The sequence below is a fragment of the Panthera onca genome, assembly GCF_046562875.1.
Source record: "Panthera onca isolate mPanOnc1 chromosome E1 unlocalized genomic scaffold, mPanOnc1 haplotype 2 h2.Chr16_ul_3, whole genome shotgun sequence".
In the NCBI taxonomy this organism is placed as follows: domain Eukaryota; kingdom Metazoa; phylum Chordata; class Mammalia; order Carnivora; family Felidae; genus Panthera; species Panthera onca.
The window spans coordinates 732529-875625 of NW_027675817.1; the positions used below are offsets into that span (position 1 = coordinate 732529).

The 143097-nt window shown below is 41.7% G+C and overlaps 3 protein-coding genes and 4 long non-coding RNA genes across 20 annotated transcripts; 4 read left to right on the forward strand and 3 right to left on the reverse strand.

Moving 5' to 3' along the window:
• Positions 1 to 1902: 1902 nt before the first annotated feature.
• Positions 1903 to 5862, forward strand: LOC145715141 (uncharacterized). The gene is made up of 2 exons (XM_081794765.1): positions 1903 to 5741; positions 5833 to 5862. Exons 1-2 carry the CDS (start codon positions 1929 to 1931, stop codon positions 5860 to 5862), a joined length of 3843 nt encoding a protein of 1280 aa, XP_081650891.1. The 5' UTR covers positions 1903 to 1928.
• LOC145715144 (leucine-rich repeat-containing protein 37A2-like) lies at positions 5721 to 50863 on the forward strand. Of its 9 annotated transcripts, XM_081794776.1 has the most exons (15): positions 21819 to 21979; positions 22703 to 22944; positions 23038 to 23092; positions 24546 to 24616; positions 24824 to 24995; positions 25112 to 25151; positions 30161 to 30232; positions 30796 to 30870; positions 38677 to 38795; positions 40828 to 42812; positions 43195 to 43299; positions 47480 to 47529; positions 49061 to 49115; positions 49195 to 49337; positions 49439 to 49665. In XM_081794776.1, the coding sequence occupies exons 5-15, from the start codon at positions 24902 to 24904 to the stop codon at positions 49539 to 49541; spliced, it is 2841 nt and encodes a 946-aa protein (XP_081650902.1). In that variant the 5' UTR covers positions 21819 to 21979; positions 22703 to 22944; positions 23038 to 23092; positions 24546 to 24616; positions 24824 to 24901; the 3' UTR covers positions 49542 to 49665. The 9 variants fall into 9 exon arrangements, with proteins under 9 accessions (XP_081650895.1, XP_081650897.1, XP_081650896.1 ...); XM_081794769.1 differs by lacking the exons at positions 21819 to 21979; positions 22703 to 22944; positions 23038 to 23092; ... (1 more) ...; positions 24824 to 24995; positions 25112 to 25151 and adding exons at positions 5721 to 6817; positions 9085 to 9156; positions 14424 to 14495; positions 18580 to 18651; positions 19367 to 19447 and having other exon boundaries at positions 49439 to 50863; XM_081794771.1 differs by lacking the exons at positions 21819 to 21979; positions 22703 to 22944; positions 23038 to 23092; ... (1 more) ...; positions 24824 to 24995; positions 25112 to 25151 and adding exons at positions 5721 to 6817; positions 9085 to 9156; positions 14424 to 14495; positions 18580 to 18651.
• Positions 14759 to 21216, reverse strand: LOC145715145 (uncharacterized). The gene is made up of 3 exons (XR_014137162.1): positions 20137 to 21216; positions 19391 to 19445; positions 14759 to 15105 (listed from the first exon to the last, which is right to left on the reverse strand). It is a non-coding gene; the product is annotated as an uncharacterized LOC145715145 (long non-coding RNA).
• Positions 24546 to 37226, reverse strand: LOC145715146 (uncharacterized). The gene is made up of 2 exons (XR_014137163.1): positions 37144 to 37226; positions 24546 to 24582 (listed from the first exon to the last, which is right to left on the reverse strand). It is a non-coding gene; the product is annotated as an uncharacterized LOC145715146 (long non-coding RNA).
• A 1323-nt stretch (positions 50864 to 52186) lies between the features above and the next one.
• On the reverse strand, positions 52187 to 63471 carry LOC144615402 (uncharacterized). Of its 3 annotated transcripts, XR_013553791.1 has the most exons (4): positions 61692 to 61706; positions 58093 to 58225; positions 53234 to 54876; positions 52187 to 53113 (listed from the first exon to the last, which is right to left on the reverse strand). It is a non-coding gene; the product is annotated as an uncharacterized LOC144615402 (long non-coding RNA). The 3 variants fall into 3 exon arrangements; XR_014137160.1 differs by lacking the exons at positions 58093 to 58225; positions 61692 to 61706 and adding an exon at positions 63055 to 63471; XR_014137161.1 differs by lacking the exons at positions 58093 to 58225; positions 61692 to 61706 and adding an exon at positions 55744 to 58086.
• On the forward strand, positions 61819 to 82273 carry LOC144615261 (pleckstrin homology domain-containing family M member 1-like). Of its 4 annotated transcripts, none has more exons than XM_081794778.1 (7): positions 61819 to 61929; positions 67661 to 67749; positions 71250 to 71497; positions 73232 to 73858; positions 79504 to 79730; positions 80660 to 80818; positions 81664 to 82273. In XM_081794778.1, exons 2-7 carry the CDS (start codon positions 67702 to 67704, stop codon positions 81786 to 81788), a joined length of 1434 nt encoding a protein of 477 aa, XP_081650904.1. In that variant the 5' UTR covers positions 61819 to 61929; positions 67661 to 67701; the 3' UTR covers positions 81789 to 82273. The 4 variants fall into 4 exon arrangements, with proteins under 4 accessions (XP_081650904.1, XP_078298268.1, XP_078298271.1 ...); XM_078442142.1 differs by lacking the exon at positions 61819 to 61929 and adding an exon at positions 64410 to 64498 and having other exon boundaries at positions 81664 to 82272; XM_078442145.1 differs by lacking the exon at positions 61819 to 61929 and adding an exon at positions 64410 to 64498 and having other exon boundaries at positions 81686 to 82271.
• A 29893-nt stretch (positions 82274 to 112166) lies between these two features.
• Positions 112167 to 116172, forward strand: LOC145715143 (uncharacterized). Its single transcript, XR_014137159.1, has 3 exons — positions 112167 to 112307; positions 112641 to 112709; positions 116119 to 116172. It is a non-coding gene; the product is annotated as an uncharacterized LOC145715143 (long non-coding RNA).
• Positions 116173 to 143097: the final 26925 nt, after the last annotated feature.

Genomic DNA, 143097 nt, shown 5'->3' on the forward strand with positions numbered 1-143097 from the left:
TCTAAAAGAAAATAGTAATGTGCCACATACAGAATGTTAAAAAAAAAAAAAAAAAAAAAAAAAAAAAGCAAAAATGTGTTTCAGGTCATTGAGAGCTTAATTTGGGGCTAGATTTGTGAATTTTTTTTTTTTCGATTTTTTTTTTTAATGTTTATTTATTTTTGAGAGTGAGAAAGAGCGTGAGCTGGGGAGGGGCAGAGAGAGAGGGAGACGCAGAATCTGAAGCAGGCTCCAGGCTCGGAGCTGTCAGCACAGAGCCCGGCGCGGGGCTCGAACTCACAGACTGCGAGATCATGACCTGAGCCGAAATCAGGCACTCAGCCAGCTGAGCCACCCAGCCGCCCCTCGATTTCTGAATATTTAACTCACCCCACAGTTGCAAAGTTTGTTTTGAAGGGAAGAGAGTGGAGAAAGAGAAGATGGTTACTTTTTGAAAAAGCACTGGAAGATTTTTCGTGCAAAATAATAATGTTAATTGAATCTAAATCAAACCAGTCGAGGAAACTTCAGACGTTTCCAAGTTTAGGCTTTGAGAAGTCTCGCTTCCTGGGGTGCCTGGGTGGCTCCATAGGTTGAGCATCCGACTCTTGATTTTGGCTCAGGTCACGATCCCAGAGTTTGTGGGGTCAGCCCCACGTCGGGCTCTGTGCTGAGCGTGGAGCCTACTTGGGATTCTCTCTGTCTCTCCCTCTGTCCCTCTCCTCCGCTCACGCTTTCTCTCTCTCAGGAAAAAAAAAAATTAAAAAAAAAAAGTCTAGCTTCCTGAAAAAGGTGAAAAGATGAGAAAAAGATTCAGCATTGATGCTAAAGATTTCAGAAACCTGATTATAGCAACAGATCCATTCCTGCATGAGGCCAGTCTTGGAATCAGTTCCATATAAAAACTATTCCTGTGTGCTAGACATTGGGATTAAGATAAAAACCCCCTCTCTCTTGCATTTTACATGCTAGAGGTTGTGCCAGACCATAAGCAAGGACTAAAAATACATTAGAAAAGGGGCTGTGAAGGAAGTAAACTGAGTGCTAGTTGCAGTATTTCAAGAAAATTGTTTAACACGCTGACTATAACATCCTAAGTGCCTTCTCCATGTGGGCGCACAGAGTGGACCTCTGAAAAGTGGCCTTGTTACTTTTTCTAGATCAATGGCTATGTCCAGTCAAGATGAGATGGGGGAAGTTTTCCCACCCAGTGTAAATAAAGGGCTAGAATTGGTTTCCGGCCCTCTTTCCCAGAATGAATTGCTTAGCACTCCCCCCAAACTCCTCCTACAGACATTTAGGGGCCATCGCAGATTCAGTGGTAGGCCCCCATCTAACAGAGTGGTGAATTAATAATCAGCCATGGGTATTGAGAATTTAGAGGAAATGGCAACATTTTAGAATATCTGACTGTGAAGTGTGTTCTCCTCCCCATCGCCCTAACTGGTGCTTATTTTGCAGGTCAGCTACTTTTCTTGGAAGCAGTATGGCCAGGGGGAGGAAGAACGTCTCTCGGATTTAAGCTTTGAAGAGCAAGAGTTCAAATTGCTAGAGCTGGACTAGCATTTTTTAATTTCCCAGGATGCCAGGTCCTGTGGCTTCCTTGGAAGCTCTGCTCCACTCCCCCACCCTTCCACCCCTCAGAGCTGCGGGAGTGCGGGGCCACCCAGATCTGAGTCCAAGTACTACCTTGCTGTGAGCAGCCCCGGGCAGGGGAGGGGGGGGGAGGGGGGAGGGGGGGAGTGGGGGGGAGTGGTGGCCTTTGCAGGGTGGAGGGAGGCCTGGGCCCCAAGTGATTCTGGGAAAAGGGCCCGCTCTGCTGGTGCGGAGCCCATCTCCAGGGAGCTAATAAAGGTGGTGTAAATAAAGATGTCATAAATAAAGGGTGGGACGTGGGCGGGGAGGGCGCACAGTTGCTAACTGCGCGCGCGCATCACGGGGCTGCCATAATGGTTTGGCTCCCGCTCAGGGCCCAGCGCCAGTACCCCACTCGCCTGGGTCGCTGCACCCCGGAGCCTCCGCGTGTCATGTCCCGGCTGCGCCTGTTGGCCCCACTGCTTCTCTTTATGTGGCAACCGTTGTGGCTGCTGGTCCAGGCAGCTCAGCCTCCGGAGTGGGCCCTGGACCCTGCCCAGCTGACTTCCGACCCCCTGGAGGCGGCTGAGCCCTGGTCTTCTCGCTCCTCTGATCCCCCGCCCGAATCGCCCCAGGCACTTACACGCCCAGCTGAGCCGGGGGGCTTTAATTACCCGGGGTCCTCTGCTCCAGCCCAGATGTTGGCCCCGCCTAAGGAGTTGACCGAGACTTTGGTTCCATTCCTGGACACGGATTCGTTTGGTGAGCTACCCCCAGGGCCAGATGAGGATCTGAATGACCAGCTAACCCAGCATCAAAGGCTCCCAGAGGTGGTTCCAGTGCCAGGTTGGGATCAGAATCAGACCATAGCTCCGCCTCCTCAACTCAAAAGTAAGACTAAAACTGTAGGTTTAGATCAGGCCGAAGATCACCAGTCATTTGAAATACTTGTTCCATCTCTGGATAGTCAGAGTTCAAAGCCAACAAAGTTTATTGTTTCACCCCTAAACCTGAAGAAAGATCTAGCTCAGCATCGAAGGCTTGCCAAAGTTGTTAGAACTCCAAACCAATTTGCAAATAAAGAGCACCTACAACAACAGCTGCAGGATGATTATTTAGATTCCAATATGGGTCTCCTGTATCCTGAGGAGAACCTACCTATGGGTTTCCCAGGGGGACCAGATCAACTTCCAAACTTCTCTGAGGAGGCTGAAATTTCTCCACCCTTGCAGAAGACCCCAAATCATCTAGAGTCCCCTGAGGAAGCTGAATCTTTTTTGCCCCAAGGGGAGGCTCAGGCTCAGCATCCAGAGCCCTCTGAAGAGACAGAAACATCTCTACTTGAGCAGGAGGCTCCATCTCAGCATCCAGAGTCCCTTAAGGATGGAAATTCAGCAAACCCACAAGAGGCCCCAGCTGAGCCTTCAAGTACCCCTGAAGAGGTCGAACCTTCTTCAGTCCAGCAGGAAGCCTCAGCTCATCCTACAGAGGCCCCCGAGGAAGTGGAACCTTCTCCAACCCCCCAGGAGGCCCCTGCTCAGCCTCCAGAGCCATCTAAGGACATCATATCTCAACTGTTAGCACATCATGAAGTAAATGTGCTATCTCCAAGTCAGAGTGAAGCTCAGAAGCCAAGCTTCCCCAATGTCACTGTTAAACCTCTGGATCTTACCATAACTCTAACTCAGCCTGCGGAGCACCCTGAGGAGGCTGGACCTACCCCAGTCCAGCAGGAGGCCCCTGCTCAGCGTGCAGAGCGCCTCGAGGAGGTTGAACCTACCCCAGTCCAGCAGGAGGCCCCTCCTCAGCCTGCAGAGCGCCTCGAGGAGGTTGAACCTACCCCAGTCCAGCAGGAGGCCCCAACTCTAGTTCCAGAGTTCCCTATCGAGTATTTAACTCAACTTGCAGTAAGTGATGAGGTGACATCTCTACCTCTAGGTCAGTATCCAGATTATTTAATGTTTCCCAGGGTTATAGGTAAGCCTTTAGATGTGGAATTTACCACAACTCCAGGGCCTGATAAAGGTGTTGAATCTTCTATAGCCCAGCAAGAGGCCCCACCTCAGCCTCTTGAACATACTGAGGAAGCAGAACTTTCTCTAACCCAGCAAGAGACCTCGGGTAAGCCTCCAGAGGAGGTTGAGCCTTCAAGTGAGCAGGAGACCCCAGGTCAGCCTTCCGAGCCTCCTGGGGTGATTGATCCTTCTCTAAGGCAGCAGGAGACCCCAGCTCAGCCTTCAGTGCCTCCTGAGGAAGGTAAGCCTTCTCTAAGCAAACAGGAACCCCCAGCTCAGCTTCCAGACCGTTTTGGAGAAGCTGAACTTTCTCCAACCCAGGAGGAGGCCTTAGCTCAGCTTGCAGAGCTCCTTAATGAGGCAGAATCTTCAACCCAGCAGGAGACTCCAGCTCAGTCTCCAGGGGAGATAGAATCTTCTGCAACCCTGCAAGAGCAACCAGCTCAGCCTCCAGAGCTGCCTTCCAGGGAGGTGGAACCTTCTCCAACCCAGCAGGAGCACCCAGCTCAACCTCTATGGCATCATAAGATGACAGTTTCACCTCCAGGTCACTACCATGATCAACATTTAAACCTGCCCAATGTCAGTGTGAAACCTCCAGATGTGCAGCTTACCATGACTGCAGAACCCACTACAGAGGTGGGACCTTCTGCAGTTCGGCACGAGACTATAGCTCAGCCCTCAGTGCCTCTTAATGTGGAACCTTTTGAAACCCAGCATGAAGCCCCAACTCTGCCTCCACAGTCCCCTGAGGTTGAATCTTTGCCAGTCCAACAGGAGACTCCAACGCAATCTCCAGAATCTACCACACAGGAGAAACTTCCAACACAGCAGGAGACCCCAGTTCAGTATCCAGAATATCCTGGAGAAGTTGAACCTTCTACAACCCAGCAGGAGGCCCTAGCTCAGCAATCACAGGCCCCTGAGGAGGGTGAATCATCCTCAACCCAGGAGGAGGCCCCGACTCAGCTTCCAGAGGCCCAGGAAGAGGGTGAACCTTCCCCTCTCCAGGAGGAGGGCCAGGGTCAGCACCCACAGGCCTCCGAGGGGAGTGAACCACCTACAACCCAGGAGGAGTCCCCAGCTCAGCATCCACAGACCCCTGAGGAGGTTGAATCTTCAACCCAGCAGGTGGCCCCAGCTCAGTTTCCAGTCCTCCAGGAGTCCCCAGCTATATCCCCTGAGCCCCCTAAGGAGGTGGAACCTTCTCCCACACCTCAGGAGCCCCCAGCTCAGCCTTCAGAGCCCGGTAATGAGGCAGAATCTTTTCCAACTCAGCAGGGAGCCCCAGTTGTATCCCCTGAGCCCCCTAAGGAGGTAGAACCTTCCACACAGCAGGAGGCCCCACCTCAGCCTTCAGACCCTCCTGAGAAGGTGGAACCATCTCCAGTCCAGCAGGAAACCCTATCTCTACCTCTCGAGCCACTTAAGGAGATAGAACCTTCTCTAACACAACAGGAGGTACAAGCTCAGCCTTCAGAGGCCCCTGAGAAGGTAGAACCATCTCCAATTCTGCAGCAGTCTCCAACTCAACCTCCGGAGCCCTCTAAGGAGGCAGAAACTCCTCCAGCCCAGCAGGAGGCCCCAGTTCAGCCTCCAGAGCCACCTGAGGAGGTTGTAGCACAACCTCCAGTCCATAATGAGGTGACAGTTCCACCTCTAGGACAAGAGCAAGCTCAGCATCCAAACTTGCCCAATGTTACTGTTCAGCCTGCTGACCTGGAGCTTACTGTAACTCCAGAACCTACTGTGGAGGCTGAGCAGTCTACAATCATGCAGCAGACTCTAGCTCCTCCAGAGGACACTGAGGTGACACCTCCACATCCAGAGCAGGTCCAGGCTCAGCATCCAAATTTGACTGAAGTCAGAGTTCAGCCTTTAGACCTGGAACTGACCATAACTCCAGAACCCACTACAGAGGTTGAAACTTCAACCACGCAAGAGATCCCAGGTCACCCTTCAGAGCCACCTAAGGAGGTTGTAGTTCAGCCTCCACTGTTTCAGGAGGTGACAGTTCCAACTCCAGGTCTGGATCAAGCTCGTCATCCATCGTCACCTAATGTAACAGTTCAGCCTTTGGACTTGGTGCTTACTGTAACTACAGAACCCACTACGGATGTTAAACATTCCTCAGCCCTGCAGCAAACTACCGCTCCTCCAAAGGACCTTGAGGTGACATTTCCACATTCAGAGCACATTCAGCATCCAACCTTAACTAAAGTCACAGTTAAACCTTTGGACCCAGGGCTTACCGTAACTCCAGAATCCACTACAGAGACTGAACCTTCTCTAACCATGCAAGAGACCCCAACCCAGCCTCCAGAGCCACCCAAGGAGGTTGTTCAGTATCCGTCCCAACAGGAAGTGACAGTTCCTACTCCAAGTAAGGATCAAGGTCAGCAACCAACATTGCCCAGTGTCACAGCTCATCGTGTGGACTTGGGGCTTACCATAACTCCAGAACCTACTACAGAGGCTGAACATTCTACACCCGTGAAGGAGACTACAGCTCCTCCTCCAAAGGACCTTGAGGTGACACTTGCACATCCAGAGCAGGTTCAGAGTCAGCATCCAAACCTGACTGAAGTCACAGTTCCACCTATGGACCTGGAACTTACTGTAACTGCAGGATCCAGTGTGGAGACTGAACCTTCTCCAACCATGCGAGACACCCCAACTCAGCCTCCAGAGCCACCTAAGGAGGTTGTAGTTCAATATCCATTCCAGCAGGAAGTGACAGTTCCAACTCCAAGTAAGGATCAAGGTCAGCATCCAGCATCACCCATCATCCCATTTCGTCATGTGGAGCTTACTATAACTCCAGAACCTATTACAGAGGCTGAACATTCGACAACCCTGAAGAAGACTACAACTCCTCCCCCAAAGGACCTTGAGGTGACACTTGCACATCCAAAACAGGTTCAGAGTCAACATCGAAACCTGACTGAAGTCACGGTTCCACCTATGGACCTAGAAATTCCTGTAAGTCAGCAACCAGAGTCATTTGAGACAGGTTTTCCTCCAACAACTGAACATCCTGTGGTGCATTTTGTAAAGTATACCTCAGAAAAGGCATACACAACTTTAACTTGGCAACCAGAACAGAATGCCACCACAGACCTCAAAATATGTGAGCGCTGTACCTGCAAAGAGGAGACACTGTCGTGTGTTGGTCTCAGCCCACAGCAGAGGCTCCGCAGAGTGCCCGTGCTGGAGCCCGACACCTACAACGGCACCTTCACCATCTTGTAAGAATCGCCTTTACTTGTTTGTTCTCTGCCTCCTGCTTGACATGGCAGTCTCTTCCTCAATGTCGTCCTGGGCCTTCCTCATCTCCCCAACCACGTTGACTGACTTTCTGTTTTTACCTTTTCTTTGTCAACTATCCCTTATCTTCATTTTCCTTTTTACTACTGTTCGCCCTTCTGCAATCTTTTACTTGTAATTGTCCTTATTCTTTTTCCTTATCCAATTTTTAGCCCCATTATTTCATTCCTTAACCTCTACTCTCCCATTTTTGCTCCATCCTCTATAATAGGATACAACAGAGTAGTGAAGAGTAGAGATTCTGGAACTAGATTGCCTGCGTTTGGGCCGAGGTCTGTCATCTATTAGCTTTGTGACTCAGTTTCCTTTTCTGTGAAATGGAAATTATGATAGTTACCATCTCATGGGATTATGGTGAGATCTAGATGAGGTAATACATATGAAGCACTTGGATCAGTGCCTGGCGAAATATGAGTGTTAGCTGTTATTATTTTGATTCCCCAGACCTCATCTTTGACGCCCGGCCTTCCACATACAGTACTCAGTTTGGGCCCAACCCAAGAGTAAGTACTATGGGCGCCACACTAGGATGAAATCGTCTTCAGAACATGAAATGACAGGTGGGAAGAAAGGAAATGGTCATAAAAAGGGAGGTGGCATGTAATTAAGTACTAAAAGAGGTACCATGGGTGTTGGAATTCAGCAGACTCTGTAATCAGCGGAGTATGGAGGTCAGGGAGAGCTGCATGGATAAGCTAACACTTTAGCTGAGACTTAAAGAGTGGCTCTGATGTGTTAAATAGAGAAAAAATGGGTATAAGTCTAGGCAAAGGCACGGCTGCAGGAATGATCAGGAATTAAGAATTAGGTTAAGCAGTTAAAGATCCAATTACGAGAAACCTTGACTATCAGCTAGAGAGGTTTGAACGTTAGATTCTGAGTTATAGAGAGCCATTGAAAGTTTTCAAGCATGAGATATACAGAACGCTGAAACAGGATTATTTTCAGTTCCCCATATAGGCCGATCTGGAGAGGAGAGCTTGATCCAGCGAGACCAGATAGAATGTTCTAACAAAACCTGGGAATAAAGTAACAAGGGGCCGACTCAGAGTGGCTGAAAAGAGTAGAAAGAAAAGCCTTGAGAGCACTGCAAAGGAGGAAGTGACAAGATAGACTAACTGATGACAGTCGCGGGTGGGGTGTGCACGGGAAAGAGAAAACTCAGATATTACTCTGAAACTTCTGTCCCAGATAAGGAGAATGATGGAAGTTGAGGCATCTTTTACCAGGGAACACAGAGCAACCAGAAGGCTTCAGGTTGACTGGAAATGTCCACCAGGCACATGGGCAGATGGGTATCTGTTTTGAATTTATTCCTGACTCCCCTGAAAAAAATGTGTATATAAACTGACCAGGTAAGCTGTTGCTGAGGGAAGAGGACAAAACTAAAGGTAAAGATTCAAAGTCATACGCAGAGTTAGCGGTTGAAACTGAACCTCAGGCATTTAATAGCTTCTCTTAAACATGTGTAATTCATGGATACATGAATTATCATGGATACTTTTTTTTGTTTTTAATGTCACAGGTATAGAGGATAAAACGTGAAAATCCCACCCCACCCTCCCTACCACTCATAAGATAACTCCTGTCACCTTTTTGGTGTGTGTCCTTCCTTCCCATCTCTTTCCTTTGCATTTTTTCCTAATTTCCTAATGAGGGGATACTTTTTAATTCCTTGCCCAGTGATTTGTTGCTTTTCCCTATACAATATGTCTAAGAAATCTTTCCATGTTAGTTATTCTAATTTCTAACTTCCCTTATCCTTCTAACACCTAGAGAGGTTTCAGTAGAGGGCTTCTTTACATTTGTTTGCTGATAATGGTAAATTTTTTACCATTTTTTTCGTTGAATTATTATTTTCTCATTGATTTGTGGAAGGAACCATTTTAGACACATAAGTGATTTGGGGGAAAAAAATACTTATCTCCAGAGTAATTAACAGGCGTTATCTACCCAAGGAATGGAACAAATAGGAAGTTCAGGTTCTAAGGAGCTGGCTTGTTTGTGCCAGTGGCCCCACGCTATCTCTTTATTAATTGCACCACCTGGGATGCTGATAGCCGCGGAAATTAGAAAGTTGGCATTTACTGCATTGGAATATTCCCCACAAGGTTGCCAGTGATTCTTTTATTTATTCTGTTCATTCCTTTCCTACCTATTCAAGGATCTGAACTGTGTTTCTTCACAGAAATTTCCAAGGAAACTCTATTTCTCACATTGATGAAAATGTATGGAAGGGATACCGTTGGGCTGAGAAACTGTGAGTATATTCTCTCCAAATACGAATACAAAAAAAAAAAAAAACAAAAAAAAAAACTAACTGCATTCTAAGGTCCTTCTTGGTCCAGAACTTTGAAGTCAGTAGCTCTGAGGAAAGGTGTTTCCCCTTCCATATCCCAACTCGACCTCTACCGATTGCAATTCTGTGTTAATTTTTTTTTTAACGTTTATTTATTTTTGAAACAGAGAGAGACAGAGCATGAACGGGGGAGGGTCAGAGAGAGGGAGACAGAGAATCTGAAACAGGCTCCAGGCTCTGAGCTGTCAGCACAGAGCCCGACGCAGGGCTCGAACTCACGGACCGCGAGATCATGACCTGAGCTGAAGTCGGCCGCTTAACCGACTGAGCCACCCAGGCGCCCCATCTGTGTTTATTTTAAAAATTAAATTTGGCAGGTTCCCTTTAAAATTAGAATCAATTTCAACTTATTTTCCATTATACAAGGAATACGTGATTATAGTCTCAATATATAAAAATGAAATAACAGGGGGACCTGGGGGGCTTATTCGGTTAAGTGTCCAACTTCGGCTCAGGTCATAATCTCAACGGTTCGTGGGTTCAAGCCCCACGTTGGGCTCTGTGTTGACAGCTCAGAGCCTGGAGCCTGCTTCGGATTCTGTCTCCCTCTCTCTCTGCCCCTCTCCTGCTCATTCATTCCCTCTCTCTCTCTGTCTCAAAAATAAATAAACATTAAAAAAAATTTTTTTGATGAAATAACAGATCTAGTGAACACCTGCCTTATGTTCTAATCCCCCCACTGCTGGGATAGCCACTACTCTGGATTTAGTATATATCCTTCCAGACCTTTTTCCATGCATTTGCCTACATACATATTTACAGCAAAATAGGTTTGTTGTGTGAGTTTCTTATCTTTTTTTTACATAAATTGTAACATCCTACAACTCGATTCTTTTGCTTCGTGGTATGTCTTAGACTTTTTTTCTTCCAGTACATAGAGGGTTACCCCATCCATGCAAGCTGCTGCATAATATTCCATAGTATGAGTGTATTACGATTTAGTAATTCCCCTCCTGATGGATGTTTAGGCTGTGTCCAGTTTTCTTATTACATGCATTGCTGCATGGACCACCTCATACATGCATCTTTGTGTACGTGGGTGGGTATTTCTGTAGAATAGATCCCTGGAAATGGAACTGTTGGGATGAAGACGATGTCGATATATACAATTTTAATTGCCCTCAAAAAAGGTGTGCCAATTTACACACCAATCCATACACCATGACAGCATTCATTTCCTCCTACCCTCCCACTCTTGGATATTCTCCATTTCTTGGCTGATCTGGTGGGTGAATAAAATGGGTCCCTTCTGAATTTGAATTTTTCTGATTACGTATACATTTAAATATCTCTGTATGTTTCCTGGGCATTTGTGTTTCTTGTCTGAATTTTCTGTCCTTTGCCAATTTTGTTGTTATCTTTTTTTTAAATTGATTTGTAGAAAAAGTCAGTGTAGACACAAGTAATTTTGGAAACAATATTATACTCAAAGTAACTGACTGGCATTTTTCATGACAGATTGTGTGTCATATCATTAGTTCAACTTGGGTAGATAAGTCATAAATGACTTCTGAATTAATAATAAAAGACATAACAGTCATAGTAATCTAAATGTAGGGATTATGATCCCCCTAAAGTAGATTCCCCCCTGCCCCTTAGTCTGATAACCTTACTGGTAAGGGACAAATGGTAGAACAAGGTAGTTGTTTTCTTATGAATTTTATGAATTTCTTAAATACTATATATAGTTTATATTTTCTCATGATAGTATCTAACTTGGAGATCTTATTTCCCAAACTTGTAAGAAAAATGAAAGTAATTTGGCACAAGGAACAAGAGAGAGTGGAGAGAGTGGGTAGGCTGAGGGACAGGGGTAGGAGAAAAACTTTGAATTGTGTATTATATACCTTTGGAATTCTGAGCCATGCAAATATATATTACCTATTAAAAAAAATAAACTGAAATTAAAAAAATATTTTTTGAAAAGCGTGTATTTGGTAGTTTATATACTAGAAGATGAATCTGGTAAGATTTGATGATTCTTAAAAAATTTTTAAATGTTTATTTATTTTTGAGAGAGAGAGAGAGAGAGAGAGAGAGAGTGAGCAGGGAAGGGGCAGAGAGAGAGGGAGACACAGAGTCCAAAGCAGGCTCTAGGCTCCGAGCTGTCAGCACAGAGCCTGATGTGGGGCTCGACCCCACAAACTGTGAAATGATGACTTGAGCCGAAGTCAGACACTTAAGCAACTGAGCCACCCAGGTGCCCCAAGATTTGATGATTTCTAATTCAGCTTGAGGGTTATGCCTTGTAAGACAGAAGTTTTTAACTATGGGTCAATAGTCCCCTGGGGCAGGATTTTTAACCTTTTTTTCTATATATCAAATTTAAAAAAAAATTTTTTTCAACATTTATTTATTGCTGAGAGACAGAGCATGAACAGGGGAGGGGCAGAAAGAGAGGGAGACACAGAATTGGAAGCAGGCTCCAGGCTCTGATCTGTCAGCAGAGAGCCCAATGTGGGGCTCGAACCCACGAACCGTGAGATCATGACCTGAGCTGAAGTTGGACACTTAACAGACTGAGCCACCCAGGCACCCTTCTATATATGTATTGATGATCTGCAGAAGCTTATGTTCTTGGGATAATGTTTTCAAATGTATAATAAGTTAAAATATATAGGAAAAGGAAATTATGTGGAAATAGAGTTTTCAAAAATTTTTTAAAAAGATTAGTGATATAGCAATAAATCTGCTTCTGTTAGAATATTAAATAACAAAATATAATGGTACGCCTACTAACTATTATAACTTCAAGGTACTGATGAGAATAAATGATATTTTGAGATATCCACGCCAAATATGTGATATGAAAATATCTGATTTCTGCTGGGGACCAAATTAACTACACTAATCTGTGGTTTGTTGCCTACATTCATAATGGAAGGAAATGCTAATTCTAGTTAGAGGTTTGTGAAAATAGAGATGTGATTCTATTTCCCATCCAAGTTTGGCACCCACAAATTCAGTCCATTCTATTCACGGACCTGAGCCCTAAAGGGATGGTCTGCAAATTGAAATCGCATGCACACCTTTGCACGTATTCAAGAAAGTGCAGTTTTCTAGGGAAAGGGTCCATTCCATAGCTTTTATGAAATTCTCAAAAGGTTCTTGTCTCAAAAGATTGAGTCACAAATTGGGGCGGAGGTGGAGAAAGACATTTGTTTTCCTGTGAAGTTGTACTTATTCTCATAAATGATGATAAATGAATGATTTGTTTTAATTAAAAGTAGTATATTTGCAAATTGATACCTGTCACTTTCTGAATTCATTCAACAAATATTTATGGAGCATCTCCTATGTCCCAGGAACTGTTTTACATGCCAGGGATATAAGCCCAAGAACAAAACTGACCAAATATCCCACTTGTCAAGGGGTTTACAAATATATAATATAAAAACAAATATGTAAATATAATAAATACATAGAATTTCAAGTATTGGTAAGAAATCAGTGGCCAGATCTCTCAAGTTTTCTAATTTATTCAACGACCGTTTCTGCTGCTCATAGACTGAGTTTTTTACTAATGATAATACTTTTCATTCATATAATCTTGAGTTGGTTCTTTTTATTAGATGTACTGTTTACCTCTGTCTGAGGATATATTAATGATGCCATTCTAAATTTTGTATACTGTTTAGTTTTGAGAGAGAGAGAGAGTGAGAGACAGAGTGCAAGTTGGGGAGGGGCAGAGAGAGAGGGAGACACAGAATCGGAAGCAGGCTCCAGGCTCTGAGCTTCAGCACAGAGCCCAGTGCAGGGCTTGAACCCATGGACTGCAACCTGAGCCGAAGTCGGATGCTTAACCGACTGAGCCACGCAGGTGCCCCATTAATGTTGGTATTCTCAAATCCTTTTGTGTTTTCTCTGTTAACTGTGTCATTGACTATAAGCTGTTATATTTGTTTTTTATTTTCTGTCCTGAATAGAATTGGCTTTCTCACTCCATTTGGTCATTCCTGAGTGCAATTTATCTTTGTAGTTGAGATTTGACTTGCTTCTGTTTTCTGGTCCTAAGGAAGAGGTGAAATGAACCACGGGGCTTGTTATTGGTGACAGGTCCCCCTGAGAGTTAAAGAAGAGGTGGGAGGTGACTTCTAATGGCTAGTCAGAGTGTATACCCTTCCTCCAGGGTTCTGGGACCCTGCCCCCTTCTAACACCAATGGCTCCTGCCTGGAAGAAAACACCCTTTGCTGCCAGATCCAAGGAGGAAGGATGTGGGGTTGATGTGCTGTCCTTGGTCCTACTGCAGTATCCCAGCTAATCACCCTGTAGGTGTCTCCAAGGCATTTCTGGTGGGGAGTGTTTGTAGAGCTACTCCCTTGGCTTTGAGCTAAGGTTGTGGATTTTCTAATTGTATCTTTTCTAATCATCCTTAGGGACTTTGGTGGAGTTTGGAGTTTGGTAGAGACTTGGCATGTTTCAATCTGCCAGCTTGAAATAGCACAACCTCTTAGGAAGACAATTTTGTACCCCTGTTAAATCCTGGAGAAACTTAGGCAAATGTGTACTAGGATATAAACAGAAAAATGTCCAAAGCAGCACTGTTTATAATAACTAAAAATTAGAAAAATCTAGTATCCACCAACAGTAGAATGAACAAATAGTGTTACACGGGTATTTACTCTATACTTATTAAACTGAGCATTTATGTTATGTGCATTTTATGCACATTTTTAGTTCTCACAGATATTTTTTAGATGGGGAAAAAAATTAGATGGCTTTACTTGTAGCACTGATATGGTTATAAATAGGGCTTCCACAATAAAATTTGGGAAAAGAGAGGAGGAAGTGGCAGTTCTGTCCATGTTTTTGCCACTCAGGGCTGGGTTCTAACAGAGATTTTGTGATCCAGAGAGTAGGCATTAAATGTACATTTTGGTGTGAAGAGTGGATAGGGGGGTGTGTGTGTGTGTGTGTGTGTGTGTGTGTGTGTGTGTGAGAGAGAGAGAGAGAGAGAGAGAGAGAGAGAGAGAGGGAGAGACAAAGGAGTATGTGAGAAGAAAAGATTTGAATCAAACAGCAGAGATCACCATCCCTACATTAAATAAGAATTAGTGTATTTGGTGGCACCATTACCCAGGTTTCTCTCACATCTAGCGGTCCTGTGTAGCAAATAGTTGTAGTTATTTTTGCATTTTGACCCAGAAATGACCTTTTCATTTTGCAGAATTCTCAGGGACAATTATCTGACCGAATTACATAAAGACACATTTGAAGGCCTGCTATCCCTCCAGTATTTGTAAGTTAATCAGTTCATCATTTATTATGAGTTTTTAGTTATATTATTTATTAAAAAATACAGGGTTCAAATTGGATAATTGCAACAATTTCTTCTAACAGTAGAATTCTATAATTCTCTATAGTGGAATTCTATAATTCTCTCTATTAAATTCTATAACTCTGTAAGTCTGTGGGGACCCAGCCCATCTCTAGCATTAAATACCTCCTATGCATTTTCAACTTTTTAATTTTATAGACAAGATATAGGAAAAAGCCCTTCAGTTGTAGAGGAAAAGGGGTAATGAAGTCTGAGCAATTATGGACACCCATATGAACCTTGTTATGTAAGTGTTCATATACCATCTGCTTTTATTTATATTTATTATTTATGGCCCATGGATCAAATCCTGTGTATGGTCTGTCTTGATACAACCTATGAGTTCAGAATGATTTTCATGTTCTTAAAGGGCTGTAAAAGAGAAAAGAAGAGAAAGAAACAGAGAATATGTGACAGAGACCGTATATGGCCTGCAAAGCCTAAAATATTTACTGTCTGGCCTTTACAGAAAAGGTTTGAAAAAGTTGGCTTAGTAAAATGAGAGGAATTGAAGTTAACCTCAAATTGTCACCTACAAGACAAGAAAATATAGAACACTTACATTAATTTGAATGCCATTAACCCAGAATTTTTAAATAATTTAATCTAAATTAAATATTTAAATATTAAATATTTAACTAAGCAGGTGAATTATGTAAGCAGTATTACCAAGTACATATTAAATTATTAAGAGATTAAGGATTTCAGTGTGGGAAATTTTATTAGTTTATTTTTTTATTATTATTTTTTATGTCATTTATTGTTAAGTTAGCTAACATACAATGTGCACTTGGCTTCAGGAGTAGATTCCTGTGATCAGTGTGGAAATTCTTATGCCACCATAAAAATAGATGTTTAAAATGATGGTTAAGGGGTTGGGGCTCCTGGGTGGCTCAGTTGGTTGGGCGTCCGACTTTGACTCAGGTCGTGATCTCACAGTTTGTGGGTTCGAGCCCCGTGTCGGGCTCTGTGCTGACAGCTCAGAGCCCGGAGCCTGTTTCAGATTCTGTCTCCCTCTCTCTCTGCCCCTCCCCCACTCATGCTCTGTCTCTCTCAAAAATAAATAAACATTAAAAAAATGATGGCTAAGGGGCACGTGGCTGTCTCAGTCATTAGAGTCTGCAACTCTTGATCTCGAGGTTGTAGGTTAGAGCCCCATGTTAGGTATAGAGATTACTTAAAAAAAATGAAATCTTTAAAAATATAATGATGGTTAAGTGGTATAGTTAGAAATGTTTACACTAAACAAACATCAGAAATGCCTCTAACTTCGCTAATTACAGAATAAACATCTCTCCAGCCTCATTGTCAAGGAAGAAATGTTTGCATATATCTCTGTACATTAGACATACAGAGATACTAATGTTCTTTGCTATGGAGGTTCAGTGTTTATTCTTTGTCCATGCCATGCAAAGCTGTGTATTTCATTAATCCTTTTTAAAAAATTTTTTTAATGTTTATTTATTTTTGAGAGAGAGAGAGAGAGAGACAGAGTATGAGCAGGGTAGGCACAGAGAGAGAGGGAGACACAGAATCCGAAGCGGGCTTCAGTCTCTGAGCTGTTGGCCCAGAGCCTGATGCGGGGCTCGAATTCATGAGCAGTGAGATCATGACCTGAACCGAACGAAGTCAGATGCTCAATCGACTAAGCCATCCAGGCACCCCTCATTAATCCTTATTAATGATGTGCTTTAGAAAATAGATTCTTCTTGCAAATGTGGAAGGCTTAAGGGTAGTGAGTAAAAAGAATCTCATATGACACTAAAAATAGTCCTTCAAATTATCAAACCTTCCAAGTCTTAGGGGACAACCACTTTGTATTGGTCTTCTTGGCTACCTCTGCCATCTGGGCTCCAAACGTTACAAACACAGTTTGGAGAAAACCAAAAGAGACAAACTGCGCAATGGATAGGGCCTTTCATTATTTCTACTATGAGGTACTTTGTAAGCCAATTATTTCATGTCAGGTGAAGTGTTCTCATTCATTCATTCAAAAAAAATGTGAATCAAAACCTAAAAAAGAATGTGACAGGCCCTATGCCCAGTACCATAGGCACGCAGATGGTTAAGACAGGCTTCCCACCCTTGTAGGAACTCATGATTTCACAGGGAAAATAAACAGAAGCTTAAACCATAATGCCTAAGCACTAAATGGATGATGAAGCACTGACAAAGTGCAGAAGAGGGAGCCACAAAGTCGTAAAACCACATTTCTTTTCAGTCGTTTTGCTCCTTCTACTCACTACCCAGCTGTTAATTTATTTTATAAATATTTGAGTTTGTTCTTTGTCCATGCATCAGTTTTAAACACAGTAGACAACGCAGATGAGCAAGACTAGTCCATACTTTCATGGAGTTTATGCCCAGAGGAAATGGAATGCCAGAATAACTATATTAAGAAGAAATTGGGGCACCTGACCGGCTGAGTCAGTAGAGCATGCGACTCTTGATCTCAGGGTCGTGAGTTCAAGCCCCAGGTTGGGCGTGGAGTCTACTTTAAAAAATTAAAAGAAGGAGAAGAAGGAGGAGGAGGAGAGTGGGAGGGGAAGAAATGGATTTGGGCAATGAGAAGTATAAGTTGTTTTTGGAACACAGAAGAGGGGGGGAAGACTTCAAGTTGGATCAGGGAAGTTACTAGAGAAATACTGTTTGAACAGAACCTTGAATGGCTATGACGTATCATCAGATAGACATCTTGGGAAGAATATGCTTGCAAGATAGAGTGAGTGAAAGGCAAAATGCAGGAGAAATTTCTTTGGTATCTGTAGAGTAGGAAACTAGAGCCGGATTTAGGATTTTGAAGGCCTTGGATAATATGCCAGGCTACCGTGTTATCACAGCAGTGCTCTAGGACAAACTTTAGACTGCACCAGGGTCACTGGGAGGCCTTGTCAGAACACAGGTTCCACCTCCACAGTTCCTGATTCACTCAGTCCAGAGTAGAGCTGAGAATTTGCATCTTGAGTAAGTTCCCAAGTGACTCTGATATTTGAGAACCACTCCTGGAGAATTAATCTGGTGACTGTGTGCAGTATAGATTAGAATGGGAGAGACCAGAGATGAAAATGCCAGTCAGAAGATGGTGGTACCCATGTAGGTGGAAAGTGAGGGACTCGGCTGAAATCCATGGAAATAAGAGGGTCAACCATAATCAAGAATGGGTGTTTCCAAATAAAAATCCAGGACCGTGTTGTTTTTTTGTTGGCCCCACTTGCAGCTGAAGCAATTGATAAATTCATAGACCGTTTAGGCAACGTACAACCAAAAATAAATTTCTATTAATATGATAATATAATTCTGAGTTCGTTCAAAGTTAGGTATTGATTAGAGGAGTAACTTCTTTTCAAGTTAAATGAAAAGGTATCTTTTACCTCTTCTGGTATTGACTTGGTGTCAAGAAGTAGAACTAAACCAGGAAGGTGTGCTAATGTGAGAATATCCCTTTTAATGTTAGAAATTATAGGGGCGCCTGGGTGGCGCAGTCGGTTAAGCGTCCGACTTCAGCCAGGTCACGATCTCACGGTCCGTGAGTTCGAGCCCCGCGTCAGGCTCTGGGCTGATGGCTCGGAGCCTGGAGCCTGTTTCCGATTCTGTGTCTCCCTCTCTCTCTGTCCCTCCCCCGTTCATGCTCTGTCTCTCTCTGTCCCAAAAATAAATAAACGTTGAAAAAAAAAAAAAAAAAAGAAATTATATGTGGCGATCACAACTTTGAGCTCATAATTTAGAAATTGATGAGGCCACAAAAAGTCATTTAATCAATTCTTCTGCTCTCAGGAAACATTACTTCCAAGATCTATCAAGATCTATAGTTGTATATTTTATGTATGAAGATCACAAAGGTGAGACTCTTAAGAAAGGTGAGGACAGGGTTAGGGGCTCTGGAAGGTTCAATTAACAATTCCTAATACTCAGAGTTTAGCCAAAAGCTACTTATTCAATACTACCATCCTACTAATTAGATATCTTATAGCTAATTGAGGCAATATTTTCCTTTTCCTTTTCCTAGAGATTTATCCTGCAATAAAATACAATCTATTGAAAGACGTACATTTGAATCACTACCTTTTTTGAAGTTTATGTAAGTTACAAATATAATTTCATTATATTTGGAATTTGTATTAAACTTAATTGTAAACCTCTTTGTTATTCATTTGGAATGAATGAACCTTTATTAGTCGAAAGCTACTAAAATTATGTAGCAAATCTTTTTTGTCTGTGGCAAAGTTTGGTGTGAGAGTTATTATAGAGATCAGAGTGAATCGTTCTAGAGCAGCAGTTCTCTGCCAGGGTGATTTTGCATCCAGGTGACACTTGGTAGTGTCTGGAGACATTTTTGATTGTCAGACTGTAGATGTGCTCCTGGCATCTAGTGGGTGGAGGCCAGGGCTGCTGTCACACCCTACAGTTCACAGGGCAGCACCCCCCCCCCCATAACAAAGATTATCCAACCATAAATCTCAACAGTGCTAAAGTTGTGAAACGTTTTTCTAGAGAAATAAACTTACTTCTCTAGAAAAAAATACTTACTTAACACAAGTATTTATTGAGCATTTACTGATTTGTATCTAATGCACCACATGTATAAACATGAAAGTATAAATCTTTCATGCAAATATTTTTTTAAAAAGGCAAGTATCTTTCCTAGTGAGATTTCTTTAGTGTATGGAGAGAGTATTGTGGTTATGTTTCATTATCTATAAATTAGAATCACTGCCAAAGGATAAATATTCTGAAAGAATATCTTTTTTTTCTCTTTGTTTGTCTTGTTTTTGTGTGTGTGTGTGTGTGTGTAGAAATCTTGGTTGCAATTTACTCACCGAACTGAGCTTTGGAACATTTCAGGCCTGGCATGGAATGCCGTTTTTACACAAGCTGTAAGTGAAATAGAAAATGAATACATGTAAAAAAAAAAAAAAACTACATGTAAAAATATCATACAGTGATTGGTTAGGTGTGTGTTAATAAACCCAGTATGAATTCTGGAAAGTAGGTCTTAAAATCCATTTTTTTTTTTTCAAATGAGGAAACTAAGGTACAAAGAGGCCAAGAGACTTGTCTTAACTCCTAAATGGCACTCTCTGCCCTCCCTCGTACCCAGCTTTGTGTGGGCAATGAAAGCCCCAAGCAAGTAACACCCAAGTCAGTATTATCATGGGAATTCGTGACAGTGATGCTTCCCCAAGGTGTGCATGGTCCTTGAAATCCACTTTTGAATTTAACTTTGATTCCTGCTCATGTGCAAGTTTCCTATGCAAAAGAGAACTTCAAAGAACTAAGTTTAGCACAGAGTTTTCCAGGCAGCAAAAGGTGTGGGTGCTTCTTGAGCCATCAGGAAAGCAGAAAGAACTCCTGAATGCCTGCCACAGGGCACTGCTCTCCATGTGTTTTCTTTCCTGACCACTCTTCAATTAAGAAGTATGTTATTCCCTTTCAGCCGGAAAATTCTGTGATTTCTCTGTAAAAAAGCAAATCATACTGGACATGTTCAGTGGCCTGAGGGGGATTTTTAGACTCAAGGTTGAAGACCCTCCTCTAAAGCAGACGCTGGAAAAGACTGTCTTACTGTCTTGTGGTTCAGAAATCCGATTTCACAACTTATCTTCCGTTAGATGAAAGTGTTTACGGTGTGTCCGGAGCTGGAGTAAGTTCCTGCGGGTGCCCAAGAGCAGGGGCCTCCTCTCTCCTCTCATTAATTTGCTGATGCCTAACTTGGGGAAAGAATACTGAGGGTCAGTTTTTTGTTTTGCCGGCATGCCAGAGAACGGGCTCATTGAGTTTCTCCACCAAGAGGTTTTAGTGGTGTCAATATAATGTCTTAAAACTCACCACCTCTACTAAGCATCTTATAACACCGAGAGTCTCTTCCAAGAATCTGAATTTCATAGTTATGTAGGCAATACAGGACAAAATAGGGTGGAATCCGTTGATAACAATGAATGAATTCATTGAAAAACACTCAGTGCCACGCGCACTCTATGTCGACAGTGTACTAAGTACTGGGGGTACAAAGAATACACAGGGACTGTCCCCAAGAATCTTTCATACTGGAAGGAGAAAAAGATGGCCGTTGATGGGAAAACGTATGTGAGCCATGCTGGCATCAGTGCAGCAGGGTAACGAGCTAGGGGGTGACAAAGTAGGGGATGGTTGTGGAATAGAAAAGATTTGTTGTGGAAAAGGCAACAACTTGCTTGTGTTGAGTTTCCACGTTCATCTTGATGAAGTTTTGGGGAGATGGTGGGGAGTCGGGAGCCGACGGCCAAGAAAGAATTCTTGAACATGTCTTTGGTGCAAAAAGGTGATTTTATTAAAGCACAGGGACAGGACCGTGGGCAGAAAGAACTGCGCTGGGGTTGTGAAGAGTGACAGGTTATATGCTATGGAATTGGGAGGTCAAGTCAAAAGGGAAGTCTCCAGAGGGACTGTGATATGTGAAAGAGGACTCCTAAGATACCAGAGGCCTTGCTATTGTCAAGCTAAGGTTGTTTTTCCGTCTAGCAAAGCATTAAGACAGTAGGGAGTTCCTGGAGAAATATTTTATTTGCCTGCCTCAAGTATCTGTCAATAGGCTGCAGGTTATAAGGAAATTTAATTTTACCTGAGATTTCCTTCTTGCCTTTGTTCCCCATATCACTATGGAGGGGTGATGTGGGGTCTCCAGGAAGCTGATTCTGTAGGTTTCTGGCGATTAGGCTATTGATAAGATTGCCTTTTTCTTGTAATTTACTAAGATATTTGTAAACTGATGGAAACTCCTATCTTGCCCGACTGAGATCTCTTATCAGTTAACCATTTGTTTTCTTTCCTTTCCTTTGTCCTCGAGCAGCCAGAATCACACATATCCCACCTGGGGCAGGGGCATGTGCTAACTTGTATCTTGCCCTCAACTTGCCTCATGCTCCCTCATCAATCTTACATGACAGAAAAAGGTAATTAAAGAACCAGAGCTAGCTGGTATTGAGAATAAATTAATACTCATGTCATGTGTGTTATGCCCAGAATTCGTGATCCCCAAATACCGCCAGGGAGCCGAGTCCGATGTAAAAGCAAAAGAGCCTTTATTCGAGCTAGCTCGAGCTCAATCCCCTACCTGCACTGATGCAGAGGTGAGATACCGGGGAGAGAGAGCCAGTTTCAAAAGGACAAAGGTTTTATGGGGGCCTAGGGGCAGTTGGTGAGGTAATGGCTGTGGCCTCAGCTGATTGGCTGGGGAAGGGTCCTGGGGAAGAGTGCTGTTAGGCAGGTGGGGGGGGGGGGTTACTCAAGGGGAGGAGGTGTGGTCAAGGTGAAGGACACAGAACAAGATGGAGTCAGCCGGCGTAGGCCCGCCCTTTCAATGTGGTTTGAATAGAGCTGTACTACTAAAACGAATTCACAGTTAACTTCCAAAAAATTATCACAGTACAGTAAGTGTGTATTGGAGGTTGGGCTCCTTGTTTGGGGCCAAACTTTTCTTTTCTTTTTTCTTTTTAACGTTTATTTATTTATTCTGAGAGAAAGAGAGCATGCGCAAGGGAGATGCCATCCCGTGAATTCAGTCACGTTATTACCTATGTGACTTAATTACTGGGGTGTTTATAAGTTGAAACAATATTTTCTCCAGCATTAAATAAGTTTGTAAACCTTTTGGGCCCCAGCTGAGGTGGATTTATCTTGAACTGACTGAAGCTTAAACTTCAGGTCTTCTCACTTACATAGGCCCCTTCCAAAGTCTTGGGAGGGACCCTCGCAGTTCCTGTACGCATAATTTTGCATGTTTTGATGAGGCAGGATTTCCCAAAGTAGATGAGGTTCAGACCCTACAAGGCCTCGATACACCCCTGGGTTTCAGGTAATTCTATCTCAGTAAGTTTTTTGAATGAAGCCTCTTAAGTTATTGATAAACACTGAGTGAACACGTTAGCGGTGTGGTAAAGTCTATTTTGAATCTGAAATCCACCTCAAAGCCATGCCAAGAGTTTATTAATAAGGTACCACTTTTTGAATGGTAGTAATAATCCTATTTCTTTCAGATGAAATCAGGAATGAAATATATTATGGAAAACCAACAGTGGTTGATAATCCTAAATGTTAAGTATACTTTTTTTTTTCCTGACTTTAAAGTGCTTCTCCTTCATTCACCTACACAGGTGCAGACCGATGGCTTATTTTAAAAAATTCACTTCATTGCTTCTAACAGTACGAGCTCCATGAGTTTAGAAGCCGAAGGACTCTACGATGTAGAAAGGCTGTACCTTATCGGGATAGAGCACATTCACATGCTGGCTCGTCTGTGGCGCATCAGTATTGTGCCAAGAACATAAGCTCTAAGGGAGAATAAGGAAAATCTAAGCCTTACCCCTTTTGAATTATTGTTGAGAATATCGTTGAGGTAGGTGTGGCCACCCTCTGAAGGCAAAGTCGAGCCGCAGTCACATTGACGCCCTAACGCTCCCCCAGTCAACTGGCATCTGCTTCCTTTTAGACGGCTGCGTGCCCACACAAGTTGACACACTTCAGGATATTGTCATCGCTTTTTGGTATGTACTGGAAATCCTGGCAGCTTCTTCTCAGATTCAGAAAGGCATCAACGTTAAGGATGAAGATGACAACTCAGGGCTGTCCTTTTGGGGTGATTTAGGGTAACTTTTATTATTTTCCGTGTGTGGTAGTTCAGAAGCTTTGCGATAGTCATACCCAACTGTTACTTTTCTTCTCCCAGCTGCCTCTGATTCTTCCCACGTATATGCCAAGGCATCTTCTTTCTCTGGGAAGCATGGTAGTTGCTCCTCTGCCCCATATCATTTCTTTAATACCTACCTCTGTTAGGTATTTACTGCGCTCCGGCACTACGCTAAGACCTTTCGCTTGTGCTGCAAGTAAGACAGTGTGTCTTAAACTCTTAGAATAGAGCCTGGCACGTGGGAAATGCTCCGGACGTGGCCCCTCACACGCCACTTCATTTTCGTTTTTCCAGCAACTCTTGTGATACAGGTAGTATCATCCTCATTTCGGGGATGAGGAAGTTGAAACTCAGAGACATCGGGTGACTTGCCTAGGTTCACACTGTCAATAAGTGACAGAACCACTTAAGAAGCTTCGCGAGTAATACAATTCCGCATTCCCTGGCACTAGGTAGGACCTGAATGACAACCGGCCTTTTGGGCGTCGTCCCTTGGAGTCAGCTTCTCACTGGAATAGGACCTTTCGAGCAGGGAGCTCCTTTTCCCTATGCTTCGGGAGCTCCTGGCCATGCCACCTATGGGCATCCCCAGGCTTCCTGCTCACCGCCTGGTGCAAATATCACATCGTCACTGCTAGGCACCCACTCTGTGCCCAGCCTTATGCTAGGTGCTTTGCACATGCTCTTTCCTTTAATCTTCAAGTTGCCTTATGAGGTAAATGCTGCTAAAAAGACTCGGAGACGTTCGTTACTTAAGTCCCTTCACCAGGAAGTGACAGCCAGAATTCAGACCTAGGTCTGCCTGATTCCGGGGCCCTTGCTTCTTGGGCTGTTCCTCACTGCCAGAAACTCCTCTTCAAGGCTGTTCTCAGAACTTGAATTAAAACATGGGCTCACCATTTCAGATTCTTTAGGCTTCGCCCCTCCCCCCGCCCAACCCCTGAGAGAGGATCTACGTGATGCCGTTAGATGTCTTGTATTGAGGAGCTTCGCATGGGGAGTCATGTTCTCATGGCTCATGGACCTATGTAGATGAATAAAGGAAAGGGGTTATTCTATCCCCAAGTACTTCAAACATACTGGAATAGGGTCTAGATCACTCTACTTATTTCTTCAACTGCTTTCCTCCAAGGAGCCAGTTTTCCCTCCATGCCTTGGGATTCCAGCATAGAGAGTTTGGAGTCTGTCCTATTTGAAATGTATTTTCACTGCCTGCTTTGGACATTTTTTCAGCCAAAGCTGTTAGGATTTCAGTACATTCAGGACAGTGGTGACAAGCTTCAGTCCTCAAGTCTTCTCTGTCTCCTCAGTTAATAGAAAGGAAACGTAGCCCATCTGTCTGGACCTCTGTAGAAGAATTTGGAGAAAAAAAAAATAACACGTAAGAAATGTTCCCTTATTTTGTGAGCTACCTTTAGTCTGTCCCGTTGCTCTGCAACGGAAAGCTTTTGCAAAAATACTTGAGTTTTCCTCTTCAAATAAGATAGAGTTTTTAAAAAACAAAAAAATATCTAGAACAGTATTTCTTCAACTTTGATTATGAGACAGTCTTTGAGGATAACTGTTGTTATGTTTTACTCCCATAAAGATAAGCCCACGAATATCCAAAAGCCAATAGACTGAGTCAGCACACGTTTTATCTGTAAAATGAGGGAATTGAACGGAAATGGAGATGATGTCTAGTGCAGCGTCCACCGTTCGTGCGTATCGCAGTCTGTGGAAAGACAATTGCTGTCGGTCCAGCAGATGTAACCTGTCGGGTCAGTTCTCATTCTCCCCTTGGCTCGGGCACAATAGCTCCATGAAGAGAAGGCGGCACTAAAGACAGGAGGAGATAGGATAACTTGGAGTGGCCTGTATTTTGTTTTCACTACAGATAAACACAGGGCATTCATCTCAGCAGGAGGGCTGCCTGGGTAAGAGGAAGCACCGAGCCGATGGGTATAAGGCCATGGGTGAGCTACCAGGAAAGAGGGGGGGACAGTGGGGGTAGAGCACTGAGATAGTTGGGGGGAAGGATAACTACTAAATTGTTTTGGCTGCATAATTCTTCATAGTCTTTCTTAATAGGGAGCCAGGGGGGCGGGGTGGGGGGGGGGGAGAAGTGGGCAGGGGAAGACACACACGTGGAAGAGGTTACTTGCACAGAGCCCGCCAGTAAGCTTGTAGGTATTAATGCCATTTTTATGTTTTCAAAGCCAAAGGACATTCGGAGCCTCAAGGTTGAGGAACTGTGTTTAACCAGACATGTGACACTCACGTTCTTTCTCTTCATAACATTGTCTGACTGGATATTAACTAGTGTTACACAAACCCGACATGTTAATGGGCCTGAAAAAACGTAGAAGAAAGGGCTGGAATAGGAAGAATAGGGGAGTTTCCAAGGCAAGAACAAAAATGCATGGCTCCCAGCCGCACCGCTAACTCCCTCTGACCTCCGCGTGGAAGAGTTTGAGTCTTCGCTCCCCTTTTCTCCACCTACTAACGTGTTTGATCTTCTGGCAACTGGTTCTCTATTTATCACAACATGGTTCTTTTTTTTTTTTTTTTTCAAATTGAGATATAGTCCGCATAATAGAATATGCAACATTATAAAGTATATAGTCCAATGGTATACTTTGATAGACAATAATCACTGCTAATCCAGAACATTGTCATCGCCCCCCTCGAAAGAAATACCATACCCATCAGCCTTTACTCCCCATTCTCCCCTCTTCCCAGGCCCCTGGCAACAACTAATTTACCTTCTGCCCCTATGGATTTGCCTATTCTGGACATTTCATAGAAATGTGTGTCTAGTTTCTTTCACATGGCTTGTTGGCTTCAAGATTTATCCGGTTGTAGCATGTTTCAGTACTTCATTCCTTTTTTTAATGTTTATTTATTTTTGAAAGAGAGCACACACAAGCAGGGAAGGGGCAGAGAGAGAGGGGGACAGAGGATCCAAAACCACAGAGCCTGATGTAGAGCTCGAACTCATGAACTGTGAGATGACGACCTGAGCCAAAGTCAGATGCTTAACCGACTGAGCCACCCAGGTGCTCCAGTCACATTTTGTTCATCCATTCGTGAGTTATTGGACATTTGGATTATTTTGACTTTTTGGCTATTGTGAATAATGCTGCTATGAGTATTCATGTACAAGTTTTTGTGTGGTCATATGTTTTTAATTCTCTTGGGTACATACCTAAGAGTGGAATTGCTGGGTCATGTAGTAACTCTATATTTAACCCTTTTGAGGAACTGCCGAACTGTTTTCCACAGTGACTACACCATTTTACATTCCCACCAATGTATGAAGATTCTGGTTTCCCCAAATCTTGCTACCACTTATCATTGTCTCTCTGTTCGATCATAGCCATCTTAGTGAGTGTAGAGTACTATCTCATTGTAGCTTTGATTTATATTTCCCTAATGACCTAAGACATTGAGCATCTTTTCATGTGCTTATTGGCCATTCATGTATTTTCTTTGGCGAAATGTCTCTTCAAATCCTTTACCCATTTAAACATTTGATTATTTGTCTTTTCACTGAGTTTTAAGAGTTCTTTATATATTCTGGATGTTCTGGATACTAGACTTGTATCAGACATATGATAGTTTTGGGTTGTTTTTTTATTTTTAAATAAAGTCCAGTTTATCTATTTTTCCTTTGGTTTGTTGTGCTTTTTGTGTCATGTCTAAGAAACTGGCGCCTAAATCCAAGGTCATAAAGATTTCTCTCCTGAGAGTTTTATAGCTTGAGCTCTTCCATTTAGGTCTTTGACTCATTTTGAGTTAATATTTATATATGGTGTGAAGTGTAGGAATCCAACTACATTATTTGGTATGGGGATATACGGTTGTCCCAGCATCATTTGAAAAGACTAGTCTTCCCACGTTGAATGGTGTTGGCACCCTTGTTGAAAATCAGTGGGCCATAAATGTGAGGATTTGTTCCTGGACTGTCAGTTCTGTTCCATCAACTTACATGTCTGTTCTTTTGCCAGTACCACACCGTGATTACTGTAGTTTTGAAGTAGGTTTTGAAACCAGGGCATGTGAGTCTTCCCATTTTGTTGTTCTGTGTCAAAATCGTTTTGGAGCACCCGGGTAGCTCAGTTGGTTAAGTGGCCGGCTCTTGATTTCAGCTCAGGTCATGACCTCATGGTTTGTGAGATGGAACCCTGTGTTGCAATCTGCACTGACAGCATGGAGCCTGCTTGGGATGCTCCCTCTCCTTCTCCCTCTGCCCCTCCCCTGCTCACACTTTTCCCCACTCACACTCGCTCATGTTTGCTCTTCTGCACGGGTGTGTATGCTCGCTGTCTCTCAAAATGAATAGATAAACTTTTTTTTTTTTTTAAAAAGATCATTTTGGCTATTCTCGGTCCCTTGAATTGACATACAGATTTTAGAATTAGCTTGCCAATTTTTGGAAAGAAGTCAGTTGGGGTTTGGATAGGGATTATACTGAAACCACAGTTCAATTTGGGGTATAGTGCCATTTTAACACTATTGTCTTCTGATCCGTGAACATGGCATATCTTTACATTTATTTCAATCTTCTTTAATTTCTTTCAACAACGTTTTGTGGTTTTTAGTGTGATTCTTGCACTTCTTTGGTTAAATGTTTTCCTAAGTATTTTGTTCTTTTGAGTACTGTTATACATGGAATTGTTTTCCTAATTTCATTTTTGGAATAGTCATTGCTGATGTATAGAAATAAAGCTAATTTTTACATATTGATCTTGTGTCCTGTAACCTTGCTGAACTCATTTATTAGTGCTAAGGTTTTTTTTCTACATTCCCAGGAATATGTCTTGTGGTCTTCTAGTTACCCAGGAAGATGTTGGAGCATTTCAAAGTCCCTATGGACATCTCATTTCTCAGCTTTTTCCTTTTAGGCTTTTTGTTTAGGCTATTTTTTGTCTTGTTATCAATTGCCTCACATAGCTGCCAGATTAAAACATTTATCTATAATTGTTTTCAAAAAATGCCCCTTGGGAAGAGGCTATTTTAGCACTGTGCAGTTCTCAGTGAGGTCAAGGGCAAGGCTTTCAAGTGAAGTTTTTTAGGGACCCCACTAGACAGGTAAAACAATGACAGTTTGTTCCTTGGGAATGAGGCTTTAAGGAACTTCAGCTCCATTCTGTTCCCCTGGGATGTGGGCAATTTTTAAGGCTACCATCAGGATGGAGAGCAGAGGTTGAGGACAAGTTAAAACAACAGAGCTCACTGTTCTCATAGAAATTAGTAATTTTTTCTTTAATAAATGCTCTCCGGGTTGCTGCAAGCCCATTGGTTAAAATTTCCAAAGTTCTGAGAAAGTTGATTTTGACCATTTTTGCTAGTTTTTGTTGTTGTTGTTGCTTTTACGGAAGGATGAATTTTCAGACGTCCTTCCTTTCTCATTTTCACTGATTCACCTGTAACAGGGCTTTAAAATGTCTAAAGTCTCAGGGCACCTGGGTGGCTCAGTTAACTGCCTGACTCTTGATTTCGGCTCAGGTCATGATCTTGCGGTCATGGGATCAAGCCCCATGTCAGGCTCTGCACTGGGCATGGAGCCTGCTTGGGATTCTCTCTCTCTCTCTTCCTCTGCCTCTCCTTCACTCATACTCTTGTACTCTCTCTCTCAAAAAATAGAATACAAAAATAAAAAATGAAATCTCTAAAGTCTCAATGATCACAGGCTAATTAAATACTTAATCATGGGAGATGATTAGAGGAAAGGAATAAAAATAGAAAATGTAATTCTTAGAGAAGCTCTCCCAGATGGAGAGATGAAGTTCAGCAAAGTGTTTCTATATTTAATGCTCTCAAAGTTAAGTTTAAGGTAACGGCTATTTTAAACCCCCTTTTTTTTTCATACAAGTTAAATACAGGCTTTGGAGTCAGAACTGAGTTCAGATTCCAGCTCTGCTTCTTGACTGGCTTGACAAACTGGGACAAATTATACAACCTCTCTGTACTTCAGTTTCCTCACTTGTAAAATGGGGTAATGATGTATCTATCACATAAGGTTATTGTGAGGTTTAAATGTGAAATGCTGATCACAGATGCCCTATAGCTCAATAGTATTGGTTGTGATGATTATCCTTATAATTTTGCAAAAGTACAGTGATGATTCTTGAGCAGAGTCAACTTAAAGGCAGATTTTCTTTTCTTTCTTCCTGTTTCCTTCACTTTATTTTTGCTGTAAAGAACTGAGAAGAAAATCTACTCGGCATTTTGGAATAAAAACTTGTGTCAAACAGTGACAAAATGTTATTTATTCAACAAGCCTTCACTAAGTAACTAGTAAATAACAAGCACTCTGTCAGGCACAGGGACAAAAATGACAATAGAGCATGGTCCCTGCCCTCAAGGAGCTGGCAGTCCAGGAGATGGATAAGGAAACGGGATCATATGCCACCTAACAAAGGCTGTCATAGGAGAATACACATGGTGGGGGTATAGCTTTCACCATTTCCTCTTAGATTAATCCCTTTGTCTTTGGCCCCCAAACTGAGAAATTGGTCCTATTTTTGTCTTTAACCGGGTGTTTTAAACTGTGGAATTTTTTACATTTCTAGAGATAAAGGAAAAGCACCTAGAATTATAGAGGACACTAGAAACAGTCTTTCCTACAGAGCCTGGGCTTCCTACCAGCATAGTCACTTCTAGGATTTTCAGCCCAAAAAGTTCTTTGGCATATCTTTGCTTTGCTGTCCACGTAAAAAAAAAAAATTTTTTTTCCTCTTTCTGTTCTCCACTTTATCGTCCAGAGAGCTGGGTAGTTCCCAAAGGAAGAGTGCTTTACAGAATCTAAGGGTGATTTATAGGCAAAGGCAGAAAATGATTAGTTTTCACCTTCCAGTTCCATACACCCAAAATGAACATAAACTTTCATGGTAGTCATTACTGGAAATGCAGATAATTTTAATTCCATTGCATTTTTCAGAATTATCAGTCGTAACCCTCTGTCAACTGTTGAAGATTCCTATCTTTTTAAGTTGCCAGCATTAAAATATTTGTAAGTATTGCAACAATCTCATGGCTCATGAGATGATTTCTGATCTTTTTTGTTGTCATCAAAAGATTAAGTATTTTGCGTTTTGGTTAAAAAGTCGTAATTTAAATTTTAACTGGGTTATTGAAATAAGCATTATTAGCAAAGAAAAAACGTATATGGGCAAGATAGCCTGCAGAGGAAGGAGTAGTATTGAAGAACACATAACAGACATGGGACTTGTAGATGTAGGTAGAAATACCATTTATCTCAAAGTGGAAAGTGGAGTAAGGTGTATATTAAAAGAAAAAAAGACTAATCAAGAGAGGTGGATGCAACTGAGAATGAAAATGAGGATAAGAGTAAAAAGGATTGTACTGTTGAGCACCAAGGTGATTAATTTGATGATGCACATAAAATGTCTTCATTGGGAGCTTTCTGAAATTATTGTCCATAGCAAGAAAACTCTTGAGCTGACTTGACAAAGAAGCCAGAATTGAAGTAATCACATGTTGTTAAGTATCTTTTTAGGTACAGAATTTTTATCCTTGGGTTCAAATCACGCATGTTTGGGCTTTCTCCTTCAGAGACATGGGATCAACACAGGTGTCACTTACAACAGTTGAGAGCCTCCTCATGATGACCCTTGAATTGGAAACACTGTAAGTTGATTTTTCTTATGTGTATTTTCACTTAGTTGTTTACTTAGATTTGTTTTATTGTTTTCTTAAGTCAGATTTATTGAGGTATAAAATTTACTCTTTTTAAGCATACAGTTTGATGAGTTTTGACAAACGTGTAGTTATGTAACCACCACCACATTTGAGACGTAGAACATTTCTGTCACCCCAAAAGGCCCCTATGTGCCTTTGCAGCCAATCCCCTTTTCTCACCACCAGCCCTGGCAACCACCAACCTAATTTTTGTCCCTATAGTTTTGCCTTTTCCACAGTGTCTTATAAATGAAATCATACCAGGGGCACCTGGGTGGCTCAGGCAGTTAAGCGTCCGACTTCAGCTCAGGTCATGATCTCGCGGTCTGTGAGTTCAAGCCCTGCAGCGGACTCTGTCCTGACAGCTCAGAGCCTGGAGCCTGCTTCAGATTCTGTGTCTCCCTGTCTCTCTACCCCTTCCCCACTTGCACTCCATCTCTCTCTCTCTCTCAAAAATAAATGAACATTAAAAAAAATAAATAAATGAAATCATACAGTATGCAGTCTTCTGTGATTGGATCCTTTCAGCATAATCCTTTTGAGATTCATCCATGTTTTTTTTTTTAACTTTTTTAACGTTTATTTATTTTTGAGAAACAGAGAGCATAAGCAGGAGAGGGGCAGAGAGAGAGAGAGAGAGACACAGAACCCGAAGCAGGCTCCAGGCTCTGTCAGCGCAGAGCCCAATACAGGACATGAACCTGCGGAACATGAGATCATGGCCTGAGCCAAAGTCGGTCACTTATGTGACTGAGCCACCCAGGCACCCCAGAGACTCATCCATGTTTTTGCACATGTCAGTAGTTCATTTCCTTTTTATTGCCGAGTAGTATTGCAGTTGTGAGGATATACCAGTTTGTTTATGCATTCATCAGTTAATGGGCATTTGAGTTGTTTCTAGCTTTTTGGCCTTTATGAATAAATTTGCTTAAAACACTTACATGCAGGTCTTCGTGTGAGCATATGTTTTCATTGGGGGAGGGGGGCAGGTGGTAAAATACCTAATGGCAGGATTGCTACATCATATGCTGAGTGTATATTTAACTTTTTAAGAAACTGCTTACCTGTTTTCTAAAGTGGATGTACCATTTTGCATTCCAGCCAGCAGTATATGAGATCTTCTATCTATCCTTTCTTCTAATGTCTTTATCTATTTTTCATAAGGTGAATGTTGGCCTTAAAATTGAGTTGGGAAGTATTCCCCTCTCTTCAATTCTCTAGTACTGTTTGTGCAGAATTGGCATTATTTTTTCCTTAAATGTTTGCTAGAATTCACCAGTGAAGCCATGTGGGCTTGAAGCTTTCTTTGTGAGAAAGTGTTAAACTACAGATTTTATTTTTGTAATAGTGCTACTTAAATTACATACTTTATTTTTTTGAGTAGTTCATGTCTTTCAGGGAATCTATTTCATCTTGAAGTTATTGACATAAAGTATTTTATAATAATCCCTTATTATCCTTTTAGTATCTGTAGAATTGTAGTGATGTCATTCCTCTCATTTTTGATATTGATAATTTGGTCTTCTCTTGTCTTTTCTTGATAAATCTGGCCAGAAGTTTATCAGTTTTACTTATCTTCTCTAAAAAGTGCCTTTTCATTACACTGACTTCTCTATTTTTGTTTTCCTTTTCAAAAATTTCTGCTTTGATCTTTATCATTCCATTTTCTCTCCTTACTCAGTGATGAATTTCCTTTTCTTTTTCTAGTTTCTTAAAAGTGGACACTGGGGAAGATGAATACTATATGAGCAACATCCCACATGTTGACATGTTGTGTTTTCAGTTTCAGTTGGTACAAAATAGTTTCTAATATCCATTTTGACTTATTTGACCAATAGGGTTACTTAGGAGTGTGTTGGTTAGTTTCTAAATATTTGGAGATTTTACAGATCTGTTAATTTGTTATTTAATTCCATTGTGGTCACAGAACAATATGTTGGATGACTGAAATCCTTTTAAATTTATTGAGGCTTGTTTTATAGCCAATGAATTCTGGTAATAGATGAGAATATGGCCTATTTTGATAAATATTATGTGTCCACTTGAAAGAAAATATGTAGTCTGCTGATTTGGTGTGGAGTATTCTATAAATGTCAACTAGGTCAAGTAGGTTGGTAGTATTTTTCAAGTCTGATGTATCATTACTCATTTTCTATATATTTTTTCTGTCAATTATTGAGAGAGGGATATTGAAATCTCCAACTATAAGTGAGTGCTTATGTGTCTCTCTTTCCTATTCTCCTTAATATATTTGGAAGTTCTATTATCAGATACATAAATTCTTAAGTTATGTCTTTTCTAATAGTTGACATTTCTATCACAATGGAATAACCTCATTTATCCCTGGTAATATCTTTGCTTTGAAATTGACTTTGTCCTATAGTAAATATAGCCACTCAAGGTTTCGTTTGATTAGTGTTAGCAAAGCATAATTTCTTCCATATTTTTAACCTACTTATATCTTTGTATTGAAGATGAATCTTATAGACAGCATATAGTTGGCTTTTGCTTTTTTATCCAGTATGACAACTCTATCTTTTAATTAGGTGATTATACCATTTATATTTAATGTAATTATTTATATGCTTACATTTAAAGCTACTGTCTACTCTTTTCTATGTATCCCATCTGTTCTTTGTTTCTTTTCTTTTTCTTTTTCTTCTTCTTCCTGCTCTTGGGTTGATTTAGTACGTTTTATTATTTTTTGGTGGGGGGATAAATAGTTACAACTCAGGTTTTGTTATTTTAGTAGCTGTTTAATGGTTTGTAGTGTTCATGTTTAACTTATCACAGTCTATCTTCAAATGATATTATATGATTTCATGAATAGTATAAGAACCTTACAATAAATAGTGTACTTCCATTGTTCCCCTCCTGACCTTTGTGCTATTGTTTTCATACATTTTACTTTTAGCACACCATATTATTTTTTTTGTTTAAATAGTCAGTTATCTTTTTTTATTTTTGTATTTTTGAGAGAGACAGAGTGCAAGTGGGGGAGGGGCAGAGAGAGAGGGAGACACAGAATCTGAAGCAGGCTCCAGGCTCTGAGCTGTAGACACAGAGCCTGATGTGGGGCCTGAAATCACAGACTATGAGATCATGACCTGAGCTGAAGTCAGATGCTTAACTGACTGAGCCACCTGGGTGCCCCTCAATTATCTCTTTTATTGAAGTATATATAGATCATGTAATATTAAATTAGTTTCAGGTGTACAACACAGTGATCTTTTATATACATTATGAAATGCTCACAACACAGTGATCAATTATATACATTATGAAATGCTCACCACAATAAGTATATTACAGTATTATTGACTATATTCCCTATGCTGTACTTTTCATCTGGTGACTTATTTATTTTATAACTGCAAGTTGGTACCTCTTAACCCTTTTCACTCATTTTGTCCATATCCCCAGTTTGTTCTCCGTATTTACAAGTGTTTTCTCTTTTTTGTTGTTGTTTATTCATTCATTTGGTTTTTTGTTTATTTTTTGTTTATTTTTTACCTTGTTTTATTTTTTATTTTTTAAAATTTGCATCCAAATTAGTTAGCATATAGTGCAACAATGATTTCAGGAGTAGAGTCCTTAGTGCCCCTTACCCATTTAGCCCATCCCCCCTCCCACAACCCCTCCAGTAACCCTCAGTTTGTTTTCCATATTTATGAGGCTCTTCTGTTTTGTCCCCCTCCCTGTTCTTACATTATTTTTGTTTCCCTTCCCTATGTTCATCTGTTTTGTCTCTTAAAGTCCTCATATGAGTGAAGTGATAGGATTTTTGTCTTTCACTGACTAATTTCACTTAGCGTAATACCCTCCAGTTCCATCCATGTAGTTGCAAACGGCAAGATTTCATTCTTTTTGATTGCCAAGTAATACTCCATTGTATATATATACCACATCTTTCATCCATTCATCCATCAATGGACATTTGGGCTCTTTCCATACTTTGGCTATTGTTGATAGTGCTGCTATAAACATTGGGTGCACATGCCCCTTCAAATCAACATTTTTGTATCCTTTGGTTAAATGCCTAGTAGTACAATTGCTGGGTTGTAGGGTAGTTCTATTTTTAACTTTTTAAAAACCTCCATACTGTTTTCCAGAGTGGCTACAGCAGTTTGCATTCCCACCAGCAGCGCAGAAGGGTTCCCCTTTCTCCACATCTGTTGTTTCCTGAGTTATTAATTTTAGCCATTCTGACACATGTGAGGTGGTATCTCATTGTGATTTTGATTTGTATTTCCTTGATGATGAGTGATATTGAGCATCTTTTCATGTGTCTGTTAGCCTTCCGGATGTCTTCTTTGAAAAACTGTCTATTCATGTCTTCTGCCCTTTTCTTAACTGGATTATGTATTTGATTTTTTGGGTGTTGAGTCCTTTATATATTTTGGATACTAGCCCTTTATCAGATTATGTCATTTGCAAATATGTTCTCCCATTTCATCAGTTGCCTTTTAATTTTGTTGATTGTTTCCTTTGCTGTACAGCTTTTTATCTTTTTTTCATGGATGTTTATTTTTGAGAGAGAGAGCACAAGAGTGGGGTAGGGGCAGAGAGTGAGGGAGACAGAGGATCTGAGCAGGCTCCGCACTGTCAACAGAGAGTCGATGCGGAACTCGAGCTCACAAACCGTGAGATTATGACCTGAGCTGAAGTCAGAAGCTTAACCGACTGAGACACCCAGGTGCCCCAGAAGGTTTTTATCTTGATGAGGTCCCAATAATTCATTAAAAAAAATGTTGTTTGTTTGTTTGTTTATGTTTATTTTTGAGAGAGAGAGACAGAGTGCAAGCAGGGGAGGGGCAGAGAGAGAGAGGGAGACACAGAATCTGAAGCAGGCTCCAGGCTCCAAGCTGTCAGCACAGAGCCTGACACGGGGCTCAGACTCACGAACTGTAAGATCATGATCTGAGCCAAGTGAGATACTTAACCAACTGAGCCACCCAGGTGCCCCTATTAATTAATTAATTAATTAAGAACATGGACACACACATACATGTATGCATGGGGGGGAGCAGAGAGAGAGGGAGAGAGAGAATCTCAAGTGGAGAGAGAATCCTGATGCGGGATTCAATCCACGACCCTGAGATCACGACCTGAGCCAACACCAAGAGTCAGGCATTCAACCCGCTAAGCCACCCAGGCACTCCTCAGTAGTTCATTTGTACTTTTGTTTCCCTTGCCTCTGGAGACATGTCTCTACTAAGAAGTTGCTTTAGCTGAGATCAAAGAGGTTTCTGCCTGTGTTCTCCTCTAGGATTTTGATGGTTTCCCGTCTCACATTTAGGTCTTTCATCCATTTTGAATTTATTTTTGTGTATGGTGTAAAAAAGTGGTTTAGTTTCATTCTTCTGCACGTTACGGTCCAGTTTTCCCAACACCATTTATTGCGAAGACTATCTTTTTTCCACTGGATATTCTGCTTTATCGAAGATTAGTTGACCATATATTTGTGGCTCCATTTCTCGGTTCTCTATTCTATTCTATTGATCTATGTGTCTGTTTTTGTGCAGTACCACACTGTCTTGATGATTCCAGCTTTGTAATACAGTTTGAAGTCCAGAATCATGATGCCTCCAGCTTTGTTTGTTTGTTTTTTCCCAACATTATAATTCGGGGTCTTTTCTTGTTCCATACAACTTTTAGAATTGTTTGTTCTCGCTCTGTGAAAAATACTGGTGTTTGATAGGGATTGAATTGAATGTGTAGTTTGCTTTGAGTAGTATAGACATTTTAACAATATTTGTTCTTCCAATCCTTGAGCATGGGATGTTTTTCCATTTCTTTCTGTCTTCTTCAATTTATTTTCATAAGCGTTCTATTGTTTTCAGCATACAGATCTTTTACCTCTTTGATTAGGTTTATTCCTAGGTATCTTATGGTTTTTGGTGTATTTTTTTTTTAATTTTAGAGTCAGAGTGTACAAGTTGGGGAGAGGGGCAGAGGAGAGAGAGAGAGAGAGAGAGAGAGAGAGAGAATCTTAAGAGAATCTTAATCTAATCCATGCTGAGTGTGGAGCCTGACACAGGGCTCGATCTCACGACCCTGAGATCCTGAGCCGAAATCAAGAGTAGGATGCTTCATCGACTTAGCCCATCCAGGCACCCCTTGTTTGTTTGTTTTTTTCTGAGATTCTACATATAAGTGAAATCATATAGTGAAATGATATACATACATATAGTGAAGTGAAATCATAACCTATATAGTTACCAGTTCTAATGTTCTTCATTCCTTTGTGTGGATCCACATTTCCGTCTGCTATCCTTTTCCTTCTGCTTAAAAATACTTTCTTTAGGGGCACCTGGGTGGCTCAGTCAGTTAAGCATCCAACTCTTGATTTTGGCTCAGGTCATAATCTCACAGTTTGTGAGCTCAAGTCCCGCGTTGGGCTTTGCTTGGGATTCTCTGTCTCCTCAGTGCTCTTTCCCCCTTGCACACGCATACTGCACGTGCCCTCTCTCTCTGTCTCTCAAATAAACATTTAAAAAAATACTTCCTTTGGCATTTCTACAGTGTAAGCCTGCTAATGATGAATTCTTCCAGCTCTTGTATGTCTCAGATAGTCTGTCTTGCTTTTATTTTTGAAAGATTTGGGTATAGAATTCTAGCTTGATAGCTATTTGGTCCCCCTCTCCTTTTCACTGCTTGAAAGATGTTGCCCCACCGAGTTCTGGCTTACATTATTTCCAACAAGAAATATGTTGTCATTGTTATATCTTTGTTGCTCTGTGTGTCATGTGTGGTTTTGTTCCTTTGGCTGCTTTTAAGATTTGCTCTTTATCGCTGGCTTTGACCAGTTTGATTATCATGTGCTGTGGTGTAGTTTTATCCGTGTTTAATGGATTAAACTAAACATGTAGTTTAATCCATGTTGTGCTCAGATTTCATTGACCTTGCTGGATTTGTGAGTTTATAGGGTTTACTTATTTGGAAATGTGGGGGCTATTAGTTTTTCAAATTTTTTTTATATCTCCTCTCCTTCGTGGACTCTAAGTATACATATATTAGGCCACTTGAAGTTGTTGCACAATTCATTGAGTTAAGGAGAGGTATGGGGTTTTTTCCATATATGAAATACTGTTATAATAACTTTTTTAAATGCCCTTGTCTGCTAATTGTAGCATTTGTGTAGATTATGGATTAGTTTTTGATTGATTGCTTTTTTAAAAAAAAAATTTAACATTTGTTTATTTTTAAGACACAGAGAGTGATCAGGGAAGGGGTAGAGAGAGAGGAAGTTAAATCTGAAGCAGGTTCCAGACTCCGAGCTCTCAGCACAGAGCCTGATGTGGGGCTCAAACCCATGAACCACGAGATTATGACCTGAGCCAAAGTTGATTGCTTTTTATCCTCAGTATGGGCCATATTTCAGATTTATTCAAACTCTTAGAAGTCTACCCTCTTTCTGTGTGCTCTCAACCCGAAGTGAGACTTTTGGCTTGGAAGGAGTTACCTGTGTATTAAACTACTGATCAGTGTCACCCAGTTCTAATCTCTATCTCATTCTAAGGGTACCATACCCCATGTCATCCTTACCTTTCCGTTGGGCACCTCTGTCCTTCTATCTGTGTATTTATAATATTCAAGAGCAGCAGTTGGCCAACTGGTCCCTACCCAACCATCCAGGCCATGTGCCTCAAGAATTCCTTTTTGCACAGCCCTGTGATGACTTTGGCCCGCCTCTTCTACCTGCTCGAGTAACTCCTTTACCACTAATTTAATTGTCTGTGTTTCCATTTATAGGATTTTACCTAGCCGTATGGCCTGCTGTCTCTGCCAATTTAAAAATACTATTGAGGTTGTCTGTAAGACAGTCAAGCTACATTGTGACAGTGCATGTCTGACAAATGGCACACGTTGTGGTAAGTCCTAATTGCCTGATGATAAATTTGTAAATTTTTATTTTATTTGTGGTTTAACTTTTATTTTTAATCAACAATGATAATTTTTTTTAATGTTTATTCATTTTTGAGAGAGAGAGCATGCACGTGCGTGAGCTGGGAGGGGGCAGAGAGTGAGTGAGGGGGACAGAGAATCCGAAGCAGGCTCTACACTGACAGCAGCAAGCCCCATGCGGGGCTGAACTGTGATATCATGACCTGAGCCAAAGTCGGATGCTTAACTGACTGGGCCACCCAGGCACCCTAACAATGGTAAATTTTTAAACTAATGATGTCATTGCATTATTTTTACTCATTCAGAGTTCAGATCCCTAAATTTCTAAGAACTATTCCTTTGTTAAAAGTCAGATTCTCAGTTACATTATTAAGTCAACTACCCACCCCCAAATGAAAACCTGTTCACATAGTGCATCACAGCTTATAAGCTGATTTTACGTGCGTTAGGTCTCAGGTGCCCTTTGTCTTATAGGACAGGTGGAGATACCTTTTTGTTTATTTTGTTGTTTTTATAAGTGTGTAAGAGTACAAGTGATGCTGATTTCTGAAAAAGTTTTATTTGGAGCCTCTGTGTTTCTGTGCCCTAACCAGAAGCTGCTACCCAACCGTTCTAACAGATGAGAGGGCTCTTCTATTCTTGGGCTGTCCAACTCTTGTTCTGAATCTTAAGCTTTTCTATCCAAAACACAGGTGCTTTTAGGTATTTTTCTGTTCTTAGGTTTTATTGGCACTAACTTGGTGACTTCCAAAATGTGCTTTTGCACCTGGATAGCTTGAATATGGGTCCCTGTCAATGGTCTAGGGCACAGCATAAATTACACTTTGCTACTTCTATAAGTGGTGTTGCTTGTTTTCCAAAACAATGTTTTACCAATTATCTTACTCCCTTCTCCCTTAGAGGTGGGCAGAATAGGCATTTTTTTTTTTATCTCCTTTGACAGGCGAGGAAAAATGAGATCAGAGGTGCCTTAGCCTAGCACTCGAGTCTCCTCTCCCGTTTTGGGCGCTCCGCCAGCCCGCTGCTCCTCCTCTCTCGTGACCTTTATCACCTCCTCCTCCGATTCTCACCAGCACCACTAAAAATACTTTTAATTCTTCTGGAAAAACCCAGCTGCACAGTGCTGTTCAGTGTACACAAGCTGTACGCTTGACCTTCATGTAGTTGGAAGCTCTGGATGGTTCTCTCAGTAAAGCTAGAAATCTGGAAATGAAAGGAAATGAAAGCAAAGTAGGCATTTGACCAAAGTTTCTTTATCCCTTCTGCATTTTAAAACCTCAAGTATCATTCCGTTGATTTTTTTGAATGCCCCACAGTGGCATCTCTCTCATAGCTGGAAAATCTCTTAACCTATACCCCACATCTCTGCCCAAATTTAAGCAAAGAACCAGGGTGGACTTAGCGGGTCTTGTGTTTAGTTTTTTCTGTCTAGAGCTTATGTTACGGGAGGTGCGATATATGGGAGCAGGGACCAAGCGAAGGAATTGGTGGGTGGGCGGAGAGGGCGTGTCCAGATGAGGGCCTGCTGGTGACGGGTGTTGTCCCGTGCATATGTGATGGTAGCAAGAACTCAAGCCCACTGAAGACGTAGAAGGAGGAAGACTCGCGCTCCCTCTGCCCCCGAAGCAGGACAGGGTGGGGTATGTGAATGCCAGGAGTCGCACTAGAGCTGCACACAGTTTAGCCGAGTATCTTCCGGCCTTGGCTTTTCTTGAGGCCTGGGCAATCGGCCCTTAGGGACCAATGGAATAACTCTAAATATACTTATTCACACTGTGGAATGTTCTGAGGAAATAGCTACTTTTTCAAAACACATCTTTTTGTCCTTTTGTTGTTGCCAATCGTGGGTCCAAGTTTGAGTTCGTCTCCTCTCTAAATGGCGCTCGAGTATTTGCTGATTCTTAATTTGCTTGACTGGGACGTATGACTGTGCATTGACAAAGAGCTGTGCTGTCAGTCTTCCATTATCAGAACTCATCTCTTCTTCTTCTTCGACAGATCAGGAAGTATACCTAAGGAAGGCAGAGGGATCATTCATGAAGGTATTGACAGCTCGAAAGAAGAGCGCCAGCACGGAGCTGACTATTGAGCCAGAGAAGGCGTCCTCAGACATAGATCGTGTCAGTTTGTCAGCCTTTATGAACGAGCAGCTAGACTTCAATGACGAAAGTGATGTCATTAGTGCACTGAATTACATATTGCCTTATTTCTCGGAGGGCAATCTAGAAGACGTAGAATCGACGCTGTTACCGTTCATTAAACTTCTGTTTTCAAATGTGCAAGAGGGAGACAAGCCCGTGGGTCACTCGATGAACGACACAGGGGACCCTTCTCTTAAACCTGGATCCAACAATTCAACTTACAAGAATAAACTGAGAAAACTCTACTTTCTGGAAAATTTGGTAGATGCAGAAATTCAGGAAAAAATTGATGACGTGAAAAAGAAAGAAAAAATGGCCATGCTTATACATTCCAGCCTTTTAGGTCCCAAGTTTAAACGTCAAATCTTTCCAAAGAAATTGGAAACTGCCCAACCGCAGGAGAAGAGCCTAGACGAGGTTGAGAGTGTGGGGAAAAAGTTCCTGAGAGTGAACAAGGTCATCAAGGGCCCAAAGGGCATACGGAAAAGGCACTTAAAAGAACTGAGACGTCAGAACATCCAGAGGAAACAGAGCGCCCAGCCATCTGTGGAGAACATGGCCAAGGAAAGAAGGCTCAGGACACCATCCCCGGGGGAGCTTCCCGTGGCGCACAGGCCCAGCAAATCAGTGGGAAGCTCCTTCAATACAGAGCCTTCGTTCATAGATGAGCACAAGGCAGCGGTCTCTTCTCTCATGAAGCAATACTTTTTGGACAGGCCTTCTGCCACCCCCGCTCCCAAGGAAAGAAGGCTCAGGAGACCATCCCCAGGGGAGCTTCCCGTGGCGCACAGGCCCAGCAAATTAGTGGGAAGCTCCTTCAATACAGAGCCTTCGTTCGTAGATGAGCACAAGGCAGCGGTCTCTTCTTTCCTGAAGCAATACTCTTTGGGCAGGCCTTCTGCCACCCCCGCTCCAAAATCCCCACCTGACGTGAAAAAAGAATCAAAAGACTTAACGTACACCATTTTTGTTTTAGAAGATGCAAATGCTAGAGTTAGAAATATGAAGGCTTTCAGACCAGCCTCACTCCCCAGAAAGACACACCGCTTTCATAAAAGTCGCTCCCGTGTGGTCCACAGAACACCCAAGGCCAAACTGAATCGAAAGTCCAGAAAGGAAAGTTCACTCAGTAATAGACAGCTGCTTGCAAAGAGGCCTCCATCCTCTGCAGTCAGGAGCCTCATAAATTCCCCTTCACGAGAGGATTTTTCATCTCCGGGAGAACTGAGTCCTCAGAAAAATCCTTTTCCAGAATTATTTGCTCCTTCAGGAACTTACAGAGAAAACACTACTGTAGAGAACACTACTGCCCAAAATGTTTCTGAAGAAAATATTTCTACAGGAAACACTACTGTGCCAGAACAAACCCTCCCTGAATTCACAGACCGTAAGAATCTTTCCACTGCTAATTCTACTGTTACTGCAGACAACTCTATGCCGACCATTAAACAAACCAATGATACACAACGGGAATACCACAATGCGGGCACTGGCTTGCCCCCAAAAGCCACAGGCTTCACTGTGTCAAAGCTCTCGTCCCCAGGTGATCTGTTTGAAATTCAGTTAAACCAGCAGCTACAGTCCCTCATCCCCAGCAATGACGTGAGAAGGCTCATTTCTCATGTTATCCGGACTTTGAAAATGGACTGCTCTGAGACCCAGGTGCAGCTGGCCTGTGCCAAGCTCATCTCCAGAACAGGCCTCCTGATGAAGCTTCTCAGCGAGCAGCAAGAAGTAAAGGTGTCCAAGGCAGAGTGGGATACGGACCAATGGAAAAATGAGAATTATATCAATGAGAGCACAGAAGTCCAGAGTGAACAGAGAGGGCAGGAGTCAAGGGAGGTGAGGATAAATCCCCAAATGTGGGGTCTCGACATTTAGGTGGTTTAGGACATGGACCCAAGCACAAGGACCAGGGGCTCCTAGTCCGGGTCTTGTCTTGGCCACATAATTTTGGCTAAGGCAGTGATCTGCCACTTTGCTCATTTAGGAAACAGTGCCGCTGTTCCCAGAGGAGACAAAAAGAGGACCTAACATACAAGATACATCAAGTCTTGAAGAAAATGCTAATGATTAAGATTACATATCACATTAGATTTGGTATATTCCTTAAGAACCTATAAGCGATTCATCGGAAAGAATGGGGTTTTAGAGTCGTTAAAGAATAGTTAACTTTCATCCTATCTCTGTTTTCTAAAAAAATTGTTCTTTCCCTTTTTTTTAGCTCACAAAAGAAGTTCCAGGCTATGGCTATAACAACAAACTCATCTTAGCAATATCTGTGACTGTAGTAGTGATGATTTTGATCATAGTGTTCTGTCTCATTGAGGTAAGGACAACAATTAGTTCAGATTCCCAGACTATATTCCTTCTTTATAATAGATTCAGAACCCACAAACTGAAAATCAAAGCCACTTTCCCACCTATCACGACTTGATATCCCTCTTCAGTCTGGAGGACTGAGATATGCTTTGTCCTTTTATTGCAAAGTATATTCCAGGGATTTTAAAAGGAACCCCACTGCCGGGAGACATCTGTGGATTGTAACCAAGATAACAAGCCATTAGCTTGTTCTGAGACATTAGGTCTAAGAAGGCCACAGTTGACATGATAGTAAAATTTCTTCAACTCAAAAAAATGATGTCGATTCGATGCACTCACCAGTCATCCTCCTACTACCACTGATTTCTTTCCTCGTTGGCTAAAATGATGAGAGAGAAATAGTCTTCACCTTCATGGAGCTATCAGTCATCTTGGAAGAAAGGGCATGGCTTAGAGATAAAAGTGTCATCTTGTTGATTAATTAGATGTGCCTACAGCTCTCTCCCCCACTTCGCAAGGCATTGTGTAAACAGGTTCAGTTAAAACCCTGCAGCTAAAATCCTGCATCAGGCTACTCAGAGCGTGTCATAATTACAGTTGCCTATTCCTGGAGCTTGCCTGTTTACCTTTTATTCAATTATGTATGAATTGAATATATATTCAATATATTTATTCAAATATACATATGCTTATTATATATCTATATCTATATCTATCTATCTATCTATCTATATATATATAGATAGATATATATATATTGCCATCTGTCATGGCAACCCTCCATTTCAGCCAAAACAGCCCCTCACCATCCCCTAGTCAGACCATGCCCATTCCTACTTTTGTTGGTGACTTTGCCCACTTGAAATTCCTTTATTTCACTCTGCTGGTGGAAGTCCCGTGAGCCTTCAAAAGCCAACTCGAGTTCATCTTTCTTCACAAAGCCTTCCCCGAATACTGTAATACTCCTGGACCTAGTCCTTCTGTGAGATTGTCACCATTTCTTAGGGTCTACAGTGACGCATTCCCCTCCCCTGATAACAAAAATATGCTAAACAGTTTGTTAAAAGGCAGCTCCTCAAGAGAGAAATATCAAGGTCATGGATCAGAGCAGAGATATGTAAGGCTTCCTGGTCTATCAGATTTGAGTAAAACCTGACTGGATGTATTAACTGCTAAGGAGAAACATGTCTGTCTTCTGGAGGGTTGGTCAGTAGTAAAAGCATAGAAATGGTGAGGAAGAGACCAACATGGGCAGTGCCCACCTAGCCTTGCCTAAGAGTAGAGATGGCACCTCAGGCAGCAGATGAGAGTCAGGCCCACCAGCCGGGCTGTGCCCGCGGGGCAGATGGATGGATCTAGCTACCTCCGTCCTTTCCATGAAACACTGGATTCAGCTAATTACTTTTCTTCCACTTCTCTTCTCACCAAATAGCCTTCTGATTATACTTCAGTGTGCCACAGAGGCCTGTCTCCACAGGAGGTGATGCCCAATCATGTGGACACAGATGCCCTATCTGTGGAATGGATGTTTTCCTTATTGTCAAGTCATGACCTGACATTCTGATTTTGATCAATCCTGTGACATTGGTAAGGTGATATTGCCTCCATGCAGAAAGAAGTGTGTTCTCTCTTGATGAGATCAGAGTCTGATTTCTCAGCCTAAGAGCCTAGGAACTAGCATGGGGTCAACTTACCATGACCTCTGGGAAGAGAAATCATTGGCCATTGTCCAGTCAGTACTCTGCATCTTGAGGTGGCCTGCAGCCTTTTGCTTTTGGGAAGTTCTATAAACTCCTATTGCTGTTTTAAATTCCTATGTGGTTTAACCTTGTGTTTATATTTTTTTATGTGGTTTCATTATTTCCTCTCCCTACTTAGATGATACACTTTTTGAGGTCAGAGACCATGCAGTTTTTTTCCTGTAGTGGACAATAATGATGTTCAAAGGAAGAGATGAGGCATTGTGTCAATTTCACAATGAGGAATAATGCAACGTAATATTTATGTGAAGTAGCCTACAGAGTCCAGCAATAGACAGATCCGTGGGTGACGAGGACTTTTAAAATGTTACCTTTTAGAGGCGCCTGGGTGGCTCAGTTGGTTAAGCGTCCTACTTTGGCTCAGGTCATAATTTCATGGTTCAGGAGTTCGAGCCCTGTGTTGGGCTCTGTGCTGACAGCTCAGAACCTGGAGCCTGCTCTGGATTCTGTGTGTGTGTCTCTCTCTCTTTGCGCCTCTCTCACTCTTACTCTCTCTCTCTGTCGCTCTCAAAAATAAATAAATAAACATTGAAATGTTACCTTTTAGTATTCAAATCAGTGGAAGAAAATAAATAAATGGTAATAGAACAACTGCTTAATTATTTGGGAGGAAAATAACAACAGATCCCTATTTCTCACCTTAAAAAAACATATTTCAGTACATGTAAAAAAAGAGAAACAAGAACCCATCAAAGTACTAGAAGAAAATAGAATCAATACTTTTATAATCTTGTGGTGAGAAAAAGCTTTGTGACCTGATACCACATGCAGAAACATTTGATAGATTTGATCGTCTTGTCTGATTTCTGCTTGGAATAAACCAGACATCTGATTTAATCCCCACAGTCCTGTGAGGATGATATCACCATCCTTCTTTCCTACATAGAAGGGGATCAGCTTAAGGCCACTGTGGCAAAATCCAAAGCAGAACCCAGCTGTGCCTGCAGTCAGCCTGTGCTCCTATCCCACTGTTCCGTCTCCTTCACGATAAAAACACTGACAAATATTTGAAACATTGAAATTCAGTGAAAGCCCTTGAAAGGATTAATATATTTCATATGAAGAGAGTTTTATAAATCAACAGGAAGAGGACAAACAATCCAGGGGATCAAGGGGGCAAGGACTACGATGAACAGGAGGTGTGGACAGTCCGTCACCATATCTGCCTCATGGCTTATGGGACATGGGTCTCGTTAACAAGGCCTTTTCGCCTCATGGTATAAAAATAGTCTCTGATATTTTCTTCTGTACTCTTATAATATTTGTTGTGATTTATTTATTTTTAATCTGTATGGAATCTGTTTGGTGTTTTGGTACGGTCGAGGTAGGGGATCTAACTTTTTTCCCTTGCATAAAGATCCAGTTACTTTAAAATCTTTTATTGAATGGTTCATTCTTTCTTCATGGATCCAAAATACTATTTTTATCTGGACTCTATTCTATCAACCTGGTTTTCTTTTCCTGTATCAGTATCACGCTACATACTTAACTGCAGTTGCTCTGTAAGAACGTATTTTAACGTCTGCTCTGTGATCTTCTTTTTCATCCATTTTGTAGCTATGCTTGCACATTTTCTCTACCAAATGTCAGCTGGCCAGTTTTTGTTTAAAAAACTGTCTTGGGATTTGAATGGGATTGCCTCGAATTTGTAGGTTAATTTGAAGGGAACTGACATCTTTACACTATTCCAGGAAAAAGGTGTCTCAGATCACGTATTTGTTTCTTCTTAATGTCCTTCAGAAGAGCTTTAGTGTTTTCATCTCATAGGTCTTACCCATTCTTTGCTAAGTTTATTCCTAGGTACTTTATGCCTTTTTACTGATAATTGTAAATGGGATAATTCTTCCGTTTTTTGATTAATTGTTTATGGAACATAGGAAAGTCATTGAGGTTTACATGTTGATCTCTTGATTTTATATATATCTAGCCATCTTGCTGAATTCTCATGTTTCTTCCAATAAAATTTTAGTTGATTCTCTTGGGCCTTTTAGTTTGTCTGTAATTTCGTATGCAAATACATCTTAGTTCTTCCTTTCCACGACTCCATTTTTTCCCAGTGCATCAGTTAGGACCCCCTCAACACCAATGAATAGCAGCAGTGATAACAGACATCCTACTCTTGTCCTTGATTTTAAAACAGTGCTGCTGTTTAGGTTTCTGGTAGACACTTTTCTTTTCCTCCTCCCAAGAATTTTTATTAGGAATTACCTGTTGAATGTTATCTGAGGCAGTCAGTAAAATGTATTACCAGCTGCACACGAGTTAGGTGTTATTGAAGAGTCAAAGGACTATTCAACAAATTCCTGTCCTAGGAAAAGTTATCATCTCACTGGGTAGATAAGACCTAAAATGCAAAGGAATGAATAAAGATGTGGAGGGAGTGGTTATTGTGATGGGTAACTGTGATCATGTTTTCTTCCAAAACAGATTTATTCTCATAGAACAGCAGCCAAGGAAGGTAAAGAAGGAAGCTCAAGGTAAATATTAGTCTGGCAATCGTTAAAGTAGAATTTTAGAACTAGATTTTCAAACTCATCTATTTCAATCCCCTTGTCTTACAGCCAGGAAATCACCAAAGGCAGAAAGAATACATATTTGGCCTAATGCTTTGCCTGGATCCAGCAAAGTTAGCTGCCCAGCCAAACCCGAGTTAGAATGGGACTGGCACAGAGCACCTGCTCACTAGACCTTTAAAGAAAGATCGTGGGGGGATGGGGGTGGAAATGTTCAGACCCGTTCCCGCTGGCGGTGGGCATCAGGCCTGGCCACAGACCTTCTCAGAGGCTCTGGAGAAGGGATAGGGAGGGCCAAAAGTCGTGGGGTGAAGGCGCTAGTCTTCAAGCATGATGGAGGGTAGAATACATGAGTCCCCCCCGTAAAGTAGGGGGAAAACTTCCTTCTTCCTCCTTCTGGTTTTCGAGGCCCCGCTCTCCATTCCCTTTATCCAGACCCAATAGAATTTGAACTGGGAGAGACCTTAGATAATCATTTATCTCTTCCTTTTATAATAATGAGATGGAGAAGGAGAAAAGGAAGATGTCTTGCCGGACGGTTGTATCACTAGTACCACTAGAACCAGAAAGAAGATGGTTCCTTTCCAGTTGGGCACGTCTCTGACTACACTGTTCTTGGGCTGTGAACTGCATTTTATGTCACAACTCAGTGCACACATACCGTATAGACATAAGTACCTTCTAAAACAAACTTACCATACACTCTTGATTCTTTCTGTTCTGTTTTTTTTAAGTTTATTATTTATTTGGGGGGGAGGGTGGAGCAGAGAGAGAGAGAGAGAGAGAATCCCAAGCAGGTTCTACACTATCAGCACAGAGCCAGACACAGGGCTCAATGTCACAATCTGTGAGATCATCACTTGAGGCAAAATCGAGACTTGGGCTGCTCACCTGACTGAGCCACCCAGGTATCCCCTATTCCGTTTGTATTCAAAAAGAGTATTTTGTGTTTTAGCGCTAGCCGTGTGTTTTCAGGTGATTTCACGACTCACTCACTCATCTGCCTGCAGTGTGAAAGTCAGTGAGCTAGATAACTGCTGGTTGGACTCAGGCATTCACTCGGTGCGATTCATCTTGTAAGGTAAAGCAGCTAGGAAAATAGAAACACCTCCCCACCCACCAGCAAATGATGCCTGTGAGGCTAAGCCTGGCGGGGACTGATGTAAAATGCTTCTGGAGAGAGTTAGGTGCTTCTGCCGTGTGGTCACCCAGTTTGTTGACTGCACAAGGGCACTTGGCCAAGGGCCAGAAGGTGAGCAGGGTGAAAATCCTGCCTATACTTCATGTCAAGTTACATACAAAGGTCTCCCAGGGACACTGTGGGGCCATTATGGACAGACACAGGAAAATTCTGAAAGCCCAGCATGTATGGAATTATTTCTGAGATCCCAGGTCTGTGTTGATTTTGCTTGCTAATAAGACTGGAGAAATACATTGTGAGAGGCACGGAAAATGGTACGAATCACCAATTGTCTGTGTGTGTGTTTCCTTCCAGGGGCTTCTTTGGATCTCTGCTGCGTAAGAGATGCTCAGAGGAAAGTGACAATCAGGTAAATCTGAGGAGGATAAAGTACCGTGGCTGGAGAAGGCAGGGGAAACAGACCTAACGTTGTCCTTTCTGGTTTCTAGAAGGGCTTTTTCTGGAGAAGGCGGCCACTTTGGCTTAGGGACATGTACAGACCTCTCAATGCCACACGCAAGAAAAACATGGCACAGAAGCTACACGACAAGGATTCTTCTGATGAAGATGAGATTTTCAACATGGAACTAGGGTACGTGATTGGGGAAGATTTTCTCTAAAATGAGGAAATTATGAAGAGTTGAATTGTTCCTTTCGAGAGTCAAAGCCTTGGCATTCTCCTCCTTTTCCCAGGGAGGCTGGCAAAGCCACAGCAGAGAAGACTCGGACCACAGATTCCACTACTGAAGAGCTGGGTGACGAGAGTGAGACAGCACGTGAGATTGTCACAGAGTGAACGCCGTCCTGCCTCAGGCCACCTACAAAGTTTACTTTCCGATACTGGCTTCTCAGCATTGCTTGTAAAATACTTTTTTTCTCATATTAAAATGTATAAATCCATAACCAATTCTAGCCACGTGGTAAGGAATTAAAACGTAAACGGTTAAATATTTATCTACAGACAACAGGGGCCACAGGCGAGAGAAGCAGGACTGAAGCCAGAGTCCCTCGTGGTAGCCAGTATTTCCACAAGACACAGTATGGGCAAAGTAGGGTGAACGGGGCGTCTTTCCGTCATTTCCCTGATACGGTCAGTCTCTGGAAACTGGAAAACGTATCTTCAAGGGGCTTAGACTATTAAGTTAATTAACAGCCTATTCTGGTGCTCTCTCCCCTGGCTCACCAAATACCAGTTATTCACAACGCGCTTGACCCCCTGCCCATAGAGGATCATCTCTCTCTGGCCCCTCTGTGAGGTCTTTGGGGTTGCCAGAATATTTGGATCGCTGAGCCGACCTCCACTGTAGGGCTGAGGCCTGTCTTTCTTCCCAAGAGCTCAAACTCAGACACAAAATGTGTAGTTGGAAGTAGGGTGTTCCTCAACCTTACAAGCTAGTAGATAATTCCCATTGGGTTTTTTTGTTTGTTTTCTTTAAAAAAAAAAAAAAAAAAAAAGTCCCCACCCTCAGAGAGCTAGCAGGGAGATGCTGGAGGGTTAGAGTAAAGAATGTGTGAGAGCAGTAATTACCCAGGACTGCCCTGCTCAGGCCTTTATTTCAGAAAACTTATTGGTGGGGGCACTTACTGTTCACCTGTACCCCACTAGCCTCTGCTGACCCCACTGAGGGTCGGATGCGTGCGGCTGGGCTCTCTCCAGTTCAGCGCAGCACCACACCTACCACTGCTTTCCTACCCAGCTCAGATCAGGGCTGCACGATTCCAAGAGATAATGCAGCACAACGTGCAGAAGACGCAAACATCCCTCCACTTCTGCAGAGGAGGGCGTTAACCAGTCACATTTAGGATGTTGGGAGGAGTCGGGGTGCCTGGGTGGCTCAGTCCAGTGAGCATCCGACTTTGGCTCAGGTCATGACCTCATGGTGTGGGAGTTTGAGCCCTGCATTGGGCTCTCTGCTGTCAGCACAGAGCCCACTTCAGATCCTCTGTCTCCCTTTCTCTCTGTCCCTCCCCCCAGCTCACACACTGTCTCTCAAAAATAGATAAACATTAAAAATAATGAAGTCATCTATGCTTTCTGAGTACATGAATGACAGGTTTTAGAAAAAGGACGTCAGAGTCAAAATACAGTAGTGAATAAAAGAAATCCTGAATTAACAAGGTTTGATAATCTCTTTTCTTAATGTCTGTTTATTTTGAAAGAGAGCAAGGGGGGAGGGGCAGAGAGAGAGGGAGAGAAAGAGTCCCAAGCGGGCTGTGTGCTCAGTGTGGAACCCGATGCGAGGGACTCGATCTTACGACCGTGAGATCACAGCCTGAGCTGAAGTCAAGAGTCGGATGCTTAACCGACTGAGCCGCCCAGGCGCCCCTGACAATCTCTTTAAATGCCCCCAAATAAATGCTGGTGGCTTAGCGATAGGTGATGGAATATGGCACCAACCGCTGGCCACCAACAGAGTCCCCCGAGGGGACAGTAGGACTGGGGCACAGCCCAGCAGGTTTGGCAGGGTTGGTAGGAACGGTTCCAAGCGGGGTGATTGGCCCATCAGTGCCTCTTCGGCTTTATTAGTTTGCTGCTGCTGGGCAAGGACACCTGTTCTCCTGGTGCCTGCTCCCGTTCCCCCAGCGTTTTAGTGAGAACGGCCACCAAGTGTCTGTCTCTGTGTGGTGACGTCAGCCAACAAATAACTGTGTTGAAAGCACAAGACTAGAGAGTAACAGTAATCGGAAGCGGCAGCAGCACCTAGTTTACTATTTGCTTACTTGGTGTCAAGGCCTGGGTTGGGTGTTTTGCAGTCTTAATTTAGCCCAACAGTCCGTGAAAACATACTTTATTATCCCCATCTGGCAGATAAGGGGACAGGGCTTAAAGGATGTAGGTACCCTGTTCAGGTGCCCAAGGCCGCAAATCCAAAACTGCCAGGTAGGGGTTTAATCCAGGCCTGTTAACTCCAAAGCCTGCTGACGGTTATACTGCCCTGCTGCAGGGTGCAGGGGTACAGAGACGTCTAAGCCATGGTTACCATCAAAGAATCAATAATTATAACGATGAGGATGGTGGCCGCTACTGTTTGTTGAGCACCTGCTTTGAGCCAGGCGCAGTACTAGGCCCTTTAGTCACTCTTAGGTCACAAGGGCAGAAACTCCTCATGCCAGCTCAAACTCCTTCATGAGCTGGGTGGAGCGGGGGCCGGTGGTGACTTTTTGAAGAAGAGAGGTGGACACAGAGACAGAGCTGACGAGAAACCAAGAAGACCCATCTGTGCATAGTTGGGCTTCCCGAAGTGTGGGCCGGGATTCCAGGCAACTCCATTCTCCTATTTTGGAATATTTCCATTAGCTCAAATGTGGTTCATAAAGTGAAGCTTAGAAAATGTTGTTTCTATAACACGACCTCAAATTTGCACAATACTTATCAGTCTCAAATGCTACCTTGCCGTATTTCTTTTAATTTTTTTAATGTTTATTTTTGAGAGAGAGGGAGAGAGAGAGACAGAGCATGCGGGCAGAGAGAGAGGGAGACACAGAATATGAAGCAGGCTCCAGGCTCTGAGCTGTCAGCACAGAGCCCGATGCGGGTCTCGAACCCATGAACCAACCACGAGATTATGACCCTCTCTGCCACCCCTCCACTCGCACTCTATGTCTCTGTCTCTTTCTCTCTCCAAAATAAACATTTAAAAAAATTTTTTAAAAACAACAATAAACATTTATTCCTCAAAAAACATCTTTTTTAATGTTTATTTTGAAGAGAGAACAAGAGAGAGAGGGAGACACAGAATCTGAAGCAGGCTCCAGGCTCTGAGCTGTCAGCACAGAGCCCAATGCGGGGCCCGAAGCCATGAATGGTGAGACCATGACCTGAGCCAAAGTCAGACGCTCAACCAACTGAGCCACCCAGGCGCAATACCCATCCCCAACCCTCCCCTCCCTCCCACCCCCCATCAACCGTCAGTTTTGTGAACATATTTTAAAACTACCATAGCCAGGAAAACAAACCATTCTAGATATTGCAAACACACACACACACACAAAGGTCATACAAGCAATTGGTGCTCACCACTGGTGGGGCTCGCGGTGGTGAAGGTCAGGGCCAGGGGGGAATCGCACCACTAGCTCTCAGGTTACTTTACCACAGTTGCTCTCCATAGATTCAAAGCTGCTGCTGCCACTCGGTCAGGAAACTTCGGGAAGCCACTGCCGGGGTCACTACAGCCCCATGGCCCCAAGCCTGACTGGTGGGGAGTATGGACTCCAACATTCGGCCCGCATGTCTGCTGCTACAGAGGAGAAAAGCATGGCTTCCACCTCCTTCCACCTCCGCCTTCCAAATTTCACACAGGTACGCTTTATTGGCACAATTCTGCTGTCGAGGGAATCTGTCAACGATGGTTCGTGGGTTTCCAGGACCTGCAAAGAAGGGGCTAGAAATGGGTGTCAAGAGCCAACCAACATCATCCAGCAAACCCCTCCTGATGGGGGGGTGTTCAAAGGCTTTGTAAAAGGGGGGTGGTGTCCACGTGGAGTAACCTGGTGGTCGTGTTTCTAAGTCGGAAACCCTGAAAGGTGTCATTCTAGCTGGGCAGCAGGTGAGGCGCTGGATGCTGACGACATACACTCATCCCCAGAGGTGACTGGAGAAGCGCCTGGAGTTGATTCTTAGTTTCATCTCTGGAACGTTCTCACTGGAATTAAAGCTGGATGGACTATTGGCAATGCAGTATCTGAGAAAACATAGCCCCCATTCAAAAGGGCTGCCAGAGAAAAGATCTCCACAGGGAAACATGTTTTCTCAAAATACAGCCTTTGGACCTCTATACGCAAACATCCCTGGGATGCTTACTTAAAAAGCTGATCCTGAAAATAATTTAATTTCAAAGGCTGTTGGGGCACCTGGGTGGTTCAGTCAGTTGAGCGACCGACTTCGGCTCAGGTCATGATCTCACGGTTCTTGGGTTTGAGCCCCACGTCGGGCTCTGTGCTGACAGCGCGGAGCCTGGAGCCCGCTTTGGAGTCTGTGTCTAACTCGCTCTCTGCCCCTCCCCCACCCCCCTGCTTGCACCCTGCCTCTCTCTCAAAAATAAATATTAAAAATAAAAAAATTAAAAGGCTGATCCTGCACACCTCCCCTGATGAAAACAAACAAAAGCAGACACTACTTAAAGTAATCCAGACAGATTTCAGTCAGTAACATAGTATTGCAGTGCCGTAGGGGAAAGGGTTCATCGTGAGCAGGCACCCGACTGGGATTATTACAGAGGTGATGGGGTATTTCACAGGGAGAATGAGGGACTAGGGAAGGGAATGAGTGGGGGGCTCTATAATCAGAAGTGAAAGATGACAAAAAGCAGGAAGGGACGCTGGCCCATATGAGACCCATCTGGCTTTGCTGACACTTCTCAAAGTTAAGCTCCTGCCCTCTCACAGAAGCTGGGAGACAGGGGCCCGATCTTCAGGCGTTGGCTGGACTCAGCAGCCAATCCTTTAGACAGCCGGGAGTTTTGCAGGCAGGCACTTTAAGGGAGGCTAGGGTCCTACTAGGGATGCGGCCACGAGCTGCCAGCAACCACGTCCGTGTTTGTTCGCCTTCACAGGCCAAGCAAGGTCGAATCAAGAAGAGGGCTCGGAGGAGCCTGGCGAGCATTTGGAGAAAGAATCTGTCACCCTCCGAACCCACATGCCCACCCCTCCTGAGCCCATCCCCCAAACAGAGGGACCACTTTGACAGGCCTTTTTATGCTCACCAAACGACTGAAGTAGGACAAGGCGGACGGGGAGGTGGGGGAAGCAGAGGTTCTCCGGCTTCTTCAGGGCTGGAGGTCGGCAGGGATTTGGGGGTGGGAGACGAAGGGCAGAGCAGATTGAGGATGACCAGGAGGCTCAACTGGATTCTTAACCTGGGAGTCCCGACTGGTCATGCTGGCCGGCTCCTGCCCCCACGGAGGTCAGGGCCTCTCAGTCCTGAGGACCACCAGGCACGACCAGCTCTGGCTCCTGTGGTCCTGGTGGGGGTATGTTGTTGAGACCTGGGGGATGGCGTGGAGCACCAGCTGGGGGGCGGGAGCACACTCATTCAAGAAGAAGAAAAGTCCCGAGGCCCAGAGCAGAGGCAGGAATGGTGCTTAGGCTGCGTGTGTTTCCAGGGCAGCGGCAGAGAGCGGTCTGGCGCCACACTGTGGAGGAAATGAAGATTTCAACGGTACAAAGGCCTCGTCTGGATGAGGGCTACACCCCAGGGTGGTAGAGCAGGAAAACAGAAGGAGCCTGGCTCCCTGACATAAGAGCCACCGAACCAGCCCCAGATCCAGTACTTAACCGGATTATCATATGAGAGATCAAGAAGCTGCTTCTTAAAAAAATTTCTTTTCAATGTTTACTTATTTTTGAGAGACAGAGACAGAGCACGAGCAGGGGAGGGGCAGAGAGAGAGGGAGACACAGAACGTGAAGCAGGCTCCAGGCTCTGAGCCGTCCGCACACATCCCGACATGGGGCTCGAACCCATGAACGGCAAGATCGTGACCTGAGCCAAAGTCAGACACCTGACCGACTGAGCCACCCGGGTGCCCCCAAGAAGCTGTTTTTTAATTTAACCCACTGTTGGGGCGCCTGGATGGCTCAGTCGGTTAGGTGTCCGACTTCGGCTCAGGTCAGGATCTCACCGTTCGTGGGTTCAAGCCCCACATCGGGCTCTGTGCTGACGGCTCGGAGCCTGGAGCCCGCTTCAGACTCTGTGTCTCCCTCTGCCCTTCCCCCACTCAATCTCTGTCTCTGTCTCAAAAATAAATAAACATTTAAAAACAAAGGAATTAAAGGGCGCCTGGGTGGCTCAGTCGGTTAAGCATCCAACTTCAGCTCAGGTCACGATCTCGGGGTTCGTGAGTTTGAGTCCCACATCGGGTTCTGTGCTGTCAGCCTGTCAGCACAGAGCCCGCTTTGGATCCTCTGCCCCACTCTCTCTGCCCCTCCCCCGCTTGCACTCTCCCCCCCGCCCCCCGAAAAAAAGGATTAAAAAAAAAGAATTAAAAAAAATCACTTAACCACTGTTGTGTTGGGTCTCTACTGCAGCAGCTGAACCTGTACGTAACCTGATAACGGAGGGAATCCATGTATCTGTTATCTTTTGCCACAACAGTGCTAACTAATAGACCATCCTCAAAACTCAGAGGAGGCTGGGAAACCGATTCTCACAGGTTGGCCGTTACCGCTGTACTTTAATGCCCTGCTGGCTGGATCGGCGCTGCTTCTCACTGCTGGTCTTTTCTCCCTGTGTTGCTGCCGGGACCCAGGCTGAAGAGGCAGCGGCTACCCAAGAGAAGCGTAAGAGAGCAAGCAAAAGAGCCATCGGGCCTCTTCGAGCCTAAGCACGGAACCAGCCCCCAGCCCCAAGCCAGGGGATGGGAAAGTACACTGTGGCCACGAGGAGACACAGCAGGAGCGGGGATGCGGGGAGGGCCCATAATTCTCTCTCCCAGAATGTGACAGAGTCCTGGGTCAGAGGCTACAACACGGTGGCCCTGCTCTTCTAGGCGTCACCTACGAATGGCGCAGAGTGAAAGACAGCGTCCGTCCATGTGAAGACTCAACCGCAGTTCTCTATCAGGTCAGGAGCCCTGACAAGACAAGAATCACATCTCCTTCCTCTTCCCAACGCCTAGGGCCAGGCCCTGCCCTCAGGGCTGACTCAGGGAGATTACTGGGTGAATCTGAGACCATTTCTTCACTCTCTGCGTCGGATTCCTTATGTGATACAGACTGACCTCCTAAAGGTCAGCACACAGTGCTAGGGGTTTGCCCGCAAAGCTGCAAAGGGACTGTGCCATTGGGAACTGAGATGTGTACCTAGGTCTGTCTACACCGCATCCTGGATCCACTGCCTGCCAGAGGGACCTCCAGAAGAAAGGACTTCTACAAGTTAAATATCGCAGACTTCACACTCCAAAGGAGAACCGTTTGAAGAGAGCCATGGTTAACCCTGACGAATGCCACCATCACCACAGAATTCCAGGCACCGGGCATGTGGGTAGAAAGCATATTTTAGGGCAGTGACTCATGGTAAGTCGTTTCCTCCAGTCCCTAAAACGGGCTATTCAATGTCAAGCTGTCTCAGGCTCAGGCTGATAACAGGGCAGCCATAGGGGACCTAGTGGGAGCTGCGTTGTCACGGTCCAAGTCTGTACGCACCGCTTGTATAACCTGCCCAAGTTCACAAAGACAGGATATCAGTCGCCGCTCTTTATGCTCCCAGTGAAAGAAATCCAACTAAAATATGCTTAAGCCAAAAATGTCATACGGTGTATCGGCTCACATAACCGGGAAGCCTAAGATCTTCAAGCTGGCCGCATCTAGCGCTCAAACGTCATTCTCTCCCCAACTATCCCTCAGTTGTGCTTTCCTCCATGACGGCTTCAGGCCACAGGATGGATGCCCCAAGACTGCAAAGATAGTCCTTAGTAACTCCAACTCTCCACTGAGGTTGAGCAAGCCTCATAAAGGAAAGCCAGTCTTCAAAAAGCCTCTGATTGGTCTGCTTGGACCCTGTATCTGGCAGGAGGAGACCCTGATTGGCCAGCCATGGTCAGCGTGCACCTGCAAGGTGGGCCTTAAACCAGTACTTAAGTCTCTGCTAGGGCACAGGAACTGAATAGAAAGTCAAGAGAGGGGGTTGTCTCACGGCAAGTTGAGGGGGCGAGGTGACAAATGGAAGACCAGACATTGAGGCTAGATTGAACTAACCCTAAGCCTAAACTTTGAACAGGCTTTCACACGTTCATAGATGCTATTGTGAGTAAAACACAAATTCACTTAAGAGCAGGAGTGCCTTCATAGTAACTTTTGGTCTTTCTGTATTTTTTGTCCCAATTAATAGATATCGAAAGGATCCCTACGATCACGAGCAGGTCCGAAGACCATTCTATTTTTTAATATTAGAAAGGGATTCTTAACTGCAGATTAAGAGAGAGAGTAAAGAAAGCAAGAAGAGAAGGGAGCCAGGAAAACCCCAGCCCAGGAAGCAGCGAAGGAAGGTTCCAGGACAGCAGCGTATGACAGGTCAAGGAGGTAGCCGAGGGAAACGGCACTAACTGTCATGCCAGAGCACTGGAGCGGAGTGGAGGAGTGATCGTGGCGGGCAGCACAGAAAGAGAAGGAGAAGAAATTAAACCCCGGGGGGTCAGGGGACAGAAACGAGTGCCATCGGACTACATGAGCAAGCTCTGCGGTGAACAATGCTTACCTAGTCACAATTCTGCAACCACTATCAATCATGGGGCAAGAGTGACAAAACTAAACCCCAAGAATGGAATGGGTGGGGGGTGTTAAAGACCTAACTCCTTGCCTGTGTTGCTAGGAAGTCCACAGATAGCGTCTAAAATGGGTGAATCAGAGCACCTGGGTGGCTCAGTCGGTTGAGCGTCTGACGTCAGCTCAGGTCACGATTTCACGGTTCGTGGGTTCGAGCCCCGCATCGGACTTTGTGTTGACAGCGCAGAGCCTGCTTGGGATTCTCTCTCTCCTTCTCTCTCTTTCAAAAAAAAAAAAAAATTAAAAAACTCTTTTAAATGGAAGAATTAAGAGCTAGAAACACAAGATAGGTGGAGATAAGCACCAGAAGATCCAGCGAGAGGTAAGGAGGACCGAGGACTGGCGAGCTGGCCCAGGAGGGTGGGGATGGTCGAGGCAAGAAGCTGCTGCGGGTCATTCTGTTTCCTCACCACTTCATTTCGTACTATTTGAACTGTAAACTATGTGTGATAACATTTGGGAGGCTTAAAGAGTCCATTCTTTTGTCAACGGCACCTCAAAGCTGTATTTGTGTCCAACTTTATTGAGATAGAATTGACACATAATTTTTACGAACCCTTTAAATCCATTTTTTAAAGAGAGTGGGAAGAACCAGCTTCCTGCAACAGAAGCCATGAGAACATTACCTATTCCGGTTTCAAAAGAAATGGTGGCATTAGTTCTGCTTAGATGATTTCGGTCAGAGACCAAGTAAGCATACATCTGGGGTTCAAACAAGAGAGGCTCTCACTCCAGTGCTCAAAGACCAGTTAGAAAACGGAGATCTGACTGAACTGGGTAGGTACGAATTAGCCAAAACTGTAACAATAATAATAATAATAATAATAATAATATAGCTAGTTATCCTCAAGTGCTTACTTCAGACCAGAAACCGTCCTGAGGATATTATCTTATTTAATCCTCATGGCAACTGATATTTTCCCCAATTTACAGATGAGGAACTGAGGCTCAGATAGTTTGGGGAACTTCCCGGAAGTCACACACTCTGGCCCCTCTGCCTGAGGCAGAGGGGCCTCAGCGTGTTGTGATTTACTTCTCTTTTCTAACCACCAATCAAACTTAGAAGTTTCTATCTCTGGTGCCATCTCGAGGGGCCTATGAAAACCACTGACTGTGGCAGTGGTCTCAGGCCCACACTTGCTGGGTTGTGCTGGGCCCTGCGCTGTCTTAGGGAAGGCCTAGAAAACAGTATGGGGTAGAGCCGGTATTCAAACCTAAGCATTCCCGGCTCCAAAGCCCACTTGCTCGGCCACTGAATTATGCTAGTTCTCCAGCTAGAATCAGAGCTGGGTGAGGATCCCACCTGTAGTAATTATGAGTTGTATGGCCTTGGGCCCCCAAGTTCCTTAACCTCTCTTAAGCCTGTTTTATCATCTATGCCATGGGGATAACAATGGTGCTTACCTTCAGGGTGGTTGCTAAGGATAAATCAAAATTCCTATCTGGCAAATAGGAGCCTCTATTTTCCACACCTGTTAAATGCCTTGCCCTTCAGCTCCTAGGTTAAGGAGAGATTCTCACATTTTCTCACCCTTCAGATCCACGGGTGGTAGGGCAAGAGACAGAAAAGGTTTGGGTCAAGGCTAAATACTTGGACCTCATCCCAGAGTGACTCTCCAGGGCAGGGGCGGGGTTCAGGAATCTACACCTTAGACCCCCGAGAAATTCAGATGCCTGCAGTCCTCCTGCCTGGCTTTGAATGACTATGCGTAGTGCTTGAAATCTGACAGACCAGTGCCTTTGTGAGCGTCTGAGCCCTTCCTGCACTGGCCTCCAGCTCTGTCTGTGCCTCCTCCCTTTCCCCATTGCCCAATCTGTCTTTATCTCCCCCTTCCATTCTAAGCCCCCTCCCCTTACTCTAGCCTTACTTCCTAGCTTCCTCTCCACCTCTCCGTGCACCCTCCCCTGAGCTCAGTCTGCATTCCTACCCACCGGCCGTTTCTCTACCAGTCTCTTCGCAGGCATTGCCCTTTCCTGTGTCCACCCGGAAGGCTCAGATAAAAGTTGCTTCCGCCAGGATAACCTTCAAGGCCTCTTCCCTGGCACCATGGCACTTTGCACGTACCTTTATTATTGCTCAAATAACAGGGTAATGGGAGATTTTTTTTTCCGGCCTCAGATTACCTGGTGGACTCGTGGCCCACGAATGGTGGAAATGTGCGCCAGAGTAAGATGGAGAGAGGAGGACAAGCCCGTAGACTTTGCAGAGGGGCCGAGAGGCCTGAGAAGTAAGAGAAGACCAGGAGACAGGGGCTCCTGAAAAGATAGATAAGAGATTACCATGCGGGGTTCCCACAGCTTTTGCAGACAGCGGCTGCGCAAAAATTCATTGGAAGAACTGAGGAATGTTGCTGGCTCCATCTGGGGGAGGGCATGCTTGTATCAAGACACTGATGCTCTTGATGTGCTATAATTATAACCAGAAACACTATCCTTTTGCCCAGGAAACTGGATTTCCCAGTAAATTCCTTACTTTCCAAGTTGTTTAACGCTAAGATAATGCTTTGCTTCTGTGTCCTTATTTATTTATCTTTAACGTTTATTTACTTTGGAGAGGGAGAGCACAAGCGAGGGAGGGGCAGAGAGAGAGAGAGAGAGAGAGAGAGAGAGAGAGAGAGAATCCCAAGCAGGCTCTGCACGGTCAGCGCAGAGCCCAATGCAGGGCTGGAACTCACAACTGTGAGATTGTGACCTGAGCCGAAGTCAGACACTTAACCGACCGAGCCACCCAGGCATCCCTCCGTGTCCTTATTTCTAACTTTCTGTTCAACTGTTAACCATACTAAATGTACTCAGATTCATCTAGTCTAAAATCGAGGAGAGGTGGTTCTCGCTCCTAGAGACAGAATTATTGAAGAGGCAGCCCGCACACACTCAGGTGCCACATCTCCAACAGCTGGTTTTATAAATGGAAACAGGCACTGGGACCCCTTCTTCTCCCCTTCCCAGAAAGGCTGATGGAGAGCCTGGCCCAGATCAGTGGAGCTTTCTTCCAAGAACTGTCCCGTTCCCAGACCAGCCCTGTAGACACCCCCAAAGTCCCCCTGGACCTGCAGGTAGCAGTACCTCTCCACCCCAGTACTCACCCCACACTCAGGCCCTAAGATCCCACTTGACCTGAGCCTGCAGGTATGAAGTGTCCAAAGCACAAGACATCTGTCCCCACCCCCACCAACACACACTCTTGACCTTTTGTTCTGGGTCCATGTGAAAGAGAAATGTCAACTCTACCAAGTAAAGGAAACAAACAACTTCCTGGCTAGATGAGAATAACCAGAACCTTAAGCTTCATGCCTGGGGGCTGACGGGTACCTAAAGGTGCTCCCTTGGTGATAGGGGTGATCAAAACCTGTATGCTTGTCCTGAGAACCACCAGGCGGGAAGCACCAACTGCACTGATGCCCTCAGGGAGGCAAAACTAGGGTAGACGTTATTGGTCCGATTTTACAAGTGGGAACCTTCCGGGCAGGAGGCCAACAGACAGCCTCCGTAGACAGCACGGTAGATAGTGCTGTGCCCAGGCAAGGTCGTGAACCCAGAAGGCGGCCGGGATCTAGTGAGACGCAGACACTGCTGGGGGCGGGCAGTAGGACACGTTCCGCCCGACACTGGTGGGCTAGCCTGGTGGCCTCGCCTCTTCGTGCGCATCTCGGGTCGCAGAGTCCCCAGCCTCCCAGATCACTCACCTGCTCTGGAGCTGGGAACTTGGGCTTTCCTGAGCGCTGGCCCCGCCCCGAGGCTCCGCCGGCCCTGCGCTGGGCTCCGCGGTCCGGGGGCGGGGCCGGACGCCGAACCAACGTGATGGCGTCAGGCGCCGCGAGCGCCGTTTCCTGTTGTCCCTGGCCCGGAGGCCGCAGCGCCTGGTCGGAGGCTTAGGGGCTGCAGTGGCCAGGAGTGCCCCGCGCCCCCTCCCCGCTCCCTCTGGTGAGTTAGGGGTCAGAGGGCGAGGAGGGTGAGAAGGGGACGGCGGGGCCGAGACGAGAACGGGCGATGGGTCACCAGCCCTGTCCGTGATCGCAAACCCTTGGTTGCTTTGAAACTGTCCTGCTTCAGAGCCTTTTCCCTGCCCGGCCTGAGCCCCGCACCCTACCCCACTCGGACCCGAGCCTTCAGCCCAAACAGCCAGTGCTGACCCGTCCCCTTCCTCTTCTCCACCCGTGACCCGAGCCCAGCCCTTACCCTCACCCCTTCACCACTGGTCTTGCGTAAGTGCAGCCACACTCGACCCCACGGTAGCCCACTTCCAACCCCTAGGACAGCCACTTCCCTCCGCCTCCCTCTAACGCATCTCCTTCTCACCCCTCAACCCCTTTGGCAATCCCAGTGCTCCACGCAAACCTCCTCGAGCCCCCCCTCCCCCTCCCCGTCTTTCTGGCTTACCCCTTTTCAGGCTCAGCTTTCTTATCCCAGCCCCCCTGCTCAGCCCCCCAAGGTCTGCTCAGCCAAAACACCCACCTCCCCCCACTCATTTAATACCTACCACTACAGTAGATGCCCTATTGCGCTTACCCCCCTCTTCTTGATAACTCTGATCTCAGCCCTATCTCAAGTCTTGTATGTATCTTCTTGCCCTCACCCACTCAACCCCTAACTTCCAAGCCCACCGCATACTTTCTTTCCATCCCCAGCCAGCCTGAGGACACTTCATTCCTGAGTCTTTGCTAAACCACCCCCCAACTCTTGCTGCCCTAGTTCCCACCACCCCTACCCAATCTTGTTAGATTGACGTCTTCCTATCCCCATTTCAACTCTTCATCCCAGCTCTGTGCCCACTCTTCCCTTGATGTGGTCCCCATTTGATCTGAGAACCTAGTGCAGTCCCCTGCCAACCCCACCTGCTTTCTCAGAGCCAGGCACTTGCCGAACACCTCAATTGAGGCAGGGCCTCAGATGGTAAGTAAGTGTGGAGGAGTAGAGATCCTTCTCCCGTGGGTCAAGTGCTTTTCCTGGATGTCAGGCCCCCTGTACCTGTCCTTAAGGATTGTATTCCTGGCATCCATATTACATTACTCGCGTTGGCTGCTGGAATGATAGGTATCATCCAAATACCTGGAAGGTGAGGGAGCTACTCATTCAGCTGGGGCAGTGGAAGCTTATCACTTCCTTTTGGGTGACGATCTGGAGAAACTCAAGCGGTTCCACTGTGTGGGGTTGGCTGTGGTCACAGAATCATGTCCATGTGCATTGCCCTGCCGCTCAGAAAGGACCCTCACCCAGTGCTCCTCCTGGCCAGAACTGGTTGTAGATTAGTCCCGCTACCGAATGTGCCAGAGGTGACGTTACATGTTGTGAAGAGTAGAGATGAGTGGATCCTGGGGACGCCGAGGCCTCCGTGGAGGCTGTTGAATTGCTTCCTCTTTTTGCAGGTGCTGGATCATTGAGTTTTGACCATTTTGATTACCCATGAACACAGAGAGTCAAGTTATCTCAGAGTAGCTAGACATTCTTGAGGCACCCAGGCTCCATGGTTAACATTTGTAATCTCCTGGGATTTGGGGGTGCACATCCCCTCTAAGTTCTGGTGACCAAACTCCAAAGGATTGGCCACTTGACAGCCATTGTAAAGGACCCCAAAGAAGACCCCTTGTGTTTGCTTGCATTTATAGTCTCACGCCTTTGAGAATCGGATGTCCTTTTACCTTCAATATCCCCTTCCGTTAAGGTGTGATCTCTGAAGGGTTTCAGCCTGTTGGCAGCTTGGTGTAATGGAAGGAGTTCTGCAGTGACCCCACCACTGAGAAGTTGTATACCTCAACTTCTTACAGTCTGAAACGGTCTGAGCCTTTTTATTTTACTCATCTGTTCATTCAGCAAGTATTTTGTGAGCACCACTGTGTGCCGTGCACTGTTTGAAGCATTAGAAAGACAATGGTGAATGAGTCAGGCAAAGGTCCTGCTTTCATTCACTCAGAGTTTGGTCCTTGCCAGAATCTTAAGGGATCTGGGACAAGAATATGGGAGAGATGGGTGTTGTTGGATGGAAGGAGGGAGGGAGGAAAGAAAGATACCCAGTGTTCCTAGACCTCACATTTCTGGCCTCACCCACTAGCCTTTGGACTGGGAATCACGAGCTAGAAGTTGCTTGCCCTCCAGCTGATATTCAGTTGCTTTGTCACCCTACCCACCCCCCCCCCCCACACCCATCCCACCCCCCACAGGGCTCTTGTCTAGAAATCCAACTTTCTTCAGGTAGAAGGAGGTGCTGTTTACTCAGCACTCACATGTCTGAAGTATCAGCTGTCTTTCTGAATCAGAAGATAACTTTGTCATTTGTTTCCAGCTGAAAACCCTGACTCATCACCTGGTACAGCAGCTGGAGGGCTTAAACACCGGCCTGTTGTCGTGCATAGCCAGGTGCAGGATCGGAGTCAGGCCGTAGAGACGAGGCTGTCGCGGATGGCGGGGAAGTCTCTAAGAAGAAGAGGTTGCTGTTTACTGATGAACGGAGTGTTTCGAAAGTGGTGAAGCCAGGTTATCCATTTCTTCTTCTAATGTAAGTCTCATCTGAGTCCTTCTCCTCTTTTCGTTCTTCCTTAGTCTCTGGAGGAAGTGAAATTGGATGTTTATAGAAGGCCAGGCAGTATCACGAAGAGAATCAACCCCAACGATTCCTTCCTGTGTGTTGGAACATTTGAGGAGGGACAGCTCGGAAACCTGGCTGCCATGGAAAGGACCTGTGGTCAGCTAGTTGGGGCCACAGATCTGATGGGCAAGATTGTTTCTTGTCAGTGTTAGGCCTTCTTTGATAAGGTGGAGCTTCTGAAGAGTCTGTGAATAATAAGTTTGCCTGAAACTCTTTGAACCAAGGACCTGGGACAGTATGAACTGACGAAAGGCACAGAGCTTGGAATGAGAAAATTCTGTCCCTCACCTGAGGCATGTTTCTACTGAGCCTCAGTTTTCTCTTCTGTGAATGAGGGATACTCATCCTTCTCTCACAGGATTGTTTTAAGAATTAAATGAGGATAGAGAATGAGATCCTGTGCCAGAGTGAACCAATACAGAGGGGCAGAGGTAGACGAAGGGTGACTTAAGAGTTTCCTAAAGGCACACGGCACTCACCTTTTCTGCTCCACTGTATCAGGGATGTTTGAACTCTCTACTTGCTCTCTTTCTTCTGGGTCTCCTGAAGACCCACCCCTCTTTCGTTTGCTTCTTGGTGTCAGTGAAGACAGCTCTGAAGATAGAAAGTGAAACCAGTCCCATAGCATGGTAGATGGGGGTCTGGCTCACCCAAGGAGCCTGCTGGAGTGCTGACCTAGCAGTCAGGAGACCCAGAGCCCAGAGATCTCACATCGTAGATGGTCGTGGTCCTGCCTCTGAGCCATTTCCTGCCTTCCTGAGGCGTTCTAGAACCGACAGGCCTATGTAGGTAGGGAGCTTTGGCTTCCTGCAAGGAAAGATGTGCCCGGAACTTTGGCCTGACCCCCACGTCTCAGTTCTGTTTTGTGAATTGTCAAGTGGCAATTCTTCTAGGTTTCTCTGCACTGTTGTCCTTTTGTGACGTTCCCGACACTGTTTTAGGTCACAGTTGTCTCTTGTCTGGCCCTGCTCTGACCTCAGTGTCAGTTTACTTTGTTTTTTCAGCAGACCCTGACTTGGCCAGAGCACCCACTTAATGATAAGCCTCCCTCCCTCCAGTGAATATTATATTCAGTGAATTAGTTGATGAGGCCTCAATGGTCTTCCTCTTCAGATTGCTGAGGCCCAAGCCTTGAGGCCGGCTGAGGGAAGGGCAGTTTTAGGGCTTGAGGCTCTGTCTAGAAGGGCAGGCCCCCGGAATTGCCAGAGGGGATTGGATGCCAGGGTCTCAAAGCCAGCGAGCCTGAACGTGGCCTGCAGGGCTGCGTAGGGTAGCCTTGAAGAAACCCAGCCTCTAGGATCAGGCACGGTTTCAGGACCGACTCTATAGTATGTCCCCTTCTCCCGGTGCCCTGGTGGCCAGAGCATGGAGCTGGTCTCCAGCGAAGGGTCCTGAGGATTCCCAGTGGGTAGGAGCTGGGAAAGTGGTGGAGGGAGAGACAGTCTGATGGGCTGTGGCCAGGGGCTAGTGTTCCTCCTGTCAGTCTGTTGTGCGCTGACCAGAGCTGGTTTCGTGGGGGCCGTCCTCCACACACCTATCTGCCTTTGCATGTCCTTACTTAGGAAGGTCGGCGCTGGGTCCTGTTCACCCTCTGCCGGATCCAGAGGCCAGGGCTTGAATCAGAGCGTCTTTCATCATTTAGGGCCACCCTGCCGTTCTCCATGCCTCACTGTTCGCCTGTAAACCTTTCCTGCCAGACTCAACCCTGATGCTCCCTTGCATCCCGCCACCTGGGCCCCCAGCTGGAGAGCCCTCCTCCCAAGACTTCCCTGCCCCCTCCCCAGCCACCCCTTAGCCCTAGCTCACACCCGCCTCTTCCAGAAGGGTGGATGTCATCCTGGCCGAAGGTGGTAGAGCCCGCCACTGATCAGCCCTGGGATCTTGGGAAGTTCCCTGACCTGGGTCAGCTTTGATTTATCTGGATAATAAAAGAGCTCGCCTAGGGTGGTTACAAGGAATGAATGAAGCAATGTGTGTAAACAGTACAAAATCCATTCATCATGCCTCCATTTGATAACTTCTTTGGGCCATAGGTTTTTGAGAACAGAGACAGCGATGACCTATTTTTTGGTGTCCCTCCATGCTCGGCAGCGTGGTCACTAGAGATCTGTTTAGATGGGAATGTGCCTGCCCAATCCTGGTCCGTCCAAGTGGCTGGGGCGGTCCAGGCGAGCCAACAGCCACCCCCCGAGGCTCAGGTTGAGCCCCCCCCCCCCCCCCACCTAAGCCACCCCCGGGGGGGTGGGGGGGAAGCCAGTGCCCTGAGGGATTTACCTGTGTACTGACTTCAGGTAGTTGAGCGGACTCATTCAGACAGTGGCCTTTGCCTATAAGGCTTGGCCACATCCAACCGGGGTAATAGATACCATTTATCCTTAGTACCGTCAGGCACTGTGCTGGGCGTTTTCCACATTCATAACCTCCGTTTGAGACGTCTGCCGTGGTGCCCCACCTAGCATGCCTAAGTGGTTAGTGGCAAATTGAGATTCGAACCCGTGTTGTTTCCCTTTAGGCGTGTCCCTGTGCTGCTCCAGCTGGACCCTCGTGCCTGGAGGGGAAGCAGCTATGTAGCAAGAGGCCCTCCCTTTGGAAACTTCCTTCAGTTGTGCTTGTCCCTGCCGAGCTGGCAGACATCGGGCTGGCACAGGAGTCAGAGGCTCCGAATGTGAATTGTGAGCCCCTGCTTCCTGGTCCACGTGGGCTCTTGGCACCTCCAGCGGCAGCATCCCCCTCGCACCCTTAGTTCTGTATCCAAATCGGCCCCTCATTCCCTGCTTTTTTGTGCCAGCGTTTGGTGTGGCATACAGAGGCCTCTCCATGCCCTGATTAGGGTGGACCCACCCACGGCACATAGGATTCCCCACCTCCTGAGATTCGAGCCCTCAGATTTCTTCTCTTCCCTTGTTTCCTTCCTTAAAATCCACTCTTGGCTTTTACTTTTGAATTCAGAGGCCTTTGCATTGCAGTTTGAGGAAGATGGGCTGACCCGCTGCCTGCTGGGGGGAGGGGGAGAATTGGCTGGGGGTGGTGAGCTGGAACCTGCTCATCTGGCCGCGCCGTCTGTCTCTGCAGGTGTCATGTGATTCTCCGAGGGAGCTGCAGTGTGAGCGGAAATGCTCTCGGTGGTGGAGAATGGACTGGACCCCCGGGCTGCCATCCCGGTAGGCAGTCGGAGAGGCTCAAGGGTGGGGAAGGGGGCACGGGACAGCCATGTCATTGGTCTTCCTCACTTTGAAATGAATGAGTACTGTCTGGAAAGCGAGGCTTCGGGCTGAGAAAGAGTTATAGCAGAAGCAGGCTCTGAGGAGACCCTGCCCTTTCTAGAACATCTTATTGGTGATAGAATGGGAATTGATAAAAAACAACGGATTTTAATAGGGGCTGCCTGAAGACCAAGGATTTCTCAAAGGAAGTCATACATATGGGGCGCCTGGGTGGCTCACACGGTTAAGCGTCATGATCGTAAGCGGCTCATGGTCTTGCAGTTTGTGAGGTCAAGCCCTGCATTGGGCTCTCTGCTGTCAGAGCAGAGCCTGCTTTGGATCCTCGGTCCGCTCTGTCTCTGCCCCCTCCCCCACAGGCACATACATGTATGCACATTCTCTCTCTCTCTCTCCCTCTCTCTCCCTCTCTCTCTCTCTCTCTCTCTCTCTCTCAAAAATAAGTAAACATTAAAAGAAGGGGCAGCTGGGTGGCTCAGTCGGTTGAGCATCCGACTTCGGCTCAGGTCATGATCTCACGGCTCATGGGCTGGAGGCCCGCATCGGGCTCTGTGCTGCCAGCTCAGTGCCTGGAGGCTGCTTCATATTCTGGGTCTCCCTCTCTCTCTCTGCCCTCTCCCTCCCATGCTGTCTCTCTCTGTCTCTCAAAAATAAATAAACATTAAAAAAAAGAAAAGAGGGCATTAGGGTGGCCTGGGTGCCTCAGACGGTTGAGCGTCCATTTGGCTCAGGTCATGATCTCACGATTTGGGAGTTTGCTGCTGTCACTCCCTAGCCCACTTTGAATCCTCTGTCCTCCTCTCTCTTTGCCTCTCTCTCTCTCTCTCTCTCTCTCTCTCCAGTCAAATAAGCAAACAATAAAAGAAGTATATGACCCATAAGTCATATGAAAAGATGTCTAACATCAAAAGACTGCATACTGTATGACTTCATTTACACAAAATGTCCAGAATTGGCAAATCCATAAAGACAGAAAGTAGATTAGTAGTTGCTAGGGGTTGAGGGAGAGGGGACTAGAGAGGAGTGACTGCTCATGGGCACAGTGTTCCTTTTTGAGACAATGAAAATGTCCTAAAATTAGGTAGTGGCTGTAGTTTCACTATTCTGTGAACATACCAAAAATCACTGAACTGTATAGTTTAAATGAGTGAATTTTAGGCAATGTAAATTGTGTCTCATTAAAGCTGTTATAAAGAAAAAAAAAAAAAAAAAAACAGGGGCTCCTGGGTGGCTCAGTTGATGGAGCGTCCGACTTCGGCTCAGGTCATGATCTCACGGTCCGTGAGTTCGAGCCCCGCGTCGGGCCCTGTGCTGACCGCTCAGAGCCTGGAGCCTGTTTCAGATTCTGTGTCTCCCTCTCTCTCTGACCCTCCCCCGTTCATGCTCTGTCTCTCTCTGTCTCAAAAATACATAAACATTAAAAAAAAAAAATTTTTTTTTTTAAAAAAAAAAGAACATTCGACTTTTCAAAGAACATTAACATGAACTGTTTGGGCTAAGATAAAAATAAAACAGTAAAATATTTATCCATAATCCTATCAGCTAACAGTTCAAACCAGGTTTTCTGTATTCCCTCCCAATCCTTTTCCAAAACACATAGGTAATTTTGACATGCTTATACTATGACAGAACTGTCTTTATCTTTCCAAAGGATTTTACATATATGTATTTTATAATTGATTTATGTAACAGACCTTAACGGAATACTTACATGTGTCAGGAACCAAGCCAAGTGTTGAGGATGCAAGAATGAAAAAAAAAAGCAAGTCCTGCCCTCAGAGTAATCCCCCCGCCCCCCAACTCCTGTGCTGTAGGTCAGGAAGTATTCGTTCCGTTTAACAGATGAGGAAATTAAGCTCAGTGAGGTTAAGTGAAATGTCTGTAGTGACCCAGCTGTTGACCAACAGAGCTGAGACTAACATCTGCCTCTGACTGCCAGGTCAAGGATCTTTCCTTTTTTCTTTCTTTCTTTTTAAAGTTTATTTATTTATTTTAGGGGCGCCTGGGTGGCTCAGTCAGTTAAGCGTCCTATTTCAGCTCAGGTCATGATCTCACGGCTCGTGGGTTTGAGCCCTGCATCAGGCTCTGTGCTGACAGCTCAGAGCCTGGAGCCTGCTTCGGATTCTGTGTCTTCCTCTCTCTCTGCCCCTCCCCCCTCCTCATACTTTGTCTCTCTCTCTCTCTCTCTCTCTCTCAAAAATAAACATTAAAAAGATATTTTTAAATAAATAACGTTTATTTTATTTATTTTGAAAGGGAGAGTGAGCATGAGCAGAGGAGGGGCAGAGAGAGGGAGAGAGAGAGAGAGAGAGAGAGAGAGAGAGAGAGAGAGAGAGAATCTCAAGCAGGCTCCACACTGTCAGCACAGAGCCAGATACGGAGCTCAAACTCAAAAACCGTGAGATCATGACCTGAGCTGAAATCAAGAGTCAGATGCTTAACTGACTGAGCCGCCCAGGTGCCCCTAGGATCTTTTTTTTTTTTTTGAATTTTTTTTTTTTCAACGTTTTTTATTTATTTTTGGGACAGAGAGAGACAGAGCATGAACGGGGGAGGGGCAGAGAGAGAGGGAGACACAGAATCGGAAACAGGCTCCAGGCTCCGAGGCATCAGCCCAGAGCCCGACGCGGGGCTCGAACTCACAGACCGCGAGATCGTGACCTGGCTGAAGTCGGATGCTTAACCGACTGCGCCACCCAGGCGCCCCCCTACGATCTTTCTTAATGTGGACCATGCTCCTGTTTTCTTGGTGTTTTTATGGTTCTAAAGTGGCACTTGTTGCCTCTTCATGGAATCGTAGACCCCTAAACAAGGTGGAAAGCTTCACCCCTGCCCTAGATGGATCACCCAGGCTCCCACACCTGTAACTATGATGGAGCCGGTATTTAAACACAAGATTTCTATGGCTATCAAATCACTGAAGTTCGGTTTAAAAAGCAAAACAAAAGAAAAATATACAAATATCTTTGCAAAAAAATAACTATCTCTGGGTGGTATAAGTACGTAATTTTCCTTTTCTCCTCTATGCTTTGTCTCTGTTTTCTTTCTTTTTTTAAAATTTTTTCCAACGTTTATTTATTTTTGAGAGAAAGAGAGAGCGTGCGTGCGTGTGCAAGTGGGGGAGGGGCAGAGAGAGAGGGAGGCACAGAATCCAAAGCAGGCTCCAGGCTCTGAGCTGGCAGCACAGAGCCCGACGTGGGGCTCGAACCCATGAACCGTGAGATCACGACCTGAGCCGAAGTCGGACGCTCAACCGACTGAGCCACCCAGGCGCCCATCTTTGTTTTCTATGATTAGCTTGTGCTAGTTTTGCTGTATACACACCCACAGGTAGACGTGAGCACGTGTGTGGGTGTGCGTGTATTTGGTGATAAGCACTTACCTTCCAGGGGTCACCGCAGGATCTTCTAAAGGCCTGTGTTATGTCTGACACCGACTAGGTCATCAAGAAGAAGCTAGTGGGATCTGTGAAGGCGTTGCAGAAGCAGTACGTGTCCTCGGACACAGTGGTCACTAGCGAAGACGGAGATGCCAACACCATGTGCAGTGCCCTGGAGGCCGTATTTATCCACGGCCTGCATGCCAAGCACATCCGAGCCGAGGCCGGAGGGAAAAGGAAGAAGAGCGCCCACCAGAAGCCTCTGCCTCAGCCTGTCTTCTGGCCCCTCCTGAAAGCTGTCACCCACAAGTGAGATCAGCAGGGGAGGCTTTGCTTTGGGGAGGAGCTTCAGTGTGGGTGACCCTGGGCTCTCCCTCTACAGCTATATGGGAAAGCAGCAGAGATGCTCTGTGTTCTAGAATGGAGATGGGTGAGATAGGGGTTATTGTTAGACCAAGCCTCAAGAGCCCCTCAGCGCACAGGCAATGGCCTGGGGCTGCTCAGGCCCCTGGCTGGTCGCCTTTAGCAGGAGCCGCCTTTTTGCCACACCGTGGCAAAGTTAGGTAGTTGGAACAGAGAATGTGTGGCCTGCAAAGCCTAAAATCTTTACTAAGTGGCCCTTAACAGAAGAGGTTTGCTGACCCTGCCTTGGAATGTTTGAACATCTCTATGCTAAGTATTATATCCTAACAGGCTATGGCATTTTTTAAAGACGTGGAATCCAGATCATCTGAATATCCACCCTGGGACGTTTGCCTCTGCGGCCCTGGCCCTAACTGCCTGGGCTTTGGAGCAAGCAGCTGCTGGCACGTTGCCTCTAAGGGCTATTAAATGCCACCTTCAGCCTGAAGGTGCCTTGTCAGTCTGTATCTTCCTTTTCATGCTGACTGCCACCGCCCTATCTCAGGTTCTTACCTCACTCCTAGGTGGCAGTGGCTTTCTGATTGTCCCCCTTATCTCATTGTGTCTGTCCTTAGGTCAGGCAGCTGGTCAACATTTATTGAGCTTAAGCTAACCCGAGCTCATTCCCTGAGCCCTGTGGAGCACGCACTCCTATGGGCGAGACGTGCTCAGGGCACTGTGATGGTCAGAGGAAGGGCATTTACATCAGACCAAGGGTTCGGGAACTGAGTTGGGTACATGATCTTATCCCGAGCAGCCCACCCAGAAGTCTGCGCGACTGCGGTCAAGTCATTTCCCGGTGTAAAAACTCTCAGGCTCCCCAGTGCTAGCCTGGAGTTCCATTCACTTCGTTGGGGCCCCGGAATCTGTATCCTGACCAGGTTCCCAGGTGATTCTGACGCACAGCCAGGTGTGGGGACCCTTGCCCCACCTTGCCTCACCGGTTGGATGCTCAAGACCCTGCATCACCTGACTTTGCAACCCAATCAGCCACTCCTCCTCCTCCCCGTGCTGTAACGGGAGTGCTCACCACTCCTGATACACAGCTGCTGCTTCCCTACCCTTGGTGCCTTTTCTCTGTCAGTCCTTGGTGCCTGAGGTTCCCCTTCCATCTTTGCGGCTTGAAATCGCTCAAGGCCCAGCTCAATGCCTTGCCTGTGCCTAATCCCTATGCCTAATCCCGCAATGCCTTGCCTAAGGCATTGTCCTTACTGCAACCTGGAAGTGATTGCCTTCCCCCCACCCCAGCTCTACTGACAACAGGGTTCACTTCCGTGTGCCCTTGAAAGGTAGTAACCTGGACTGAGGGCAGGACCATGTCTGTATCCTGTATCTTCACAGCTCCAAAGACCTGGCACTTAGGGGCTCATCACATGTATGCCGGATGAGCAGGTGATGTCAAGGGCGCCTGGGGAGTTGAAACTAAAATGGCAATTATCCTGCATGACAGTAACCTTGAAAAAGTGGGGAGTTGTAGCTAAATATTTCTCAATTCCCTGTAGAACACTGCTATCTGAGATATTTTCCCAAGCCTGTATATACTTGCAGTCGTTATTACTGGCTCCTGCTCACCAGTGGATAAAATGATCCTCTGTGATCTGAACTCACTTCTTGAAACAAGCCTGTCCTCTCCACCCCCAGGCACATCGTCTCGGAATTGGAGCACCTGATCTTTGTCAGCACGGACGTGGGCCGCTGCCGGGCCTGGCTGAGGCTGGCCCTCAATGACGGCCTGATGGAGTGCTACCTGAAGCTGCTCCTCCAGGAGCCCGCCCGCCTGTGCGAGTACTATCAGCCCACAGCCCTGCTTCGAGACGCCGAGGAGGGCGAGTTCCTCCTCAGCTTCCTGCAGGGACTGACGTCCTTATCCTTCGAGCCCTCCTACAAGTCCGCCATCTTAAACGAGTGGACGCTCACCCCGCTGGCTCTCTCTGGGCTTTGCCCGCTCTCTGAGCTCGACCCCCTCACCACCTCTGGGACAGAACTACAGCGGAAAGAGTCTCTGGATTCAATTTCCCATTCCTCAGGCTCGGAGGACATCGAAGTCCAGCACTCAGGCCATAAGATCCGACGGAACCGGAAGCTCACGGCCTCCTCCCTCAGCCTGGACACCGCCGGTTCATCCCAGCTGTCTTGCAGCCTAAACTCTGATAGCTGCCTACTCCAAGAGAATGGCTCCAAGAGTCCAGACCGTTCCGAGGAGCCCATGTCCTACGACTCCGACCTGGGGACAGCAAATGCCGATGATTCAGACCCGTCTCTGCAAGAGTGAGTGTCCTTCCCCCACTCCTCTCCTCCCCCTGCCTTCCTTCCTTCTCCTCTTCCTCTTTCTCTCCCTCCCTATAGCATGTGATTGCCTGTCACTGAGCATTGACCTCTCTAAGGGCATAAAGGAAAAGGGGATCGTGGCTCTTCCTCAGGGACTGGAGTTGCCGGGACTTGTAACTGGAGGCAACATGGGGCAGCGAGGAGAATGGATTCAGGGAGGGCTCGAGCTGAATCAGGCTCCAGCTCTGCCCCTGGCTGATCTTCGACCAGTTACCTAATTTCTCTGAGGCTTCGTGTAAAATATTATTGCCTCTAGGGCGGAAACCAACGGTTCGGAGTTAGATATACAACTTCCAAAAGACGCAGTGAAGCCCAGCGCGTCTGGGTGCTCCGCTGCGACCTCCCAGAAGGCCTCTGAAGGACACAGACCCTGAATGAGGCCTGGAGGAGGTGGTGCACAAAAGGGGCCAAGCGAGTGAGTGGAGGAAGAGCACAGGGAGCAATGAACTTGACTAGAGAAGGGACGCTGGGCAGAGCTGTCTCTTTAAAAGAACTTTTTTCTATTTGAGTATTGTTGACACACGGTGTTACATTAGTCTCAGGTGTACAAGGTAGTGAGTCACCATCTCTCTATGTTGTACCATGCTCACCCCAGCAGAGCCTTCTTCGTTCAGGCCCTTTTTAAACACTCATTTTTTAATAGATTTATTTTTATGGTAAGAAAAAAAAGTCTACCTACAGTGAAACGTCTTCTCCACCTTTGTAACCATAATTATTAATTCCTTACATCTTTCTTTTTCTTTTCTTTAAAGTTTATTTATTTATTTTTGAGAGAGAGAATGAGCAGGGGAGGGGCAGTGAGAAAGGGGGACAGAGGATCTGAAGCAGATTCTGTGCTGACAGCAGAGAGCCCAACGTGGGGCTCGAACTCACGAACCGTGAGATCATGAGCTAGGCTGAAGTCAGACATTTAACTGACCGAGCCACCCAGGCACCCCCTTTACATGTCTTTTTCTGATGTTTCTAAATGCATCTAACAGATATGAATAGATCTGTTAATAACTGTTAATATCTGTTAATAGATCTGTAATAGACTTTTAAATGTCTTTTATATTTCTTATCTCTGCCCCATCCCCACAAAGCTATTATAAATATACTGTTTGATACCTTGTCTTAGAAGAGATCAGGATTTTTGTTTTGGAGCTTCATATCAGTTTCTTAATTTTTTTTCCCCCCTATGGCATGTGTTTCCATTGTATGAATGTACCTTAGTTTATTTGACCAGCCCTGTATTTCCTGGACACTGGAGTTCACTCTTTCTGTAAATAACCGTGTGTATGTGATCTTTGAATTCTATGCAACTATCTCTGTTCAGTAAAGTCCCAGAAACAGAATTGCTGAGGCAAAGGATAAATGAATCTACAATTTTCATAGATAATCGCCTGTTTACACTCTGTCAGGAATGTACCTGTGCCCCCTCGGCCTTGTAGGCAGAAGGTATTATCAAACTTTTGGATATTTGCTCATCTAATAGGTAGAACATGATAAACTTTTTTTTCAAGTTTATTTACTTGTTTTGAGAGAGAGAGAGAGAGAGAGAGAGACAGCAAGCGAGCATGAGTGGGGGAAGGGCAGAGAGAGAGGCGGGGGGAGAGAGAGAGAATCCCAAGCAGGCCCCTCGCTGTCAGTGCAGAGCGTGATGCAGAGCTTGATCCCAGGAACTGTGAGATCATGACCCAAGCCAAAATCAAGAGTCGGGCTGGTACGGAGTGAGCTTAGAAGACATCTGTGAGGAAACAAGGCCATTAGGGCAGCCATCTTGCCCAAGCAGCAGCCTGTGGGTGGAGGAACCTAGGCCTTTGCTCTCAGGAACATACACCTGCTTTCAGGGGAAAGATACGCATGCACACACCCACCACACACACACACATGCACACGGTGACAGAAATAGCCCCATTCTGTGTTTTCATGGCATTGATAGTTTTTTTTTCCCAATGTTTATTTATTTTTGAGAGAGAGAGAGAGAGACAGAGTGTGAGCGGCAGAGGGGGAGAGAGAGAGGGAGACACAGAACCCAAAGCAGGCTCCAGGCTCCAAGCTGTCAGCACAGAGCCCGATGCTGGGCCTGAACCCATGAACCACGAGATCATGACCTGAGCCGAAGTTGGATGCTTAACCGACTGAGCCAGCCCAGGTGCCCCATCCAGTTCTTCACCAAGCTTCCCACCACCTTAGATTTAATATCCATTGATGATTCTTGCCCAAACTAATCTATGATGGCTGCAGAGTGATGATTTTCCAACCTCATGACCACCTCCACGTTTATCACTCACCATCTTATTGTCAGGAAGAGCTCCAACCCCATCCCCGTTATGTATCTGTTTGTCTATTTATTACTATTAAGGACTCAGGGATTCCTATCTCTTTCACTAGATTATAATCTGTCCCTATCCTTATTTTTTTCAAAGACGCTCTAGGCCCAAGGTGGGGTGCTAACTCATGACCCTGAAACCAAGAGTCGCTCGCTCCACCAACTGAGCCGGCCAAGCTCCCCTGTCGCTATCTTTATTTGTGTCGATGGCCAAACTGTCCCAGACTACCTTAGAAACCATTCTGTATTAATTCTGTAGCTACGATACCAAAAGCGTAAGCAACAAAAGAAAAGATAGAGAAAACAGTCTTCGTCATCATTGAATTCTTTTGTTTCTAAGAATACCATCAAGAAAGTGAAAGGCAACCCACAGAATGCGAGAAAATATTTGCAAGCCATGTATCTCATAAAGAATTTTTTATTTTTTATTTTTTTTAATTTATTGTTTTTAATTTTATTTTTTATTTGTTAAGAGTTACATGCAAATTAGTTAGCATCTAGTGCAACAATGATTTCAGGAGTAGATTCCTTAGTGCCCCTTACCCATTTAGCCCATCCCCCCTCCCACACCCCCTCCAGTAACCCTCTGTTTGCTCTCTATATTTATGAGTCTCTTCTGTTTTGTCCCCCTCCCTGTTTTTATATTATTTTTGTTTCCCTTCCCTTATGTTCATCTGTTTTGTCTCTTAAAGTCCTCATATGAGTGAAGTCATATGATGTTTGTCTTTCTCTGACTAATTTCACTTAGCTTAATACCCTCCAGTTCCATCCACATAGTTGCAAATGGCAAGATTTCATTCTTTTTGCTTGCCGAGTAATACTTCATTGTATATATATATACAGTCATCCGTCATCCATCGATGGGCATTTGGGCTCTTTTCATACTTCAGCTATTGTTGATAGTGCTGCTATAAACATGGGGGTGCATGTGTCCCTTCAAAACAGCACACCTGTATCCCGTGGATAAATGCCTAGTAGTGCAATTGCTGGGTTGTAGGGTAGTTCTATTTTTAGTTTTTTGAGGAACCCCCATCCTGTTTTCCAGAGTGGCTGCACCAGCTTGCATTCCCATCTGATAAAGAATTTTTACAACTCAATAAAGAAGGACAAATAACCCAACTAGAAAATGGGCAAAAGATCTGAATACTGAATTTCCCCAAAGATATGCAAATGGCCAAAGAGCACATAGAAAGATGCTCAGCGTCATTAGCCACCAGGAAAATGCAGATCCAAACCATCATGTGTACGACTTGGCACCCATTAGGAGAGCTTTGATCAGAAAGACAGTTAATAGCAAGTGTTAGTGGGGGGGGGGGTGCTGGTGGGCTCAGTTGGTATAGAGCATGGTGACTCTCAACATCAGGGTCATGGGCAGAACCTACTTAAAAAAAAAGAGTAAATTGAATTAAAAAAACAAACAAGCGTTGGGGCACCTGGGTGACTCAGTCAGTTGAGCCTCTTGATATCAGCTCAGGTCATGATCTCACAGTCTGTGGGCTCAAGCCCCGCATTGGGCTCTGCGTTGACAGTGAGGAGCCTGCTTGGGATTCTCCCTCTCTCCCTCTCTCTCTGCCCCTCCCTAGCTTTTGTGCACCCTCTCTCTCTCTCTCTCTCTCTCTCTCAAAATAACTAAATAAACTTTATAATTTTTTTTTTTTAAAGTAACCAGTGTTGGTAAGGATGTGGAAAAGCCGATGGCAATGTAAAATGGTACAGCCACTTTGAAGTCAGGCAGTTGCTCCAAAGTTGAAACTTGAAGTTACTCTATGGCTCAGCAGTTCCATTCCTTGGCGTATATGCCCGAAGGAATGAAAACATTTGTCCACACAAACACTTGTGCGTGAATGTTCACAGCACCGTCATTCATAATAGCCCCAAAGTAGCCCAAAAGTCTATAAAACGATCAATAGAGAGACAAAAGAAGGATTCATCACAAGGAATGAGATCCCAGTGGCTGCCACAACATGAATAAATCTTGAAAACATCGTTAAGCGAAAGAAGCCGGGCTCAAAGGCCACCTATGGTGTGACTATTTGTGTGCAGTGTCCAGGTTAGGTAAATCTAGAGAAATGGAAAGTAGGCTTGTGGTGGGCAGGGGTTGGAGGAGGGGTGGATTAGTGACAGCTAATGGGTATGGGGTTTCCTGTTGGGTTGATGAAAATGTTTTAAAATTGACCGCGATCATAGTCGCACGGCTCTGCAAACACACTATTGAGCTGCACGCTTTAAATTAAGTGATTGTGCGGTATGTGAATTATGTACTGTGAATTTTATCTCAATAAAGCTGTTACCAAGAAAGTGTTCCAGATTTGGCCAGTGGGTGCCCCTCTGAGCTGGCTCTCATGTCCATTTGACGTGCCCCAATCCATATTTTGAGCACTTTCTTACTTTCTAGCACAAGATAATTCAGACTTATTTTATACTCTTTCCTAACTCCAGCCTAGGAATCAACCTTTGTCCCAGAAGTCTTGCTTCCTATTTTGGGGGGGAATGCAAAACCAAGATTTAGGCATTTATCATTTCGTTTAATCATCATGACAACCCTAGTAAGTGGGTACTGGCATATCTTCCTTTTACAAATGAGGCCCGGAGAGGTAAAGTATATTGCCCAAGGTCACACTGCAGCCCAACCTTTGAAAGCAGGCGATGTGAATCCAGAGTCCCCGCCCCTTGCACCTCCCCCTACACACACACACACACACACACACAGAGTGTGAAAGTGAAGTTTATTTCTTCAACAAGGTCACTTTTACTTGAGTGACCCCAGTTTTGAGTGGAAACAAAGGTGTAGAGCTTATAAGACAGCCTCTCAGGAATTGCACATGGCAGGGTATACCCTTGGGAAAAGTCACATATCATGCGTCTGGGAGCGTGGGGTTGAGGGCAGACCAACACCCAGTGGCCTGGCCCTTCCTACGAGAGCACATGTTCAAACCCACACACGCAAGTACCAGTAAAGTCCAGTGCTCATCAGTCTCCTTTGCCAGCCTCACTCCCCACCCCTGTACCCAAATGCTGCCCATAGCCAGGTGTCCTTTACAAGAGTGAGAATGGCTAAAACAGGAGAAAACCTATAGATGAAAGGAGATCAGCCTCGGTTTTTCACTGTTGACGCTGGGCAGTGGCTACATGGAGATTCATGATATTATTCTCTCTTATTTTGTAAATGTTTGAAAGTTTCTGTAGTAAAAGAAAGTATAAAATGGTGAGAGGAAAGAGAAATAGCCAGGCGGGGAGCCGTGAGTGAGCCGGGACATTTGGCTGCTGTCTCCAGATTCCTCAGGTGCTCAGAGGAGACCAGCAGCACGTCTGGGAGATCCTCGGGACCACAGGCCCTCAGCTGCACCTTCTCCCCTCCGAAGATGATGAGGATGCTACTCATGTCCTTGGTCAGCTGCCTCGTTGCCATAAATGAGGCCAAGCTCATCAGTCGCTGTGACTTGGCCAGAGTGCTGCACAAGGAGGATCTGGATAGGTGTGAGGGCTACTCCCTGAGTGACTGTGAGTGCTGCTTTCTCACACTCCCGCCCCCCCATTCCTCTTCTGCTCCTGGTCACCTCCTATGTGGCCATCTTTCCATCATTCATCTTTCGAAGCCAAGTTCAAAAAGCAGCCCTCCCCGAGAAGCCCCTCCCAACATTCTATATTCCTTCCACTGAATATTATTAACTGAGCACTTACTATGTACCGGGAACTATTTTAGGGGCTGGGGACAGAGACATCAACAAAGCCCCTTCCTTCACAGTGTTCGCATTCTAGGGGGAGAGGCGAGTCCCAAACAAACACACAAACATATGAAGCACTTCCTGGTGGTGATAAATGTTATGCAGCAGAATAAAGCCAGGGGAGTGAGAGGTAACCTTGTCCTTGAAGGGGAAGTCAAGGAATACCTCTCTGAGGAGGTGACATTGAGCAGCACTGAATGAGGCAAAGGACCGGGTCACCCAAATGTCTGGGGAAGAGCATTCCAGGCAGAGGGAGCAGGCAGTGCAAAGGCTTCGTCCTCCTCCCTGGTGGGGCTAGCTTCCTTTTGCCCAGATTTTGCACACACCTGTCTTGTGCCGTCCTTCTCGTTTTATCTTGTCTTGTGGTCCTTTAAGGGGTGCGTCTTCGTTCTTGCTGAAGGCACCAGCTGCCTTTGCCCCAGCTGAATGTCCCTCACTGGGCTTTGCACGGGTCATGGCACACAGTAGGCGATCATCAAGTGCAGGAGATGCGGATGGACAGCGGGATGATGAGCGGTTGTACTGAGGGGCAGGTGGATGGACCGAAGGGCGAGGAGAGAAGCTAATGGGTGTTTCCGGCCAGCTCGCCCCGTCTAGCCTCTTAGGCCTTGTTCCTTTCTTCTGCTTCCCCGTCTCCCTTTCTCCTCCGTGTCCTTTGTCCCTCAGTTCAGAGCCCTCTAAAAACCTTCTTCTCCCTGTTCTAAGGGCTGTGCCTGGCTTTTGTGGAGAGCAACTTCAACCTATCAAAGGTAAATGAAAATGCAGACGGCAGCTTCGACTATGGCGTCTTCCAGATCAACAGCCACTATTGGTGCAATGATCACAAGAGTCACTCGGAAAACATTTGCCACGAGGACTGCAAAGGTCTGGCCGGGGTCTCAGGGTGGGAGAGGGGAGAGGATGAGTGGGGTCTACTCACAGGACTTCTCGTCCCACTCCAAGCCTGGGAATGCACCCAGGAGTGCCTTTGCTGAGCAGAGGATTTCACTAGTGGCTACGATGCCCCTCCGGTTAGGAGATTCTCCGGGGTGCAGGCTCCAGAAAGGCTCTGCACACCCAGTAACAGAGGACAGCAGCGGCCAACATTTAGCGAGAGTGTGTTGTATGCTGAGCACTTCACATGCCAGCTTCTCATGCGGTGGAAACTATTATGATCCCCGCTTTACAGACGAGCAAACTGAGGCTCATAGAACCAGTGCTGAATGCCAGACTGGTGGCCCTGAAGGCTCAGCTCTAACCATCAAGTCCTGACTTTGGTCAATGGCCTGATTGATTCGAGGCCAAGGGCAAACTCCCCACCTCAGAGCCACTCGTGGAGGCTCCACAGGTCCATGACTTTGCCCCTTACTCCCTCTTTCGTACTCTGATCAACATCCCTGCACTCTTCACCTGAAGAGCCTCTCTCATTAGGCAAGGTTTACCTCGGCCTCTGTGCTGCCTGTTTTGACATTTCCTTTCCCTAGAAACCCTCAAACGTGGCGCGAACCAGCATGTACCCTAGCTAGGATGTGTGGTAGTAAACATACATTTACTCCTGCCCCTCCTGCCCCCACCCCTAGCCACCCTTGACCTCTAGCAGCCATTGTAGGGATATCTCCATGGGCCTCTGGGAGGGAGCCCTTGCCTAATCTGGAAGGACTCAGCCCCCGGGGGGCGGGGAGAGCCGGTGTGTGCCTCAGTCTCTGGGACTGTCCTCTGTGTTCTCACAGGTATTCTCTGTCTCCCCTTCAGAACTGCTGAGCCCCGATCTTCTCTCAACCATCAACTGTGTGAAAAAGATTGTGTCTGGAGCAGGGGGAATGAAGAACTGGTGAGGAGGTCACTGTGGGACTAAGTCAGCAGGCAGAGCCCCAAGAAGGATGTAGTGACAGGAGGGGACAGGAGGCAAGGACTCCACCCCTTCTAACCATCTAGAAAAATGTGGGAGAGCGGCGGGCTTGGAACTGGGACTTACAAGACTTGGGATCTGGGTCTTTCTCTGATGTTGTATTAAAACTGTTTTGGACACAGTAGCAAAGGAACTTGAGTTAGCTGAGGGAGATGGCTTCGGAGGGGACAAGGTGTCTCACCGAGCTTACCCAAGGGGTCTCTTCTCTGGAAGAGAACGGAGGCGGAGCTGGGAACTGTCAGTGTGGCTTTCCTGACAAGTTTCTGCCTCCTCGTGCATTTCCTTCACTACTTTCTTTGTAGAGCAGTATATTCTGCTCCCCATTCCAGAGGACAGACTGTGGCTGCCCCCAAGTTAACGGGCTAATGTTCTGAGCAGTCACGGAGACTGGCTAGTCTCAGCCCCAGAGTCCAAGGGGCTGGGATAGAGAATCTGATTGACTCGAGCCCCTTGTCTGGCTCTGTGCTGACAGGATGGAGCCTGCTTGGGATTCTCTCTCTCCCTCTCTCTCTTCCCCTCCCCCCCCCCTCAAAATAAATAAATAAACTGAAAAAAAATGTTTTTCTTGCAGAAGATGATGAAGTACAAATAGAAGAATTTGGACAAGTGGTAAAGGATATTCGTGATGCCTCCAGGTTAAAAGGTAACTAGTAAATTATTTGTGACTGTTAAATTTACTTTTATTGAATGGATGTCTTTGTGTTTTGTTTTTTAGAATTTCTAGTTCTGTTAATTTCTGCTTACCATGTTGGCATTGATCTGTTTTAAGGCAGGCAAAACTTGATTTTGATTAAAAGTTGGCAGCATCCATGATGAAAGAAAAATGCCTTTTTCTGGAATGGGGCCTGTGTAACCTATTTTAAATCCCTTTTTTTGTTGTTGTTATTTGTGTGTGTGTGTGTGTGTGTGTGTGTGTGTGTGTGTTTTGTTCTGGACTTTATGTAAAGTCAGATACTAGCTTTACAATTTTTCAGATATGAAAATTTTCTATACCATTTTTAGCCTCAGACTTAGGACTCTACCCTGTGTAAAGGCTTATATATTATAGAATTTCTCAGAAATCTTCTACCTCTTCCTTTAGTAGACATTCCTCATGTTCCTTTCTTTGGATTTTGTTAACATACAAGAGTGACCATGTGCATTTTGGTACCATGGCTATTTCCTACCACTTGACTTCCATTTTTGCTTAAAAGTTAAATCATAGACCTAAAACCAATGGAGATCATACTCATGGAGTTTGTGTACTTTTCTATTGGGAAAATAAGTTTAAAACTTAATTATCACTGGTAATTTATTTGAATAACATTCAAATGACTGTTTGGTCAATGAGCGCTGTCAGGAGAAGAATAACAACATAGGTATATGTTTAGGAAAACGGAAGCGGAGTCATTTCTGGGTGTAAAGAAGTAGATAGATACTTTTCAGATTTTTCATAACCACTCTGCCCTGGTATAAAATTTTTAACATCATTGTTTCTCTTTTAGGTTAAGAAAAGTACTTAATAATTCCCTGTTGACATATAAATATGTTACCTGGGTCACATAACATAATTAGCATCAATATAGTATAGTGAAATAGATTAGCTGTGCTATAGGAAACAATGCATACAGGTAGAAAAGAACATGGGCTATGGAGTTTGATACATGGTGGTTTGTGGGTTTTTGACTTACCAGCTGGGTAGTCTCTGTAGGTCATTCTGGTTTCCTCATCTTTAAAACAAGGAAGCTAATAAAATCACGTTTCTCCTAGAGTTGTCAGGATCAACTGCAAAAACACATATAAAGCACATAATCTAATTATTAGGCACATACTATATACTTGGTAAATGGTAGTTAATTTTGAAATCAGAAAACAGAGTTCAGAAAGACTGGTATTCAGGACAGATAACTTTTTATGTGGAGGAAGGAAAAAAAAATGGAAACTAAACCATTGAGAAAGGAGAACAGTGAAAAAGGAGAAAGGTGTAGTTTAGGTACCTGAATCTGGGAGCTGGTCATAATGATTGGGGGTTGACACTGGAATCTGTCAGCCAGTGCAAGAAAAGGCCAATAATTACAGGGAAGAGTGAGGAAGGGCCACCCTGGAAGAAAAGTGTTAACATAGCAGGCCTGAAACTGCTCTTTTTAGAAAAGTCTCCTTGCAAGGTTGACTGTCATATGCTCAGACTGTTCCCTTCATTACTGACTGATAAGGTTAGTTCACTGTGCCTGGACTATTTGTTGACAAACTTGGAGGGGCTGAGAAAACAGGCATATTGTGGATCAAGTTCTATGCTTTCCTTCAGTATACACACAGTTTTAAGGGATTATGGTCAGTGTCTGATCTTGTAGTTGAAGATTTTAGAGGTTGGGCAGGCAGTTCTAGGTATTGATGAGGATTAAGGATAGCCATTGATCTGGATGACTTTGGAAAGGAAGTGAAAGTTTTTGGAGTTGAGAGGTCAAGGTCATTCTTATTGTCATCAGATGATAATGGGAAATGGGGCTGAGGGAGGATTATGAGCAGGGTGACCAAAGATCCTCCAAGAAGGTGAAAGAGTGATCAGAAAGTCAGTAGATGATGGTGTCCGGAGGGTAGTGTAGGTCAATGACAGGCCTGAATCTCAGGGGAGGGATAGGTTTGATTGAAGGTGGAACTAAAATAGCCAGACAGCAGAATCTTAGGAGTGTTTCTCTGCTTCCTGGTCCTATGTGGAGCATGGGAGGATGAGCAGACTCCTCTTAAGGTGTCTGTGCAAAGAAACCATATTTTAAAGGGAACCAAGCTTTAGGTAAAACAAGCAGAGCTGATACAGGTTTTTAGGTGACTGTCATTTGCAGTTGCCTCGCTGAGATGTTAGGGGGACAGAAAGTGAAGCGGGATCGAAGGTACTAAGAAGCTGTGATTACTGTTTGCAGCTATTCCTGAAGGCTTAATAATAATAATAATAATAATAATAATAATAGTAACTTTATTGCTATTAATATGACACTTAGTGTTTGCTATATACCTAATGTTGTTTTAAGTGTTTTTCATACATCATATATTTAATCTCCATATTAACTGTGTGAGGTAGATAGTATTATTAAATTATTTTAGATATAAGACTACTGAATTTGATAGAGGGGTTAAATAGTAATAATTTGCTCAAGGTCAGATAGTTTCAGGTCACAAATCCTGGAGCCAGGATTTGAATGTACTTAACACTGCCTCCTTTGAAAGGGCTGGAAATAAAGCAAAATTCCAGATGCCAGAGTACAACTGGATCTTGGTAGAATTGAAAAGAAAAGGTGAGTGAGTCTTTGTGATACTTGTGTTTACAATTTTACATTTCTCATGATTCTGAAATCTATTTCACTTCCACCAGGATGAGTTAATTTTGTTTGCTACCATTAGAGCTCTAGTTTAAAATAACTACTTTGTGTCATTGCAGTGAAAAATTCAGCCATAGCAACCATTTTGGTTGTGCCAATTTTATATTAGCACCAAAGAAACATGGCAGACCAAGCATATTGTTTTGCTGGACTTAGAATTTCCTGAGGGCTGGATTCTTCACTGAGATTTCTTATTCAAGAGGTGATCATAAATCATGGACTACCACTGACAAAAGTCTTGAGTGATGGCTACTGTTGTTTTTTAAGTCAGAGGTTAGTTCAATTACCGAATCACTTTTTTCTGTTTCTAGAGTTACAAGACATTGTCTTAGCTCTTGATGGGCTTGAAGGTGACATGATATCTGGGAAGAACTTGGAGAGCTTTCTAGGCAATATTGGGATTAAGTCACCTGAAGAAGAGGTAGAGAAAATTCTTCAGTCAGATCTTGTTTCTGGTAAGCATTTAAATATTATTATCCATTTTTTTGTTTTGGGTAGGAGTAACTGAAGAAAGTGTGCAAGGTTTTTGTTCAAGCGAATAGGGCTCCTTTGAGCTAATATCTATAGGTATTTGCTTGTATTGCTGTAAATGTCCTTAAAGAGGAGACTTTCTTTTAAAGTCCTTTTTTACAGTTAATGAGAATACTCTTAGCAAGCAGGTAGAAATTTTGTGGGGGAGTGGGCTCATTGGTATCCACTCTCTTTAGATAGATCTTGATTTAGTGACTAACACATAGTTTGGAAATTCCAGCTCTGTGAATAGAAAACCTAGCTTTGCTGGTTTGTACCAAGTAAAGTTATTGGACTTACAACTTTCTTAGTAGGTTAGTTGCCTTACAGGTAGAATCAGAACTAGCATATCTACAATCTTGTAAGGTTAATTGCAAGGCACAGTGGGTGAAAATGAATCCCAAGTATCTTGTATGTAAAGTAAAGAAATTGTATGCTGGTTTTGATTTTCATATGAGCTTTTTAATATTACGTTTTCCAGGGATTCTTGTCTGTTCCCCTCCCCTCTCTCTCTTACAGATGACAACGTGGTGAATGTTAAAGACTGTATGAGGGCTTTGAAGGACACTCAGAAATTTTCCACTTTTGTTGGTAAGAACTTTATGGTAAAACTGTTGAATGGCAAACAACACAGGACTCATTCAGAGGTCACGTAGCCAAACATTATATTTGGTGCTCAGATCTTCTTTGTAGTATCTGTGCCAAATGTTTGTTTCATCTACATTTGAACTCTTCCAGTTATGGCAAACTTGATTACATTTGTTTTTCATTTAAGAATTTGTATTTGAATGGAAAAGATTGGGAAAATGACAAGGTTATGATGTTTTCCAATAGCTAAAGTAAGGACATTTTATTATATAATAATGGTAATTTTGAAACTGTTATAAAAAAATTTAGTGACCAGAAATGTAAGAGATATAAAGTGCAAGGCTCATGTAATGTCACCTTCTGGAAATATCCCTGTTAAAGTGTGGTAAATATCCCTTTAGCCTTTTTTATTTGAATCTATGAATATTTGTGTATTCTGATATTATTTAAAAATTAGACGCACTTGGGTGGCTCAGTTGGTTAAATGTCTGATTTTGGCTCAGGTTATGATCTCATGGTTTGTGAGTTCAAGCCCCACATTGGGCTCTCTGCTGTCAGCACAGAGCCCACTTCAGATCCTCTGTTTTCTTCTCTCTCTGCCCCTGCTTGTTCTCTAAATAAATAAATCAATTAATTAATAATTAATTAATTAAAATAAAATTACCATGGGGGCGCCCGGGTGGCTCAGTCGGTTAAGCGTCCGACTTCAGCCCGGGTCACGATCTCGCGGTCCGTGAGTTCGAGCCCCGCGTCAGGCTCTGGGCTGATGGCTCAGAGCCTGGAGCCTGCTTCCGATTCTGTGTCTCCCTCTCTCTCTGCCCCTCCCCCGTTCATGCGCTGTCTCTCTCTGTCTCAAAAATAAATAAAACGTTAAAAAAAAAATTTAAAATAAAATTACCATGTCCATAATATTCCACGACTTGCAGGTTTAAAGAAATTAACAGTGTATCTTAGATATTGTTCCATGTTCCATTGTATCATAAACAACCTCATTCTTTTTTTTTTTTTTTTCAACTTTTTTTTTATTTATTTTTGGGACAGAGAGAGACAGAGCATGAACCGGGGAGGGGCAGAGAGAGAGGGAGACACAGAATCGGAAACAGGCTCCAGGCTCCGAGCCATCAGCCCAGAGCCTGACGCGGGGCTCGAACTCACGGACCGCGAGATCGTGACCTGGCTGAAGTCGGACGCTTAACCGACTGCGCCACCCAGGCGCCCCGCAACCTCATTCTTTTTAAAGACTGCAATAATATTCCATTTGGGGGATGTACTGTCATTTTATCCACAACACTTTTGATGATATTTGCCAATTAAAAATCTGAAAATTTGCCAATTTTTCACCACTGAAACATTTTGATGAGCATTGTTGTATGTATATATGTGCATAAAGTTCTCCTGGGGGATAAAACCCTCAGAAGTCACACTGCTAGACTGAAATATATGCAGATGTGAGATGTTAACAGCTACTGCTTAATTATCCTCCAAAAAGTTTGTAAAAATTCACACTTTTATCAGTAATGGATATTATTTATTGAAAATTCTGCTGGTAAAAGAATTCTATTATTGTTTTAATATGCATGTCTTTAATGACTAGTGAGGTAAAACATTTTTCATATGATTGTCGAATATGCTTTTCTTTTATTTTAATTAGATTGTCTTTTTCATATGAATTTATAAATAGCTCTTTTTTTTTTTTAAATAGCTCTTTATATATAAGGGACATTAATGTTCTGTCTTGTCTATTGCCATTTTTTTTCTAGTTTATTATTCATCTTTGACTTTGATTTTGGTGGACTGCTTATTGCCATCCTCTGTTTTATTTTGTCAGTTTTGGTAATTTTTATTCTCCTAGGAAATTTATTTTATTCAAGTGTTTTTTGGGAATATTAGTACAATCCTATGCAGTGATAATTCTTTTGATTTTTTTGTGTCTGGTTATTTTCTCATTCTTAAATTTGTATATATATATTTGTGTGTGTGTGTGTGTGTGTGTATATATGTGTGTATATATACACACATATATACACACATATATATATATATATATCTTCTTCTAGATTTCCTAGCAGATCTTTTAATTATCTCTCTTTTTAAAGCTCTACATCTTAGATTTATCTTTAGTGTTTCTATTTGTAGTAAAAAAAAAATTCTGCTTTTATCTTTAGGATGTCCTTTCTATTGTTCCCTTTTGTCCATTTTGTAGTTTTTCTAAGTTGTTTAAATTATGAACTTACTTTTTTCTTCTTACTGAGAAATAAATGTTTAAGACTATCAATTTTCATTTCAGTAAGACTTTGGTTTATCAAAGTCTTTATTCTTGTTTTTTTCTAAGCATATTCAGTTGTATTTTGATTTTCTCCTTGATGTAAGAGTTGCCTAAGAGAAAAACCTTAAATTTTAAAGCAATTATTTGAAAAATTTTAAATGAATTTAAAAATTTTAAATTTGAATTTGAATTTCATTATTGTCCTCTCTTTGTTGTTTATTTTTAGTTTACTGTGGTCAGAGAATGAGGTCTATAGTAGAGGATTTGATAGTTTCTGTGTTAATTAGATACGGAGTTTTTTCGATTTTTACATGTTTATTTAAAAACCGCATTAGGGGTGCCTGGGTGGCTCAGTTGGTTGAGCGTCCGACTTTGGCTCAGGTCATGATCTCGCGGTTTGTGAGTTCGAGCCCCGTGTCGGGCTCTGTGCTGACAGCTCAGAGCCTGGAGTCTGCTTCAGATTCTGGGTCTCCCTCTCTCTCTGCCCCTCTCCCACTCATGCTCTGTCTCTCTCTGTCTCAGAAATAAACATTAAAAAAAAATTAAAAAAACACATTAGTGGGCTTCAGGGACAGGCTAATCGTAAGGGACACTCATCCTACTGTTTGTCTTGGAAATCCTTATGACTCTTTGAAGCAGCGCATTCCATAATTTTTGGACAGCTGTAGAACTAGTCAATTGTTCCACATATTTGATGGAAATCCTGCCTTATAATTCCATTCCCAAACTTAACATTTGGACTCTTCCCCGTCAGTAGCCCTCCAGGGATGGGAGGAGAGCTCTTATATTTTCTTTCTTTTATGTTGAATCATCTTTTCTCTGGACTCAGATTTCCTTTCAACCATTCCTCACATGGCCTATTTTTGAAACTTCTTACCAATGACTAATGACTAACTCATGGAACAACATAATATATTAAATTATACTTTCACATAAATTAGCTAATTTTAAAGTAATTTATTATATATTTCTCTTAATGAATTCTGAAAGATTATTTTTTTAGACATGTACTTTAGAAATGTGAAGAGGTTTTTGTTTGTTTTAATTAAGGGGGGGGTGGTCAGTCATGGATTTCCTAGTTCAGATGTTTGATATTATCATGCTAAACATAATAGGCTTTGCTGATTCTCTAAATTGGGTAAAGTGAGCTGACAGGAGCAAGGGGTGTAGGGAAAGAAAGTAGAAAGGGAAGGATTGGAGTTTGGGAGCAGGTGTGACGAATGGAGGGTATTTTTTATGAAATGGTGAGCTCGTTAATAGAATCACTAGAGAAACTTTGGCATACTTTTTTGTTCATAAAGGAATAGCCCACGCAGAACCCAGAGTTTTAACAAAATAATTTTAAGAATAAAGATAAGGGGCTATAGAAAACTATAGTGGAGAACGGATTGCTCTACCTTTTTAAATGGCCACATGTGGGTAGTGGCTGCCATTTTGGACAGTGCAAAACTGGAAGAATCCATCAGTTTTACTGTTATGTTCCAAAAATTTAGATCCATGGACTGAATTACATGTTGCATGTATATTCTCTGTGTTTGTAGTATTGAATGACATCATCGGTACATTGGAATGTATGGAAGAAAGTGATCAGTCTGGCAAGGACAACTATGCAGATGTACTTGGAAACACCAATAGAATTTATTTCACTGATAATAGTTTTCAAGAAGTGTTGGATGATTCCTTGCTCGACGGTGAGTTGATTGAGCAGATAACCAGCAACTTGTAATAAAAATTTCTTCTAAAATTTTATCCAAGGTTTTAAAATATTTTACCAAATACTAATTAATTAAATCTTAATACTTAGTTCCTAAATACTACTGTAAATGTATTGAAATGCAATTTACTACAGATCAGATTTAGAGATATATCTTATATTCTATATTCACGGAGATTTAGTTATTACAGTATCAAATTCCTGGATGATCTCTTGGACTGCATTGTAAACTTGGTCTGAAAGTATTTATATACGTTGTCATATGGCTTTAAAATGTTTCTTTCTAGAGTAATTTCATTTCAAAGTTAATCCCTTTCCTTTTATGAATTTTAGAGAGGTCCTAATAGTTGTCTAGCTTTCTTTTTCTTTTAGGTGACAGGCTCTTTGAAAAATACAAGTTATTGTTGAACAATTAAACCATTGGTCTATATAACATTCTGTGTAAGTGTTGATCTGGCTATTTGCTCTATTTACAAAGAATTTACCTGATCCATCCATATTCTTATCTGGGATATACCCAGATGGGTTTTATCAATACTTGGAAAGCCATCCCCTGCCTTTAAATTTAACTTCAGCTAAAAAATGAGATCAGATCTGTGTCTCAGGGAAAACTGGCAATCTGCAAAGACAGTTTAGATTGTCAAAACTGATGGGGGAGGAATGCTGGGATCTGGTGAGTAGAGGTGAGGGATGCTACTAACCACCCTATAATGTATAGGACAGCACTCCCCCACATAATTAGCTGGCCCCAAATGTAATTTTGCTCAGGTTGAGAAATTCTGTTTTAGAGTTATCTTGTAAAATTGCCAAACCTACTATTTTGAAAGTACTTTTTAATAGGTTAGTTATATTTTTTTAATCCTGCTTGGATCACATTTTAAAAATTAATGTAAATATAATGTATCTTGATTCTAACCTCCTTTTGCTTCAAGGTAATACCTGTACTAGTTGTGAGTTATTCTAAACTGCTCTCTAACTGCGATGTGGTCCATCTATGCAAATGGACATATTTTGTTTCTATCACTTGTCCCTCAAATAGATCTCTGTATCAATTTGCATTTGTGTAGAAAATGTATAGGATGAAGCGTATAACTGCACCTTGTCCTTAGGAAAAGCTCCAGAATTAGATAGATAGGTAGGCAGGCAGGACTAAAAAAGGACAATTCAGACTAATAATTAAACACCTTATTGAATATATGAGCCTGGGGATTAAGCTGTTCTCTTAGGGATAAAGGAAGCATTTGTAACATTAGAATCTCAGCCACATTTAAGAAGCTTGGTGGAGCTTGACGAATCCATGGAGTCTAAGAAGTAAGAGGAAGATGAGTAGAGAACGTTATTCTGGAAGCTAGTGGAGGATTTTGAGAAGAAGGGGATGGTCAATGCTAAATGTTATTGAGAAATGAAGTATGTAATTTATCCATTGGTTTTCTTCCAAACTGGGTAAAATCAGGATGCTGTTCCTTATGGCATAATCTCTCTATTTAAATTTGCAGACTTTAGGAAAGAGGCTTTGTCTTCAAATCTGAAACTACCAACAGCAGATGGTAAGGACTTTATATATGTATACAAGAAAGCATTCCCTATGAAGGAGTTATTTTTTAGGATCATTGCCAGGTGCCAATGGATTCCTAGTCCATTCTTCCCACTCCAGCCAGAGTAATTTTTTTTTTTTCAAAAAAGTAATCTGATTGTGTGATGTCCCCCTATTTTCAACTCTTTAAACATTTTTCATTGTTGTTAAAGATCAAAATCCTGCATGTCCTAGCTCTCTGGTATAATTTTGTACCATTACCCTTGCTTTCTGCATTTTCAAGTACAATGGCTTTCTTTCATTTCCTTAGAACTCCAACTACAAAGCTTTTGCGTATTTTGTTCCCTGGAATAGTTTTCCCTGACACTCTTTGCCTAGTTAATGTTTACTCATCTTTCAAATGAGTGATGGGGTGCCTGGGTGACTCAGTTGGTTAAGTGTCTCACTTTGGCTCAGGTCATGATGTCGTAGTCTGTGAGTTTGAGCCCTGTGCTGAGCTTTGTGCTGACAGCTCAGAGCACGGAGCCTGCTTCAGATTCTGTGTCTCCTTCTCTGTCTCAAAAATAGACATTAAAAAAAAAATTGAATGAATGTCAATTTCCTCTAGGGAGCCTGTCATTATCTGCTAGTCGAGGTCAGCTTCTTTTATTATAAGCTTTCATTAAACTATGTCTTTTTCATAGCATTTACTTCATACTATAAATACCCATTAATATTTTTTTAAATGACACTAGAAATGCTCAATATATTTTAGCTTATATAGTGACAAAAGTAGGAGCATCTGACTGGTTCAGTTGGTAGAACATGCAACTCTTGACCTCAGGGTCATGAGTTCAAGCCCCATGTTGGGTGTAGAGCTTACTTAGGAAAAAAAGTAGCAAAAATATTAGAGAACTTTGAATTATCTTAATTCATTAAGACCAAAATAATATAATTTCTCATTAAACTTTTTTTATTTGAGTACGGTGGACACACAATGTTATATTCGTTTCAGGTGTAGTGATTCTCTATACATTTTGCTATGCTCACCACAAACATAGCTATTTGTCACCATACAACAATATTACAATATCACTGACTATATTCCCTTTCCTGTGCCTTTTATTCCCATGACATAGTCATTACATTCCTGGAAACCTGTATCTCCTACTCTCCTTTACCCCTTTTACCCATTATCCCCCTTTCTCTCCGGCCACCATCAGTTTGTTCCTGTATTTATAGGTCTGATTTTGCTTTTCTTTTTTTTATTTGTTTTTTAGATTCCACATATGAGTGCAATCATATGGTGTTTGTCTTTCTCAGTCTGACATATTTCACTTAGTATAATACCCTCTAGGTCCATCCATGTTGTTGCAAATGGCAAAAAAAATCTCATTCTTTTCCATGGTTTTGTCAAATTCCATAATATACCACATCTTTATTCATTCACCTATTGATAGATAGTTGAGATACTTCCATATCATGGCTGTTGTAAATAATGCTGCAATAAACATATAGGGGTGCATATACCTTTTTGAGTTAGTGTTTTTGTTCTCTTTGGGTAAATACCCAGTAGTGGAATTATTGGGTCAAATAGTATTTCTGTTTTTACTTTTTGAGGAACCTCCATACTGTTTCCACATCAGCTGTACCAATTTACATTCCACCAACATTGCACAAGGGCTGCTTTTTCTCCACGTCCTCGCCAGCACTTGTTACTTCTTATGTTTTTGATTTTAGTCATTCTGACACGTGTAAGGTGATATCTCATTGTTATTTTGATTTGCATTTCCCTGAGATTGGTGATGAATATCTTTTCGTGTGTCTGTTGGCCATCTGTATGTCTTCTTCAGAAAAATGTCTATTTAGGTCTTCTGCCCATGTTAAAATCTGGTTGTTTTCTAGTCACATTTTTGATTATTTGGTTAATGATTCTTTTTCTTACGTGCCTGGAAGCATCATTGGGCCAAGAACCATGTTTCCATTTTGCTACAAGTCCTAGCATTGTTTCTCCAGATCCTAGCACAATTTTGGCTTTCAGAAGCCCCTTATTAATAGCTAATTTAATAGCTAATATTAGATGATATTTACTGTGCTAGGCATTGTTTCAAATCTTTTATATTATTGACTTATATAATTGTGAATATTTATGGAATTAAAGAATGACAATAAATCTGTCTTCTTATCTCATTAGCCTCATCTCTCATCACTTCTGCATTTGTATTTATTCTGTAACCATATTACTTATTATAATTTAAATTGGTTCCATATCTTCCATGTGCTTTTGGTTCCGTATATTTGCATGTGCTGTTTCCTTTCTGTATATTTTCTGTCAAACAAATTCACATTTTCCCCCCAAACTCAGCTCAAACATCACTCCTCAACCCATAAGACTTTTCAGAGTTATAGGTTAGGTGAACTGTCTCAGTGCTTTATATCTGAGTGCTCAGTGCTCATATCTGGCACACATTTTTCTCATAGTACCAACTATATAATGTATTATAATTTTATTTACAGACATGACAAATTCAGTCCCTGTCTTCAAGGAATTTAAAGGAAACTCTTTAAGAGGGCTGAAATTTTCATTGTTGGTCTTAGTAGCTATAAAATAAATGTTAGTAAAAATGAATATAGGTCTAAAATGGTATTATGGTATTCTTTCCAACTGAAGGTTTAGATCTGTTAGTATAATGCAACGATTTTCGGACTGTGGAAACATACATGACAACTCGTTTTGGGGTTGAGAGAGAAATGGGGTGAGAAATGGTATTGACAAAAAATTGAAACTCCCAGTAATGATCATGTTTTATATTTTAAATTGGTGTGGTATCAACAGGACTACATTTGGTTGTATGGGTTGTGCTTGCACAAAGATGCCTGGTTGAGAGGGTACAAGTAGAGACTGAAATGCATTCTACATTCCACTGTGCTCTCCAGGCTAGGACCACCAATGCTAGATTGCAGCTACCTAGAGGAAGGTATGCCTCTTTGTAATTGATACATAGAGAGGGGTGCCTTTTTTCAATTCACACAAAAGCACAATATAGACTGGTAGTGGCCCTGGAGATCAAGAGCTTTAATCTCAAATTTTAGCATTTTTTTTTCGTTTATTTCATCAGTTGATAGAAGTCTTTAGATCTACATGTACAGGATGTTACTATTATTTAAGAAAGGGTCACAGCTTACTCAGTATTTAATGGATGAGTGGATTCAGGTAACCCATCATATTCTGCATATAATTTTTTGGTTTAATTTTTTCTTTTCTTAAAATGTTTAGTTTTAAGAGACAGAGAGAGAGAGAGAGAGAGAGGGAGAGAGGACAAGTGGAAGAGGGGCAGAAAGAGAGACACAGAATCTGAAGCAGGCTCTAGGCTCTGAGTTTTCAGCCCAGAGCCCAATGCGGGGCTTAAACCCAGGAACCATGAGATCATGACCTGAGCTGAAGTTGGATGCCTAACCGACTGAGCCACCTAGGCGCCCTTAATTTTTTTAAATGCTGCTTGAAATAAATAGGTTGTCAGTTACAAGTAGAAAATACTTTGCTTTTTTTCTGCAGAGATTTTAGTTAAATATATATACTTAAATTGAGAGTTCACCTATAGTGGACTCTGGGCAAACTATTTTGCATTTTTTAAAATAATAGTATCTTATATATATTTATTTATCTTTGTAGCAGTTAAAGAAGCTGCTTATATCTTGACAAGTGTTGATAATGGCAAGATTGGCATACGTAACTTGGAGCATGCCCTGAAAAGTTTGAATGTTAATTTAGCTGAGGAGGACGTCAGTGAAGCCCTTAAATATTGTGACATCGGTGGTGAGCATTTTTTTTGGCTTGAGATTCTGCTCATTTTTTCCTGTTTATAGGAACCAGTTTTAGAGTGTTTTATATGGAGGTAAAATGCTAAAGGCAGTCGCAGTGAGGCCTAGGTTGATATAAATTAGAGCCAAAATAGTCTGCTAATTTATTTACTGACCGTATCTATCTGTTCATACTCTACATATGCTTATTTAGATAATTAGCATTCATTTCTTGTAAGCATGGGTGGGAAAATACCATTATGTAATAAAACAAAGACATGACATCAGCAGCTTCATTTTGATCTGCAGTCTTTCTTCAGAGGAGACCCAATTTCACCTTTTATTTTGCTTGTCCCATTCTGCTTTTTTAACCAAAGGAAATACCCAAGGTTTCATTACATCTCAGAAGAATAATTATTTAGTCTTGATCATTGTTTCCAAGTGGTCACATATTTATCTTTGTTTTCCATCTTTGACTTCATGTATTGTGAACTTGATCTCCTTTCCTATTTACATCCACTCTTAAGTGTCAAATCGTGTGGGAATACTTCTAGAAGCTGGTGAGTTTTACCAGTTTTAGGTGGCTTTTTATTTGGGGTTTATCTTAACCAGCTTGTTTTTTCTATGGGAATCCCATGAGCATGTCTTAGGTTTAAGAGTACCTCCCCAGCATTGATTGGTTATTGCTTTTGCCATAGATTATTATTGACCTCAATCAATTTTTATGTTTTGACCTGGAGTTTTTCATATCATGAGAGTGGTATAAATTTAGACCCTAAGCCCACATGAGTTGCAGGAGATTTTTCACAGGTGATCTTTTTTACCCACTGCCTCTCAAAATTGGGAAGATTTAGGTCACCCTGGTGTTTACATGGGCCAGTGAATATAATATTTTAATCTCCCTTTCACTGGATTGAAATTCTTTAAGCATCCCAGTTTCATTTGGTATCTAAATTCAAACTCTCCGTGTAGCAGGACCCAAGATTTCTTTTATGAATATGCATGAACATTTAAATCAAGCACCTTGCTGCTTTTGGATCTAATATGTATCCCCAAATAGCTGTAGGCTTAGTATTCACTTGGTTTTCCCCTCTGGATCTCTGTGCCCACTTAACGTTTTATTATTTCCTTTTCATACAACTTGATAATGCATTTATAGAATAAAGTATTTCATACAGCATCTTTAGGAATTTGTAATCATTCCTGTGCTACCCAGCTTGCCATTTTGTTATAAGTTAAAGTCTTTTCATTGTAGGTATAGCCCTATATTTTCTGCTGTGGTTACATTACTGCATTTTATTTCCTGTGTGTGTGTGTGTGTGTGTGTGTGTGTGTGTGTGTGTGTCCCAATAGTTAACATTGTCACCTCTGGCCTTAGACTGCCTTAGTTCAAATACAGCCTCGAGCACTTTCTGGCTCTTGTGACCTAGACAAGTTATTTAATTTCTCTTTGCTTTCATCTTTTAAGGATAGGCACATCAAGCATGTTATAGAATGAATTCTTGTGCATATTTTAGTTAATAAATGTGAAGCATCATAAAAGGATACTTAGTATACATAAGGAACTCAAAAGTTATTTTAAGTTCTTACTTTTGAGTAAGAAGTCAAAAAAAGTGAACTATTAATATCATTAACTGATCAATAGGTGTGGTTCCTGAAAGTATGAAAAATTACATTGAAATAGTTTCAGCCATTTGAGAGAGAAAATAAGGTAGAATGAGATTTTAGGTATTGTTAATCAGAGCCTTTATTTTGTGTACTGACTGAGTATCAGGGTTTTAATGACAATATGCTTGATTTTGATATTTCCAGATAATAATGAGGTGAATTTAAAAGATTTCTTTGAAAGAATTAAAGGAAGTCCACCTTTCAAAGAGTCCGTAGGTAAGTGAATACTTCCAGTTTAAAGAAGTGACTGTAAAATAAAGATAATGAAATCACATTTAAAAAAAATCACTAAATGGATTTCAAGTGTTTAATTTGTAGTCTCTATAGTGTCAAAAAGGATTTCAAGCAGCTTATGCGATATAAAAAAAAAAAAAAAAAAACAAGTGAAAATGGGACAAAGTTATAAAGGAGGGAAAAGAAATAAAACAGGGTCGAAGAAGATACACAGTAAATACCTTTGCTGTTAATATAAAGTCCTTCCTCAAGAGGAGATAAATTTTTCTTCACTCAAGGGGTTCTGGATCTATGAATTAAATCAGGTGTGGAAATTGGGTGAAGGACCACTACCCTCTGTGCTGTCTCAAGACAGGCCTTTGGAGTTTTCAGGTTTACCCAAATGGACTGGCCATTGATTTCATTTATAGAAATCTTAGCTTCATCTATCTAGTTTCTTTAAATGCTTGGGCCATTAATCCCTGTATCATTCTTACTACCATGTCATTTCTGTGGCCTAACCACATCATTTTGCCCCTGCTGCATAAAGACAATTGCTTGGTCTTTGTCCCCAAAGTTCCTCTCGTGCTCCTTGAAATTAGGGAAACCATTTCAACACCAGCATCTTTCCCTAAACGCCCATGTCTACAGAGAACACCTACCAAAGAACTCTCCGCAAATGCAGACACCCCTGCCAACAATGTATTTCTAAATGCGTTGGGGAAACAAATGTCTTTTTTTCTTCACGTTTGAATATCTCTAAAATTAGAACACCTTTATAATCAATGGCATTATTTATCAAATGTACATTTTTACTGAGATATAAATCACGTACCATAAAATCTCATCCTTTTTTTAAAAAAAAAATTTTTTTAATGTTTATTTTTGAGACAGGGAGAGACAGCATGAACGGGGGAGGGTCAGAGAGAGAGGGAGACACAGAATCTGAAACAGGCTCCAGGCTCTGAGCGGTCAGCACAGAGCCTGATGCAGGGCTCGAACTCACGGACCGCGAGATCATGACCTGAGCCGAAGTCGGCTGCTTAACCGACTGAGCCACCCAGGAGCCCCAAATCTCATCCTTTTAAGGTGTTCAATTCAGTGGTTTTTGGTATATTCACAAAGTTGTGCAACCATCACACTCTACTTCTGGGACATTTTCATCACGTCAAAAAAACCCCTGTACCCTGTAGTGCTTATTTCCCCACTCTCCCCAGCCACTGACAACCACTAGTCTGCTTTCTATCTGTGTTGATTTTTGAACATCATATAACTAGAATCATATAATTTGTGGCTTTTTGTGTCTGGCTTCTTTCATTTGGCATACTGTTGTTTGTTTTTTTTTTTTAATTTTTAATGTTTATTTTTGAGAGAGAGAGAGCGAGGAAGGGACAGAGAGAGAGGGAGACACAGAATCTGAAGCAGGCTCCAGGCTCTGAGCTGTCAGCACGATATGGGGCTCGAACCCACGAAACCATGAGATCATGACCTGAGCTGAAGTCGGCCGCTCAACCGACTGAGCCACCCAGGCGCCCCAGCATACTGTTTTTAAGGTTCACCTGCATTATAACATAAATGAGTACTTTATTCCTTTTCGTGGTAGAATAATATTCTGTGGTTATACCACATTTTCTTTGGCCATTTATCAGTTCATAGACATTTGGGTTGTTTCCCTTTTTTGGCCACTAAGAATAATGCTGTTATGAACATGTGTACATTTTTTTGAGTACAGGTTTTTGTGTGGACGTACATTTACATTTCTCTCAGGTACCTACCTAGGAATGGAACTGCTGGGTCACGTGGTAACTTTACATTCAACTTGAGGAGCTGCTGGAACATTTTCCAAAGCAGCTGCCCCATTTTACATTCCCAACAGCATTGTACATTTCTTTAAATCCTTGTCAGTACTGGGGTGCCTGGGTGGCTCAGTTGTTAAGCGTCCGACTTCGGCTCAGGTCATGATCTCGCGGTCCGTGAGTTCAAGCCCCGCGTCAGGCTCTGGGCTGATGGCTCAGAGCCTGGAGCCTGCTTCCGATTCTGTGTCTCCCTCTCTCTCTCTGCCCCTCCCCCGTTCATGCTCTGTCTCTGTCTCAAAAATAAATAAAAACATTAAAAAATAAAAAAAAAGTTTTTAAATCCTTGTCAGTACTTGTTACATTGTCTGTCTTTTTTATTCTAGCCTAGTCTCACAAGTATCTCACCGTGGTTTTGTTTTGCATTTTTCTGATGGCTAATAACTTTGAACATCTTTACATGTGTTTACTGGCCATTTAGAGATATGTACCCTTTGCTTATTTTAAAATTGGGTTATTTGTCACGTTGTTAGGGTTCTTATGTCCTGGATACTATAGCTTTATCAGATAGATGATTTGCAAATCTTTTCTCTAATTTTATGGGTCTTTTCGCTTTCTTGGTGGTGTCCTTTGAAGCACAAACGTTTTTAAATTGGGTGAAATCCAGTTTATATTTTCTTTTGTCACTTCTTTTGATATCATGTCTAAACATAATCCAAGATCATTAAGATTTATACTAATGTTTTCTTCTAAGAATTTTATAGTTTTAGCCTTTTAATTTCAATCTTTGATTCATTTTGAGTTAATGTTTGTATGTGGTGTGAGATGGGAGTCCACTTTAATTCTTTGGCATGCAGATAGCCAGTTACCCCAGCATCATTTGTTGACAAGATCATTCTTTTCCCCCTTAAATAAATGGTTTTGCCATCCTTGTAAAAAATCAATTGATCAGAAATGTATGGATTTATTTCTAGACTCCCAGTTCCATTCCATTGATTTTTATTTATTCTTATGCCACATGGTCTTAATCACTATAGCTTTGTAGTAAAGTAATAACCTAAACAGTAATTTTCAACCAGAGCAGGGCATCAAATTTACCTATAAAGCTTGAGTTACCTGGTTCTACTTCTGACTATGATGGAGTAGCTTATGTGAAACCAACCCTCCTGCTGAGAACAGCTAGTAAAATGTGGATTAAATTAAACAGCATCAACAACCACAACTGTTTGAAGGCATTGGAAAGTGACCAAGGCTGTCAAGATTTGTGGGGCTATAAGATAAATATAAAGAGCACGACTTACAGAAACAGCACCTTCTTCTTCTTCTTATTTTGTCTCTGTAACATAACTTTAAGTGAAATAAGGCAATAAAGTTTTGATGTAAACTTCTTTGTAATGCTTCACAATTATTTCAGGGTCCACATATGAAGTATTATGTAGCTGTAGGCATCATGGTTGACCAGTTACATACGTCTACTTGAAAGGCACAGTAGTTAAGAGCATGGGCTTTGGAAATATCGTGCCTGGATTTGAATCCTGGCCCTGCCACTTAATACCAGTGTATTCTTTAGTAAATCACTTAACCTCACAAACCTCGGGGCGCCTGGGTGGCTCAGTTGGTTAAGCGCCCAACTTCAGCTCAGGTCATGATTTCGCGGTTAGTGAGTTTGAGCCCCACGTTGGAGTCTGTGCTGACAGCTCCGAACCCGGAGCCTGCTTCAGATTCTGCATCTTTGTCTCTCTCTGACCCTTCCCCGCTCGTGGTCTGTCTGTCTGTCTGTCTCTCTCAAAAATAAATAAACATTAAATTTTTTTTTTAAATCTCACTAACCTCAATTCCTTCATCTGAAAAATGGGGATAATAATGCCTATCTTGGAATTATTATAGGTAATAATAGACTTAAGTAGGTAAAGTAGAAGTACTCAGAAGAGTCTCCAGCACTTAGTGTTCAGTAACTGCTAGCTGTTACAATACACAATGGTTTTTTTTGTTTTTTTTTTTTGTTTTTTTTTTTTTTTCAACATTTTTTATTTATTTTTGGGACAGAGAGAGACAGAGCATGAACGGGGGAGGGGCAGAGAGAGAGGGAGACACAGAATCAGAAACAGGCTCCAGGCTCCGAGCCATCAGCCCAGAGCCTGACGCGGGGCTCGAACTCACGGACCGCGAGATCGTGACCTGGCTGAAGTCGGACGTTTAACCGACTGCGCCACCCAGGCGCCCCTACACAATGGTTTTTAAAACTACTAGTAATTTCATGTAAAGTTCTTTTATGCAACTCAAGCCCATTAAGTGAAAGTGAACAATGTACTCTTATTTCTGCTGTTGAAGCACGTTTTTGCTCTTTTTTTTTTTTTCTCAGTGACACAGCTACTCTTCATTACTATTCAAATTCTCCAGAATGATCTAATTGATGTCTCTAGCCTCAAGGCATTATTGATGAACAATGACTTTCATGCAGCTAATGTTTTACTTGATGAAGTATTAAGACATGGACCTGAACATGGTTAGTAGTCTGAATGCATCTAGTTGTAAAGGCCATCATCTACCAGTGGGGATGGGAGATGTATGGATGGGATATACAGCAATGGAGGGCACCCTGGGGGGGGGGGGGGGGGCGCTGCAGTGAGATGACTGGTGAGCACCAGTGCCACCATAGTGTGCCAAGCCTGAGCTCTGTGAAACTGAACAGATGGGTGAGTCTGGGCCTACTTTATCCCTGTGGGTGGTGGTACTTGGGAGATGAGGTCACTTTGTGAACTGACTGGCACGGGCAGTATTCAGTCAGAATGCCATGCACAGAGTACAACAGAGTCCGTGAGGCCCTTCGCCACGTGTTAACCCTTTGGAAGGTAAACTATGCTGATATCCAGGAATACCTCAGGGGGTGTTGCCTGCGGCATTGGCTCAAGGAAGCAGATGTTTATAAATGTACAAAATAACTGCGTTATTTTAATGACTGGTATTGTTGAATATCATTTTTGTTACGTTTTCAAAAGAGTTGGGGAATATTCTTTACTTTCCTATTCTCTGTAAGAGATTTTTTTTCTTCCTCAAATGTTAAGCAGAACTCACAGGTGAAGCCTTATGGGCCTAGAGTTTTATTTATGGAAAAATTCTGGACTATTGATTTAATTTCTGAAATTGTATGGTATTACCAAGAAAATATTCTATTTTCCTGTCAATTTTGGCAGGCTGTGTCTTTATAGGAATTTGTCCACTTCATCTGACTTTTCAAATGTATTGGATAAAGTTGTCCTTGACATCTGCTTTTTATCTTTTTTGATTTCTGCTTCATCTGTAATGATACCTTCATTTTCATCCTCAATATTAGTGACTTAGAGCTTTTTTTTCCCCCCACTCCACCTCCACAGAGTTTTTCTTTTCCTTTTTGTAAAATTGAGATAGAATGGGCATATAATAACATTATGTAAGTTTAGAGTGTCCAATGTGTTGATTTGATACATTTATATATTGCAATATAATTATCACTGTAATGTTATCTAACACCTCTATCACATCACGTAATTATCACAATTTCTTTTTTTGTGGTGAGAACATTTAAGATCTAGTCTCTTAGCAACTTTCAATTATGTAATACAGTATTAGATCAGCACAGCATTAGATTTCCAGAATTTATTCATTTTAACTGCAAATTTGTACTTTTTAACAGTATCTCCCCAATCACCCCACCCCCTAAGTCCTTGGTAACCACCATTCTGCTCTCTTTCTGTGAGATCGGCTTTTTTAGATTCCACATATTAGCGATATATACAACATTTGTCTTTGGCTTATCTCCTCTAAGCATAAGGACTTCAAGATCCTACCATCTTGTTGCAAATGACAGGATTTCTCTCTTTCTCATGGCTGAAAAATATTCTGTTGTCTATTTTCACACTACCTCTGTTTATTCATCTGTTGATGAGCACTTAGATTGTTTCCATATTTTAGCTATTGTGAATAATGCTGAAATAGACACAGGAGTATGTCTTCAAGATCCTGTTTTCGTTTCCTTTGAATATACACTTGTAAGGGGAATTGATGGTTCATATCGTAGTTCTATTTTTAATTTTGAGGGGAATTTCTATACTATTGTCCATAGTGGCTGCACCAATCTACATTGCCACCAACAGTGTATGAGGGTTCCCATTCTCCACATCATCACAAATCCTTATCTCCGGTCTTCTTGATGATAGCCATTCTAACGGGTTTGAGCAATATCTCATTGTGGTTATGATTTGCATTTCCCTGATGGTTAGTGATGTTGAACACCTTTTCATGCACCTGTTGGTCATTTGGATGTCTTCTTTGGGAAAATGCCTATTCTATTGCTCTGCCCATTTTTAAAATAGTTCATTTGCTTGTTTGTTATTGAGCTGTGTGAATTCTTTGTTATATATTTTGGATAATAATCCTTTATCAGATATATGGTTTGCAAATATTTTCTCTCATTCTGTAGGTTGCCTTTTCATTTTGCCGATTGTTTCTTTTGCTGTACAAAAGTTTTTAAGTTGAATGTAGTTCTGGGGTGCCTGGGTGGCTCAGTCGGTTAAGCGTCCGACTACAGCCAGTTAAGCTTTCGACATCAGGTCTTGATCTCATGATTCTTGAGTTCAAGCACCATGTCGGGCTCTGTGCTGACAGCTTGGAGCTTGCTTCAGTTTCTGTGTCTCCCTCTCTCTCTGCCCCTCCCTGCTCATGCTCTGTGTCTTTCTCTCTCTCAAATAAATAAACATTAAAAAAAAGAAAAATCTTAAATGGCATCTAGTTCTACTTGTTGATTTCTGCTTTTGTTGTTTGTGCTTTTGGTGTCATGTCCAAAAAATCATTGCCAAGACCAATGTCTGAAAGCTGTTTCCTTATGTTTTCTTTACAGTATCAGATCTTACAATTAAATCTTTAATTCATTTTGAGGTAATTTTGGGGAGTATCCCAAGTGGTTATTCAGTTTCCCAACACCATTTGTTGAAGAGACCATCCTTTCTCCATTGAATGTTCTTGGCTGCCTCGTCAAATATTAGTTGAGCATATGTGGGGTTTATTTCTGGGCTCTGTCACTTCTGCTGTAAACTTTTCTACTTTTTTTTTTTTTTTTTTTTGCATTGGGTTTTTTTTTTTTTCTTCCTTTTCTCTCTCCCCCTCCTTTTTTTTTTTTTTTTTTCCTTTTGGTTCTTTTCATGTCTATCCTTTATGTCCCTTACTATAGTTTGTCATATCCATTCTACCTTGTGTACCTTTACTTTACTTGAGTCTTTATTTTGGAGCTGACTTGGTCTTTCTACACAGTCTATTTTCTGAGTTGTTGGCTCCCATCTCAGATCTTCCTTTGTCCATTTCTATCCTGATTTGTTGAAAGAGTTGAGGGTGTTGGGTGGCACATTCAGTGTGGAGCTCTGTCTTCAGTTTCTACTGAAGTAAATGAAGTCCGTTTACTTTAATGGCACCTTTGGGGCAGAGGGTGGGAGGTGGGGGTAGTGAGCCTTCTGACATTTTGATACTGTTTAGTAGGGACTTCATCTTTAACTGCTTCTTTCTTTTCCTTCACCACCAAATTCTGTGCACTGAGTTCCACATCAAGATGCCATCTTTGGTCCTATGGATTTCTAAGCCTTTTTCTTAGATTTCTCCAGAGTAAATTTAGGTGGTTACCATTATCCTAAAAGTAGTGTTTCTTAACCTTTAAAAAAAAATATCACTCCCCTAAGGAGACTTTTTAGACATTTTTGTCTTTTTCACCATCCCACACGCTATGAATGTTTAATGCCAAAAATAAATATTTGCTTATGTACTGTGGCCACAAACCATTGTAATGGCTAAGATTTTTTCCCCTCCAAGAACCTGTTTTCCTTCCTGAAAGCCTATCACCCTCAGTGAAAATGCATGTCCTAAAGGTATCTAGAACTTTAGTTTCTGCTTATACTGCTAAACCCTATTTTCTAGAATTTCACTTAGATGTTAACACATTTGTAAGGAATATTGGCCTATAGCCTCTTTGCCTGCCCACCGTGTGTTTGTTTTGTTTTGCTTTTGTAGTTTTTGGACAAGTAGGAGCTACTGAAGGGTTTTATTCAGAGGAGTAACCAGATTTTTTTTTTAAAGAGAAAGACCTCTCTTGCTGCATTGTTTAAAATAAATGGAGAGAAATGAGACTGATGCGATAGATTTTTAGCAATGCTATTGTAATAGCATAGGCATTAACTAATATAGTGATATATTCAAGCAGTATTTGGAAATAATTGAATAGAAATTGATAATCATATGTATGCAGAAGTTAAGGAAGAAGGAACAGTACAGGCTGACCCCCGGGCTTTTCACCTTTGTTATAACTTGACTATTAACTGCTGACAGATTAATTCAGAAGCAGTAATTCCTTCATCTACATTTTACTTTGCATTACAGAAAATGGCAAGATTACCTTTGAAGAATTTTTTTATTAAGTTCTGTGATACATTGAACATGCCTAGAGCCTCAGGTGAGTTCCACTTAATATGTATCTACTGGCTCTGTGTGGAAGGACAGGCAGTGGTTTTCATGTTAAAACAACACAGGATTGGGGCGTCTGTGTCACTCAGTTGGTTGAGCAACTGACTCTTGACTTCGGCTCAGGTCATGATTCCAGGGTCATGGGCTCAACCTGCATCCATTCGCGCTGAGTATGAAGCCTGCTTAAGATTTCCTCTCTCCCTTCATCCTTCTCCCCAGCTTGTGCTCTCTCTCTCCCTAAAATAGTAAACAAACAAACAAACAAAGATGTTTTCAAAAAAAAGATGTTTTTTAAAACATCTTTTAAAAAACACACAGGATTAGATAAAGCACAGGTAAGTAAGAAACAATATAAAGATAAAACAATATAGGGGCACCTTGGTGGCTCAGTTGTTTAAGCGTCAGACTTCGGCTCAGGTCATGATCTTGTGGTCTGTGAGTTGGAGCCCCCCATCAGGGTCTGTGCTGACAGCTCAGAGCCTGGAGCCTGCTTCGGATTCTGTGTCTCCCTCCCTCACTGCTCCTCCCCCACTCGCTCTCGGTTTCCCTGTCTCTCTCTTTCTCAAAAATAAACAAACATTAAATTTTTTTAAAGATAAAACAATACAGTATTAGTTTATATAACTTGTGTTTGAATTATATGGCAAAGACTGCTAAATTTACCCCAAACTCAAAGTTATGGGTGGTTTTACTTTGATAGTGCTAGAAAAATATTAGATTATATACTGTTCTCTGAGATTATTCACTAGGTATATCTGACCTGAATTTATTAGAATATTATAAACAATGAGAAAATAATTTTTAGAATGCAAATTGGTGCAGCCACTGTGGAAGACAATATGGAGTTTCCTCAAAAAGTTAAAAATAGAACTACCCTATGACCCAGCAATTTCACTACTAGGTATTTACACAAAAGGTATACAAATACTAATTTGAAGGGCCACATGCACCCTGATGTTTATAGCAGCATTGTCAACAATTGCCAAATTATGGGAAAAACCCAAATGTCCATGGATTGATGAATGAATAAAGAAGTTATGGTGTATGTATATGTATATGTAATGGAATATTACTCAGCCATCAAAAGAATGAAATCTTGCCATTTGCAACAATGTGGATGGAACCAGACTGGATTATGCTAAGTGAGATAAGTCAGGCAGAGAAAGACAAATACCTATGATTTCACACATGTGGAATTTAAGAAACAAAACGAATGAACATAGGGGAAGGTGGGGGAAAGAGAGAAGCAAACCATATGAAGAGTCTTAACTATAGTGAACAAACTGAGGGTTGGTGGAAGGAGGTGGGCGGGGGATGGGCTAAAAGGATGATGGGTATTGAGGGCATTTGTTACGTTGAACACTGGGTGTCATATGTAAGTGATGAATCACTAAATTCTACTGAAACCAATAGTACACTATATGTTGACTAACTAGAATTTGAATAAAAATTTGAAAAATAAAAAGAAGACAACTTTAAAACTTTTGACCAACCTAGCAAAGTGGATTTTATACCTATCTTTTCTGTTTTTATGTATTCTCAACTACTCTCTTGACTATATTTTTGAGGAGCAAATTTATATTTATTGCAGTATAACTTGCGTGTAGTAAAATTCACCTTTTTTTAGGTATATTGTTTTTTGAATTCTTAAAAATAATGTCATGTAACCATTACTAAACAGCACATAGACTGTATCACCACAGAAGTTTCTTTGTGTCCTTTTGTAGTCCATCCATTTCGCTAACCCTCATTCCTGGTGACCCCTGATCTATTCTTTGACTCTAAAGTTTTGCCTTTTCTAGGTTGTCATGTAAATGGAATCATAACATATGAAGCTCATTTGAGTCTGGCTTCTTTCACATAGCATATTATACTTTACATTCATCAACTTTTTGCATGCAGTGTGTTTATTTTTATTGATGAGTATTATTCCATTACATGAATGTAATGTTTGTATATTTACCAATTGATAAACTATTGAAGTTTCCTGGGTTTTGGTGATTATGAGTGAAGCTGCTATAAATATTTATGTACAGGTATTTGTGTGGACATATATTTTCATTTCTCCTAGTTGAATACCTAGAAATGGGATTGCTGGGATATATATTTAAATTGATAGAAACTGCCAAACATCAATTTATGATAGATAACATCCATTTATGATTAAAAAAAACCTCTCAACAAAGTGTGTACAGAAGAAACATACCTCAGCTTAATGAAGGCCATATACGAAAGGCCACATATATGCTCAATGGGGAAAAACTGAAAGCTTTTCTTCTAAGATCAGGAACAAGACAAGGATGCCTATTCTTGCCAGTTTTTTTGTTTTGTTTTGTTTACTAAAATATAGTTTACATAAAATGTTATATTAGTTTCAGGCATACAACATAGTGATTCAATAATTCTATGTATTGCTCACGTCTCACCATGATAAGTGTAGTTATCATCTGTCACAATAAAATGTTATTACAGTGTTATTGACTATATTCCCTATGCCGTAATTTTTCTCACTACTTTTACTCAACTTGTGTTCATAGTATTGGAAGTCCTACCGAGAACAATTAGGCAAGAAAAGGAAACAAAGTCATCCAAATTGGAAAGAAAGAAATAAAACTGTTACTATTTGCAGATAACACAATATTATATGTAGAAAACCCTAAAGGCCCTATTAAAAAAAAACTGTTAGAACTAATAAACAAATTCAGTAAAGTTGCACCATATGAAATCAAATAGAAAAACCAGTTGCATTTCTATTTGCTAATAAACTATCAGAAAGAAATTAAGAAAACTATCCCATTACAATTGCATTGAAAAGAATAAAATACCTAAGAATAAATTTAACCAAGGAGGTGAAAGACCTGTACACTGAAAACTATAAGACATTGAAGAAAGAAATTGAAGATGATGCAAATGAATGGAAAGATATTCCATGCTTGTGGAGTCAAAGAATTAATAATGTTAAAATGTCCATACTACCCAAAGCGATATACGGGCTCAATGCAATCCCTATCAAAATTCCAATGGCATTTTTCACACCTAGAACAAACAATCCTAAAATTTGTATGGAGCCATAGAAAACCCTGATAGCCAAAGCAATCTTGAGAAAGAACAAAGCTGGAGCCATCATACTTTCTGATTCCAAACTTTATTACAAAAGTATAGTAATCAAAACTCTATGGTATTGGCATAAAAACAGACATCAGTGGAACAGAACAGAGAGCTCAGAAATAAACCCTTGCATATACGGTCAATTCATTTATGACAAACGAGGCAAGAATATATAGTGGGGAAAGGACAGATTCTTCAATAAGTGGTGTTGGGAAAACTAGACAACCACATGCAAAAGAATGAAACTGGATTCCTATCTTAGACTATGATTAAATACTTGCTCTTGTAAGACCTGAAACCATAAAACTCCTGGAAGAGGAGCGCCTGGGTGACTCAGGTAAGTGTCTGGCTTGGCTCAGGTCATGATCTCGCGGTCTGTGGGCGTCGGGCTCTGTGCTGACAGCTCGGAGCCTGGAGCCTGCTTCGGATTCTGTGTCTCCCTCTCTCTCCTCCCCTCCCCGGCTCATGCTCGCTCTCTCTCTCTCTCTCTCTCTCTCTGTCTCACAAAAACAAATGAAAAATGTTAAAAAAATTTTTTTAACGTTTAAAAAAAATCTAGGAAAAAACATAGGCAGTAAGCTCTCTGACATCCATCTTGGAAAAAATTTAAAAAAAAAACAATTTTATCTATTAATACAATATCATAGGTAAAGTCAAAGAACAAATAACAATATGGTAGAAACTATAATGTATATCACAGAAGAAAAATAGAAAAATGGGCAAAAGTCATGGATATATAAATCATAAAAAAGATCTTAAATGGCTTATGAACATATTAAGAGATGTTTGATTTTACTCATAATAAGAAATATGCAAATTGAAATGGACATACAATTTCTCACCCATTAGATTGGCAAAAATTGAAAACCTTCACAACTGTTAGGTTGTAGAGAAAAAGACGTTTACCTATAGCTGGTGGGCGTTTAACATGCTACCAGTCTAATGGAGGGAATTTGGCAATGTCTAACAAAACTACATATGCCTTTACCTTTGGACCCAGCAATCCTGCTTCTAGGAATTTTCCCTGAAGATACCTTCCAACAATGTGAAAATATAGATACATAAGATTATTCATTACAGAATTATTTGAGATGGCAAAAGAATGAAAATACTTAATGTGTAAACATTGGAGGTTAGTTGAATAAACTTTAGTTTCTATGTACAGTAGAGTATTATACAACTCTAAAAAAGAATTTTTTAAAAAGGAGTTTCAGGGGTGCCTGCATGACTTAGTCGGTTAGGCGTCCGACTTTGGCTCAGGTCATGATCTCACGGCTCGTGAGTTCAAGCCCCGTGCCAGCCTGGAGTCTGCCTTGGATTCTGTGTCTCCATCTCTCTCTGCCCCTCCCCTACTCATGCTCGCAGGCGCGCTCTCTCTCTTTCAAAAATAAACATTAAGAAAAAAGAATTTCATACCACTACTTTTTGTACTACTGATTTTATACCTTTCCAGCATTTAAAACTACAAATTTCCCTCTGAGCACTTTCACAGCATCTCACAAAATTTTATATGTTGTGATTTGATAATCACTTATTTAAAATATTTTCTTTTTTTTTTAAATTTTTTTTTTTCAACGTTTTTTATTTATTTTTGGGACAGAGAGAGACAGAGCATGAACGGGGGAGGGGCAGAGAGAGAGGGAGACACAGAATCGGAAACAGGCTCCAGGCTCCGAGCCATCAGCCCAGAGCCTGACGCGGGGCTCGAACTCACGGACCGCGAGATCGTGACCTGGCTGAAGTCGGACGCTTAACCGACTGCGCCACCCAGGCGCCCTAAAATATTTTCTAATTTACCTTGTGATATCTCATTTGAAACATGAGTTATTTAGAAATGTACTATTTAGGGGCACCTGGGTGGCTCAGTTGGTTAAGTGTCCAACTTCGGCTCAGGTCATGATCTCATGGTTCCTGGGTCGGAGCCTCGTGTCGGGCTCTGTGCTGACAGCTCAGAGCCTGGAGCTGCTTCGGATTCTGTGTCTCCCTCTCTGTCTGCCCCTCTCCCACCCACGCTCTGCCTCTCTCTGTCTCTCAAAAATAAATCAACATTAAAAAAATTAAAGAACTATATTATTTAATTTCCAAATATTTGGACATGTGCTAGGGATCTTGTTACTGATTTCTAATGTAATACACCTTGGTCAGAGAATTTATTTCGTACAATTTAAATTCTTTTAAATTCATTAAGATTTGGTTCAAAGACTAGCATGTGGTCTACCTAGGTGAATATTCCATGTGCACTTGAAAGAATGTATATTCTGTAGTTGTTGGGTAGTGTTCTATAAATATCATTTGGTTAGATTGTTTGCTAGTTTTGTTGGATATTCTAATTTCTGATTCTTTTTAAACATTAAAATTTTTTTTGTTTTAATATTTATTTTTGAGAGAGAGAGGGAGGGAGGGAGGGAGAGAGAGAGAGAGAGAGAGAGAGATAGAGAGAGAGAGAGAGAGAGAACGAGCAGGGGAAGGGCAGAGAGAGAGGGAAACACAGAATCCAAAGCAGGCTCCAGGCTCTGAGCTGTCAGCACAGAGCCCAACACAGGGCTCTAACTCATGAACTGTGAGATCGTGACCTAAGCCAAAGTCAGACACTTAACTGACTGAGCCACCCAGGCGCCCTTAATTCTTCCTGATGTTTATTCTAGTTGTTCTATTAATTACTAAGTGCAAGATTTTCAAATCTGCAGTTCTGATTATGGGTTCATGCATTCCTCCCTTTAATTCTGCAAGTTTTTGCTATATTTGGAAGGCTCTTGTTAGATGCATGCACATTTGATATTGTTGCAAAATTTAATGTATATGACCTTATGAAATGTACTTTGTCTGTTGCTCTCTTTTGTCTTATTTTTGCTGCTCTTCTGTTTCTTTCCCCCAGTTTCCTTACTTATATTTATACATTTCTGTGTACCTATTGTCACCTATTTTAAATTATTGTAGGTACATAAATAAATACAAATACTGCCTTTTCTCTTAAGTATAATTTTATATCTTGGGAGATTTTTTTCCCCACTTTTTTTTAAATATAAAGGAGACGGGTGTCTGGGTGGCTCAGTCGGTTGAGCGTCTGACTTCAACTCAGGTCATGATCTCGCGGTCTGTGAGTTCGAGCCCCGTGTCAGGCTCTGTGCTGACAGCTCAGAGCCTGGAGCCTGCTTCAGATTCTGTGTCTCCCTCTGTCTCTGCCCCTCTCCAGCTCATGCTCTGTCTTTCTCTCTCTCTCTGTCAAAAATAAATAAACATTAAAAAAAATTAAAATATAAAGGAGAAACATGAAAATTCCTTTCTAACTGAAGGTGATTATCTCTTCCCAGGAAATAAAAATCAATTTTACAACATCAACATTTACAAAAATGAACTTAAAGACATTCCTGTACTTCAGCAAAATTTAAATGCCATTGGAATCTATCTAACAGATGATAAAATAAAGGAGACTTTGGATAACACTAATCCTAACGGTGAGTAATTATTTCAATTTAAAATAACAAATTTTGCATATTTCAGAAGTTTCACTCTAAATGCCAAAGGAAATATACTGCCATATATCTTTTAAAAGAGAAATTAAAAGTTGTTTCTTGTCTATCAATTTACGGGTTTTTATCAGAGGAATTGATGTTCAAAGTGCATCTCTGACAGCTTTATTTTAGGTCTATTCTGCATATCACATGTGTCACAATAGGATTACCAGTCCTCTCCATTATTTTTGTGTTTATAGCTCTGGTGTTATAACATCAAATGGTCCTTTTTACAATAATACCTAAATTCTTTCTTTTTTTCTTTTTTAAAAAAAGATGAAGTGGTGAGTTTTAAGGATTTCATCAGAGAATTGAACAACAGTGATGAATTTATCGAGTGCCACAGTAAGTATGAAATTCAAAATGCATATGAACAGAAACTTCATTTTTGGGGGTTGGTGTATGTATAGGTATGTGTGTATATAGACTTTATATATACTCTACCAAACCCCCCTTTTATGCATTTTCTCATTTAAACTCAGTTCATGTTGTAAACTCTAGGTTTTCACACATAGATGCATATTTTCCATACTGTAATATTCTTGAATTATTTAAAAAAATTTCTGTTGTCTCTCTTTCTTCCTTGTCATGTGTTTTATTGCTATATTCTTTCTTTTGTCCTCACTAATGCTGATGGGGTTATCCATCTTATAATCAAAGTAACAGGTTTGCTTTTTTAAATCACATCTAATGACTTTTCCCCTCTGTATTCTTATCTTTCTTGTTTATTTCTTCATATATATATTTTTTTACATTTGCTCTCTATCTCCTTGTGAAAAACACTGGCTAAATGCTTAACTTTTTTCGGTTTGTTTTGAAATTTCAGCACAGTTCTATCATGGGGACACTAAAAACAGCCTTGGACCACAGACATTGAGATTGAGAACTGTAGTCCTAAAACTGGGGTTTTAAAAGAAGTATTGAAATAAGTGGATTCTCTCTAAATAATCTGTACTTGGAATGCAGTTCCACTCACTATCTCAGGATAAGTTTGGTGGGAACCTTGACAAATTAATGCTATATTCATTATAGAAGATTATAGATCTATGAATAGCTAAGACCCTTTTGGGAAAAAAAAAGATAAAGATCTTGCTTTGTCACATGTTAGTACATAGCATAATGCTGTTTTAATATAGACCTGTGAAAATAGACCAGTGCATCACAATATGGAACCCAGTAGAGACTTCTATTAATGGGAACTCGGAATGTGATAGAAATGACATCATCAGTTAGTGGGGGAAAAGATGTATTATTTAGCTTCTGATTTGAGAAAATTGCCTTACAATGCAGAGAAAATGAAGTAGAATCCCTATGTCATACCATATACAAAAATAACCTTCAAAGAATCAAATGAATGTTAAAATGGATCTCAAAGATTAAACTATAAAGCTGTTGGAAGAAAATGCAAGAAAAACTATTGTGCCTTGTGGTTATGGATGCCTTCTTAAAGATGTTACTCCCCAAAAGCACAACCATGGGGTAAAAAAGGATTTGATCACATCAAAATTAAGGATTTCTGGTAAATGAAGGACTCTAAAACATGTAACAGACTGGAAGAAGATAATTACAAGATAACTAACAAAAAATTAATATCTCAAATATAAGGGAATTCTGCAAATCAACAGTAGAAAGAAAGAAATCAATTGGAAAAATAAGTAAGGATATAAGACTTAGTATACAGGAGGAGAAACCCACATAGCTAAATATGTGTATGAAGAGAGTTGGCAATACTCACAAATTGCTAGTGAGTAGGTAAAATGGTACAGCATTCCAGATTGCAATCTAGCAGTACTTGTCAAATTCAGTATGCATATTTCTTATGATCCAATAATTCTATTGTCAGATAAATAGCCCAGAGAAGTTTCTTGTAGAGACATGTACAGGGATGCTCCCTGCAACATTATGGGAGGGAAGAAATGAAAACAATCTATGAGTCCATGATTTGGGAAATGGTTGAATAAAATATGGTCCATACATACACGTCATAACAGTAAACTAGATTTACATTTGCACCAGAGAGAGACCTCAGTAATAATACGGTTCCATGAAGAAAGGAAAAAATGGAATACGTGTATAACAAAGAATGCTTTATATAAGTTGGATTTCTACTAATGCCCATAAAACACAACCATATTTATATCTATTTCCAGGTAAACACTGAATTCTAAATAGATAAGATTGAAATAGACGGATTGAAAGAAATTGAGAAAGAGATTGAGATTGAAGTGACAATATTAACAAAGTTGACTTCAGAAACAGATTAGAGTACTCTGTATGCTAAAAACATACACATTCTTTTCAAATACTTATGGAATATCCACAAAAATAGATGATGTATTTAAGCCACAAATAAAAATTTCAGTGAATTCTGAAAATCAGAAGTCATTCAGACCACATAGTCTGACCATGATGTTGTGACATTAAAATTATTTGTGAAAGAAAGGAAAAGTGTTGCTTTTAAGATGAAAAACAAATTGCCTTGTAAGTAATTCCTTGGTGGAAGAATAAAAGAAACCTGAAAGATTTTAGAAATGATGACAGTGAAAGCACTATGTATCAAATCGTGTAGAGTGTGACCAAAACAATCTTACAGGATATTTTATAGCATTAAATGCTTTTATTAGAAAACAAGAAATATCAAAAATAATTTATCTTTTTTTAAGTTTATTTATTTTCGGAGAGAGAGTGCATATGACGGGGGGGAAGAGCAGAGAGAGAGAAGGACAGAATCCCAAGCAGGCTCCTTGCTGTCAGCGCAGCTGACATGATCATGACCTGGGCCAAAATGAAGAGTGGGACGCTTAACCGACTGAGACACCCAGGCGCCTCCAGAACAATTTATCTTAAACGTTCAGTTTACAGAGCTAACCAGCAGCATAAACAACAAAAGAGCAGTACAATCCCCCTGAAAAGTGCTAGTCAGGAGCTAACAAAGTGGAAAGTTGAAGTTAGTGAAATAGAACACACACACACACACACACACACACACACACACGCACTTATCCATATAACCAAAAGTTGGTTCTTTCAAAAGACTAATAAAGAACTCTTTAGGAAGTATGATGAAGGGGAAAAAATAGGGAGGACATAATAAAGAAGACAGTTGTAACTTGGATACAAGGGAGATTAAAAGATATAAATGAATAACACTTGAGTTAGTAAAGCAACAAATTATTGGCATGTCATCAACAACACTGTCATTCTTTCCAAATGTTTAGATAAAGACAGAAAGGGCTGCCTTTTTTTAAATGTTTGTTTATTTATTTTTGAGAGAGAGAGAGTGAGCGAGCATGAGTAGGGAAGGGGCAGAGAGAGAGAGTGCCAGAAGATCTGAAGCTGGCTCTGCGCTGACAGCACAGAGCCTGATGTGGGGCTCGAGCTCACAAACCGTGAGATCAAGACCTGAGCCAAAGTCAGACACTTAACTGACTGAGCCACCCAAGTGCCCCCTTTTGTTTCCCCATCATGGCACTATTTTCTTAGAGATAATTTTGGTATTTTGTTGTTTTGTTTACCTTCCTGTGTTGAACTAGTAAGGTAAACTATTTCAGTGTGTCTTGTTTTCTGATATAAGCATTGTAAACCTATAAATGTTGTAGAGCTTTCAGTTTGGAGAATATTTCAGAGAGGCAAAATCTCTCAAGACTGGGTATTCTAGAAAATGAATACATCTCACCCAAATCAAGTTGTTATGTGCTTCTCTGGATAGACTGACCAACTAGATATCTTTGTATTTTGTCATGTCTCTGTTTAGGAATAGAAGATGCATGTAACGTTGTTAATAGTGTCTTTGATAGGAAAGTTGAAGTTACAGACCTTTTATCTGCGTTGGAGGGCCTGGAGAAACCTTTAAATGAAGAAAAACCTGAGGTGTTACTGAACTCTGAAACAGATGGTGAGTTCTTGAGTTACCTCTCAGTTTTCCTGTTTAGACTATACGTGTTCATGCTGGCTCATTTTTTTTTTTTTTTTTTTTTTTAAGAATACTAATACCATAGGTTTAGGAAGATTGTTATGGGACTGCTATGTTTATAAACTGGTTACTGAGAATTGTTGTAACCCTTTTGGAAAGTGTGTGGATACTCTTCTTTATTTGGAGAAGACTAGTAGAAACAAGTACTGTTTTTATCCAGGTTTTAAAATCAGATACTTCTTGGGGTGCCTGGGTAGCTCAGTCAGTTAAGCGTCCAACTCATGATTTTGGCTCAGGTCATGATCTCACGGTTTGAGATCACGATCTCACAGTGCTCTGCACTGACGGACGGAGCCTGCCTGGGATTCTCTCTCTCTCTGCTCTCTGCCCTTCCCCTGTTCTCTCCCTCTCTCTCTTCCTCCAAACATAAATAAATAACCATTAAAAATGTTTAAAAAGATGTTTCAAACATTTTAAAAAATAAATAAAATCAGATACTTCTTTTTTAAAGATTTTTAAAAATGTTTTTATTTATTTTTGAGGGAGAGAGAGTGGAGGAGGGTCAGAGAGAGGGAACACAGAGTCTGAAGCAGGCTCCAGGCTCTAAGGTGTCAGCACAGAGCCTGACACGGGGCTCAAACTCATGGACCACGAGATTATGACCTGAGCCGAAGTCAGACGCTTGACTACTGAGCCACCCAGGCGCCCCATCTTTTTTCTTTTTAGGTCATTTATGCTAGCGGTTTGTCAATTTTAATAACTCTTAACTAATTCCTGGCTTTCTGATCCTCTCTATCGTGTTTATTGTTTCCTCAATTTATGTTTTCATCTGTATCATTTTCTTCTCTACCATTGATTTTGTGACATTTTGTATATATATTTCACATAGAGAATGAAATGATCACAACGATAGATCTAGTTAACACGTCACCATGCATAGTTAAAAAGGGGTTTTTTTCTTATGTTGAGAAATTTTAAGATTTACTCTCTGAGCAACCTGCGAATATGCAATACAGTATATTTTTGGATATATATGTATTTTCTATTCTTTTAATTTCACTCTTTCTGTACTCTTCTAAAAAAAGATAAATTTGAAAACATGTAAGGGAAACTAAAATTTGAAAAGAAAGAAACAGGACTTAAAGAAATTAAAAATATAATAATTAAAATTAATTAGCAGACAACAATATTAGCAGATTAAACATAGGTGAAGAGAGAAATATGAAGTGCAAAGGAGTTTGAAGAAATTATACAGAATGCAGCATAGAAAGACAGAGTTGGAATATAGGAAAGAGGTTAGTGGCGCTGGGGTGGCTCAGTTGATTGAGTATCAGATTTCTGCTCAGGTCATGATCTTGTGGTTTGTGAGTTAGAGCCCTGCATTGGGCTCACTGCTGTAAACATGGAGCCCTCTTCAGATCCTCTGTCTCCCTCTCTGCACATCTCCTACTCTCTCTCTCTCCCCCAAATAAATAAACATTAAAAAAAAGAAGAAGAAGAAGCTAAAAGGAAGGCAGAATGAAGAGGTCTACTTATTGTGGCAATCAGTTTGAAATATATATGTGTATCTGATTACGTTATATATTAGTTACAACTAATATAATGTTACATGTCAGTTATATCTCAGTAAAGCTAGAAAAAGAAAGAATGAAAAGATGTGATATATAGCCACACAGGAGAGAAGAGACAGAGTGGTTGCAGAGAAAATATTTGGAGAACTATAGCTGAGAATTTTCCAGAATGAGAAAGACCTAAACCTACCAATACAAGAATTCCAGTGAATCCCACATAGGATGAAAGGAAATCCATACATAGGGTTATCATGATGAAACTGTGACATACCAAAGAGAAAGAAAAATCTTAAAGGTAGCTAGAGAGAAAAGTCAAATTATCTATAAAGGAGGAACGTTTTCTTATTCTTGATATTTTTTTCTGGGTCTTGAAATCTAGAGAAACATTTTTGTAAATTGAGGATAACCACCCCACGTTCCCCTCCACTTTGGGAGGAACTTAGGCTTTGTCTGAGCCTTTGAAACTACAAACTAAAATTCATCCAATTTTGTTTTGTTTTGTCTTTGGCAAACACTCTTTGGGTAAAAACAGTCGCCGTGTTTCTGGATTACAGCCTTTCATCAGTTGTTTGGTCTGGGAATTTCTTACTTTCTTGGCAACACATTGATGAATTCAAGATTTTTTTAAAATTTTTTTTTTTAACATTTATTTTTGAGACAGAGAGAGACAGAGCATGAGTCGGGGAGGGTCAGAAAGAGAGAGGGAGACACAGAATCTGAAACAGGCTCCAGACTCCAAGCTGTCGGCACAGAGCCCGACGCGGGGCTCGAACTCACGGACTGTGAGATCATGACCTGAGCTGGAGTCGGACGCTTAACCGACTGAGCCACCCAGGCGCCCCAAGATTTTTTTTTTTATAGCAATAATTTTATTTAGAATTTTTAGTTGTTTTTAGTAGGAGGGCTGATCCAGATATCTGGCTACTAAATACCAGAAATTGAAATCATTTTTTTCTTTCAATTAAATTAAATCAGACCCTGGGGGCAGGGTGGTTGATTACTGGCACCCTCTCCCATTCCAAAGTCACACCATAATGTGGGAGACAGAGGAAGAGCTTTTAAAACTTCCTTGCATTGTGTTTCTACTGATGCTTTGTTGTTGGAGCCTGTGGTAATCCTGCATCTGTGTGAAGGGAAGCTCCCACAGGGTAATTCTCACTCTTTCCCATCAAACCTCTAGTCTCTCAACCCCTCCCTGTCCCTCTCTTTCCTTCTGTCTCTGTCTCCAGACAAACTCTTCCTCTCTATTTAGGCATTTGGCATATTTTCTTCAATGATTCTAGGTTTTTGCAAACATAGTCCCTACCAAAACTCTCAGTCTACAAAAATCTCAGGAGTGAGGAAATATTTAAGGCCAAGCTAACTGCTTCGAATAGGAAAGATGGGTCAAATTATCCTGCCACTTCAAAAGGTATAGTGCCATAGCTCCAATATTTGCCATTTAGATAAATTACAATAGACTTCAATAGAGAAGGGTAACTTTTGAATCAGGCTCTGCAGAGTCCGCTAACTCAAATGCCTGCGGTAGCCAGGCACGTAATGCAAAATTAATAAAATGAGTTGGCTGTAAGACAAAAGGAAGGGGTGTGGACTGTAAGGTAACTTGAGAGCATGTGTCCTAGATGAAGATAGTTAAATTCAAATGGAAAGAAAACCCCACCACTCCCTAGGACAATGGACATGACTGACTCTCAGCTATATTCAGTCTGTGGGCTACCAGCCTATGACCCCTGAAGCAGGCTTCTGTAGGAGTGGGAAAACAATCTTTTCCTTCTGCCCTTCTAGGTTCCCAGCTGGAGCTCTGTAACAAGAGACAGATCAACAAGAGAAAAGCATTCAAAGTTAATATAAATTTTACATGAAAGGGAAATATTCATAAGGAGTTGTTAAAGCTGAATGTTTTGGTGTTAGCTTTGATGAAGTGTGGAAAGTGGTAGAAAACTGTGATAGGACAAAATGAGATGAGCTGAGGGTGGTAAACCAGGGGAAACTTAGTAAGGTCTGTTCGTTCAGATTCCTCTTGGTGTCCCTCCAACCCTCAGTCTTCAGAGATAAGGATGCACCCTCCCTCTGGGTATAGCAAGGGCATCTCTCACATGAGTGTCTTATGACCTGCCTCGGGGCAGGGGATGGGGAGGTCTGAATCCTAACTGTACCTTGCAATTCCCAGATTGTGTTTCCTTGCATTCCCTTTTTGTGTGTGTGTACGTGTGTGTGTGTGTGTGTGTGCACACGCACATGCTCATAATCTAAGTGTATTTCTTACCATGCATTATGGTCACAGAAGTTTGAAAGCTGAATGAAATTGAAACAATACCAGATCCCTGCTTTAATGAGCTTAAAATCTATTTAAATTCCATTTTATTTCTTAACTTTGCAGAAAGTAAAAAGATCTTAAAAGATGTAATTGATGTTTTCATTAATTCACCTAAACCATCAACACCATTCAATAGTAAGTATAGTAAAAGAATGAAAATTAAAAGTAAATTTCTAAGATCATTCAATGGTATTCTTTTTCTAAAATATAGTTTGTTTTCCCCTGTATTTTTAATTCCTTAAGTTTTCTTTGCTGTATCAAGATGTTATAATCTGCTTTCTTATTCCTTATCATATTTAATCTGTGCTTTGACTGTAATGAATTATTTAGAATTACATTCCTAGAATATGCTTTCTTAAAGCAAAATAGTTTGTCTCAGTATATGCTCCAGTATAAGGTACACATTTTCTCCCCTGGTGAATCTAATACAATTTTCTCTCACCTCCGATAATTTCCATATGCTTCTTTTTCTCACCTATAGTGAAACGTTAAAAAAAAGTACAAAAAAAAAAAAAAAAAAGGATTTACTGCATGTAATACTAGTAGGTAGGCTAGCAAGAAAGAGAGGCTTTCTAATGCCTAGGAGAGGGTGTGACTGTTTTTCAGAGTATAACAGATTTATATTTTTCAGTTTTCCTTTTGCCAACTAGCTGGGTTCTATTTTTGATATTTGACTTCATTCTAAGCTATTTATTATCAAGCTGTTCTTGAAATGCTTTACAGTCTATGAAAGACTGGAGCATGTAGTAGAAAAACCTTTGAGGAGAAATAGTTAATAAATAAAAGCAAACTTCTACAAAATGTTGCAGAAACTCAACTTTTAGCTGGCTAGGGGTATGTTAAATTTTGCTTATTGTTTAAGTGACTTCTGAAAACAGAGCCCACTGACATGTTTTGAAAGCCCTCTAACTCAGAATTCCTTTTGTAATGCATCTACTCTGTGCAGGTTAGGGTGTTAAGTCTAAAAAAGGGCTTTGCCTCAACTTCCTCATCACTTCTCTATTCTTGACATGTTTACAGATTTATTTAAAGAGATTACAACTCTTGATAAGATCAGAAATGATAAGATGCCTATAAATGAGCTGAGGTCCCAACTCCGGAAGGCTAGAATTCTATTAAGCAACAAGACGTTCCAGGAAATTCTGGGTCAAGCATCTATTGATGGTGAGTCCTTTTTAAAAGAACAATCTCTGTTGAAGTCCTAGTTTTACTGTGTGCTTGGGATATGTTTTATATATGTATGTTTTAGATAAACTAGGTCTTAGAAACATAATGAGAATGTAGGCATACTGAGAACAAATTAAAATTAATATTTTTTTACTCTTGGAAATATTTTTAAGAGTCACCCTCTGTCTGGCATCACATTTGTAAAATGTATACATCAATATTTAATTAAGACAAATAATACCGTTAGAATTTTTTCTTGTTTTAAGGGAATAGATTCGTGGTAAAATTATTTTAAATTGATTAGTTTTTATCTGGCTAATTTTCAGACATTAACAAAATTTGTCCCCTCCCCCCCCCCACCCCCCCCCACACACACACACCATTCCCTGTCATGGTTATTTTAATGATGATTATTAATATTGACACCTTGCCATTTTATAATCCTTATACTTTACTTTTTAGAAAATAGTGAAGTAAGTCTCAAACAAATTTTGGAGGCTTTGAACACAAATAAGCCAGCTCCTGAATTTGAAGGTGGGTCATATTTCCCATTGCCTTTTGTTATTATTAAACAGTATTGTGAGCTATAAATGATATTCAAAAGCTGTATATTTTTATAATTAAAAGTACACAGTTTGACATATGCACACACCTATAAATCTGTCATCACAATCAAGGTAATGAACACATCCCTGACCTGCAAAACTGCCTCATGCTCCTTTGTAATCTCTCCTGCCTTTTTCCCATCCTCTTCCTCATCCGTAGGCAACGACTGATCTGCTTTTTGCCAGTATAGATCCATTGGCATTTACCAGACTTTTATAAAATGGGTATATTCTTTTTTGCTAGATGCTTTCATTCAGCATAATTATTTTGAGATTCATCCACGTAGGATGTATCAGCAGTTCATTGTCATTTATTACTGGCATAGCACTCCATTTTGCTGATACACTGAAGTTTGTCTACTTACCTGGTGCGGCTCGTTAGGCTATTTCCAGTTTGGGGCTCTTATAAATAAAGCTGTTATGAACAGTTGTGTACAACAATATTCATCGTATGAATATATGCTTTCCTTTCTCTTGAGTAGTTACCAAAGATTGGCTGGTTCACATGGTAGGTGTATGTTTCACTTTTTAAGAAACTGCCAACTGGTTTCCAGAGTGGCCACACCATTTTACATTTCCACCAGCAGTGTATGAAGAGGTCCAATTCCTCCATATCCTTGGGAGTGCTTGGTGGAGTCAGTCTTTTTAATTTTAATCATTCTAATAAGTGTGTAGTAGTATCTCATTGTGGTTTTAATTTGTGTTTCCTCACTGATTAATGATGTTGAGCATCTTCTCATGTGCTTATTTGTCATCTGTGTATCTTTATAAAGTGTCTGTACAGATCTTTTTTAATGTTGGATGGGGGGGCGCCTGGGTGGCTCAGTCAATTAAGCGTCTGACTTCAGCTCAGGTCATGATCTCACGGTCCGTGAGTTCGAGCCCTGCGTTGGGCTCTGGGCTGATGGCTCGGAGCCTGGAGCCTGCTTCCAGTTCTGTGTCTCCCTCTCTCTCTGCCCCTCCCCCGTTCATGCTCTGTCTCTCTCTGTCTCAAAAATAAATAAACGTTAAAAAAAAATTAAAAAGTTGGATGGGTTTTGGGGCGCTTGGGTGGCTCAGTCGGTTAAGCGTCCGACTCGGCTCAGGTCATGATCTCACGGTTCGTGAGTTCAAGCCCTGCGTCAGGCTCTGTGCTGACAGCTCAGAACCTGGAGCCTGTTTCGGATTCTGTGTCTCCCTCTCTCTCTCTGACCCTTCCCTGTTCATGCTCTGTCTCTCTCTGTCTCAAAAATAAATAAACGTTAAAAAAAAATAAAAAAAAATAAAGTTGGATGGGTTTTTTTGTATTTCTGTTTGTATTCTGGATACATGTCCTTTATGAGATATATACTTAGCAAATATTTTCTCCGAGTCTTCTACTGAGCACATTTTTCTCTGAGTGTCTTCATTTTCTTAAGTGTCAAGAGCATTAGTTTTAATTTTGATGAAGTCCAGTTAATTAGTTTTTTTTTTCTTTTATATATTGTGCTTTTGGTGTCACATGTATGAAATCTTTGCCTCACCCAAGGTTACAAATGTTTTATTATATTTTCTTCTAAAAGTATTATGGGTTTTGGTTTTGCATTAAAAAATATTTTTTTAATATTTTTATTTATTTTTGAGAGAGAGAGAGAGAGAGAGAGAGAGAGAGAGAGAGAAAGCACAAGTGGGGGAGGGGCAGAGAGAGAGGGCGACAGAATCCAAAGCAAGACTCCAGGCTCTGAGCTATCAGCACAGAGCCTGAGGCGGGCTCAAACTCACGGGGAGATCATGACCTGAGCTGAAGTCGGATGCTTAACTTACTGAGCCACCCTGGCACCTCTGGTTTTGTATTTTAGCTCTGTGATCTATTTTGAGTTAATCTTTATATGTGGAATAAAGTATGGATCAGAGTTCCTTTTTGTTTTGTTTTGTTTTTGCATATGGACCTTCATTTGTTCCAGCACCACTGTTGAAAAGATTGTATTTTCTCTATACTTTCTATACGGAAATTCCTTTGTAGTTTTGTAACAAATCATATAAATATACATATATATTTATTTCCTGGATTCTCTCTTCTGTTCTATTAATCTTTGTCAGTTTTTTTTTTTTTTTTCAACGTTTTTTATTTATTTTTGGGACAGAGAGAGACAGAGCATGAATGGGGGAGGGGCAGAGAGAGAGGGAGACACAGAATCGGAAACAGGCTCCAGGCTCCGAGCCATCAGCCCAGAGCCTGACGCGGGGCTGGAACTCACGGACCGTGAGATCGTGACCTGGCTGAAGTCGGACGCTTAACCGACTGCGCCACCCAGGCGCCCCTCTTTGTCAGTTTTTACACAAACCACATTGTCTGACTGCTGTTGCTTTGCAATAAACATTGAAACCATTCAGGTAGTATTGGCCCTCTAACTTTGTTCTACTTTTAAAAAGTTGTTTTGACTGGGGCACCTGGGTGGTTCAGTCAGTTGAACGTCCGACTTCAGCTCAGGTCATGATCTCATGGTTCGTGGGTTTGAGCCCCATGTCAGGCTCTGTGCTGACAGCTCAGAGCCTGGAGCCTGCTTCGGATTCTGTGTCTCCCTCTCTCCCTGCCCCTCCCCTGCTTGCTCGCTCGCTCTCTCGCGCTCTCTCTCTCTCAAAAATAAACATTAAAAAAATGTAAAAAAAAAAGTTGTTTTGACTATTCTAGGACTTTTACACTGCCATGTGGATTTTAGAATCAGTTTGTAATGTCTACAAAAAAACCCTGCTGGGATTTATTGGAGAAATAAGGCACTCATGAATTAGGATTTGTTGGAAAATGTCTTATCTAATAATGTCTTACTAAATAGTACAACTCTTTCCTGCAATTCTTTTGAGTACCAGTACTTTGCCTCCTTTTAAATATTCTCTTAGATAAACTAGAGATTATAATCCAAACAGTGACCTTGAGTGTACCATGATTTGTGGGAGTCATTGAAAAGGCAGACAGAGGCTTGGCTCTAATCCTAAGGACCCCATTTAGAAGGGAAAATCCCTAGAGGTTTTAGATAAGAGCTGGGAATGGGGCACCTTAATACTCCCACACTCCTTGGCGGACTTCTAATAATAGAGTGAAAGTTATGAAGAATATGCAAAAAATGAAAGCAGTAGCAAAATAAGCAGAAGAAAATTCAGGACTAATATTTTTATACTCTGAAATTTGGGCTATTTCATATAGACAGAAGTAAGCCCCAAATTCTGTCTCATGCATATACAATGAAACATTTCCCTAAAAGATGCAATGGCCTATTTTAACTTTTGAGAAGCTGATACCTTGAGTGTATGATGATTTGTGTAACTCATTGGTAAGGCAGTTAAGTTAAAAAACAAAAACAAAACTGAGTCATCTTAGTTTTTTTAGTTTGAGACAAAAATAACTGAACATCTCAGGGAAATATGCTTGGAATAAAGGGATGTTTGGCTTATTAATTTTGGAATCATAATGATAATATTAATTGAAATATATGACCTATAGAATCCCCCTGTGTTTTCAGGTTTATGTACTGCCCTCCAAACTGTCAACTTGATGAACTGCAACAGAATTCAGATTGGTGACTTGAAAGATGCTTTTGATGACCTCAGTGTTTCTGTAAAGCCTGAAGAACACCAGATGTTAGTGAAAACGCTTGATGTTGATGGTATATATAACTACGTTGACTTTCCAAATAAAGTGATAGCAAATTTTCCATTCCCCTTCCCTATCCTCCATTCATCACTCCCCAATAATTTTTTTCTTTATTATCCTAATGGAAAAAGTACTCTAAGAGAGCGTGTCTACTGAGATCATAGATTTATCTTGACAGAAAAATCTTTGAATAAGATTAATAAGATTTTTTATGACCCATGAAGTATCCTGTGTTGATTCCATCAGAGTGTATCTGTGTGTATGTTTTTAGCATCTTCAGGGAAGGCAAGGTCATTCTCTGTGAAAGCTGTGCTGAAGGGAAACTGCTCTGAGCCAGGAAGAGACTGAGGGAGGACTTTCTCCCCTCTGCAGGAGACATTTGTGGGAGGAGACTGATTGAATCCTAAGAGGTTTCAGAGAAAACAAGGTATAATTTTCAAATTTTGCCAATTATTATGTGGTTCTTTTATTCATTTAAATTCAGTTCCTAAAAGTATTTTCTTTATCCCATTATTAAATGGGTTTAAGCATTGTTTCATTAATCATATTGACTGGAGCCGCTGTACAGCACAACTTATGGGTGCTTGTAAACAGCACCCTTCAGCGTTAGGCAGTGCCTGGCCTGTATGACTATGGGACAGACCTGATCCTGAGTGTCTTTGATATGTAAGGGGTCATGTAATGTGTCAGATAATCGAGTAAATATAAAATATTCATAGGAAGCTTTCAGTCTAGTTGGTGAGGCAAGCTGTAAACAACAAAAGGGTATATAACAATATAAGAGATAAAAGTTTAGTGAATTTACAATGGTATATGGCAGTACTTGAGTAATAGCCAGGGACATAGTGATGTGATGTGTTGTGATTTATAATAAGAAATATATATTTGCCCTTCAACCCCATTCCTGGCACGGAGCTCCTAAAACACTGGCAAATCCCTAAGTGATGAGAACTCTAGGGGCATCTGTTGTTCTAATAGGTGATTCTGGGAAGGCTTCTGGTTTCTAGGTGGGGACTTGTCACCATAAGGATAAGCCATGATTGGAACTTTGGAATTTTCAGCTCTATCCCCCACCCGCATTCTTCAGAAAACGGAGAGGGTCTGGAAATGGAGTGAATCATTGATTATGCCTATGTGAGGAGGTCTCCATAAAATCCTAATAGTATGGGGTTTGGGGAGTTTCCACGTTGGTGAACACATCTACATACCAGAAAGATAACTGACCCAACTCCACAGGGACAGAGCTGCCGTGCTTGGGATGCTCCCAGACCTCCCAGACCCTATGTATCTCTTCATCTGGCTGTTCATTTGTATATTTTATCATATCCTTTAATAAACTGATGAATGTTAAGTATTTCCCTGAGTTCTGTGAACTATTTTAGGAAATAATTGAGTCCAAGGGAGAGAAAGTCATGGGAACCTCCAATTTGTAGCCAAGTTGGACAGAAGTTGTAGGTAACCTGGGGACCTACTACTTGTGATTGGCATCTGCAGTGGAGGGGGAGCAGTCTCATGGGACTGAACCCTTAACCTGTGAGACCTGATGCCATCTCCAGGTAGATAGTGTCAGAATTGCGTTAAATTGTATGACACTCAGTTGGTGTTGCAGAGAATTGCTTGGTGGGAGAAAACCCCCCACATATCTAGTGTCAGAGTGCTGTAAGTGTGGCCGTAGAGTGAGAGTAAAGAAGAAACACAGGAGGAGGACTGAGTTTTTTCCTCCACAAGTGATGATAGTGAGTTGTATGAGAGTTCAGAGGTGAGCTATTTCATTCATTCAATGAAAGTTTATTAAGCACTGTTGCTTGCTAGACACTAAGTATATAAAGATAAAAGAGCTTACAGTCTGTCAAGATGACAAACAACGCGAATTCCAATTGTTAAATACCACGACAGAGGTAAACAGAGTGTTATGGGAACGTATACAATAGGTACCTAACCCACACAGGGTTGGATAAGGTAGTCAGAGAGGCTGTTTGGAGGAGATGCTGTTGGAGTTGAGTTTTGAAATATGAGTAGGAACTAGCCAAGAATTGCAGGTGCAGGGAAAGGGGCTGAAAGGAGTTAGGAAGGAATGTTCAGTATGTACAAAGTACAGAAGAACAAAGCTCATGGAGAAGCCAAGGAACTCTAAGTAGTCCAGTAGGACTTACAGCATTGGATCTCAGACTGATTTACATCAGAACTACCTAGGAATTTGTTAAAAACCCAGAATATCTGAATCATGGCCAAGGTGTATGTGTGCGTGCGTGCGTGCGTGCGTGCGTGTGTGTGTGTGTGTGTGTTTAACAAGCTTTACAGTTCAGGTTGATGTTTGACTATCAACTTGATGGTGCATAGTGGTGGAAGGAGTGGGAAAAGAAAGAAATGAAGTGGCCATATAGTCAAGAGCAGATCCAGAAGGGCTTTGTTTTTATCTTTGTTGTTCTCTGAGCAACAGAGTTTGAATTTTATCTTGAAGACTCTAGGGAGTCATTGAAGAAGTCAAATTTGAAAAGTGACCTGACTAATTTTGCACTTTGTAATGGGCATTATGATAGCAGTGTTAAGAAAGAGCAGAGGGGGGCAAGATTGGAAGCAAGGACACATTTTAGAAGGCATGCAAGAATTCGGGTTAAAAGTAATGAGTGTTGATGTAAGGCATTGGCTCCAGGGATGGGAAGAAGGGAACAGATATGAGTTCTAGGAGGCAGAAATTCTTCATTGTTTGGTTAAGTTAGGGAAGGAAAAGAGAGAGGAATTGAGAATGATTAACAGACTTCTGGTTTGGGAGACATTTCATGGTGATGTCTTTTTTTTTTTTTTTTTTAAGTGTATTGATTTATTTTTGAGAGAAAGAGTGTGAGCTGGCTAGGGGCAGAAAGAGAAGGAAAGAGAGAATCCCAAGCAGGCTCCATCCTCTCAGCGCAGAGCTGATGTGGGGCTCAAACTTACGAACCACTAGATCATGACCTGAGCCAAGATCAAGAGTCGGTCACTTAACCGAGTCATCCAGGCACCCAAGTGATGCATTTTAATAAGCTGGGGAATATAGGAGGAGGCTTTAGTGCAAAGATGAATTCAGCTTAGGATATATTGTGTTTGATGAAGGGCATGATGGAGGGAAGAGATTGAAATGAGAATAGATAAATCTAAATTCCTTCACAAAATGCACAAGGCCTTTTTAAATCTAGTTCCCGTTACTGGACCTGTTAAGATTAACCTTTGCCCACAAACTTTCTGACACATTTTTGTAAGGTTTCAAGACACTTACTAGACACAAATAGAATAATTTAAACTAAATCCAAAATTAAAAAACTACTTATAGTTTCCAGAACGCATCATACTCACTTATATACATTTTCCGTATGAGTCTTTCTGTCAACCTTCAAATATGCCGCCAAGTCAGTAAAAATGTAACCTCCTTGAAGCTTTTCTTAATTCATTCAGTTAGATGTGGAAGCCTTTTACATTTCAATAACATGCCATGTTTAGCATCATTGAGACAATTTTGCTTTATAACTGTTTGAGAAAAGTGATATTATTTTGGAGAAATTTCCATGAGAATTATGAGGAGAGGATACATTTTGAGCATTTGGTTACTGATGAAAAATGAATACTTAAACTGTAAGCAAATTAAAAGTATTCTGTGGGGAGAACAGGTTAAATATTTACAGCCATAATACAATGTGAGGTAGGTAGAAAGATCAAATGAGAAACATATGTTTTTGTTTGGGTTTCCACTTCTTACTTTGACCTACATCACAGTATCTCATTTATTTTGCAGGTTCTTCCAGCTAACGGGAAAAATATAAGTACTTGCATATTTCTGAATATACAATATGTACATATTGCTTTAAAAAATTTAACAGGAGGGGGGCGCCTGGGTGGCGCAGTTGGTTAAGCGTCCGACTTCAGCCAGGTCACGATCTCGCGGTCCGTGAGTTCGAGCCCCGCGTTGGGCTCTGGGCTGATGGCTCGGAGCCTGGAGCCTGTTTCCGATTCTGTGTCTCCCTCTCTCTCTGCCCCTTCCCCCGTTCATGCTTTGTCTCTCTCTGTCCCAAAAATAAATAAACGTTGAAAAAAAAAAAAAAAATTTAACAGGAGGGGTGCCTGGGAGGCTCAGCATCAGACTTCAGCTCAGACCATGATCTCACCATTTGTGAGTTCGAGCCCCGTGTCGGGCTCTGTGCTGACAGCTCAGAGCCTGGAGCCTGCTTTGAATTCTGTGTCTCCCTATCTCTCTGCCCCTTCCTCCCTCTCTCTCTCTCTCTCTCTCTCTCTCTCTCAGAAATAAAATAAAAACATAAAAAAATTAATAGGAACTACACTACCACTGGGTAGGTGGTCATTTTTAAAGTTTGCCCCCTAGATGAATCTTCAAGTTTCTTGTTTTCAATTGTTTAAAAAGTAAGAAATTGTTAGACAAATAGTCATTGGTTTACATTAAAACTGACTTCTCAGAAATGCTCATTCTTTTAACCAATTAATATGTGAAAACTAATTCCTTTCAGATATATGTTATAAAACCCAAAATAACAGTTTAAACTGAGATGGGAGGGTTGATTTATAATAAAATGATTTTGTTTTAAAAAGAAGATGCAAATTAATCCAGTTATTGCTTGCTTTAGACCTAATTTTGCCTCATCTTAATTTTTCATTCTTTTATTTAAATTTTGTGTTTACCTCTTCTGTCTTCAATATAAAGTAATACACCAGGAAAGAAAGTGGTGAAAATAAGTAAGAGAATATCATAAAAATAATTTGTAATAACATTAGTCAATACTTTTATATATCTAGCGCATCCAATTATCCTAGTTCTTTTTTCTCTGCATCCATTGTGCCAATTGACACTAGACACTTCAAACTAGACTCATACTTAGAGTCTGTGAAAACTTCGTACAGTGTTCATTAAAGAAGGATGTTAATACAACTGTCAAAACCACAGAAAGTTCAGAGCCATGTCGAGTAAGAAGTTGCTGCGGCTGAGGTTAAACAGGTTGTTGCCTGTTTTCTCCTCTATGGTTTTGATGGTTTCCTGGCTCACATTTAGGTCTTTCACCCGCTTTGGGTTTATTTTCGTGTATGGTGTGAGAGAGTGGTCCAGTTTCATTCTTCCGCATGTTACTGTCCAGTTCTCCCAGCACCATTTGCTAAAGAGACTGTCTTTTTTCCATTGGATACTCTTTCCTGCTTCGTCAAAGATTCGTTGGCCATACACTTGGGGGCCGAATTCTAGGTTCTGTATTCTATTCCATTGGTCTATGTGTCTGTTTTTGTGCCAGTACCATACTGTCTTGATGTTTACAGCTTTGTAGTAGAGCCTGAAGTCTGGGATTGTGATGCCTCCTGCTTTGGTTTTCCTGTTCAACATTACTTTGGCTATTCAGGGTCTTGTGTGGTTCCCTACAAATTAAAACATTGTTTGCTCTAGCGCTGAGAAGAATGCTGGTGCAATTTTGATTGGGATTGCCTTGAATGTGTAGATTGCTTTGGGTAGTATCGACATTTTAACAATATTTGTTTTTCCAGTCCATGAGCGTGGAATGTTTTTCCGCTTCTTTGTGTCTTCTTCAAGTTCTTTCGCAAGTTTTCTATAGTTTTCAGCATATAGATCTTTTACATCTTTGGTTAGGTTTATTACTAGGTATTTTATGGTTCTTGGTGCAATTGTAAATGGGGTTGATTTCTTGTTTTCTCTTTCTATTGTTTCATTATTGGTGTATAGAAATGCAACCAATTTCTGTACATTGATTTTATATCCTGTGACTTTACTGAATTCATGTATCAGTTCTAGCAGCTTTTTGGTGGAGTTTTTCGGGTTTTCCACGTAGAGTATCATGTCATCTGCAAAAAGTGAAAGTTTGACTTCTTAGCCAATGTGGGTGCCTTTTATTTCATTTTGTTGTCTGATTGCTTAAGCTAGGACTTCCAACACTCTGTTAAATAACAGTGATGAGAGTTCCAAAAGCGAGGGAAATAAAAGCAAAAATGAACTATTGGGACCTCATCAAAATAAAAAGCTTCTGTACAGCAAAGGAAACAGTCAACAAAACTGAAAGGCAACTGATGGAATGGGAGAAGATATTTGCAAATGACATACTGGATAAAGGGCTAGTATCCAAAATCTATAAAGATGTTACCAAACTCAACACATGAAAAACAAATAATCCTGTGAAGAAACAGGCAGAAGACACAAACAGACACTTTTCCAAAGAAGACATCCAGATGGCCAACAGACACATGAAAAGATGCTCAACATCACTCATTATCAGGGAAATATAAATCAAAACCACACTGAGATACCACCTCACACAGGTCAGAGTGGCTAAAATTAACAACTCAGGAAACAACAGATGTGGGTGAGGATGTGGAGAAATGGGAACTCTCTTGCACTTGTTGGTGGGAATGAAAACTGGTGCAGCCTCTCTGGAAAACAGTGTGGAGGTTCCTCAAAAAATTAAAAGCAGAATACCCTACGACCCAGCAATAGCACTACTAGGAATTTATCCAAAGGATACAGGAGTGCTGATTCATAGGGGCAAATGTACCACAATGTTTATAGCAGCACTATCAACAATAACCAAATTATGGAAATAGCCCAAATGTCCATCAACTGATGAATGGATAAAGAAGATGTAGTTTATATATACAGTGGAATACTACTCGGCAATGAAAACGAATGAAATCTGGCCATTTGCAACAACATGGATGGAACTGGAGGGTATTATGCTAAGTGAAATAAGTCAGTCAAGGAAAGAGAGATCTATGTGTACACTCATGTGGAATTTGAGAAACTTAACAAGAGATCATAGGGGAAGGGAAAGGGAAAAAATAGTTTCAAACAGAGAGGGAGGCAAACCATAAGAGACTCTTAAATACACAGAACAAACTAAGGATTTATGGGGGGGTGGGGATCAGGGGAAAGTGGGTGATGGGCATTGAGGAGGGCACTTATTGGGATGAGCACTGTATATTGTTGTATGTAAGCAATGAATCATGGATTCTACTCCTGAAGCCAAGAGTACACTGTATACATTGAATGTTAGCTAACTTGACAATAAATTATATTAAAAAAACACACACACAGAAAGTTGTCCTCTCTCTTTTCTTACAGCTTCTTAAGTTATGAAGGTAAAACAAAATGTAATTAGAATAATCCACTAGGATCTTTATTTGCCACCTACCATTCTCTGAATGCCTGCTGATCAAAGTTTTTAACTGCAGATTTTCCTTGATAGACTGGAATGAGGAAAGTTTCCGTCTACTGTCAGTGCTCCAGCTGCCACAGGGGGATAAATATAGAACTGATCAAATTAAAATTTGGCAATATGGAAGTAAAAAAATGTATCTGATCTGTCCCAAAGAGTTGTTATTTGCATGGAAATAAAATCATCAGTTCATTTGAATTCACTGAATTCATTGAATCACATTCAATATATCGCACATTGGATTCATTGAACCACATTCAATATATCACACAAAAAGGAAATATTGTGTTTGAGGGCATGGAGTGGACACGGAGTTGAAGATGTGCAGTAGACAATGGTCTAGCCTAGAAATAGAAACTTGAGAGTCAGCAACATACAGTTTGTAGTTACAAGAGAATTCAGGAATGGTTTATAGAGTGCAACAAGAAGAGGGCCAAGGACATTGAAATGCTAACATTTAAGTAACGGTGGAGAAAGAATAGTTTATAAAGGACGTAACAGGAAGTAACTAGAACGAACGGTAGGAGAGAAACCAAAAGAAAGCTATAGCAACAAAACAAAGAGAAAAAAGAGTTTGAAGGAGGAAAGTATTAGATAAGACCAACAAATTAAGAAGTATTCATTAATTTGGGAATGAAAGAGGAAAGTATTAAATAAGACCAAAAAAAAGTATTCATTGATTTGGCAGTAAATAGTTAATGGGTGAACTTGGTAAAAGCAGTTTTGAGAGGGTGGAAGCTAGATAAGACCAGTTTGATGTGTGAATGACAATATGATTATGATGAATAAGAACATTTCTTTCCAGAAAATAGTTTGGGAAGGAAAGAAAAAGGAAAGAGTAGTGGTTAGAGGGTATCATCTAGGTTCAACAGAAGGCTTTTTAGAAATCTAGACTTAGGAGCTGGTTTTGACATATGAATAGGATTTAAATAGGCAGACTGTAGATTGCATTCAGGACAAAAGTTTACGTAGCTAGAAAACCATAAGATGCTTTAAGGGGCAGCAAGAGAACCGATTTAGCTCACTGTGGAAGTACTTTATGTTTCTTGAATCTACTAATTTTTCTTCTGTTTTTGTCTTCACAGAAAAGGGAGATACTTCTCTAAAGACTGCCCTTTTAGCACTGAAGAGCATTAAGCGTTTTCGAGATTTTAGAGGTGAGAATAATTAGGAAGTTTTGAACACAGTTAGAATATAGGAAACTTTTAGCTAGTTGTTGAAAAGTGATGGACTACTTACATCAACATATAACTAATATGCTACAAGATTAAATGAATGGTATACGCTCAGTATTTTGGGTATTCAGATGAAGGTGAGCTTCCTGTGTTCATGTAAGTCTAGTTTGAAACATTGCAAGTTTGTAATTGAAGCAAATAATATATCTTCTAACAAGGTTGCCAAAAATACATGACCCTAAAAATATTTTAATAAATTTAAGGGTTTTGATTAGGTAATACATTCACACAGATCATAAATAAAAAAGTATTGGGGTGCCTGGGTGGCTCAGTCGGTTAAGCGTCCGACTTTGGCTCAGGTCATGATCTCACAATTCATGGGTTCAAGCCCAGCATCAGGCTCTGTGCTGACAGCTCAGAGCCTGGAGCCTGCTTTGGATTCTGTGTCTCCCTCTCTCTCTGCCCCTCCCCTGCTCATGCTCTGTCTCTCTCCGTCTCAAAAATAAAAATAAAACATTAAAAAAATTTTTTTAAGTAAAAATAAGTAAAAAAGTATTTAAAGATACACAATGCGGGGCGCCTGGGTGGCCCGGTCGGTTAAGCGTCCGACTTTGGCTCAGGTCACGATCTCGCGGTCCGTGAGTTCGAGCCCCGCGTTGGGCTCTGTGCTGACAGCTCAGAGCCTGGAGCCTGTTTCAGATTCTGTGTCTCCCTCTCTCTGTGACCCTCCCCCGTTCATGCTCTGTCTCTCTCTGTCTCAAAAATAAATAAGCGTTAAAAAAAAAAAAAAAAAAGATACACAATGAAAATCTTCTTGCCTGGTCTATTCAGTTCCTATTCCTTTTCCCCAGTAACTAACTAATAAGTAACTAGTTTCTTTTTTTTTTTAATTTTTTGTTAATGTTTTATTTATTTTTGAGGCAGGAAGTACTTAGATCATTCAAGAAAATATGAATATATGTATGTATATATATGTATGAATATATATATATATGATATATATATATCCCTCCCTCACTTTTTACGTGAGAGCATGATATGTACATTGTTCTGTATCCTTGATTTTTTAATACAGTAATATATTTTGGATATTTGTTCCTATCAGAATATAAAGGCCTTTCTCATTCCCTTTTATAGTTGCATAGAGAACATGTGAATTCTCATTCTGATGGAAATTTATTCTTTTAATTTATTTTTAAAAAATTTTTTTGTTTATTTATTTTGGAAAGAGAGAGAGGCAGAGTGTGAGCAGGGGAGGGGCAGAGAGAGAGAGGGAGACCCAGAATCCGAAGCAGGCTCCAGGCTCTGAGCTGGCAGCACAGAGCCCGACATGGGGCTTGAACTCACGAACCGTGAGATCATGACCTGAACCAAAGTCAGACGCTCAACTGACTGTGCCACCCAGACACCCTTTGGAACTTCATATATTTAACTTATTGGGATCAGTGATCCTTCCAACTTGAATCTTTGTCTTTTCGATTGTGGTACCAAGAAACATTTTGCAGCGTCACATGATGGATGCCCTGTGTGAATTATCTAACTTTTGAGTATAATTTTGAAAATATCTAACTCACTTTAAAAATGAGTTAATTGAATTGCACCAAGAAGCATAAAATACCTAGGAATAAATCTTTTTTTTTTTTAATTTATTTTTTTAATATATGAAATTTACTGTCAAATTGGTTTCCATACAACACCCAGTGCTCATCCCAAAAGGTGCCCTCCTCAATACCCATCACCCACCCTGCCCTCCCTCCCACCCCCCATCAACCCTCAGTTTGTTCTCAGTTTTTAACAGTCTCTTATGCTTTGGCTCTCTCCCACTCTTTTTTTTTTCCTTCCCCTCCCCCATGGGTTTCTGTTACGTTTCTCAGGATCCACATAAGAGTGAAACCATATGGTATCTGTCTTTCTCTGTATGGCTTCTTTCACTTAGCATCACACTCTCCAGTTCCATCCACGTTGCTACAAAAGGCCATATTTCATTTTTCCTCATTGTCACGTAGTATTCCATTGTGTATATAAACCACAATTTCTTTCTCCATTCATCAGTTGATGGACATTTAGGCTCTTTCCATAATTTGGCTATTGTTGAGAGTGCTGCTATCAACATTGGGGTACAAGTGCCCCTATGCATCATACCTAGGAATAAATCTAACCAAAGATGTAAAAGATCTGTATGCTGAAAACTATAGAAAGCTTATGCAGGTAATTGAAGAAGATATAAAGAAATGGAAAGACATTCCCTGCTCATGGATTGGAAGAATAAATATTGTCAAAATGTCAATACTACCCAAAGCTATCTACACATCCAATGCAATCCCAATCAAAATTGCACCAGCATTCTTCTCGAAACTAGAACAAGCAGTTCTAACATTCATATGGAACCACAAAAGGCCCTGAATAGCCAAAGTAATTTTGAAGAAGACCAAAGCAGGAGGCATCACAATCCCAGACTTTAACCTCTACTACAAAGCTGTAATCATCAAGACAGCATGGTATTGGCGCAAAGACAGACACATAGACCAATGGAATAGAATAGAAACCCCAGAAGCTAGACCCACAAACGTATGGCCAACTGATCTTTGACAAAGCAGGAAAGAACATCCAATGGAAAAAAGACAGTCTCTTTAACAAATGGTGCTGGGAGAACTGGACGGAAACATGTAGAAGAATGAAACAAGACCACTTTCTCACACCATTCACAAAAATAAACTCAAAATGGATAAAGGACCTGAATGTGAGACAGGAAACCATCAAAACCCTAGAGGAGAAAGCAGAAAAAGACCTCTCTGACCTCAGCCGTAGCAATCTCTTACTCGACACATCCCCAACGGCAAGGGAATTAAAAGCAAAAATGAACTACTGGGACCTTATGAAGATAAAAAGCTTCTGCACAGCACAGGAAACAACCAACAAAACTAAAAGGCAACCAACGGAATGGGAAAAGATATTTGCAAATGACATATTGGACAAAGGGCTAGTATCCAAAATCTATAAAGAGCTCACCAAACTCCACATCCGAAAAACAAGTAACCCAGTGAAGAAATGGGCAGAAAACATGAATAGACACTTCTCTAAAGAAGACATCCAGATGGCCAACAAGCACATGAAAAGATGCTCAACGTCGCTCCTTATCAGGGAATACAAATCAAAACCACACTCAGATATAACTTCATGCCAGTCAGAGTGGCCAAAATGAACAAATCAGGAGACTATAGATGCTGGAGAGGATGTGGAGAAACGGGAACCCTCTTGCACTGTTGGTGGGAATGCAAATTGGTGCAGCCACTCTGGAAAGCAGTGTGGAGGTTCCTCAGAAAATTAAAAATAGACCTACCCTATGACCCAGCATTAGCACTGCTAGGAATTTACCCAAGGGATACGGGAGTACTGATGCATAGGGGCACTTGTACCCCAATGTTTGTAGCAGCACTCTCAACAATAGCCAAATTATGGAAAGAGCCTAAATGTCCATCAACTGATGAATGGAGAAAGAAATTGTGGTTTATATACACAATGGAATACTACGTGACAATGAGAAAGAACGAAATATGGCCCTTTGTAGCAACGTGGATGGAACTGGAGAGTGTGATGCTAAGTGAAATAAGCCATACAGAGAAAGACAGATACCATATGTTTTCATTCTTATGTGGATCCTGAGAAACGTAACAGAAACCCATGGGGGAGGGGAAGGAAAAAAAAAAAAAAAAAAAGAGGTTAGAGTGGGAGAGAGCCAAAGCATAAGAGACTCTTAAAAACTGAGAACAAACTGAGGGTTGATGCGGGGTGGGAGGGAGAGGAGGGTGGGTGATGGGTATTGAGGAGGGCACCTTTTGGGATGAGCACTGGGTGTTGTATGGAAACCAATTTGACAAAAAATCATATATTGAAAAAAAAAAGAGTTAATTGCCTAATGTTTTATGAACTTACCAAAACTCTTCTTTAACTCTTATTTTCAGTATTAAAAGTATCTTAGGGTCAAAAGTACATAGTTTTATTTCATAGTCTCTAAAGGTATACTTTATTTTCTTTGGTTTCAAATAATATCATTAATGGTTGGCAAATAATATTTTTGCATAGTGTTTGATGTTTTACCAAGCACTTTCACATAATTTATTTTTTAATAATTATTCTTTTTTTAAAAATATATATTTATATTGAGAGGGACAGAGACTATGAGCAGAGGAGGGACAGAGAGAGGGACACAGAATCCGAAGCAGTCTCCAGGCTCTGAGCTATCAGCACAGAGCCTGATGCAGAGCTTGAAATCACAAATTCACAAATCGTCGTGAGATCATAACCTCAGCCGAGGTTGGACGCTTAACCGACTGAGCCACCCAGACGCCCCTCACATAATTTATTTTTTAACTATTCTTTATGACTATCCTGTTAAGTAGAAATCTTACAATAAAGAAAGAGAAAAGTAAAGTTCGAGGAAATTGTACCTTACCTAAGACCCCACAGCAAGTGTTGGACTCCATGTGCAGCTATTTTTTTTTACTGTATTATAGGTTAATGGTTCGGTTTCAAAATTCATTTAATGCTATAACTTACAGATTAATATTATCATGATCAGCACACATATATTGAACACAAAAATATGCATAAAGTAGGCCGTGAGAAATCTTAAAATCTAGATGAAAAGATAGGTCATTTACATAAAAATATAACTAGTATTCTGTAAGGGCAAATTAGTGATGCATATTATTTTAAGAGTTTAGGTGAAGATTAGATTCCTATGAAAAAAATGGAGGAACTGTGAAGGAAGGGTAGCATCTTGCTTGATAGGTAGAGGGAAAACCAGAAAACATTGACACCTAGAGATTTAAAAGGGAAGAAAAGATCAGAGGCGTAAGTAGGATTTGAAAGATAAGGAATGAGAGATAGTTGGTAGGTCTACATTGGAGGAGATATTAAATGTTTTGCTCAAAACAGGTCTCACTATAGTCTTTGGGCAAGAGAGTGTCAGGTACTAAGCTGTCTCTAAAAATTGATTTAACAGTGGATTGGACTAAGGAGCCACTAGAAGCAGGAAGATCGTTTATTTAATCCATTCAGTCAGCAAATGAGTGACACTATGCCGGTAACCAAGATAGGTAAATACTGGTCTCTGACCCCAGAGAATTCACTGAAGAAAGACAGATGAGCAAATAAATAACTACAAATTGTGCTAAATGTTAAGGAGAAAATGTACAAGGAGGAGGTAGAGCGTTAAGGTGCAGGGACTTAATTTAAATAGGATGGCCAGGGAAGCATGTTCTGACATGTGACATTTAGGCTGAAACCTACAGGATTAGAAGGAATCAGCTGCTGGAAGAGTTGGCAGAAGCGTCTTTCAGACAAGAGGAAGAAGCTGTGAATGGTTCTAGGGTAGGAAATAACACATATGTTTAAGAAACTGAAAGGCCTTTCTGGCTGAAGTCTAGTGAAAGCATAAGAGACTGTTAAAAACTGAGAACAAACTGAGGGTTGATGGGGGGTGGGAGGGAGGGGAGGGTGGGTGATGGGTATTGAGGAGGGCACCTTTTGGGATGAGCACTGGGTGTTGTATGCAAACCAATTTGACAATAAATTTCATATATTGAAAAAAAAATGTAAGGAATTTGAATCAAATTCAAAATATAATGGAAACCAATGAAGTGTTTTTATTTTATTTTTTTTTAATGTTTATTTTTGAGAGAGAGAGAGTGAGAAGGGGAGGGGCAGAGAGAGAGGAAGGCACAATCTGAACAGGCTCCAGGCTCTGAGCTGTCAGTACAGAGGCCAATGTGGGGCTCGAACTCGCGGACCACGAGATTATAACCTGAACCGAAGTCAGAGGCTTAACTGACTGAGCCACCCAGATGCCCCCAATGAAATGATTTTAAACAACAGAGTGATATGATCAATTTAGTCACTCCCATTGCAGTGTGGAGATTGGATTGAGAGAGGGAAAGTATTTAATGGTATTTAGAAAAATTTGGAAATAATACAGGCCTGGGGAGGTGAGGACCTGAATAGGGTCCTCAGTATGGACTAGTAAGGAAAAATGAATGAAAGAGATATGCTAAAAGGGGAAAAAACTGTGGTGTCTGGGTTTAGAGAGAAACAAATGAAAACAGAACCATGGGTTCCAACTTAGGTTAATGAAGGAATGAATCTAGTTGAAAGTATATTTATTTCAAGTTAGTAGCAATGATGGTACCTCAGAGACTATCCAGAGAAATAGGCACATGAGAAAAGCTGGAGATGCAATTTGGCCATGTAATTGCCTCATGGAGGTAACAGCTGGATAACAATCAGGAGAAATAAATCTCAGAGATGATATAGAGAAGAAAAAGCAATGACCAAGACCTTCTAGCCTAGATTCTTAATCTGTTTAGTCAATTTCATTACTTTGATTGTTTTATCAATCTTTGAGTTAATGCTAATCCCCTTAAGGTAAAATGAGAAAGATTGTGGTAGGTAAAATGTGAAAGATTTTACCATTTTATGGATAGATGTCGCATATCATACATAAGTCACTTCTCTTTAATTGATAAATGTAATATAATTCCTGAAGAGATGTTTTTGTGGGAAGGTGTTGGAGGAAATGATTGACAGCATGATCTTAAAGTTCTTCCAGAAGAATAAGAAGAGAATAAGGAGAAATAGGAGTTGGAAAGGATGTGGTGAAATGAATGGCTTTTTTTTTTTTTTTTTCACTACCTACGTATTTGTGTAAATTGGGCCAATTCTTCTGAAAGAAAATTCTAAGAGGGTTCATTATTAAGATTCCACTGAATTTTGGTTTAGGAAGATAGGATGCAGTGGAATACTATGTGGTCATTTAAAAATAATACTCCTAGAATAATATGCTGACAAGGGAAAATGTTGAAAATACATTGCTAAATGAAACGAAACTTGATATTAAAGAGTATTAAGACCAAACACCGTTAAAATGTAAATCATTAAGCACGTGGCACGGCGTGTACTAATTCTGTAATTGGAAGGAAGGAAGCTAATTAAGACGTGAGAGCAGGTAGTCAGCTACCCAAATTGTACAGAGGACAGTGAAGGCTAAGATTATTAGATCTGACAAAGAAGGGGATTGAGAGGTTATTTGCTGTTCTTTGTAATAGCAGAAGCATTGTGCTCTGCATCAGAATGTTTGACCTGTAGTCTAATGTTTTCTTCCTCATGATCTTGGACAAATCACTTCATCTAAATATAAAATACAGGTATATGTGCTGAACTATAGATAATAGTACATGTCCTATATATTTCATAAGATTTTTTTGTGGCTGTCAAAAGAACTAATATAGAAGTACCCCATAAGTTATAAAAAGTGTCAAATGTAAAGTAGTATTGTTCCAAGAGAGCTATGGGAGCTTAAAATAGGGATTGGGTGATGAAATAGGGGCAAGAAATACTAAATTACTCATTTGAGAAGCTCAGTAATACAGAATGGAGGGAAGTAGAATAGTAGGTAGGCATGACAATAGGATAGAGGAATGGAAACATTAAGGGAGCAGAGGAGAAAATACATTAAATAGTCAATAATCAAGTAACAATTAGTGAGTCTATTTGGTATGCATAGTAGAGATCGTAGAAGTATTATAGCACAAGGGTCTTGTGCTCACAAGGGAGATTATGGTGAGATTAGAGAAAAAAAGACATTTAGAAGATTGTATACTAGATCATGTGGCACCAGCCATAAGAGCTACAAGAATTTAAGTATAATGAGAAGAATACATCTTATATATACTGATATTATGCCATTATTATATATAATGGTATATCAGAACGAACTATGATAATCTGGGGAAGCCTAAAGGAGCAGATAGAGCTTGAACTGGTTGCTGGACTGGGGAGAGAATTTAGATGTATATTCTAGATGAGGAGACTAGCCTGCCCAAACAAAACATGTGAGAATGACTTAGATGTCTATGAGGAATAAAGTAGAAAGATGTGGGATAGATTTGGGAATGCACAAAATCTGAATGATAAAATACCTACTTTATAACATTGCAAATTATAATATGGCTGAGTTTGTCTTTCCCCAAATACATAATGGAATTACTAACTACCTTATAGCTATCATATTTTTAGGTGTCTATTTCTAGGCAGAAAAGTTTTACCTGAATACAAAGGCAGTGTCAGCAAATTTTGTACCTAGGAAGTACAGTCATCACAGTCAGAAGTTATAAATCCATATTCCAAAGTGCTAAATTCAGATTGATTATATACTATTAGAGAATAAATACGGGTTTTTCCTAGACAGAATACATAACTACTTAAAGTGATAGGAAGGATAGTTAACCTCTAAAAAAAAAGCTCTGTAGGATCTTTCACAGCATCAGAAATTACTATCATTAAGACATTCTCTTGTATTACCTATCTTAGGCCACTATTAAAGTATTGTTATTAAATAAGAAGGAAACTGACATGGAGGGGGAAGCAAAGCTCTCTCTTCTGTTAACAATTATTATTGTTAAATTATTAAAAAATTATTAAAAAATATTAAAATTTTTTAAATAAATTATTTAAAAAATTATTTAAAAAATAACAATTCTAGGTTGATGGGGGGTGGGAGGGAGGGGAGGGTGGGTGATGGGTATTGAAGAGGGCATCTTTTGGGATGAGCACTGGGTGTTGTATGGAAACCAATTTGACAATAAATTTCATATATTAAAAACAATAACAATTCTATCAGCAGATTAATTAGCTGTTACTTGTGTATACCAAGGTTCTCAGATCTAAGTACAAGAGAATCAGTATAAGACAAATTAAGTTTAATAAAGGAACGGGAAAGAGGTAGATTTGAGGTGGCAGTGACTAGGGGCAGCAGAGAGATCCCTGGACACATACCGAAAGGATGTAAGAAACTTGAGAGGCAAAGATAGATGGACAGAAGGAGACAGATAGCAAGGCTTAATTTCTACTACGAGTTTGCCCTATAAGTGATCTATTTTGTAGGTATAAAATGAGAGTTAGATGTGTATGTACCTCAAGAGAATATTTAAGGTGAATGCTTAAAAAAATGCTAGGTATCTATATTAGTTTTTTGAATCATAGTTTAAGCTAATTGTTTAGAATTTGCATCTAAACTGAAAGTATTTTCTCTTGATAGAGGTTAATGAACTTGCAAAGGCCTTAAACAAAGTCACCAATGAAAAAGTTGTTGTTGATGATATAAAACCTATACTGAAAGGCTTGGGGATTTA

Coding starts and splice junctions, on each gene's coding strand:
- LOC144615261 (XM_081794778.1), top strand. CDS start 67,702: ATGCTCTCGGTGGTGGAGAATGGACTGGACCCCCGGGCTGCCATCCCG. Junction 67,750..71,249: donor ACCCCCGGGCTGCCATCCCG/GTAGGCAGTCGG, acceptor GACACCGACTAG/GTCATCAAGAAGAAGCTAGT. Junction 73,859..79,503: donor TCAGACCCGTCTCTGCAAGA/GTGAGTGTCCTT, acceptor TGCTGTCTCCAG/ATTCCTCAGGTGCTCAGAGG.
- LOC145715141 (XM_081794765.1), top strand. CDS start 1,929: ATGGTTTGGCTCCCGCTCAGGGCCCAGCGCCAGTACCCCACTCGCCTG. Junction 5,742..5,832: donor CTCCTCCAAAGGACCTTGAG/GTGACATTTCCA, acceptor CCGTAACTCCAG/AATCCACTACAGAGACTGAA.
- LOC145715144 (XM_081794769.1), top strand. CDS start 5,865: ATGCAAGAGACCCCAACCCAGCCTCCAGAGCCACCCAAGGAGGTTGTT. Junction 47,530..49,060: donor GGTAAAGAAGGAAGCTCAAG/GTAAATATTAGT, acceptor GTTTCCTTCCAG/GGGCTTCTTTGGATCTCTGC. Junction 49,116..49,194: donor CAGAGGAAAGTGACAATCAG/GTAAATCTGAGG, acceptor TCTGGTTTCTAG/AAGGGCTTTTTCTGGAGAAG.